Genomic DNA, 144,179 nt, shown 5'->3' with positions numbered 1-144,179 from the left:
AGAGCCATGTGCTGAGAGACCACATGGTGGGGAAAACAGACATGACAGGACGAGGGTGTGACAGTATGTATGGTGCTATACTGTGAAACACAGTGGTTGGTAGTGTGTCAAGACTACAAGTGGATGTTTTCAGATGATTAACTCTGTCGGTTAAAATTTTATTATCAACTGTACTGAACAGACATTTTAACTAAGGAGTTTTTATGAGGTGATGGAGAGGGTACAGGCTCATTGTTGGATATAGATGTACTAATCGCTTGTCTGATATTCTGTATTTTAGTGTTAAAAAAGAATGCAAACTCATTACATCTCTCAGTTGATACTAATTCAGGTGCCATTGGTGTGGGTGAGTTTGTAAGTCTGTTGACCATGGTGAAAAGGATTTTGCTGTTATTAATTTTATTTTATTGTTTATGCTAGAGAAATAGGATTGTCGTGTTTTGCATATTGTCGCGTTGTATTCACGTAGCTTATCTTTGTAGATTTCTTTGTGAATATGAAAACTCTTTTTACGCCATCTGTGTTCTGCCTTGCGACACTCCCTCTTTTGTGTTTGAACAACAGAAGCATTTCTCCATGGTGCTTTCTGTTTGCAAGAAATAGCCTTCATTTTAACTGGCGCAATCTCATACATTACACTGACAATTTTTGTATTAAAACTATTCAGCAGATCATCAACAGAGTTGGGTCGTTCACATGGTGTAGTGCACATTTTACTCATGAAAAGTGTAGCTGTGCAGTCCTTTATAATCCTTTTCTTGACACAAACTCTTCTTTCTCTGATGACTGGTGAGGCCCACATATCAAAGAAAACACAGTAGTGATCTGACAACGCGACGTCCTTCACAGTCACTGATATGTTGAGACTCTTTGAGATAAAAATATCCAGCGTGTGACCATGACAATGTGTACTCCCTGTAACATGCTGTGAAAGGCCAAAAGAGTCCAATATGGTGTGTAGTTCCTTGGCAAAACAGTCCTTGGGATTGTCGATATGTTTGTTAAAGTCACCAGCAATAACAAAATGGTCAAAGTCAGTTGAAATAAAAGACAGCATCTCTGTAAATTCATCAGTAAAATTAGCACTGTACTTTGGAGGCCTGTAAACAGTTACTAGTAATATCTGTGGTGTCCCTTTCAGAACTACACAGATATTCTCAAATGTTGTGAAGTCACCAAATGATAACTGCTTGCACTGAAAAGAACTATGGAACAGAGCAGCTAGACCTCCACTTTTTCTACTGGCACGAGATGCATTTAAAAAATGAAAATCTGGAGGACCCGACTCCAATAAAACAGTTGCAGCACTTCATTCATTTAGCCAAGTCTCAGTTAAAAGTATAAAATCAAGCCCATGTGCTGTAATAAAATCATTAATTAAGTGTGATTTGTTTGTGAGAGATCTGATATTTAGAAGAGCTAACTTAGTAACTCGTGCACTTTGCCACAGAATCTCTGTCTCACATTCTATATGCTGTAGATTGGCTATATTCACAGAATCTGACCTGAACGCCTCTCTCTCTGATAAGTACTGGAATGGGAGAGATTACAGGCACGAAAGGTCCAAGCTTGTTTTGAAAACATGTACTACTGACATCATCACTGCAGCAGCCAGGACCCGAAAAACTTCACTTTTCCTCGCCCTTATCAGCTGACAAAGTTGTGTGGAGCTCCTGCTGGTGATGGGGCCGTGAGCGAAGCTGCCTTTCCGGGGGTCGTCCTCAGTGTAGAGAGGATGTTCTGGCTGTGACATGGTGCCATCAGCTTGTACAGGAGAGTTCCTGGATGTTGATGCTGATGCGCCACCACCAAGAGAAGTAGATAGATTACACACTGAGAAAATGAGATTGTCTGTCAGAAGTTTAAAACCCCTCTTGTTCGTGTGCAGTCCATCTCTCATAAAAAGTTCTCTCTTCCCAAAATCAAGTTAAAGTTGTCAGTGAAGTTTAGTCCATTTGACCTGCAGCTGTTCTGTAGCCAGGTGTTTAATCCCAGTAACCTTGAGAACATATTGGTGCCTCCTGCAGGTAGATCCACTGATGAAAAATTGTATGTTGAACTTACTGAGTGTGTTAAGGAGGTAATTAAAGTCTCTTTTAAAAACTTCAGACTCCTGCTTGACAGTAGTCTGATACAATAATCCTCTTCACATTCGTGTACTCAGCCAGTACTGCTGGAAGCTTTGCAGTAAGTTCAGAGACTGTGATGTTTACCTCGCATCTCACTATGAGTTTTGGGTTTGTTACCCCATTAACAGTGTCATCTCCAAAGATCAGGGTGTCTGCAGTAGGTTTGTTAGGGTTTTGTGACCGGCTAACACTTTCTGTGCTGTATTCACTGCGTTTGGGATTCTCACAAAAGGCATCAAATCTGTTTTTCAGCTGAAGTGAATAAGATGGATATTCTGGTCTGGTTCTGTGCTGTGCCCTCTCAGCAGCAGTGTTAGGTTTAGCAGCTGAATTTCCTGGACCAGCTGTGGTACCAGGAGTAGAAGACAAGACTACAGAGCTATACAAAACACAGTGCTTGGGTCTAGCTTCAATATGCACCCATTGCCCGTCTCTAGCTGTACTCACGGCAGTGTTGCCATCCACTCGATCCTCTGGTCTGGATCTGTGTCCCTCGACTGTCCGCTGCTCTGTTAGGTCCTCAGCCCGCTGTCTGCTGCCCGTACTCCCACTCACTGTTACTCCTCGCACAGCTCCGAAATGCCAGTCCTTAATGCCAGTCCTCTGATAGCAGGTTCCGAAAATCCCTTTCCAAAGCTGACATTCTCTGTAGAAGTCTGTAACAATTCTGACAGCACGTGTTGAACAAAATGATGAGGCATTTCACAAGTTTCTTCTACTGTAGCCTGATGAAAATGTCCTGGTTGTTGGAACAGTCCTGGTTCCTAGAGCAATCGCACTACTTTAAAAAGTATCAAAAGCAGAAAATATCCAGTTTTGGCTTCGTAGTGCTGCTGACTTGTATATATTAAAAAGCTCAGATACTCTATCACAGAAAAACAAGTAGTTTTCGAAAAAATAAAAGGAAAGAAATAGAAGATAGCAGAGCTAAGCAGCAAAGCGTCTGAACATCAAGGAAGCAGGAAGTGCAGCTTCCAGCCAAACTGGTCTTTATTTTATAGTGTTTTATTCTATGCTTAAATATAAATATGTTTAAGAACACTGAGATAATTTATTGTAATATCATATGAATATTCAAAAGCTGTGACCCATAAGCTTTCTGCCAAATTACTATGCAATTTTTTTAATAAAAATTAAAAAAAAAAGAGTTTTAATATTACAAATTATTAAAATTCCATTATGTAAAACACCATTTCTCAATCACAAAAATGTATATATGTGTGCATAAAAATAATTGTTTGATTTATTGGTTGGTTTATAATTCCCTCTCTCTCTAGTCTGCTAAGTGTCTGTCTCAAAGTCCAGGTTTGTCTGTATCTGTCTCTCAATCTAGCTCTCTCTATATCAGTCCTCTGTCCAAGTCTTACTCTGTTTAAGTATCCTGTCATGTTATCCAAGTCTGTCTGTCTCTGTTTTGTTATCTTTTGTATAAATAAAAGTCTGCTGTGTTATAGCATGTGTGTCTGCCTCCGTCAGTCCACCCGGTGTCCAACCATAAAAAGGACGCAGCTAGCACAGACAATTTTTCTGAGGAGGCTGTGAGATGGAGTAGCCGGCTCCAGCAGATACACACCAAAGATGCTCAGCACCTACAGGAGGAGGCAATTTATGGACAGAGTGACTGCTCCAGTGTGAGATGAAAGAGCAAAGGGAGCTGGCGAAAGCAGCCTGCTGAAATCTCCCGCTCACTGGAGGACTACCCGCTCAGGTCTGGGAAAATTTGGGGGGGGAGTTGAGGGTTGGTGCACTTCCTGGGGACCTTTGGTTGAAGATGTCCCTCATGAGTGCGCCCTTCACACCTCCCATATACTATATACTATACTTAGTCACCACCCATATACTAATGTGCCACAAACAAGAAGTTAATATCGCCAACCATTCCCATTTTGTTAAGGTATATCCATATAAATGGCCCACCCTGTACTTAGTGTGAGGGCAACCCTTCTTAGGCGCATCATGGGCTATCCTGGACCATTTCTCAAGAGTTGATGTTTAAAGAGTGTCCCAATGATTGCTCCAAAATCTGGGAAGAGAATTTCCAGGCACCTGTTTTAACAGGTGGGGGGGGGGTTGCAGTTATTTGGAGATCTCAATCCTCCAAAGCTGGGGACAATGGAATTCCGGTGTGAGAGGGAAATTGGAGGACAGAGGGAGAGTTTCAGATTGCCCTCAATCAAATGATTTCGATAATCCATAATCCTGAATGCAGTCAGCATATTTTGTCTTCTTCAACTACAACAGTTTAGTCACTGTCTTGACATCTACAATGTGGTTTTTCTAATAGGGTGGACATTTTTAAACAACTCCAGCAGAACTAATGTGTCTGATCAATGTGTGCAAACACATTACACACTAAAACAACACCACCATGCATGCATCACTGGAGTGTGCTTTGAGTACCACCCACCACTCAAATAACAATTGCTATGTAGTGCTCCTGATCACTGAAGATCACTGCTTATTTTTAAACTTCTGCTAAGACTATAGACCACCAAGTTTGGAGGAGAACACTGATGGCCCTAGATCTGTATTCTTAATAAGATATTAATGTTGGTAACCACAGAGGGAGGAGAGTTCAGAGACACATGCTCTTCACAAAGAGGGTCTTACACACAAAGTTTAATAAATGCTGCAATTAAGGACACATAAAATCCTGCTCACATGACACTATTAAGTGTGGAGTTAGCTGAGATTCCTTTACCTGCTAATTGTCTGACCTGACAGACTCCAACACAACAGGTGTGAGATTCAAAGGCAGCAGCTATCACTATAAAATGCCATTGATGGCAGCAATTCAAATTACATGCACCCATAAAACACTCACTTGATCTGAAATTATAAACCTTTGTTTGTCATAATGGCTTTCCCAAAGCTGTAATAGAATTTGATCTAAAAGTGGCTTATGAATAAAAACATGTAATATCACTTTAATAATTGTCATTGACCTTATGTACTGTAGTGGATTCAAGATGAAATCACATATCAACTCTTTCATCTTAAAAGCAGACTAATTTTGGTTAAGTCACCCGTCTGATTTCTCTAAAGAGCAACAACCCAAACACGCAACCTTGCAGTCGGCACCGTTTGTAATTAAAATTAATTACACAATGGGAACACATGGCTCTCCTCACCGCTTGAGATAATTTAATCAATGAAGGTTTGAAGCAATCAGAAGATCTAAATAAAAAACCCTCTAAAAAAACAACCTCAAAAAAGTAAAAAAAAAAATCTCTTTCACCATGCTCAATATGGAATGGATATTACAATCAAACACTGAGACTTCACAGGACAATTAAGTTGACACCAAATATGATTACTAAAGTCAAGAGGAATAAGTTTCATGATTAAAACCTCTGGCATTATGGGGTAAACTGCGCCCTCACGTGGATCGAGAGTGCCTGAAATACAACACCATGTGATTTCAAAGAGTCCTTTGTCTAGCGTGTCTCCTAAAATCTCTTGTATATTTTTGTTTTGTATAATGATTCATTTTTAATTTATCAAGGTTGTATCATCTTACAAACTCTGTAATGTGACAACCTAGATTTGTAAGATTTAATTTGTTGTCATCTAACTCCCCACAGGGCAAAATATGTGTCAAATTACTAAACTTGTTTAACTTACAATTGTTATCTTTTAATAAGATTAATGACTTAGTCAGTAATTAGACTTCTATTCTAAAGCTTGTAAAAGGATAAAGTCCTAGAAGCTTGGTTTAACATGAAAGAAACCCTTCTTTATTTAATATAATACTCTGTGTCTGTTTATATGCCATATGTAACAAATTGTGTAATGACTCATCAGGAAACTTTATTCCAATATCTTCCTTTTAAACCAATTAATTAATCAGGACACAGGATCTGACTGAATCTTTGTCCTGATCCATGCTGGACTCCTGGGCGGACTCTTAGGACTAAGCTCCACCCTGAACCCCTTGGGGCAAATCACCAACGGTCCTGCTGAACCCTCAGGATCCAGTCAGAGCACAGAGCACCATTGAAAAAGGCTCCCGGAGGAAGTCAGTAAGTAAATGTTTGGAGTTCAGTTCAGTGGAGTTCAGATCTTCAGTTCCAGCACAGAGAATTGACTAGGAACAAATCCACTTACTCATACTTCATAAAAATAACAGCAACCCAGATGCCACCAGCCAGCCTAGACGTGCAGTCGAGGACACCCCCATTCAGCTTCACCCAAGCCAGGTCCGATCTGCGCAGGATAAACACTAGAAAAGCTCCTGGACCAGATGGTGTTGCTGGATGTATTCTCAAGGTCTGCGCAGGCCAGCTGGTAGGAGTATTCACCACAATTTTCAACCTCTCGCTGCAACAATCTGCAGTTCCCACCTGCCTCAAATCAGCCACCATTGTCCCAGTGGCAAAGAAAAACACAGTGTGCTGCCTAAATGACTACCACCCGGTCGCCCTAACCCCCATTCTCTCCAAATGCTTTGAGAAACTCATTATCCCTCATATCAGATCTGCCATCACAGCTGACCTTGATCTGGGTCTAGGCAGTTCACTATGCTTGTGGATATTGGACTTCCTACGCAACAGACCCCAATACATCAGGATGGGAGACCACACATCCTCAACTCTCATCTTGAACACAGGCACCCCACATGGATGTGTCCTCAGCCCCCTCTTCTACTCACTCTTTACATATGACTGCTCCCCCAATCACACCTCCAATAACATCTTCAAGTTTGCTGATGACACAACCATTGTAGGACTGATTACGAACAATGACGAGTCAGCCTAAAGAGAGGAGGTCCGGCACTTGACAGCATGGTGTAAGAACAACAACCTGAAATTGAACCCAAATAAAACCAAGGAGATGGGTGTGGATTTCAGAAGACCACGACCCTCCTCATCAAAGGAGTGGAGGTTGAGAGTGGGGAGCACTTCAAGTTCCTTGGAGTACACATCTCTGCTGCCCTCACATGGGCCTTCAACACCCAACACCAAGTGTGGAAGGCACAACAGAGACTACTTCCTCTGGAAGCTGAAGCACTCCCACCTCCCTCAACACTTGATGGTGAACTTTTACAGAACCACCATTGAGAGCATCCTGACATGCATGGTCTGGTTCACCAGTTGCACAGCACAGGATAGGAGAGACCTGCAGCGAGTGGTGAGAGGTGAGAGTGGAAAAAAATCATAGGAACTTCACCATCCCCTCAGCGACATTTACAACAGCCAACTCCAGAAAAAGGCTACCAGCATTTCAATGGACATTACTCACCCTGGACACACTCTGTTTTCCCCCCTCCCGTCCAAAAAGAGATTCAGACAATTAAAAGCAAAGACAAACAGGTTGAAACACAGCTTCTTTCCCCAGGCTGTGAAAGCCATCAACCCATCAGCTATCAAGCCATCAACCCCCAACTACTTTAACCAATCCATCCTGATTGATAATCAGTAGAATCAACGGACAACCGCCCATTCTAATGGACAAGCAATTGCACACGGCACTTTTAAATTAAGCCTGTATACATCTTCTGTGTTAATGCCTCTGAACAATCTGCTATTTTGCACATGTATAGATTTTATATTTTAACTGCTGCCTGAGAGAGGATGGTAAAACTGCATTTCACTGTTTATTATATTTGTCAGATGAAGTGTTCCTGATACTGGCAAGCCTCACCAGTAATATCCTGCCAGAATTTGCAGCTGCTGCTCAAGAAGCCTCGTCAGCCAGCCGCAAGCACATGATGGCCAAGTGGGTAAATGTCCACTTAACTGATATACGTTTAGTAGAACACTAAGCCAAATAGCCATCCTAGCGGTACTACAGCTTAGAGTCTGTGAAAAAGAGCTAAAGGTGACACCAGGCAAAGGTTGAGGAAGAATTAACCCAGATTAAGCAAGAAATGGAAGAAGCTAGCACCTTAGTACATTTATCTCCTGGTATTCCTCCAGTCATCACAAGGGTAGGATCAGCAGGAAAACTAAGATGAGCAGGTGCTAGACATTGCACTTATAACCTACAGAGCTGCTGCAGCACCCCTCTCTGGTATCAATAGATTTTGCACATGCCCCCGCATCTCCTGTAAACCGTCCTCACCCAAACCTTGCTAAACCCAGAGCATTACAGCCTACTTCCTGACATCCACTGTCCCTAAATCACAAGAGCATGTTAGTGCCAGCTGAGCGTCTAAACAGTGTAGAACCGTCTTATTTAGCTTATTTCCTGTTTCTCCAGCACCAGTTGCTGGAATGTGCTCTCTCAGAAACGGGACATGTGTGTAGGGTCATCCATTATCCACCGCTAATCCGGGTCCGGGTCGCGGGGGAAGCAGTCGGAGCAAAGAAACCCAGACCTCCCTCTGTAGTCTCTCCAGCGTGTTCTTGGTCTGCCCCGGGGCCTCCTCCCCATTGGACATGCCCGGAACACCTCTCCAGGAAGGCGTCCAGGAGGCATCCGAACCAGATGCCCGAACCACCTCAACTGGCTCCTCTTGACGTGGAGGAGCAGCGGCTCCACTCCGAGTCTCTCCCGGATGTCCGAGCTCCTAACCCTGTCTCTAAGGGAGAGTCCAGACATCCTGCGGAGAAAACTCATTTCAGCCGCTTGTACCCACGACCTCGTTCTTTCGGTCACTACCCAAAGCTCGTGACCATAGGTGAGGGTTGGGACATAAATTGAACGGTAAATCGAGAGCTTTGCTTTTCTGCTCAGCTCTCTCTTCACCACAACGGACCGGTACAGAGCCCGCATTACTGCTGACGCTGCACCAATCCGCCTGTCAATCTACCGCTCCATCTTTCCCTCACTCGTGAACAAGACCCCGAGGTATTTAAACTCCTCCACTTGAGGCAGGATCTCACTTCTAACCTGGAGAGAGCACTTCACCCATTTCTGACTGAGTACCATGGACTCGGACTTGGAGGTGCTGATCCTCATCCCTACCACACTCGGCTGCAAACTGGTCCAGCAAGAGCTGGAGGTCCCGGCTCGATGAAGCCAACAAGACCACATCATCTGCAAAAAGTAGACATGGAATCCTGAGACCACCAAACCGGACACCCTCCGCCACTTGGCTACGCCGAGAAATTCTGTCCATAAAAATTGTAAACAGAACCGGTGGCAATGGGCAGCCCTGACGGAGTCAGGTTTCCAGTCGGACTTACTGCCAGCCATACGAACCAGACTCCGGCTCTGTTTGTACAGGGACTGGATAGCTCGTAACAAAGAGCCCAGTACCCCATACTCCCTGAGCATCCCCCACAGAATACCCCGAGGGACACGGTCGAATGCCTTCTCCAGATCCACAAAACACATGTAGACTGGTTGAGCAAACTCCCATGCACTCTCCAGGATCCTAGCGAGGGTAAAGAGCTGGTCCTGTGTTCCACGACCGGGGCGGAATCCGCATTGTTCCTCCTGGATCCGAGGTTCAACTATCAGTCGGACTCTCTTCTCCAGTACCCCCGCATAGACCTTACCGGGGAGGCTGAGGAGTGTGATCCCCCTATAGTTGGAACACATCCTCCGATCCCCCTTTTTAAAAAGGGGAACCACCACCCCAGTCTGCCAGTCCAGAGGCACTGGCCCCGATGTCCACGCAATGTTGCAAAGACGTATCTACCAAGACAATCCAGAGCCTTGAGGAACACGGGGTGAACCTCATCCACCCCCGGGGCCTTTTCCCTACCACCTTGGTCACTTCAGCCCCAAGGACACCCCCCCCCCCGTAGGGTCCCCAAGCTCTGCTTCCTCTGCGGAAGGCGTGCTGGTGGGATTGAGAAGATCCTCGAAGTATTCCTTCCACCATCTGGTGACGTCCCCAGTCGAGGTCAACAGTTCCCCACCCCCACCATATACAGTGTTGGTGGAAAACTGCTTTCCCCTCCTGAGACGCCTGACGGTTTGCCAGAAACTTCTCGGAGCCGACCGAAAGGCGTTTTCCATGTTCTCACCGAACTCCTCCCACACCCGAGTTTTTGCCTCAGTGACCGCCGAGGCCGCGAGCCGCTTGGCTCCTCGGTACCTGTCGGCTGCCTCCAGAGTCCCCTGAGCCAACCAGGCTAGATAGGACTCTTTCTTCAGCTTGACAGCCTCCCTCACCCGGGGTGTCCACCACCGAGTGCGGGGATTGCCACCCTGACAGGCACCAACAACCTTGCAGCCACAGCTCCGTTCAGCCGCCTCAACAATGGAGGTCCGGGACATGACCCACTCGGACTCAATGTCACCAGCTTCCCCCGGGATGCAGTCGAAGCTCTGCCGGATGTGGGAGTTGAAGATCTTTCTGACAGGTTCCTCTGCCAAATGTTCCCAGCAAACCCTCAGCACACGTTTGGGCCTGCCAGGTCTGTCCGGCATCCTCCCCCGCCATCTGATCCAACTCACCACAAGGTGGTGATCAGTTGACAGCTCAGCGCCTCTCTTCACCCGAGTGTCCAGAACATATGGCCACAGGTCAGATGATACGACTATAAAGTCGATCATTGAAATGCGGCCTAGGGTGTCCTGATGCCAGGTGTACTTGTGGACACCCTTATGCTCGAACGTGGTGTTCGTAATGGACATGGTTCGTAACTGAACACCACTCGGGTTCAGATCAGCGGGGCCGTTCCTCCCAATCACGCCCCTCCAGGTCTCACTGTCATTACCCACGTGAGCGTTGAAGTCCCCCAGCAGAACAATGGAGTCCCAAGAATGAGTGTTCTCCAGCACTCCCTCTAGGGTCCCCAAGAAGGCATGGTACTCTGAACTGCTGTTCGGTGCATAAGCACAAACAACAGTCAGAGCCCTTTCCCCAACCCGAAGGCGCAGGGAAATTACCCTCTCGTCCACTGGGGTAAACCCCAACGTACAGGCACTAAGCCGGGGGGCTATGAGTAAGCCCACACCTGCCTTACGCCTCTCACCCTGGGCAACTCCAGAGTGAAAGAGCATCCAGCCCCTCTCAAGGAGATTGGTTCCAGGGCCCATACTGTGTGTCGAGGTGAGCACAACTATATCTAGCCGGTACCTCTCAACCTCGCGCACCAGCTCAGGCTCTTTTCCCACCAGAGAGGTTACGTTCTATGTTCCAAAAGCCAGTTTCAGTAACCGAGGATCAGAACGCCAGGGCCCCCCACCCCCACCGCCACCCGATCCAAATTGCACCAAACCCGGATTACTACCTCTCCCACAGGTGGTGGGCCCATGGGAGAGTGGACCCATGTATCTCCTTCGGGCTAAGCCCGGCCGGACCACATAGGTGAAAGTCTGGCCACCAGGTGCTCACCAAGGAGCCCCTCCCCCAGGCCTGGCTCCAGGGTGAGGCCCCGGTAACCCTGCTCCGGGCAAGGGAGGCTGTGTCCACGTTATCTTTTTCATCCATGTCTTTATGGATCACTCTTTGTCTGGCCCATCACCTAGGACCAATTTGCCTTGGGAGACTCTACCAGGGTTTTGCCCCCGACAACATAGCTCCTAGGCTCACGCAGGCACGCAAACCCCTCCACCACGTTAAGGTGGTGATCCAAGGAGGATGTGTGTAGGTGTTTAGCTAAATTAACACACATATAAGGCTCAGTGCAGCCTGAAAGAGTACCCCTCACCATGGTTATACTATGTGTGGGAAAAATGATTCAGTAATCATTACATTTTTCAGCTACCTTGATACTTTTATTATTTTTAAGAAACAGTATTAACTTTATGATCTGCACAACAGGTCAAAGGATAAATGGTGGGTGTGTGTGAAGGGGTGTGTGATTAACTGCTTGAACTCAGCAGTAAACAACAGGGTCTTCTAGCAGAGTGGTCACTAGGTCATTGGAAAGCCTTAGCAACACCCTAGCAACGACTGACTCTGGCATCAGGGAGCCAATCAGGTGAAGCATATACGCTAGGGGAAGAATATTATCAGGGGCCACACAACAAATCAGCGAAGAACAGACCAGCTAAGGGAGAAGAAGCATGCTGTACTGTTCTTCCCAGAATTATGTTTAAATAAACTGTTTTGATTGTTCACTCAAACTCTGTGTTAACCTCTTCTGTTCCAATTATTTGCATCAACAAACACGCAGGACAGTTTTGTCCACATATGCTACTATTTGAGATGCTATGTATGAAAAATGTGGATACCACCCACCCTACTCATAGGTATCGGACCAGTCAATGCATCACTGTTCCGCACAAGATCTTGGCTTTATACCAAGACCAAAAAACGTGATTGATACCAGTGCATTTCTCTACGGGCTCAAGGGCATGCTTGTTCATGTCTCTGACTCTCACATTTCACCTCATGGTTCCTCAAAGCCACAGGGGTGTATTGCAGATGCACCCCCTTTAACTGTCCTAAACTAATCCTGAGCATTCTCTCTGCTAGGATGGCCTGGCTGCTCATTCTCCTGATCATCTGCTGCATAGGCACCACTGTACTTCCAGAACTGATTGAACCAGGGCCCAGGTTAGGAATTGTATTAAAGGATTGTTGTCTTTTAAAATGTGTTCTTTTGTTCCTGCTTTCGTCGCTGGAAGTTGTTTTTCAGCTGGCAAGTTGTTTCTTGAAAATAGGAGAGGAGACTCAAAAAGTAGAAATGAAATGAAGTTTATTGGGTGCACATGGGTCTCTTCCTAAACAAGTCTGAATCTCTCTCTGTACAATACCCTTTTAAGAATAACACAGTGATCCTCCCACCCTTAACCATGCCTAATCAATTACCTTAGCAATCAGGTTAACAGAAATGGAGAACCCCTGCTGTGTTGGGGACATCCAGTCTGCAGCTTGGCCCAAATGGTTGGAACAAAAGGCATCTCATGGTAATTTCATTATACAAAGTCACAAAGGTGGTTGCATCCTGAATTATCTTAGAGTTCATGTAAGGAAGAGAGTGTAAGAAAAATGATTTACAACAGGATCAATCAGGATTACTGATCACTAATTGTCACCTACATACCCAAAGGGTGTTTGTATGGCTGAATCCTGCAGAACCCTGTAGAAAAAAAACTTTCCAGTACCATTCTTACAAACCGGGTAAGATGGAGGAAGGTGGACCATGGAAGGTATAAATCACACAGAGTCTGACATAATGCACATGCTTCACCAGCCTCAGAAGTTCACCGTAAAGTAATCAGAATTGAGGCTCTAATAAGCGGTCCAAGCATTTTATAGGGGGACTATTAATGGCAACTGCTGCTTTGGGGTGACTACTGGGTCTTGGAACATCTGCCGTTAATGCCATTAACCTAGCCTCTGTCCAGCATCAAATAGAAGAATTGCATGCTGAAATTCCTAGCATTAAAATGAATTGAATTCACAGCAACAACACTTACAAACAATTGGGCAACCTTTACAAGGCATGATCTTGGTACTCAATGCTCACAGCATGGGTCTTAAACAAACCATAAAGACTGTAAATTCCTTACTCTCAGTTATACATCTCAAAGTTGCCCACATCCAACTTGTGAACCTGCTACTGTCTGATATGCTACAAGAAGTCAGCTCCTCTGTGGACAGCTTAGCCATGGGGAGAATTCCCACGTATCTTGTTCCCTTGTCATTAGTACAGGATATTATTGCTATGGCCACTCAAGAAGTAGTCACAGATCTTCAAGCCCATTTAGTCTGCACGATAGGTAGTGCAATCCCAATTTATGTCGATTCCCAAAACTGGTAATTAACATTCATCATTAACCTTCCCAAAAAATATCTATTGATTGAAATACAATAGTGACTGTCTGTGAGGAGTTGGTGCGTTCTCCCCGTGTCCGTGTGGGTTTCCTCCTCTTCTTGTTGTTTGAATAAAAAATCTAGTGTGCAACAGTATTTTTATTAGATGTGCTGTAATCCACTTGTGTGATTTGCAAACAGAGATGTTCAGCTGCACCCTGTGTGTCCCAGTATGGAAACTGGTCTAGAAATGCACTGATCATACACATATGATCCTTCATTTCAAAGAGGCAACTGCAAAGCGGATTCCAAAAAAGTTGGGACACTAAACAAATTGTGAATAAAAACTGAATGCAATTATGTGGAGATGGCAAATGTCAATATTTTATTCATAATAGAACATAGATGACAGATCAAATGTTTAATCTGAGTAAATGTAACATTTTAAAGGTAAAATATGTTGATTCAAAATTTCACAGTGTCAACAAATCCCAAAAAAGTTGGAACAAGTAGCAATAAGTTGGAAATTGAACATATATCGAACAGCTGGAAGACCAATTAACACTAATTAGGTCAATTGACAACATGATTGGGTATAAAAAGAGCTTCTCAGAGTGTCAGTGTCTCTCTGAAGCCAAGATGGTAAGAGGATCACCAATTCCACCATTGTTGCGCAGAAAGATAGTGCAGCAATACCAGAATGGTGTTACCCAGCGTGAAATAGCAAAGACTTTTAAGTTATAATCATCAACCGTGCATAACATCATCATATGTTTCAGAGAGTCTGGAACAATTGCTGTGCATAAGGGTCAAGGCCGTAAAACTCTACTGGATGCTCATGATCTCCGGGCATCACATCACTGCACCTCAAACAGGAATGCTACTGTCAAGGAAATAACAGAATGGGCTCAGGAATACTTCCAGAAAGCATTGTCAGTGAACACAATCCACCGTGCAATCCGGCGTTGACAGCTGAAACTCTACAGTGCAAAGAGGAAGCCATTTCTAAGCAAGCTCCACAAGCTCAGACATTTGCACTGGGCCAGGGGTCTTTTAAAATGGAGTGTGGCAAAATGGAAGACTGTTCTGTGGTCAGATGAGTCACGATTTGAAGTTCTTTATGGAACACTGGGACGCCAAGTCATCCTTACCAGTGAGGACAAGGATGACCCAAGTTGTTGTCAACGCTCCGTTCAGAAGCCTGCATCACTGATTGTATGGGGTTGCATTAGTGCTTGTGGCATGGGCAGTTTGCATGTCTGGAAAGGCACCATTAATGCAGAGAACTATGTTCAGGTTTTAGAACAACATATGCTCCCATCTAGACGTCATCTCTTTCAGGGAAGACCCTGCATTTTTCAACAATATAATGCCAGACCACATTCTGCAGCAATCACAACATCATGGCTATGTAGGAGAAGGATCTGGGTACTGAAATGGCCAGCCTGCAGTCTAGATCTTTCACCTATAGAGAACATTTGGCACATCATAAAGAGGAAGTTGCGACAAAGAAGGCCCAAGACAATTGAACAGTTAGAGGCCTGTATTAGACATGAATGGGAGCATTCCTATTTCTAAACTTGAGAAACTGGTCTCCTCTGTCCCCAGACGTCTGAGTGTTGTAAGAAACAGGGGGGATGCCACACAGTGGTAAAAAAAGGCCTTGTCCCAACTTTTTGGGGATTTGTTGACGCCATGAAATTTTGAAACAACATATTTTTCCCTTAAAATGATACATTCTTTCAGTTTAAACTTTTGATCTGTGAGTTGAGTTGTATTCTGAATAAAATATTAGATGTTGGCACCTCCACATCATTGCATTCAGTTTTTATTCACAATTTGTTTAGTTTCCCAACTTTTTTGGAATCCGGTTTGTATTTAAATTGCTGATATCCTGATATAAACCATTGTTTAAAGAACTACGTCAAGGACCATTAACAATATGAAGTCCCTCATAGTGAAGGACAATATAATTAGGCTGCCAACTCTTCCTTCATCCATATGTTTCTATATAAAACCTTTACTCAACCTTAACCTTAAATCAACAAGATGCACAATGGAGGATTCCACTACCAAATATTCAAGATAAGAAAATCTAAGAAATCCACCCACATTACTCCTATAATGTACCAGCTGCACTGGCTACCTGTCTCACTCCGTATACTGTTCAAACTTCTATTACTCATCTACTAATCTCTGCATGGTCTTGCACCCTCATATTTAACTGAACTCTTTCATCCAAACTCTCCTACCTGCTCACTTAGGTCTTATAATGTTGTCCTCAGTAGGTGGAAAGTGTGGCACAAAGACAGAGGGACTGTGGCAAGTTATTCCCTAAAATTAGGGAACATAAGAAAAACAAATGCAGGACAGCAGATTTATCAAGGTAACAAAGAATTAATATATTGAGGGATAAGTTCAGATTTAAAAAAGAAAAGTGTGGCACAAATTTGTGGAATAACTTGCCACATATACTTGTTTTATATATATATATATTGGTCATGGAAGCGCTTTCGCTCTCTGGGGATGAGGAAGAGCCATCCAGGCTGGTCAGAAAATCTGTCTCTGTCTCTATCTTTTTCTGTCACTGTTGTACCCTCAAGGGTACCTTTACTTAAGGAGCATAACTGTTCTAATATAATCATAGTCATAATCATAATCATTGAATTCACATGCTCTATTCCATCACTAGGTTTATTGTCAGAATGTTTGTCATCACTGCTCATGGTTTCCTTGTTCTACTTAGTCTCTCCTATGTTCATATTTTTTTGTGTAAGGTCTGTTATGGTTGTTTATCCCTTAGGTTTCTCAGTCTGTCCCTTTGAAATATTAGAATCATTTTTTATAGTGAGTTTGGATTGTCATCTACTCGAAATGTGTTAATTTCTGCTGTAATATTTAGTTGCCCTTTCCTTATGATGTTTAGTTCCATTTGCTTGTGCATTTATTTAGTCTGTGATTCCTTGCTTCAATAAAAGTCCTGCATCTACGTACATACTTACACCTGTGAGTCATTCCTTGCTTCCATGGTAACAACATTTTTCCTCAGTTCTATTATTATCTCTGTACATATTTTTATCATATTTTATGTGTCTATAGGATTTTTAATTATGACTCTTATATATCTTTATTTTAAATCTCCTTATATCATAATTTCTATGTTTGTATTCATTTCTTTCATGTGAGTGAGCAGTCAGTCATCAAAGCATTTTGCTGCTAGTTGTATCATGTATGACTATATTACAAATCAACTTTGATTTGATGTTGATATATGATTTAATAAGAGTCCCTGTGCAAGATTCTTGAAGCTGCAAAAGCCTATGTCTGTAACAGGAGTAAAGCTGTAAGTCACTTTGGTTAAAATAGTCTGTCAAATTATTGACAGAGATATGTGGACCACCTAGGAATCAAACAATATGTAGTAGAAAATGCATTGGTAAACACAGCTTTTAACTTGCCTGGTAGTTGAAATCTGCTCACAGCTAAATGCTGAGCTCCACACAGGTGTTGTGGTGCTGTGATATAGATTCCTTTATTCTGCTGTTGAAACCCTTGCTGTGAAATGCTTTTGCAGAGATGTTTGAGATTTTGTATTAATGCAATACTGAAGTTGAACGTATTGTGCATTTTCCTTCACCAGTCACCACTGTACAGATTTGGTCATGTTCAAAGGGCACTGGAGCCCATCTATACAATCCTTAAAACATACAGGCAGCTGATGATGAGAAGGTGACATTTGATGTTGAATTATTGAAAGCTAGCATTAGTTTAACCCAGTTAAAAAAATAAATATTGATGGTTCTTTCACTTTTCTTGAAACAGAACATTTTCCTGTTTTTACCAAAAACAAAAACTGCTATGGAGGTCAGCATGGTGACGCAGCAGGTAGTGTATCAGTTACACAGCTCCAGGCTTGTTGGTTGTTGGCTGTGTCCATGTGGGTTTACTCCTGGTGCTCCGGTTTCCTCCCACAGTCTAAAAACACACATTGGCAACTCAAAAATATCTGTAGGTGTGAGTGAGCATATGTGTTACCCTGTGAAGGACTGGTGCCCCCTGCAGGGTGTGTTCCCGCCTTGCGCCCAGTGATTTTGGGTAGGCTCCGTACACACCTCGAACCTGAATTGGATAAGTGGTTTCAGATAATGAATGAATAAAAAACTGCTATGTTCCCTTTCACAAAATTAAGGTCCTTATTACCTTTGTATATATATTACACTGGTGTGAAAAAGTATTTGCCCCTTCATGATTTTTTTTGCATGTTTGGCACTCTTAAATGTTTCAGATCATCAAACAAGTTTAAATATTAGTCAAAGGCAGCACAAATAAACTAATGCAGTTTTTTTTTTTTTTTATATGAAGGTTTTTATTATTAAGGGAGAAAAAAATCCTACATGACCCTGTGTGAAAAAGTGTTTGCCCGCCGAGTTAAAACATAATATCACGACTGGACAGAAGGCAGACACTTGCGGTTAACAGTATAAAGAGTTTATTGGCAACAATCCACAAGGGGTTAACAAAAACAAGCAGGGGTCAAATACCAGAAACAAACAGTACCTCAGAGATAATCCAACAGAGTAATCGAAAAGCCAGGCAGAAGGGTCAAATACCAGAAACAAAAAGTACATCAGAGATAATCCAAAAGAGTAGTCGAAAAGCCAGGCAGAGTTCATGAACCGGGGAGCAAACAAATCCAAAGGGGCAGGACAAGGACGAAAACCGAAAGAAGAGCGTAAGGTAGGTAACTGGAATTCAAGACAGACAGGTAAGTAGAGAACGTTTTGTATTCGGAAATAAATCACGCAATACTCGGCAATGACTGGTGAGTGAGTGAAGCTTAAATAGAGAGAGAAACAGGTGTTCCTGATCAGAATTCTGGTGAGTGAGAACGGTGTGGTGTCATGTGATTGATGAATTCTGGGATCTGGAGTTCAGAGAGGCCTGCGTGACAGTACCCCCCCCCCCCACCCACCCTACAGGTTTGAGATGAGAGACATGGATACGATATTGAGCAGGAAGCTCCAACTTATAAGTAACATTGTTGACTTTGGCTGAAATACGGAAAGGTCCAATAAACTTGGATTGGAACTTCCTATTGCTCCCCTCAAACCTGATATCTTTCATTGACAACCATACCGATCTCCAATTTGGTAGGAGGGAGTAGAAGACCGGTGCTTATCTGCCTTCTCTTTATATCGAGACAGAATCTCTGAGATGTGTTGATGGGTTTCCTCCCAAACTTCCTCGCTGCGTTGCATCCATTCATCCACGGCTGGTATTCCTAAGATGGCAGCAGTCCAAGGAGCTAACGGAGGTTGATAACCTAGGACACACTGAAACGGAGTGAGCCCAGTGGTAGAATTAACCAGAGAATTTTGGGCAATTTCGGCCCATACCAGATACTGAGACCAGTCCTGAGGATACTTGTGGCAATACGAGCGTAAGTATTTTCCTAGTTCTTGATTCATCTGCTCGCATTGTGCATTGCTCTGGGGATGATATCCGGAAGTAAGACTAATGTTAGCCCCTAAATGTTCAAAAAACGCTTTCCAGACACGTGACGTGAATTGCGGACCTCTGTCTGATAAAATATCCTCTGGAACACCAAAATTACGGAAAATATGAGTATATATAGCCTTAGCCGTGTCGAAAGCAGTGGGTAGTGATGGGAACGGTATAAATTTCACCCCTCTAGAGAACTGATCAATTACTGTAAGCACAGTGGTATAACCTCAGATATGGGCAGATCAGTGACAAAGTCCAGAGCTAAGGGAGACCAGGGACGTTCAGGAACTGGTAGGGGCATAAGTTTCCCTGCGGGAAGTGTCTTGGGGGGTTTTGACTGGGCACAGACAGAACATGATGCAACAAACTTATGTACATCAGCCCTAACAGATTCCCACCAATACTAGCTTGGATGAGTTGTGTAGTGCGTGTCTCACCCGGGTGACCAGATGACAGGTAAGAATGCGCCCAAGTGATTAACTTGTCTCGGAGTGGGGCCTGTACATACTTTTTACCTTCTGGACATTCCCTAGGCACTTCTTTAGACCCGTGGTAGCGGGTATGCGTATTTCTTTGTAATGTCATTAAGAGCACAGTAGTCTCAACCCACCATCCTTTTTCTTCACAAAAAAGAACCCAGAAGCTACCAGAGACTTAGATGGGCGAATAAACCCTTGATCTAAAGCTTCTTTAACATATTCTTCCATAACTCGCTCTTCCTCTAAATTAAGTGGGTAGATACGCGATTTGGGCAAAGAAGCTCCCTCTATAAGTTCAATGGCACAGTTCAATGGCACAGTCAGAAGTAATTTCGTGGCTTTGACCTTACTAAACACTTCTAAGTTCCTAACATACTCTGAGGGAATTTGTACATGTACAGGTGAATCTCGACTTTCCACCGATGTAGAGTGGACAGAAAGTTGATCTAGGGCTAAGCAATTGGATTGACAATAAGTGGACCAGGACCTGATCTCACGTGGATTCCATGAAATAACTGGGTTGTGAGTCTCTAACCAGGGTAATCCTAAAATAATTTGAAAGTCTGATTTAGGGAGCACCAGAAAAGAGATCCACTCGTGATGTAAACAACTGGTTTGAAGCCGAACTGGAATAGTCTCTTGAGAGATGGGATCTCCTCCAATTGGAAGGCCATCTAGGGCACGGACCAGGACTCGTCTGCACAAAGGTTCCGTCTGGATGTTTAACTTGGTGACGATGAACTGATGAAGGAAGTTTCCTTCGGCTCCGGAGTCAATCAGGGCTGGAACAACAAGAGAATTTCCTTGGCAGTACACAGTGACTGGTATTAAAAAAGATCTTCAAATTACTCTCGTTGTGGGTACACTCACCGTATTGATGTGTGAAGCCATCCCTTGATGAGGTGTATGTTTACTCTGTGGACGTTTGAAACAATCCCGTCTGAAGTGGTCCGAACTTCCGCAATATAAACAAAATCCATTGTGCAGATGTCGTCGACGTTCCTCTTGAGACAATTTCAAAACATCACACTGCATAGGCTCAGTTGAAGAGTTAGGACCGGGAACAAAACTCAAGTGCATCTTTTGTCTCTCTGAACCAGGAAAGGAACGACCCCTTGGGGTAAGGTGTCCCTGACCCGAGGTCTTGGGTCTTTTCTTTAAAAGTTGATCAAGATGAATGGACATAGAAATGAGTTGATCCAGAGATGTCCCTTCATCTCTACAGGCCAATTCAGTCAGTATATCCGAGTTAAGTTTCGAAAAACATTCATGAGCGCTGGTTCATTCCACCCACTTCCTGCAGCAATAGTTCAAAATTCTAGAGCATAAGCAGCTGCTGTGTGAGAGCCCTGTTTAAGAGTCAGAAGAATTTCCCCATTGGATTGACCCTCATTAGCGTGATCAAACACCTCTCTAAACATAGTCAAAAACTCGGGATACGTCTTATCCATTATATTATTCCATATTGTAGTGGCCCATTCGAGTGTTTTACCCATGAGACGTGACATCAGAAAAGTTATTTTTGATTTATCCAAACTTGGAGGTGTGTTCTCAAAAAATATCGAACACTGTAACAAAAATCCGCTACATTTGGCTGGATTACCCTCAAAGACTTCAGGCTTACTGACAAGATAATGCGAAGAGACATTAACAGGGACTGAAAGGGGCTCAGGGTTACGACTACTATCAGAAAAGCAAGTTGTAAGTGCTTTAACGCTCTCTAATACCTGCGAAAGTTGTTGTTGCTGGTTTTGTTGTTGTTGAGCAAGAGATTCAATAGCGTGAGTCACACTAGCCAGCATTTGTTGGTGTTGACCTAGCAGTTGGCCTTGACTGCTTAGCGCCGTAATCACGGCTTCAGAACCCGCTGTCTGCATGTTATGGCCGAGTATTCTGTCACGACTGGACAGAAGGCAGACACTTGCGGTTAACAGTATAAAGAGTTTATTGGCAACAATCCACAAGGGGTTAACAAAAACAAGCAGGGGTCGAATACCAGAAACAAACAGTACCTCAGAGATAATCCAACAGAGTAATCGAAAAGCCAGGCAGAAGGGTCGAATACCAGACACAAAAAGTACATCAGAGATAATCCAAAAGAGTAGTCAAAAAGCCAGGCAGAGTTCATGAACCGGGGAGCAAACAAGGGGCAGGACAAGGACGAAAACCGAAAGACGACCATAAGGTAGGTAACTGGAATTCAAGACAGACAGGTAAGTAGAGAACGCTTTGTATTCGGAAATAAATCACGCAATACTCAGCAATGACTGGTGAGTGAGTGAAGCTTAAATAGAGAGAGAAACAGGTGTTCCTGATCAGAATTCTGGTGAGTGAGAACGGTGTGGTGTCATGTGATTGTCTGATGAATTCTGGGATCTGGAGTTCAGAGAGGCCTGCGTGACACATAATTGGTTTATCACACCTGAGTACAATTTCTATAGCCAAACCCAGGCCTTACTGTCACACCTGTTCTCAATCTAGAAATCACTTAAATAGGATCTGCCTGACAAAACGAAGTAGACCAAAAGATCCTCAAAAGCCAGACATTATGCCAAGATCCAAAGAAATTCAAGATCAAATGAGAAAGAAAGTAATTGAGATCTATGTCTCAAAAAGGATATAAAGCCTATTCTAAAGTTTTGGGACTCCAGCGAACCAGAGTGAGAGCCATTATCCACAATGGCTAAAATATGAAACAGTGGTGAACCTTCCCAGCAGTGGTCAGCCGACCAAAATTACATCAAGAGCGCAGTGACAACTCATCAAAGAGGTCACAAAAGACCCTACAACAACATCCAAAGAACTACACCCCTCACTTGACTCAGATAAGGTCAGCGTTCATGACTCCACCATAAGAAAGAGACTGGGCAAAAATGGCCTGCATGGCAAGTGCCAAGAGTGCCAAGACGAAAACAACTGCTGAGCAAAAACAACAGTAAGGTTCGTCTCAATTTTGCCAAAAAACATCTTGATGATCCCCAAGACTTTTGGGAAAATACTTTGTGGACTGATGAGACAAAAGTTGACCCCCCCCCCATTATATCTGGTGTAAAAGTAACACCGCATTTCAGAAAAAGAACATCATACCTACAGTAAAATATGGTGGTGTTAGTGTGATGGTCTGGGGCTGTTTTGCGGCTTCAGGACCTGGAAGACTTGCTGTGATAAATGGAACTACGAATTCTGCTGTCTAGCAAAAAAATCCTGAAGGAGAATGTCCGGCCATCTTTTCATGACCTCAAGCTGAAACGAACTTGGGTTCTACAGCAGGACGAGATCCAAAACAAACAGAAAATCCACCTCTAAATGGCTGAAGAAAAACAAAGCAAAGGCTTTGGAGTGGCCTAGTCAAAGTCCTGACCTGAATCCTATTGAGCTGCTGTGGCATGACCTTAAAAAGTCGGTTCATGCGGGAAAACCCTCCAATGTGGCTGAATTACCACAATTCTGCAAAGATGAGTGGGCCAGAATTCTTCCACAGTGCTGTGAAAGACTCATTGAAAGTTACAGCATATGCTTGATTGCAGTTGTTGTTTTTAAGGGTGGCCCAACCAGTTATTAGGTTTAGGGGCAAGCACTTTTTCACACAGGGCCATGTAGGTTTTTTTTTCCTCCCTTAATAATAAAAACCATTTAAAAACTACATTTTGTGTTTACTTGTGTTGTCTTTGACTAATATTTAAGTTAGTTTGATGATTAAGATCATCATACCACTGTATGTTTTCAAATATCCCATATAATGAGTGATTTTAGAAGTGGTGTTGTCACAAAACAGCTTAAAATGATTTCAGATCCTAGACCCATGTGAACAAGGAAGAGCAGCAAGGCAATTCTCCCTTCAAACAAGAGGGAGAATCCTTGAGGGTAACCAAGATTAAAAAAAGATGATCAATCTTCCTCTTGTTGACACCAGAACAAAACAAAGAAAGAACTATTTATAAATATAGAGCATTATATACAGAATGATCTTTGGATTAGGAACACCTACCTTTTATCTACATTCTTTGTCCGATTTATAAGCTACACTGACCATACAGGAGCACTATTGTAGAATATAGTCCACCTCTTTCTCTGCATATTTCTCTGCTGTTGTTAACTTTGCTGTATTGTGAAGACAGGTGATGGAAAAGAATCTCCGCAGACAGTTACAGGTGTAAATACATATTTACAGAAACAGTGTCTTACGGGTTCTTAAGAACCCCTTGAGAGAGGTGTCCGGTTCAGTGCTCAAATTTTCTCTCTCTTCTCTTGGGTAGAACCCCAATGTATATGGTTGTTTCTCCTTTCCAAATATGGTGAACCTAGAGGTTGGTCTACATTTGCATGTTTAAGGGACTAAGGGAGGGATAAAATTTATAGTCTTCTACCCTCACTGACAGCTTATCCTAAACATTTCTCTCTTTGGAGCACAGACACAGAGCATGCGTCTAAACATACAGAACAGTGAACATTTCTTAATACTGCACTTAAGGCCTTATGTTTAAATATACTTCACTGCCTACTCTTTTTACCTTGCAGAGACACAGATGTTAGTGTGTGTTGCTTGTACAAGTGAATCAGACACAGTAGTGATGCAAGATTTTAAACAGTGTCCACTTTCTTTCTCCCCTATTAGACACACCTCTCCTGCTGATCCACCTTGAACATATAAAGTGTGAGACAGTAGCCCATCTGCTGATGCACAGTTTGTGTTGGTTGTCATCTAGTCCTTCATTCTTCAAAAAGGCCCAACAACACATCCATTTCCTCAGAATACTGAGGAGAGTCTACCTGCCTCAACAGCTCCTCTGCAACTTCTACCAGTCCACTCTTCCGGAATGGTTCCAGTTTGTGAACTAAATTTGGAACCGTTCGGCATGTTTCCACTGACACAACTGGGTTCCGAACCAGAAAACTTTGTTCCCATTTGGAACCAAAGAAGAGTAGGCTTTTCAGTGCAAATCGTGACGTCGTCCGTGTGAGTGTCGAGGTTCAATAACTCAAAAGAGCTCAGAGCTTCAAATGCAGTATTATTATGCAGTGGAGCTGGACGGGGTAAATTACAATGTTTCATATAAATAAATAATAGGAAATAAAACAGGAACAAGCTCAGTTTTTGTGTGTTTCTGGTGCTGTTAAGCGTGATAGCATTTTAAAATGTAATTGTAAAACTATGAAGTGCTGTATGGTCAGTGTAGCTGATAAAATAGACAATGAGTGTAGAAACAAGGTAGATATTCCGAACCCAGTGGTCAATGTTAGAGATCTGTGTATACATGAAAAAAGCAGAATGAGTATAATTATGAGGTTACACTACTAAGAGTACAGTGTTCTGTGTGTGTAAAAGCTGTGTTAATGAAATATAGTGTGAGGCAGGTAAAAACAAGCAGTTAAAGCAAAAGAACAGTCTCCTCAGTATTTCAGTGTCTGGGACAAGCAGATGGCTGCATGGGTGAAGGGAGAAAAACCTCAGTTCTTTGGCTTATGCTGGTACAATCTTCATTAAAAAAGCATGAAAGCAAGTGGACCTCGCTGGAGCAGCCTGTTGTTAACTTTGCTGTGTTGTGAAGACAGGTGATGGAAATGAATCTCCGCAGACACGGTTAAAAGTGTAAATACATCTTTATTTACCAAAACAGTGTCTTACGGGTTATTAAGGATCCCGTGAGAGGAGTGTTCAATTCAGAGCTCAGATTCTCTCTCCCATGTCTAAAATCTCTCTCCCCTCCTGGCTAGGACCTCGCTCTATATGTTTCTCTCCTTTCCAAATAAGGTAAACATAAAGGATAATTTACAATGCATGTTCTTAAGGGAGGGGTTAAATTTATGGCCTCCTGCCCTCACTGCCAGCTTATCCTAAACATTCCTCTCTGTGGAGCACAGACACAGAGCATATGGCTGAACATGAAAAACACAGTGAACATTTCTTAATACTGCCTTATGATTAAATATACCTCAAGCCAAAGCTCTTCATGCCCATGGCCAAGCATCCAATCAAGAAGTATAAAGTCGTCCAGCTCTAGGCTGTGGAGCAGTGGAACTGTATTCTCTGAAAAGGTGAACAAAATTCATTACATCTGTGAAGATCTGGAGTGGAATTTGTGCTCCAGAATTAACCCTAACCCTCCAACATCATTATGTTACCTCACTAAGGTGTAGAACAGGGTGGGGAATTTAAGAAGACATTTTGGGTTAGCACATTTCCGAAAACCTTTGGCAAATTAGTGTGTGCATAAAATATATTTGCTAGTGTAATGGGCCCTTTACAATTATCTTTCTACCATCAGCTCTGAGGTACTGTTGAGATTAATTCTACATAACATGTCTGTTTTATTTCATTTGAAGGGTCACAATGGGTAACAAATGGGGTCCAATGGGGCCTTATAATTATACTGTCATTATTTTCAGAGAACACACCATGTAGTATTACACCTGCACTGGCTTTAGTCCTTGGATCGGACAACACAATCAGCATCACAGAATCCAAAACATTTTTTGCTTACTTTTTTATTTATTTATAAATACAGCAAATGTGCTGAGCATAACAAAACTCACATTAAATCAGAAATTGTACTTGTCCAGGCTCATATGGTTCTGTGCCCAGCTATCTGTGATTCAGCAGATGGTCTCTCCTGAACAGAAACCATCTGTAGGTCAGATATTCATGTGCTCATTAACCTGAATTGATTCATTACAGGTGACAGGACATCTCCCACATTGGAGTATGTATGACAAGCTGGACCTCAGCAAGAACAAAGCAGTACCATGTTTTGCCAACACCTAGGCCTTCTCTGCAGAGATTAGTCGTTAAATCAGGCCTGGAAACACACCTGAAAATCAGCTAATATGCAAACATCCCAAAATCCAAAAAGCTGTCCTTTATCTTTCAGAAGGTTAAACATAGGAACATAATTATGACTCACATGGACATTACACAGACACCACTGACTCTAATGAAGAGTTTGTTCCTTTCAGCCTTAATCAATCTGAAGAACATGGGGGGAAATATGTTTATATTTTACATTGAGATTCAACACATTTGCTTGTTTTGGAAATCATTGCCATTAATTTCACACATTCTTTTATCATCACCCGAAATAAACATGACTCCTAAGAGTTAAGATTTCAGGTTTTTCATGATTGACTTGGATTTGACAATTGACTCCAAGGTCATATTGCTCCACTCTGCAAAGAAGGTCATTATTTTTGGTCTTGCATTATTTAACTGCATGCATCCAGAGTGTAGAAGCTTCAACCTAGGTCACCACCCAGATCCAAAGTCACTATGAAAACATAAAACATGTGTTTAGTGTCAGGTATATCGCTGTCTAGTGTTTTCCTGCTGTCTGTGTCTCATTTTTTCTTGTGTTTGTCAAGTATGCATTAGCACATGGCTCTTTGTTTTGTTTTGTTCCTGTTTCTTCTTTATCTCCGCCTTTGCTCCACCCTCTTGTTGTGTCTCCTTTGTAAGGTAATTTGTATAAATTGTGCTGTAGTTTGAATGTTAGATCCTCTTTTGTAAGTCGCTTTGGATAAAAGTATCTGCCAATTGCATAAATGTAAATGTCCTTTGTGGTCCTCCCCCTCTCGTTATGAGTTCCCAGGTGTTTCTTGTTTGAATGGTTGCCTTATGTCTATGTTTCCTGTTTGTGGGTCATTGTAGACATTTCTGTGTATTGAGATTGTGGTATGTTTGTGGTCTGTACTTCTGTTCTTGTTTCTGATTCCTGCTTTGTTTAGTGGCAATCCAGGCCACTCTTGTTCCTGAGTTGGCGGCAATCCAGGCCACTCTTGTTCTCGAGTTGGCAGCGACCAAGTTCGCTCCTGTTCCCATGAAGGCGGTGAAACCCGCCACTCCCGTGACCGTGGTTTCTGCCGCTTCTGTTCCCGTGACTGTGGCCCCGACTGCTTCTGTTCATGGCCCTAAATCAGCCTCAAGGACTTCGTGGCTGACTCCTAGAACTATGCCCAGGCTGGCTTCTCAGACTTTACCACAGACTTATGACAGTCCAGGGCATGCACCTATGTTTGCTTTTGTCCCTGCGTCTGTTCCAGTATTGGTCCCTGTTTCCATTCATGTCCCTGTGCCTGTGTCTGCCCTTGTCCCTGTGCCGGTGTCTGTCCCTGTCACCATGTTCGTGTCTGTCCCTGTAAATGTTCTGATTCCTGTTCCCCTGCCTAGTCCAGTCACCCTTTCAGTCCCTTGTCTGAGCTTCTTTTCTGTTTCATCTGTCTTGTTTTTCAGGCTCCTCTCCTTTGCCAGCTCCTGGGGGGTCTAGGTCCCTGAGGGGGCTTCTGTCATGTATAGCCCTGTCTAGTGTTTTCCTGCTGTCTGTGTCTCATTGTTTCTTGTGTTTGTCAAGGATGTATTAGCACATGGCTCTTTGTTTTGTCTTGTTTCTGTTTTTTCTTTGTCTCCACCTTTGCTCCATCCTCTCATTGTGTCTTCTTTGTGGTCCTCCCCCCCTCATTATGAGTTCCCAGGTGTTTCTTGTTTGAGTGGTTGTCTTATAGTCCATGTCTGTGGGTCATTGTAGAAGTTTGTGTATTGAGATTGTAGTATGTTTGTTGTCTGTACTTCTGTCCTTGTTTTTGATTCCTGCTTTGAGTGTTTAGCCTCTGTTTGGTGTTTTGCTTCTGTTTAGTGTGTAGCCTTGTTTAGCCTTCAGCCCTCTTGTTTTAGCCCCTTTGTTCTGTTTAGTTCTTGTTTAGAGTCCTAGCCCTAGTGTTTAGCACCTTTGTCTAGTTCCCTTGTTTTCATTAAAGTTTCCTGCAATTATCTCTGTTCCTGTTTCTTGCACGTTGACCACCGTTACACCCACCCATGTGACATTTAGACCTCCACAGCTACATGTAGTAAACACCTAAGAGTAAACAGACCCCTGCATTTTATCTCTGTCCACCATCTGTCATGCAGAGTTATACTTACTACCCTATGGAGCTGAACAATGTGGGGAAAATGTCTCATTGTGATTTTTATAATTATTCCAACTAAGATTTAAATGAAAATGCTGTCTACAATTGAAACTATGCATTTCCTCACAGAGACAGCATATTGTTTCAAACTTCTCAGCATGATTCACCAGTTCTGTGTTATTGCCCGACCGACTACTGGGCAGGCATAAAAAAGGCATTTTCGCTTACTGAATGACTGATTTCTAATGTTGCAACATGCATGCGCATTTGGGGAAGTTATTTCACCTTCTGCTATTAGTTCAGCCATATTTCACAAGGTGTCGCCACTACGTTGTCTGTTATTAGTTCAGCCACATAGTTTACATAGAGCTTTTCCATTAATGGGAACTAATGGGAGCCCTTCAGCGCGTTTCCACCGACATAAATTGGTTCCTGAACCAGAAAAATGTGTTCCCAGCTAGAACCCAAGTAGAGTAGGTTCTTCAGTGCAAACCATGTAGCAGGACGGCGTCATTTACAAAGTTTCATATAAAAAAATTATAGGAAATAAAACAGGAACACGCTCTGATTCTGTGTGTTTCTGGGGCTGTGTTTGGCTCTGTGTTACTCCGCTGTTCATTCACAAGCTCAGCACAACAGGTATTATATTTTGCAGAGAGAGGACTGCATTGCCTGAAATATTGTTAAGGGAATTGGTAGGGTGTCACGGATCACGGGGCGGACTGACAGAAGCGGACGCACTTGCTAAAACACAGGATTTTTAATATAGAAATATAACAAAACAAAGAGACTTAAACAGAACGAAAACAAACAGGGAGCCAAGCAGGCTAAATTAAACACGGGGAGCTAAACAAGGCAGACGGGACTGACAGACTAAAGAGTTAACAAAATAACGACAAAGGAAAAGAAACTACGACATGAAACAAGGACTAGGAAAACAATCATGGAGAAACTGTGGAGACAGACGGACAGACTATATAACACGACCAACTAGACATAGGACAAAGGAGAAATGTTCGACAAGAGGATGTGAGACAAGAGGGCTTAAATACTAGACATAAACGAGACACACCTGGACAGATAACGAGGGGAAAGGTTAACAAATGACAGACGAGGAGGCGGGACAAAGGCGGGACTAGAATAATAACAAACATAGCCATGTGCTAAAAGAGCACATGACCGGGGAAAACAGACATGACGAGACGAAGGCGTGACATGGGGAGACATTTTGTGGCATTAGTGTGTTTATTACTCTAACCGGTTACATTGAATAAATACGTAATTGTAATTCTTAAAATCAACAAAAAGTTCTTGGCCTTCTTTGTTCTTTGGTGGTAGATAATCTAGTTTTTATTTTTATTTAAAATGAACAAGAAATACACTGATGCCAGTTTATGAAAAAAAAATTGTGCTCCTTTTTTTTAATTTCTGCATCCTGTCTGCCATACTTTCTGTACAACACAATAACATAATAAAAACCACACATAAACAAAGACATTGATATGATTGAGCTTCTCCAGACCTTCCAATGACAAGGGTATGTGTTTTGGGCTTTCCTGTTTTTGAAATGCCAGAAACACTTCTGTGACAATGGCTAATGGTGGTCTGCCTTCTTTTTTCTCGTTAGCTTAAATTTCCCTATTTCATACCTATAGTTAAATATACCATAAAGTTAAATAATGTTAGTTATACTTGAAATGTTTTGATAAAATTAATCTCTCAACAAACTACCATAGCATTAAGTTGTATTATTAAGAGGTATTTTGTATTATTAAGTTGTATTATTAAGAGGTATTTTGTAAAATGCCAAAAAAAACAAGAATCAACAATTCATACTTTTGAACTGTTAACTAACTGACAAAGTTACAAAGAAAAAATGTCCAAAGCTTTCTTTGACACACATTGACATACTTGATCTCTGGTGGTGAAGAAAACACAGGAAATTTGTGCTGTTGTCAGATGAGAACATGTTTCAGTTTGTTGTTGGGGGGAAACGGATATAAAATAACCACCTAGACTGTTATCAGGAGAAAGACAATATGTCGCAGGATATGAGGTACTTTAGTTTCTACTGCATATGTGTGACTTGCATATGAGTGACAGTATCATTGAATTAGAGGCATATAATTGGATTTTAAAAATAAATTTTATGCCATCAAGTAAGCAGTCGTGGAGAATGTATGGTCAGCAGACAATGACAGGTCTCTTTCTAAACATGCTACAACCGTGTGAATTCATAGGGACACCCCCTGTCCCTATTCTTGCCCTAAACAGTAAGGTCTTCCTGGAAGTGTACACTTTGATAATGTTGTTGAACTGTGAACAAAAAGGGTGCAAAAGTTCAAGTGTTCATGGGGTCAGAGCATGAAGAGCAGAATGGGACACTTGCGCCCTTCAGGTGTTAACATCACTATGGCTTAAACTCAAAATATGAGGGTTTAAAGTGAAAGTGGGTGTTTTATTGACACTTAAATATATTGAAAGTTGTTGAGATCATTTATTTTAATATCTTATGACTATTTGGATACTGTCACCCACATGCTTTTACCATCCTGATCTTTTACAAAACAAAATAATCTCATCTCTCCCTATAATCCTTACTAATAAAATGACCACACCTGTTAATGCCTTTCTATTGAGTTCACCACAGCTTTTCTGTAAAACAGAACACCTCAACACCTCCATTACATAGAGCACCATATTGGTCGGACTTTCAAACAGGAATGTAAATGGTTTTTCATAATTGTCTGGTTATGAAGTATATATTCCTTCTGGTTAATAAAACAGAGCATGTGTAACATTAAAATAACACAACAATGTAATCAGTTCCTGTAACAATCAGTTTTCTCATGTAAAAAAGCTGTCCATGATCATACTCAATCCTGAACTGCCTGATGTTATTATATATTTTTTATATTTTTACAACACTAAAGTTTAACAGGACTTTTCCCTTAACTTCAGCATGTTTTAAACATGACTCAAACCACACAGGTCTTAATAAAGATAAAAGATACTACACTTAAAGGTTTACATTTTCTCAGTTCTGTGATGTGTTACTTATTGGTTTCTGTAAGGAATATCACAGGCTCACAGTAGAATATGGGGAACTTTTTTCCAACTGTTTTTAGTGTGTATAATAGGCAGAAAAAAACATAATGTGGAACTTTGTCTCAGGAACTTATTTTAAACTTTAATAGCGCCCTTCAGGGCTTAAGTAGAAATATGATGAAACACTATGGTAAATATGCCTGATTAAAAAATAAATGACTTTATACTTTTTTATACATACCAAATCTATACATTTTTACACTGATTCAAATGTGTGCCTCATATCCAATTTAATATAATAGGTGTCACGCCCTCGTCCTTTCAGGTCTGTTGTCCCCACCATGTGCTTTATCTGCACATGGCTTTGTCTGTTCCTTGTCTCTGCCCTTGTCCCGCCTCCTCGTCTGTGTCATTTGTTAACCTGCCCCCTCGTTATCTGTCCAGGTGCATCTTGTCTGTGTCTAGTATTTAAGCCCCCTTGTCTCATGTCCTGTTTGTCGAACATTTCTCCGTTGTCCTATGTCAAGTCGGTCATGTTATCTGTCTGTCTCCGAAGCTTCCCTCGTCGACGTTTCATTTCCTTTGTCGTTGTTTCACCTTTGTTTTGTCCCAAGTCACGTCGTGTTGTTTATCTTCTGTTTTCTAGTCAGGTCATGTTTGTTTTGTAGTTTTGTTGTTCTGTGTATCTCCTGTCCCTAGTAGTTTCATATCCTAGTCTTGTTGTTTCCTTTGTAGCTTGTCTTGGTTTTGTTATATCTTTTGTTATATTAAACTCATCATGTTTTAGCAAGTGCGTCCGCCTCCATCAGTCCGCCCCGTGATCCGTGACAATAGGCTGAATCAAGAAGCTTTTGTGTTTAAGTTTACTTAGTTTTGTTGATGTAGTATATTTTATTCTTGTGGAACTAATATATACATTGGAATTGTACATTTTTAGATTATCATTATTATTATTATTATTATTATTATTATTATTATTAATTAGTAAGACCAAGATGGCATCGCGATCACATCGCGAGGCTCAGCGTCTTACCAGTTTTAGTAATATTGCTCAAATATCTCTTGTGAACTACAGCTACGACAGACAGACACTTTTGGAAATTAACATTCACTGCACAAACACCGGATTCGCGCATCAGTTCGACTTCAACCAGCTTCCACCAGAGATGATACGAACACCAGGACCAAGCGAGTCAGGACCCGACGCCGGCAACGCCAGAGACGCCAGAGTAAACAAAGACGAGGTAAGCGCGGTGGCTTACGTGCTAAGCTAAGGCTAAACCCACACCGGCCGGCATTACCTAGCGTTTTTCTCGCGAATGTTCGCTTGCTGCCGGGGAAGCTGGATGAATTAAAAATCTGGACCCTCACACAGTGCTGGCTCACGGATGGTAATTTAATGTTTTTCACGGAAACGTGGCTAAGGGACGATGTGGCGGACAGCGTGGTGGAAATGGAGGGACGAACGCTGTTCAGAGCTGACCGGTCAAGCGTGAGTACGGGCAAGACCCGCGGCGGAGGAAACTGTATCTACGTAAACAAAGCGTGGTGCATGGACTCCCACTACTCCCACAGTGCGGAAACCCACTGCTCTGCAGACCTGGAGTTCCTGATCATTAAATGCAGACCCTTCTACCTGCCCAGTGAGTTCAGCTGTATTGTTTCAGCCGTAGTCTACGTGCCTCCTGACGCTAACTCGGCTATGGTGTATCTGTGTGCTTATATCACCAAATTGCAAAATACACACCCGGACGGAGCTTTTATTGTATCAGGAGATTTCAACTACTCTGATTTAAAATCTGGACTACCAAATTTTTTTCAGAATGTCTCCTGCACCACAAGGGGACAAAAAACTTTGGACAAAGTTTATACAAACGTGGCAGATGCATACAGAACAACACCCCTCCCCCATCTTGGACTTTCCGATCATCTTTCTTTGTTCCTGCTTCCCAAATACACTCCAGTCATGCAGAGGATTAAGCCTTCAACCAGAACTGTAAAGATCGGGATAGACGGGGCTGACTCCTTCCTTCAGCAACAGTTCCAGCACACTGACTGGAGTGAGTATGCTGCCCGAGCCACCACAGGCTCACACATCCACTTGGACACCTACACTAACTCTGTCCTGAAACACATCAACAATTGTGTGGACAGAGTGACATCACAAAAGACAATAATAACATTCCCTAATCAGAAGCCCTGGATGAACAGAGAGGTTCGCACTCTGCTCAAAGCCAGAGATGCTGCGGGTACTTGCGGGTGTCTTCACTCACATTTTTAATGTTTCGCTTGCCCAGGCAGCTGTACCATCCATCTTTAAGTCTGCCACCATTGTGCCTGTGCCTAAGCATTCTACTGCTTCAGAGTTAAATGACTTTCGACCTGTTGCACTCACCCCAATAATTTCCAAGTGCTTTGAAAGACTAGTTCTTTCCCACTTGAAATCCTGCCTGCCTGCTACGCTGGACCCACACCAGTTTGCCTATCGTAGCAACAGATCCACTGAGGACGCGATCTCAACAGCACTATACACTGCACTAACCCACCTGGACTGTCAGAACTCATATGTGAGAATGCTGTTCATCGATTTTAGTTCTACATTCAACACAGTGATTCTGTCTATGCTGATATCCAAACTCAACCAACCGGGTATCAGCGCATCACTCTGCCGCTGGATTTTAGACTTCCTGTCTAACAGACCCTAATCTGTTAGATTAGGCAACCTTCATTCATCAAACATCACCTTGAACACTGGCGTTCCACAAGGTTGTGTTCTGAGCCCGATTCTGTACTCTCTCTTCACCCATGACTGTGTACCTGCCTATGGTTCAAACACCATAGTCAAATTTGCAAATGAAACCACGGTGATAGGCTTGATTACAGATAATAATGACACAGCCTACCAGGATGAAGTACAGCATCTGTCCTTGTGGTGCCATAACAATAACCTGGTACTAAACACACTCAAAACAAAGGAGATCATCGTGGACTTCAGACGGACTAGGAACCAAGCTCACGCCCCCATTTACATCAACGGAACTGCAGTGGATCAGGTGCCCAGTTTCAAGTTCCTTGGTCTCCACATTTCCAGTGATCTCTCCTGGTCCTTGAACTCTTCCGTCCTCATCAAAAAGGTGCAGCAGCGCCTCTATTTTCTTCGGAGTCTGAAGAAAGCTCACTTGTCTCCCAGGATACTAGTGAACTTTTACCGCTGTACCATCGAGAGCATACTTACCAACTGCATCTCTGTATGGTACGACAGTTGCTGTGCTGCAGACCTACTACCTACTATCGAGGACATCTACCATAAACGCTGCCTGGGCAGGGCAAGAAACATCGTCAAGGACGCCACCCACCAAAATCATGGACTTTTCAGCCTTTTACCATCTGGCAGACGTTACAGGAGCCTCCGTTCCCGCACTAACAGGCTTCGTAACTTTCCTGAGGCTGTTATCCGGATGAACCCTATTCAGGCACTTTAAACAAACATTGCACAATCATTTCATGACACCTTCTGTAAAGTTGTATTTAATTTATCCTTCAGTACCTAATGCATCACCTACAAATTGTTACTTTGTATACATGTTTTATACTTCAATATGTATATATGGTTACTTTAACTTCCATAATCACAATGTCATATCACAACTGCACTTTAATCACAATCCACAATCACAATGTCATTTCACAACTGCACTTTATGTAAATAATCACAACTGCACGTTATGTAAATTATGTAAATAATGTTATTAATATTGCACTTCTGGTTAGATACATTTCATTGGCCCTGTACTTGTACTCTGCACAATGACAATAAAGTTTAATCTAATTATTATTATTATGGCAAGCCAAACAAGAAATATTTAATGAAGTTTGAGATATGGGAGGGGGGAAACTTTTCAAGATGGGTGGTGACCATGGTGGCCATTTTGAAGTCAGCCATTTTCAGTAACCTGTTAACAGTGCATCTGTTGAATAGCATTAAGACAGTATATGAAGAGAGTTAATTGATCATTAATAAATACATCAGCAGATTGGCAGTTTCATATATTTAAGCGCTCATTTTTTCTCTTTATTATAGGCTACAGAGACATATTTGTAGGCATTCCATTGACACTCAGTAAAATGTAAAAAACAAAGTTTAGTCATCTAGTTATCATCAATTGACTATCATCACACGATGAGTGTTATTTCTGTATATGTGCTACAAACCATCAACAAACTGTATTTCAGTTGAATACTTGTATGTTAATAATTTCCGAGCTGTCAGTGTTATCTCTGTAGATGTGCTACAAACTACCGTTAGACTGTCAGTACTGTACACATTGGTATTTCAATAGAATTACCTGTAGATTCTTCAGAATGCATATAGACATTTCAGTAGAATTAACAGAGAAATAATGATGCTTACTAATGGTCACTAGAGGTTCTCTCAAATAAGCATATGTAGATGTGAATTTGGACCTTATAAATAAAGTGAAACACTGTCATAAAGTGCATTTACAATATTTGTGCCATCTTTAATGTTCTAAAGACAAACAAATATACATTGCAGATTCATAGATACACAGTTGATTTTATATATTTATTTCACGTAGCTTGCAGCCTTGGACCATAAATAATTAAATCTGTCAACATCACCTATCATCCGTCAATGAGCAGGCCTAAGGCCAATCCAGTCAGAATAATTGGCTAGACAGATTGATCACATACATTAGATTCATATTTCCATCTACTAATGACAGTTTTAAGAGGCCAAAATATTTGAGTGATAGCTTGGTTTTGGCTAATGCTAGGATCTATTCCTACCTAGCTAGCACAAAATACAGGCTGTCTGTCCGGTGCTGGTGTGGAACCTGATGGAGTGGAAGATAACGGAGCAGCAGGGGTGTTTCTTAATGCTTCTTCAATTAAATTTCCAGCCTCCTTTGAGAGTACAGGGCACCTTTGCTTGACATTTTCAAGCCTCTTAAAACTATCATTAGTACACGGAAATATGAATCTAATGAATGTGATCAATCTGTCATGCCTTACTGTGCAATCTAGCCAATCAATCTGACTGCATCTGACTTAGGCCATTAAATATGTTTAATTGTGTTTATTTTCAGGCTGCCTAAACATTTAAGCTTCTATAAGGTTTCTGAAGTACAAGTCTTGTACTTTCTGTTACTAGGCATTCAGTTAACACACTCATGCAACTTTTGCAGCGAGGGTGAGCAGAAAAAAATAAGCCAAAGAGTGAATATGTCAGGCTATGTAAACAGGAGAGGATGTATTCCATATTATAAATTAATCTTTTCAGATTTTATACATAAATACAATGATTTGAACATTGATTGGAGAAATTATTCAAATAAAAGCATATATAAAATAGTGACTGATAAAATTTATGGACAGAATTTAGAGTTTAGATAATTAAATAAAGAGGAAAATAAAATATGTCTAAAAAATATGCTTAGCAAAAATATATCTGAGACTTGTCATGACTGGACATAAGGCAGACACTTGCGGTTAACAGTATAAAGAGTTTATTGACAACAATCCACAAGGGGTTAACAAAAACAAGCAGGGGTCAAATACCAGAAACAAACAGTACCTCAGAGATAATCCAACAGAGTAATTGAAAAGCCAGGCAGAAGGGTCGAATAGCGGAAACAAAAAGGACATCAGAGATAATCCAAAAGAGTAGTCGAAAAGCCAGGCAGAGTTCATGAACCGGAGAGCAAACAAATCCAAAGGGGCAAGACAAGGACAAAAACCGAAAGACGATCATAAGGTAGGTAACTGGAATTCAAGACAGACAGGTAAGTAGAGAACGCTTTGTATTCGGAAATAAATCACGCAATACTTGACAATGACTGGCGACTGAGTGAAGCTGGACCCTATTTATATAGCTATTTTGCTATTCCGTTTTTTTGTCAGTGCCTCTTTCAGTTGCATTTAAACAGTAATTATGTGACATAGCCATATTCAATATGTTGTTTTATTTTCTAAAGAACCTTTGCTACTGAAATATGTAATCACTTGAGGTTTTCATGCTGACCGATAAATCAATTTTTCGATAAATTAGTCATGTTTTGACCAAAATTTTACCTAGAGCCTGCTTTTTTTTTTCATATTTCTCAATGTATGACCTTGAAATCATATTCCCACATCGGATATCTTCACACAGATTGTTAGTGTCTGTTAGTTGAAAACATAAGCATTTTTGATGCTAATTTATTACGTGTCATATTACTGTGACAAAATAAAATTGTAGCATCAGACGGACATATTTTTCTTGATATTCTAAGGTCTGGGATGTATGACTGATATAGTTCTGACAGTCACAGCAGGCCTTATCAGCAGTCTCAGCTGCTGATAATATTTACAATTATTATTATTATTATTATAATATTTTTTAAAAATGATGAAATAATACTTGTTTATTTAGAATACACACAATAAAGAATTATTTAAGCTTTTTAGTTTATATTTATTGATCTAATGCAGTATTATTTGATGTGAAACCTACAAAAAACTTGAAAAACTATAAATCAATAATAGGAATAAGTTTTTGCTGATGACTCATATTTTTCTGCCCAGATACAGCGTGGGTTGACGTTATGTGAGTCAAAACGAAACTGAAAGTAAACACCGTCTTTCTTGTCCCTTTGCAGCGTCTTTATTTCTGATTATAGCGAATATCATTAAAGTCTTTCATGACAAGGACATAAGACAAAAAATTTAAAGGAGCGCCTTGATTTTTAGGTGGTTTTTCAAACTGGATTACTCCCAGAGGCTTCACAGCACCGCGATGAGAGCGCTATTTTTAGAAACGGTAGGATCTGCGCTTTCTAACAGTATACGGAGCTCACAGACGCATTCAGACATTCAAGACTTACAAAGCTGATTATATAAGGTGTGTTTTTCACCCCGCAAATTGCGGGATATGGGTCCCTAAGAACCCTATCTACATAGCTATTTTGCTATTCCGTTTTTTGTCAGTGCCTCTTTCAGTTGCATTTAAACAGTAATTATGTGACATAGCCATATTCAATATGTTGTTTTATTTTCTAAAGAACCTTTGCTACTCAAATATGTAATCACTTGAGGTGTTCATGCTGACCAATAAATCAATTTTTCTATAAATTTGTGAAACCTACAAAAACCTTGAAAAACGATAAATCAATAATAGGAATATGTTTTTGCTGATGACTCATATTTTTCTGCCCAGAGACAGCGTGGGTTGACGTTATGTGAGTCAAAACGAAACTGAAAGTAAACACCGTCTTTCTTCTCCCTTTGCAGTGTCCTCATTTATTATTATAATGAATTCATTAGAATCTTTCATGACAAGAACATAAGACAAAAATTTTGAAGGAGCGCTTTGATTTTTAGATTCAAGACTTACAAAGCTGATTATATGAGTTTTGTTTTTTACCCCGCAAAAAGTCCTGCAGTGACAATGGCCAGACTCGCTGAGGCGCAGATGCCTCAAATCAAATACATGCAGCAAATTACAGATTATTCATTCATTTTCATTATCTGTAACCGCTTATCCTTCAGGGTCGTGGTAGGTCCAGAGCCTACCTGCAATCATTGGGCGCAAGGTGGGAATAGACCCTGTCTCCCCAAGTGGATATAGAGAGAATACACCAAACTCTTCACAGTCACCCGGAGCCTGTCCCTAGAACTGTGTGACTGCAACACTACCTGTTGCACCACTTTGTCACCCTTATAGATTATGCAAATTAAAAATAAATAAATAGGAAATTACAATTAAAGGAATAAAATTACTGTATAAATGGACATTCACTAATAACTTGGACATTGTAGATGGACATGTTGTAAACAACTTTTTAATTAGCAAATGTTTCTATCTGAAATCTAGGACCTACCCTGGTTAACCAAGTTTGGATGCCCCTGCAGCAGATGAGAACTGTGAGATGGCTGGCAATTAAACTAGTAGGTAGACACAGGGAGAACACACCAAAATCCTCACAGTGACCTGGCAGAGACTGAACCTAGGATGTTGTGACAGTGACATTACCTGTTGTGCCATTGTGCATCCTACCCTGTGTCACGTAGGAATGGGAGGATGTCAAGGAACCAAGAACTAGGAAGGAGGTAGGTGCAGAAGATTTTATTAGACAATAAAACAGGGCTGATGGACTAAAGCCACAGAGCAAGGGGCTAAACACAGAAACATGGACTGAAAACAGACAATGACTCATGAAAAGGACATTTTTTCTCACATCTCTCTTTTATGTGCATTTTCCCTCTCTTTCTCTCAAATTCTTCCGGTAAGTTTGCTCCTCCCACACCACATTACATTATTTTGCTTGAAGTAAAGATCAGTGGATTCCCAACTTTTTCCATTTCTGTTCCATCCCATTTTGTGCACTTTTTTTATTCACTTGTTAATTATATCTCCATTTTTACTGTGTCATTAAATAAAGTGGTCAGCAATTCCACTAAAGCATTTAGGCTGAAAGCAGGCTGTGATTTTTTTTTTTTTTTTTTATTATTATTATTATTATTTTTTTATTTCAAATGTGGCTCTTACATTATTGCAACCCTGATTGCTAGAGTTGTCAATCACTGATTGCTAGGGGTGCAACAGGCTCATTGTATATAGCACAGTTTCTCACCAGCCTATCGAGAACATCCAGTGCTAGTGTAATTTAGTTAAAATCTGTGCTTAATAAATCAGCCCTGAGGCTGGCTGTAAAGTATGTAGGCTATGTTCCTCAATGATCTCCCTCAGCAATCCTAGACACAGTTTCTTATTTAGATGCCCTATGGGTGTAATGATTAATCCTTCAGCTCTTAATTAGATTCAAACATTAACATTAATAATGATCTGAATCCAGATTCCTTTATACCTTCTTAATACATCCCCTGAGGCTATGTATTATGCGTACAATTAATAATACACAGGCCTCAGTTTGGGTTTAAACAGACATCTGACATACACTATGAACTGCTTTCACTTACACGATTTAGGCATTCAGAGGAGGTGGACTGATGGAAAGTTCTCTTGTGACTCCAAAAAGACTCTGTTCTAAAGATTAAAATAGACATTATTAAAGCACAGCACATCTTTGACCAGCACTTCACATTCTAAATCTCCATTCCTACGCTCAATGTAAATTTTCTCCGTTAAAAATGATTTTCAACAAATATTTTGAACAATAACTGGCAATAATTCAGATGATCTTGTAATATGAAAATTTGTGAAGGATTCAAGTTCAGTCCAACAGACAGACATATTTAAGGACAATTAGGCAAAATAATTATCTGAAAGGTATCAAAAACTACAAGCTACTTTTACTTAATCACTAAGTGGAGAGAAGATGACTGTTTGAAATTTATGTGGTGTGTTTCCACAGGTCCCTTCTTGAAGAATTTAAATGAACAATATTAGGGCCTCGTTTAGTTTATTTAGACTTCAACAACCCGCACCCCATACATCACTAGATGAAAGTGAATATATTACAACACATTAGTCTTTTATTATCTGTCCGTAGGACATGACAGTGTTCTAGTTCTCCTTTGGAGGTTAAAAAAGGAAACGACAACACACAAGAGGAATGGTCTCATTATTTGAAATGTAAAACATTATTCTAATCAGCATAATTTGCTTTATGCCGTACAAAGACGGGATAAGAGCGTGATCAGTCACCCATATGCATGAACACACCTTGTAAGCACATTATTGAACTTACTTGCTTCAATTCCTATAGATAATGTGATGATGCATAATTCATCAGCAAATCTCTGCCCTGTCTATTAATGGAAGGAGACTTCGACAGGACCACTGCTGACCAGATATTATTTGGGTAATGAACCATTTACAGCACTGCAGGTATAGCAACCTGGTAATGACATGCAGAATAAATGCAGAAGCACATGTCAAGCACAGAGAAAGTGTATAATAATGTAAAAGTGTCAATTCCTTACCTAATACATTACCTATTCAAGCATACAAATATAATATTTCATTGAACAAAATAGCTCAGTTACTTCTCATATGCCATATACATACACCGATCAACCATAACATTATGGCTACTGCCTTGTTTAAACACTCACTGTTCATTCTCTCAGCTCCACTTCAGGACAGCCAACACAAATTGTGCAGCAAAAGATCAGCAAATGTCTCTGACTTTACATCAAATTTATTTATATAGCGCTTTTTACAACTGATGTTGTCACAAAGCTGCTTCACAGAATTCCAGTAAGACAAGGTTTTGACATGAAATGTAAAAATGTAAAGATGTAAAAATCCTCAGGTGAGCAAGTCAAGGGTGACAGTGCCAAGAAAAAACTCCCTCAACTGAGGAAGAAACCTTGGGAGGAACCTACACTCACAAGGTGTGACCTATCCTCCTCTGGTCAATCTACTGGTAAAAATATTTAGGAGTCCATGAAAACTTCAGCGTAACTTCAACTCCAAGGCACTTGGTGGTAGCTAGAGCATTGGCAGATGGTCTGAAGCATGGAGCAGGAGCTTGACAGTCATCCATTAATGTCCAGCCAGAGAGCTGGGCGGTTGTTTACTCTGAAAAAGGTAAAGGATTGAATTAGTTTTAATCTGTTTAGTGTTTGTAAAGCAGAAAATGTGAACATTCCCAGAGTGGCTAATGACTCCGGCAGATCTGACTATAACAGCTTTAACTAAAAAGAGAAAACCAGAAGGACAGACAGACACAGGAGCATCCTGAAACACTGGAATCCCTCCGCTTCATCGTCAACGAGTGATTGCGTGAAGCAGCGGGATGACAGCACCAGCATTTAATATATAATAAATAATATGGACCCCCTGGATCTGCTGCCGTTATCTATGAGGGAGCCTTAATTTCCAAAAGCTACATGGCAAAAAATTAAATAAGCAAGTAAAATTTACTATCTAAATATCTGTCTAAATATCTAGTACTACTCATTTGGAAATTTTTGTAAGAATATAATAAGATTATTCAAATTATTTATAACTTATTTTTACCTGTTTTAAATAAATTAATCTGCAGAAAGTGTCTTATTCCATTGGCAGATATTTTTGCTTTTCTTAAGTATCAATTTATGTTATTTCTTGAATTAAGAAAAAATATCTGTCAATGGAATAAGACACTTTCTGTAGATAAAACTATTTAAAACAGGTAAAATAATTTAGAAATATGTTATAGTATAGTATATATATATATAATATAATAATCTTATTATCTTCTTACAACATTTTCCACAGGGACAGGAACAGAAACAGACAAAGGAACAAGAATTACTGGGGATCGGCCTCAAAGTCCTTGGGGCCGACTTAGGGACACGAACAGACGTGGATGTTGGTCTTTCAAGGAGGGGAAGGTCAATTTTCGGCCTACATCATAAAATTTGTACGTAAATTCTACCCTCCGTTCCTTTTCAAGAAAATGATCTGTGACCCTGTCGTACCCACAAGGCTTCTTTTCCAGGGACTTGACTAGTGTCCTCTTAATGGCCAGCAGAGCTAGGCTGCTTAAACGGCCTTAGCCCATGTGAAGTGTGTCCGCCTGTGAGTGCTTTGTGACGGTGGAGGGGCTCAGCACCACCCGCTGGACAGAAACTGTGATATAAGTCAGAAAGAGTGATAGAAGTCAGTCTCTAAACACAAGCAGCTACAAAAGACCCACCAGAAATAGAAGCTCGATTTGTCGCTAGTCGTTTTTAACAAAGAAAATGCCGCTAAAAGGATTAAGAAAGTCTGGTTCAACTCAGAACAGAATGAAAATGTAATACTCCCACGGATCTTTACACCAAACGATCGCTGATTCGCTCATTTCGCTGTCAGTCAAAAAGGGATTCAGCCTCAGACAGATCATCCAATCATCATGCAGAAGCTGAGCGTCCCCAAGTATGTCTCGCTGCAGCCTGTAGGAAGGCGGAGTTGGACATCCAACTTCTCCCACATCCAACTCCGCCCATATCCAGCCACGCCTTCTAATACTGACGTGTTCAAGAAGCACTGTGTGGCACTTGAACGCAGACATGTTTAGCGACACTGAGTAGCACATTAAATACGCATATAACGTTTTTTATTCATTATTATACTGTTCAGGTGTTTTTTTTGTTTTTCCGCTGAGGGCATCTGTTAAAAAGATTACCAGATTTATATCTGATTTGATTTAACTTTTGTCGTTGTTGTCAATGCTTGGCAGACTATTATTGTGAATGGTAGGGTGAACGGAGGATATCGTTCAGGATTCAATACAATATTGTTCTCCATTCAGTTAATATCTTGTCCCAAAAATCGTTAATTTTGTTATTCATAATGGTTATTCTCAGCCACAACGAGTGGTAATGTTATGCCAACTATGACATGATGGATTGTTATGTAGTGTATGTAGTGCACAGCTGACTGCAAAACAATAATAAAATCCAGTGCTATTAAGTGTACAGTGCCTTGAAAAAATAAGCATCCCTGCCTGGTCATGAACATCTTCTCATTTTAAGAACACACAGATTTCCATAGGTAATGCTATTTGTCTGCATACAATTTATTAGAAGCTTATACCATTTTCATATGTATTTAAACATCTGTGTTTTGAGGTTCAGACAAATAAGTATTCACAAATATTAGCGGTACCACTTATTTCATAATGACTAATAATTACTACCTGTGAGTGGTTAGAGATATCTAAGGGTAGTTAGCCAGGTTGTGAAATAAAAGACTAAAGAGATAATGATGCTAATGACAATATTCCAAATGTCCAAGTGAAGAAAATGCTGCAATAAAATATATAATACATGTTCAGATGTCCAGTTGTGAAGGATTGGTTTCAATAAAAACAAAGAGAAACACATTACACAACTTAGCACTCCATTCACAACTCCCTATAGTCGCGGTCGCTTGAAATATAGTCAAATAGAATATCCTTATTGGCACTGGCATGTAGAACTCTAAAATGTGGTTAAGTCACGGGTGTGCAGTCTGTATTAAAGACAAGGAAAAATTTTTTTTTTTTTATTTTCAAGCTTTTGCAACATTATATATATATATACACACACACACACTCACACCCCACATAAACATTGGCTCATTCACACACCCAAATCTTCATAAACTTGTTGGCAGAATGGGCTGCAGAACCCAGGATGCATGTCCTCGCTGTACTACCCCACAAGTTCCCCACGTCTCCCATGACCAAAGCAGCCTGTGGACAACAAATAATAAACAGAAGCATATTTTTAATATGTTATTTTACTTCCTTATCTTGTGTGTCTTTTGATGTTCTCTGTACTCTGTATCGTAATGCATGCACAATGCTTCGAGTCCTTGAAAAATGCTGTATAATTAAAAATTTTTTATTTTATTATTATTATTATTATTATTATTATTATTATTATCAAAGCCAGCAACACTGCTTTTGACTGCAAAAAAATTCCAACAAAATCTTCTGATCATAAAACATTTATTTGTCAACTTTTTTTGCAACCACTGGCAAAAGAAACAATTCTCAAACTTCATACGCAGTACACAAACCCAGTAAACAGTCTTTATATGTCTCTCTATAGCACAGGCAGCACTCCAGTCCATACATTGTGCGAAACTGTTGTTTGTATTCTGTGCTGTAGAGTTTCCAAGTCACAACAACTGTATGTGTCGAATTTAAGAATTAATAATCAGATTACCACCTCTTCTTATAAGGAATACAAACATCTTAAAATAAAGTTTACTGAAATACAATAATGCACTTTATACTTACTGTCAAGCCACTGAAAATGTGCTTGTCTTCCAACAGTGTCCCGGAAGAGGCGACACACCAGTGAGAGCTTCAAAAAAGCTTGGTCACCCTCTTCCAGGACGACCTCTAATAGAATCTGCTCCAGGACCTTAAGGGGCATCTGTTGAAGACATTATAGAAGAGTGCAGATATTGTTTTACAGTTTATTTAAATTTAGTGAAACAAAAAAGCTAAATATAAATTTACCACAGAACCTACATTCCAATTAATTTTTTTAAAACAAACCCCAGTTTTCTCATTTGTGAAGGTTATTGCACATTAAGCAAAATGAAAGTTGAAATGCCCAGTTCAGCTTGAAGAACAGACACATAATAAACACCTGGTCAATGGAGATGGTAAACATTCTATCTCCTTTACTGTTAACAGAAAAAAACAAGTTGAACTCCAGACTGAAATTAATATAAATACTATTTAACAATGGACCATGTCTAATTTGAGCTTATCAGATGCTATAAATAACTGCTTTTAAGTCACACTAGTTACACACTGACATGTGCCCTTATAAATTCAAATAAACCATCATACCTTGAAAGCTCCTCAGTCTTTCCCTTCTTGTGCTTACTGGCCTTTCCTTGCACATTAGAACTCACCATTCTAAAATACAGCTGGAATTTAAATGATGTAAGCTAATAGAAAATTATGTTTATCAGCTACATTTACAAACATTAAGTTGTTTGCAATATACCAATCAAACAAAAACAATGTAAATAACTCAATACAACGACTTTAACAAGTGGTCTCTCCAAAATGCAAAACATCACAGTACAATGCACAATGTGTCTGAAGAGAAAGCTGCATGTATGTGTAAATATTTTTGTTTGAGTAACAGATGTATATACCTTGCAGGTGACATGGTCCCTAAAAGTAACCGGCACCACCACCTGTGGGATGTCACTCTAACACACAAATGACAAAGTTTAGAATGCTGTTTAAAGCCTTACTGGAAATGTATCCTCAGAAAACTCATAATTTGAAGTAATCACCTGACTGAAGTCAAAAGGCCAACCAAGGGCCATGTAGAGTGCATACTGAAACATACCATACAGACAGCTGAGAACATTGAATATTGAAGGGTCAAAAGTGGCCTGAACGTGGGCTGGATGCTGAAAAAAATAAAACAATAAAACAATAAAAGGAGATTACAGTTTATCTGTGATATGCATGTTCATTGTAACTACATTTGTAAGCTTGTAAGTCAAAAGTCTTGTTACTTACATATATTATAAGCAAGTTTTTTCTGTGTGTCTTTAAGTAACTCTGTTAATTATTTGGCTAAATCAACCACATACAACACGCGTGCCGCAGTTGAATATTCGTGTATTTATCTACGACCCTACTAGTACATACTGAAATAACGTATTTATAACGTGTTTGTGTATCTAGCATAAACACTGACAACTACGAGCTTTGTAATTATATTTACAAACTAAATGTTTTTTACTCATCGACATAATGTGCGCTGTTACTTTTTCCGTTAAAAAAAATCTGTTTGAGAGTTTTTTGGGCGCGAGCGTGAGCTGTGTTCGAATTCACGAGGGTAAGAAACGATTTCGGACACTAGCTTAAAATAGTGTACTATATAGTGACTAGAGCACTATTTGGGACATATAAAAGTCACTGGGCACGGGCGTGGCTTCTGACGTGGTGAGAGGGCGGGGTTGGATGTCCAACTCCGCCTTCCTACAGGCTGCAGCGAGAGGCTTCTCAGCGTCCGGGCCAGCCGAGGCCAGCCCACTGCCCCATAGACCCCCAGAGACGCTGAGCGTCCGGTGGGCGGGACAAAGCCCAGCATTTATCCAATGACTCGCTGCACTTCGCTGCTTCGCTATTGAACTCTGTGGACACTCGGCGTCTGCACTGTTTAAATAACTGTGAATCTGCGCGAATGATTGAGAGGAAAGCCGCGTCTTTACCAGTGATAAGAAGCTGATTCTGAACAAAAGTTAGTCGCGTTGTAGTGCATATTTATTCACTGACATGTACACACAACAGTATATATTTGATCACTTATTTTTTGACATTTTGGGGGAAGCTGAGCTTCCCTTGCAGTCTTAGAGTAATCGCCACTGTCACAGGTGCAGAAGTGGCCTGGGCCACAGTCACAGGTGCAGAAACAGAAGCAGCAGAGGTCGCCGACGGCACAGGAACAGAAGGGGCGGGGGATGCTGCCGGCACAAGAACAGAATTGGCGCTGCCATCTCGGGAAAAAAAGGAGCGGCCTGGATCGCCGCCCTTGCTGAATCCGAAGCAGCCTGGATCACTGTCCTCGCTGAATCCAGAGCGGAGAGTCCTGCGGAGACCTCCTCGGAAGCAGGGGGCCCTGCAGACTCTGGAGAAGCCGGGGGCTCTGTATCCTCTGGAGCAGCCGGGGGCTCTGGACCCTCTGGAGCAGCCGGGGGCTCTGGATCCTCTTGAGCAGCTGCTGTGAGTTTCGGACCCTCAGATCCTTTGCACTCCAAGGTCCGGTCAATTAGCCACCCCCATACAAATTCATGAAAGATGTCAACCTAAAAACCCAACGTCCCGATCCCCACACGACTCCAACACCGGCAAAGAAAGCCGGACAGAAGCTGCAAGTTCTGTCACTTTCGCTTGCAGAATCTGAGCATACCCGCGAACCAGTGCAATGTCCATGGGTCCAGAACTCAAAGCCTGAGATGTGTCGTTCCCACGACGTGTTAATCTTGTTTCTAGTCTAACTATAATACTTGAAAGAATATGTTCAAATAAAAGTTTCTAATTCTTTTTAAAAAATACTTAAAAGATGAAGACGACTTTCTTGGAAGATCAGCAGGCTCTTTAATTTCTTAAAACATTGGGGAGCAGTCTTAGAAGGCCTCCCAAGAACTCACTCACAAAGACACATGGAAAACCACAGTTTACATACACTTAGGTTGCATTCCATAGGACACAAAATTGTACCCTTATCTCCCCAAGGGCGCAGTATATCATAGGAGCCCAATTAAAAAGTATCCTTGTCTTCTAAGGAAGTCATATTTCACACGGTACCAGATAATCTCATGCTACACCATTTTTTTTCTACAGAGTTCAAGCCTGAGTTATAACTCAAGTATCCCTTTGACCATTTTAATATTTTTTGCCATAAAACTATTTGTTTAAAATTATTCTCATGTCTCTATATTATTTGTTTATTACAGTCACATGTCTCTATATTCCTGCCTCTGGGAAAATATCCCATACCTGATCTATGAATAAGTGGATTCATTTATTTTTCATATGCTCACTTTTTTCCTAATTCTCCATTAGATGACTCGGGAACCTGGGAACTCAAAGCAGGAGGGGAACTAGAAGCTGGAGCGAGACTGGAGACAGGGGCAGGACTGGAGACAGGGGCAGGACTTTTGGACATCATCTACTTGGTCTTTTTTGGAACTCTACAACAGTCCACTAAGGAGGACCTGCACTGATCACCAGCTGCCATTACTTCAATAAGTCGTACAGACAATCCCAAATCTCCCGCTACCTCTTTGAATTGGTGGGTCATTCTGTAATAAAGCGGGGTGTGTAGGAGTGGTCAAGAAGCGAAGGAGGGAGGTAAGTGCAGGAGATTTTAATATAAATAACTTAAAGGAAACTAGACAGAGGGACACTAAACACAAGGGCTAAACTACAAACAGGGCTAAACACTAAACAAGGACTATACAGAACTAAGTGGCTAAATGCTAAACACTAAACACATCTAAACACTAAACAAGGAATCTAAACATAAAACAAGAGTTAAACAAGAAGGCTAAACACAAAGATCATTAAACATAGAACAAGGCTAAACATAGCACAGGGCTACGGACCATAAACAACCACCAAACATACGTACAATGACCCACAAACAAGAGACACTGACAAGGACTATATAAAGACACCACGAACAAGAAACACCTGGGTACTAATTAAGACACATGACACTAGAAATATAAAGGAAGGGTATCACATGACCAGGGAACAAGCAGGAAGCAGACACAAGACAGGGGGAAACAGTCACATGACAAGGGGAGCACAAACAAGGAACAAAAATAGAACACAAAACAGCATGTTACACTTGCAGAATTCCAAATCTTAATTTAGAATAATTTTAAGTTAAATAATTTACATTTACGAATTGATAACATTCCATTAAGTAAGTTAATGCTCAGCATTATGTCATCCATGTCATCCATGTAAGCCCTGATTGGGGGAAGCTGAGTATCATCATGCCACCTCTCCCTGCCTACAATCCACTTTTTTCCATCATCATTGTAAATGCAAGTAGTGAAATCGTACATCCAGCCATTATACCTATTTCAAAACAGAAAATATTACTTTAAAAACATCTCCCCTTAGCCTGCATTGCATTGTTTGTCAAAAGGGAGAACAGGGAGAATACAGAATCCAGTACCTCACTGCCAAATCTTGGCTCATTCAGCTAGACAGCTCAGAAAAAATAGCACATCAATAATAAATGGCATCAATAGAAATACCCCATGTCCCAAAAACTGCACTCCAGGCCATTTAGCTTTTGTTCTCCACACAACCAGTAGATGCAGCTGACTGCAGGGGGCTGGAGAGTGCTCCTCTAATAGTCTGCAAGGGTTCACCACATTCACCATACAAGCACAATCCACACAACACACAATGATAGTACCAGCAGTTTTTACAGGGTGTTCAAATTTCCTCATGATTAGGTCAGTAGACATTATCCAAAACCAACTGTAAATATATGTTTATATTAATTTATATTAGAAGCTGAGAATGTTTTATTCCCACCTTTAAAGGAACTGTACATACTATTTCTACATTACAATTACAGCTTCTAAATTACTGTTCCACAGATGGACTAATCACTGGACTGGACTAAGCAACTTCTGAATCAATAATTGCTAGAGAAACATCAAATTTACAGTTTATATATATGTATCATATATATAAACTGTAAATTTGATGGTATTATGAGTGATATATGGATATGGATTTTATTCGATTACACACATTCCACAGGCACATTATATCAGCTGAAGTCTGTGTGTGTGTGAGAGAGAGAGAGAGAGTGAACGAGAGATAGGCAGAGTGTTAGTAGAAGCTCAGTGAGCCAGTAAGGTTTATGTGTGTGTGTGAGAGAGAGAGAGAGAGAGAGAGAGAGAGATACATTGGTTTTGAGACTTAATTTCATGACGGTACTATAAACGTGAATTACAATTAGCAGAAGGTAAGGGGAGCTCAAGAGACAAAAAATCCATTTCTTATATTTAAATATTATAGATATAAGAGCTTTTGTCCTAGCAGTGATTATATTATATGAACAGCTAGTATTCATTAGCTTATAAAGTGTTGAGCAGTCATTATGCCAGAATTCATTTGCTACACAATTTAAGGGGGACCGAGTGTTAAAGGTAGTGCTGTAGTCAAGAGTAATAGAGCCGAGTCAGAGTCAAGGCTGAGACAGGACAAACTAAGTTTGAGAGAAAACTGAGGCACATCAAGTCAGAATCAAAATCGAGAATGAGTCACATCGGGTCAGAGTCAGTACTGAGTCTGAGTCAGAATTAAGGCACAGACAAATCAAGTCAGAATCAAAATTGAGAATGGGCAACTCATGAGTACAAGTCAAATCAGAGACCAAGACACATCCAGGGTGAATCTATATACCCCTTGAAATTAAGATTTTTTAGGGGCACACTTCAAACAAATGGTTGTGAATGCTTTGTGAATCACAGGCAAATGGCAGTGCAAGCAATCAAAACAAAAGCCACAAATGTCAGCATTTTCTCCATTAGTAAACTACATAACAAGCATAAAACATTGCAAATTTGCAGATGTCTCAGTATATCCAGTTCCACTTTAAATGGCAAAGCATTTGCAATTTAGCACCTGGTAGAACTGAAGATTTAGAACAAAAAGCTGACAAATAAGCAGTGGATTTCAGCTTTGTGATTAAGAAGATGATTTCAGCAGTGAGTTAAGATGGGTGATGATATATGCTTTTGAAATGCTTTTGAGGGCATGGTGTCCTAAATTTAACTGCATTAAAGTCCAGAAGCTCTGATATCACTGCAGAACATCGCTGACGCACTGCTATGTTTGTGCTGTGATGAAGTATCTGGCTCTGATGTATTTTATTATTTTCTAACTTATAAACATATAGTAACAAGTGTCACTATTCGTTATAATGATTTCTAAATGGATAATGACCTGTTCATAATAATAAAGCACTTATAATATATTTTAATGATTATAAATGCTGAAAATACCATAACTGAGTGATTCAAGCTAAGTTATTCCTCATTTGTTATAATAAAAATTCATGTAAACCATCAGTCTTGAATGACAGCATTTTAAACACTTATAATCAATTTTTAATGGCCAGTGCATGTGATTCCTCCAGGTGATTCGGTTTCCTCCCACAGTCCAAAAACATGTTTGTTCAAAGCTTTTTCACCACCTCAGTGACTTCAGCCAAGGAAATGGAATCCAACACCACAGACACTTCTGGCCCTACCTCCTCCAGTCACTTCCACAATGGAAGTCCGGAACAGGGTCCATTCAGACTCCATTGTAGTGGAGATTAATATGTTTACTTAATTTCTAATAAGAAATTTGGGATTGGACTTTAATACTTAGACTTTCAAATTGTCTTCAGAGACATCTCCAATTCACACAAACCCAGATCGAAATGTGAGATAACAGAGAGAGCAGAGAAGGATCGTACTCCACACTCCAGGACGGTTTATGACCCAAGGTCTCATAAGGTCAATAGAGGAATATTTGAACTTCTCAAGGAATATTTTACTTCCAAGAACCTCTCAAACTATAGAATTAAACCTTAATTCCCAATGGTTTAAAATGGGTTGAAGTTACATATGTGTGAAATTAATTCCATTAAACAATGAAAATGGGTGGAATTAATTTACATGTGTTTAAAATCACCCTTTAATATGACCTTATGTAGAAACCAAGGCAGCCACATACTGTGTGTTATTTGGTTAAGAATTATATAAAACATAGTTTTGTCTGATATTACTTTATGTTAACATATAATCTTTTATACTGCAAAAGTATGATTCAGAATCCTTGGCCTTTGTCTACAATGCTCCAGAAAGCCCCACACCGGAAAGCACAGTGCATCAGTGACATGCTCCCAGCTATCGCCAGTCCATCTCCAGGGATACATAAGGTCACATGGTTTCATTTCTCTCATAGCTCAGGAGATTGGTGCTGAACGCTTTGCTGGGATAAACTATAGCCTTTTTAGACGTTAGGGTAATTATCATACAGAAACTCCTCATGTATCACTGTAATCCATTTCATTATATGAATGTGTAATCAATATTCATAATTTGATATTACAGTTAATAAACCAGTTGTGTGAAAAAAACAATTTTTGCTTATTTGTTTGTGTGCACCTTTCTTGTATGGAATTATTACTTTTAGTTCAGATTCAATTTCGGAGCCAAGAACCTAAAATGGGTCAATGAACATAATTCAGTAATAATAATTAAATCTAGCTAATTCTGCTATATAATATGTAAAGTCATCCAACATGATGACCTACATGTCCAAGCTAAATTTGGACCGGTAAAAACACTACATATTACTTAATGGCTCCCAAACATGGAGCTTTACAAAATTAATTAAATAATTAATTATTAATCAAATAATAATTAATTATCATTGACCTCCTCCGGAACATGTGAGAATTTCTCTCAGAGGTGAGAGTTGAAATCCATCCGGACAGAGTCCTCTGCCAGCTTTTCCCAGCACACTCTCACTATACGTTTGGGCTTACCAGTTCTGTCCGGCTGTTTTCCCTGCCATCTGATCCAACTCACCACCAGATGGTGATCGATTGACAGCTCAGCCCCTCTCTTTCCCTGAGTGTCCAAAACATATGGCCTCAGGTCAGAAGACACAACCATAAAATTGATCATTGACCTTTGTCCCAGGGTGCTCTAGTACCAAGTACACTTATGAGTAACCTTATGTTCATGGTGTTTGTTATGGACAAACCATGACTAGCACATAAGTCCAACAACAACAGATCCCCACACCTGCCTGCTGCCTCTCTCCCTGTGCAACTACTGAGTAGGAGAGAGACCAACCCCTATCAAGGAGTTTGGTTCCAGAGCCCACACTGTGTATAGAGGTGAGCCCAACTATATCTAGCTGGTACTTCTCAACCTCATGCACCAGCTCTGGCCCTTCCCCCCCAGTGAAGTTACATTCTATATACCAAGAACCAGTTTCTGGTGGCAAGTTCCATGACACCAGGGCCCCCTTTGCCCCAGCTCTGTGCCCGATGGGCATTGCACCGCACCCCTACTCTGGATCCTGTGGGTGGTGAGCCCACATGATCCTCCCACGCTGCCATTTTGGGCTGAGCCCAGCCACCAGGTGCTCGCCATCGGACACTACCCCCAGGCCTGGCTCCAGAGATAGGTCCCATTAACCCTCTCCCAGGCAGGGTACACTTTAATCCTTTTAAGATGTTCATAGAGGTGCTTGGATCGTGTTTGTCTGGATCTTCACTCTAAACCTGTTCGCCATGGGAGACCCTACTGGGAGCTAATGGCTCCCGACTACATAGCCCTGTAGGTCATGACACCACAGAAGCCTTTCCGCCATGACAAGGCCCTGATCCACGAAGGGTGTCCAACTGATATTTTATACTATATCACAGTGGTTCCCAAACCTTTTTCTGCCATGCCCCCTCTTGTAGATGAGAATTTTTTTGTGTACCCTCCACTCTTCACCCTCCACCATCAATGTATGATCAACAGATGGATAGCTTGTAGTTCTGAAAGATTATGTCAAACATTATTGTATTTGAAATGAGAGCTAGTACATTGCCGATATATTATTTGATGATATATGTATCTATTTTGTTGCATTGACCCCAAGGCCAGTGGATGTATCGAAGCCTGTGTCCATTGTGGCAAAATATTTAAGCAGTAGGATGAAATACGAGGTAGTAAGACTGGCTTGGGCCAAGAAGGGATTTACATGGCAAGGACACAAGATCAACATTGACCAAGAATACGCACCTCACATCCTACATGAATGGAGGAAATATGCGGAGGCCAAGAAAATACTGAGAGGAAAACAAAATCAAGTTCAAATCAATCTTTCCAGCAAGGCTAAAAGTGCTTTATAGTGATGGTGCTAAAGAATACAGCCCTCCAGAAGAAGCAACGAGATATATGGCAGCAAGGGGGTTGGCAGTGACAGTTCTTCAGCCACTGAAATGTCTTATGGAACGAATCCAAAAGATGCAGTGGCAGACCATGCGAAGAAAGACGAAACAGGGAGATAAGCGCAAAGAAACTAGTTATAAAGGAAGACTCCAGCCTTTAAGAAGATCCCCCATGAAAAATGATTGAATAGCAAGTACACATGGTCTAACTTTAGCAACAAGCTTCGAGCCAAGTAAATAATATTTTCATTTAACACATCTAAATGATTCGACAAGAAAGGTTCTCACAAGCTGGTGGTTGTTTTAAGTTAATTTGAGTACAAATTGTTGTAGAAAACAATTTTATTACTTTGTGTTAGTGGACAAATATCCTTAAATGATTAGTTAAAATTAAGCATTTATAATTGTGTGAAATCTTGTATCTTATGTGTATTCATATGAATGATTAACCAGTATTTAACCATGCATTTAAACAGTTTAGAATCTGCACACTAACTGGCATGTTGACTCAGTATTAGCACCTTTCTAAATTCTTAGACCTCTAACATTGAACAGATCTGCACTTAGGCCATACCAAGCTCACATAAATTACAAGTGTTAGCCAAAAGGGGGAGTTGAACTGTAGGGCATCTCAGTGACCTTAAGTCCATAAGTGACTCTAAATTTTGGTGACAGAAAAGGAGTGTGGGAATAAAAGGTATATTGTCAAGCCTACCTAAGAATTAAGTAAGTAAAACTTGCATGCGAGAAACCTGAGTACTAACATGTCTAATTATGCATATTAATATATGTTAATCAGCTAGAAACGCCTCACCACCAGGCTATACGTCATCTGGGGTATAACTGGAGTCAGATGGGAGGAGACCTCAGAACTCTACTGGGAAGGCTATTAGACTTTTTCATGTATTAGTTCTCTTGGATCCAATAAACACTTTGATTTGCTTTGAACTTCACTCGACTGGTTTTTGCAAAGCTCCCGGAACGGGCACGTGTGTGGGGGGTGTATTTTGGACCTTTTGGATATGTTTAAATTTTAATTACTTTGAGAACGGTCCAAAATAACATTTTTAATCTTCAATTGGTGACCCCGGACGTGCGGGAAGCTGGAGACTTTGGACGGCTAAGGATTTCGTTTCCACTCGCGGCCGCAATGAAATAAGGTGGGTGCGCAGACCCTGTTTATTCCATCCATATCCATTATCTGTAACCGCTTATCCAATTTAGGGTCGCCCTGTTTATTCAAATTCTGCATATTGGACTTTTTAAATTGGAAGTGGTGAGGAGGTCCGACGGCAGTCCAGAGTGGGGTATTGAGCAAATCAATTTATTTTAAATGTGTTTTTATAATTTGTTATCAGTTTATACATTTGGGGTTGTTGGTTTAAAAAATTAATTATGGAATTTAAAATATAATTGATGGAAGCTGGTTCCCATCTTTCAAGACTGAGTGTTGGCGTCCCCCGAATTAATTGCCCGGTCGAAGGTCGTCCGTGGGCGTGGTCTACCCTGAAATTTAACCGCAAAATAAATAAATAATAAAAAGAAGGAGCGGAAGCTGTTCCCGCCAGAGTTTGTTGTGTATTTTAATGAAATTTGATTGTGTATTCATGTTTTATGTCTGTTCTGAGAGCCTGTGTTATTCTTAGAGGCTGTTACATGACTGTCGTGTATGTTTTTGCTCGCTAGAGGGCGATAGAGGATTGCATAAACTGGTTGATTTTTTAACAAGAGCGCCTGCTCAAATTTAAAAATTCAGTTTCTTTCTTTTTGGGGTTTATTTGCATATATTGGTCACTTAGACTTCTTGTGGAAATATAAATTGTATTTCATTTACTGCTTATTGTACTAAGAATCTTATTTTCCGGTTCAGTTTGCATTTTGACTGTGGTAGTTTGTGTTCCATTTTATTTTCTGCCTCGGTTTGAATTTTTCGTTCATCATAACATATTTTGTAACCTGCTTGCTATTTCAGTAGTTTATAAACTTTTGTTTTCGCTTGCTATAATAGATATTTTGATTTCACTGTGGCTTGTGGACTGTTGAGTGTGTCTGGAAACTTGTTTTCGTTCCTAAAATATAGTCGTTGGTTTAATTCTGTGTTGTGAGATATTAGTCCTGCTTTTCTTGCTTTTTTCATTTACTACAAATTGTATTTCGTATATTGGCGTGGTATTTGCTTCTGCCTAATAAGCTTTTTCGGTCCGTGGGCCGGTTTAACAATTAATGTAAACTAGGCTTGGCTTGCTTTTGATTGAATATTGTTTGAAGACACGCTTATGTTTTTTATCCACCTGTGAAATTATTCACAGGGCTGAGGTGGTCCTGCTTTTATTGGCTGTGTTTCAGAACCTGACTTTAAAACTTAGATTTTTTTCCCACTTTTCTATATACCGTCCGAGGTTGCGTGGGCGCTGTGTGGGGGAGACCCTGGGAAAACTGTTTTGGTTCACTCTGAATTGTGATGAAACCTAGCGGTGATAATTGATTTGCAATTAAAGGGTGAACTAGAACGAAGACCCATTCAGGTAAGGTCCAATTTTTTAATCAGCTCCTTACAGACACTATGGCTACTCCTAGAGACTTGCATAATGAATTAAACGCCATTTACAGCGTGGGGAATTGGGAATGGAAACCGTTTGTACAACAAATTGAAATAATAACTGAGGGATTAAAACAGGGAGAAACACATTTGAAAAAGCGGGATATTGTGCACAAAAGTGTGCTCCAGAGATTTGAAACGTGGGCTAAAATACACACAGGGGAGAAAACGTCTTTAATCACCTGTATTAATCAGTTAAAAAGAGAGTTGGAGGAAATATTATGTCAGGCTGAAGCAGAGGTTAGTAAGGCTAGCCTTTTCCAAAGCCCTAAGGCAAATACAAGTTTAAAAATAGCTAAAACGGATATTGCGGAGCTTCAAAATTTTAAAATGGCGTTCCTCAGCTTGACACCACAGCTCGTGGTTTTGAAAACACCGGGTACGTTACCTTCGAGCACTGTTTCTCTTACTGCCGAGAACACGGAAGTGGAAATTGAGTATACGAACCACAAGGGGGAGGAGCCTACAGCTCCGCCTCCCCCATATAAACTAGGTCACGTCACACCAGTTGATAATGTCCTCCCTGTCTTCAGTGTAGACTCTGGCACGGTGAGTTTACGGATGGACAACGAAGACAGGGGCTCTCATTCTGAGCAGCCAGCTCAAAGAGTCACACACACAAACGTACAAACACAAGATCCATTCCAATTGCGAAAGGCACATGACTCAATTTCAATTGCACAGACAAATATTCACACTGACTGTTCTGACATTATAGATACCACAGGAAATTATGTAGAACAGGATAAACCACGCCTTGTCGATAAACAAACACTGGCAACACCATTTAAGAACCCGAGGCCGCGTAAAAATAAACAAAACATCAGGATTAAAGCAGATTTAGAGGGACATGTCACAACGGATGACTCTGACCAAGATGAGGGACTTATAGCAGATGATGAGGACAGTGCGAATGAACGTCGTGGTGGTAGACGGATTACTGATTTGAACAAAACATTGCGTGCCATGGAAAAACTCATATTAGAAGAACAGAGACAATTGGACTTAAAACAACAGATTTTAGAATGTGACATGCACACTTCAGACAAAACGGACATTTTGAGACGACGCACCAGACCCCGACACCCGCCTGACAGATATAGGACTGACACTAACGTCGGCACTATGTTTCCATTAGTGGCCACTAGTACAGGAACATATAAATATGTACCATTATCATTGACTGATGCACAGACATTGGTCGATCAGCTTCCGCCTTTATGTAGTGGAGCGGCTGCCTGGATTAGAAAGCTGGACAGTCTGACAGGTGGCATGACTTTAGCACTGGGGGATTTTAGAAACATTATTAAAAGATCGGCTACTTCCATGGAAGCAGCTGAAATAGAGAGACAGGCTCAGACATCTACTCAACCTAATTATGATCTTTTCCACACTCACTCACAGCGCCTTACTGACGTTATGAGAGAGATGTGGCCAACCAGAGTAGCGTCCACAATCCCATCATATGCGTGGGATGAAAAGCTTAGCCCAGGGGAATATATGGGTAAAGCAGTTGAGGATTGGACTAACACTACAGGGGTTCACCCTGCTAGGGGGCAGCAGGTGGTTTGGTTTAGGACTGCAGTTGTGAAAGGCTTGCCAGCCCTCATAAAGGATAAAATTGAGGACGATCCTAATATGGGCCCTGACACACCACATGACTTGTGGGATAGGCACGTTTTGTTCTATATGAACAAATATAAGGAAAAATTAGATAGCAAAGACAAGGAGACACTTAAGTTACAAAGAGACCTACTAACTGTTCAACTAGCAGAAGCCAGGAAATCTGTAAATGATAATAAAAAGCAAACAAAGTCTGATACCATAATGCCTATGACTGCACCACCACCTAATATGCAATCACCACAAACATTTATGAACACAAACACATACATGCCTACCCAATCAGGGCCACCACAAAACCCACCGTATAATTATGGTCCATATTTCTCATATCAGCCCTACTCATGGGGCAGGGGGCGCGGTAATGGCAGGTGGAGGGGCAGGGCCCGCCGCCGGACAGGGGCGTGCCTAAGATGTGGAGCTTTGGATCACTGGGCAGCACAATGAAGGGCACCACTCTCTACTGACACCAGCTATCCACACCAGGCACCACACCCACAGGCGGCACCAAAACCGGAGCCATCACATCTTCCTGCTGGCCAATACAGCATGGAGCCGTGGGGTGGACATTGACGGGGCCCAGAGGAGCACCAGGACAGCAGGGCCAGGGCAGAACCCATGCTGTCCTTAACTGTGGGGGCCTCCGAAATCCTTTTTCTGGTAGACACGGGAGCCACATGGTCAGCCATCAACACAGTGCACATCTGCACATCTGATGAGCGAACACACTGTGCAAGTAAGGGGCTTCTCGGGGACATCTACATCACTGCCAAAAACAAGACATTTGCCAGTCAGTACTGGTACACAGACTGTGTCACATTCATTTTTAATTGCACCACAAGCACCCTTGAACATTTGTGGTAGAGACTTGTTGATGAAAATGGGAGTTACTATTTTATGCCAACCAGATGGGATCACACTTACGTGGTTGGACGGACACAAAACTGTGGCAGTGGTGGGGTACACTGATGGTGTAGCATATGTTGGTCATACGCCGATAAATATAAATATATTTTTATATTTATATTTATAGTTTGTGTTTATAGCGTTGACCTTATCCAAACTCTTATGATCTTTGATATTGACTTAATGATATTGAGTAAAGTTTATAATTAGCTTAAGCAATTAAAACATTAATAATTAGTTTGAGAATGGATAATAATCAAGCTAAGTGAGTACTTCAAGATTTTCAGGAAAATTAATGAACAAACTGTACACACTGTAATTACAAATAATAAAGGTTTTATTAATAAGAATAAAGATATTTAATTAACATAGCATAACCTTGTAATCTCACGGCCTCACCGCAGGGGAAACCGATTTGACCTTAAAGGTGAGCTAGGCACTTCTGGCTTGTGACTAAAGTGTTGCTAACTTGATAAAATTTATCAAGAGATTTGATTCAATTTTCAGCTCTGGAGGTGCGTAAGTTTAGCTTACTTTTTTGTCGATTCTCACCACTCGTTGAATACCGAGGCTCTCTGAGGTCCTGGGATTGAAGGCGTCTCACTTAGTTTCGCGGTTCTCTCGCGGAAGTTTCCAGGCTGAGTCAGCGTGGAGGTTTTTCTTCGTAGGTTGAGTCGCCTCGGCGTACTCGGAGCGTGATGACGCAGGCGGCAGGATCCTCTCTGTGGCTTACGGTCTTGAGCAGGAGTGTCCAACCATATGGACGTTTTGGACGAGAAGTTTCGCTAGTTACTGCAGATCCAGAACTGAAAATCGATTCAATAAACTTACTTATTCTACGACTTTCTTTATCTCGGCGGTGTTTCTCACTCTGGCCACGAATAAGTTCACCTGCTTTGATCAGTCGTGAGATTAAACTTAGATTGGGCGATAAAACATAAACACGATTAAAAGAAAAGAAGATATTCAAATCACTCGACGTATTTTTAAGGCTTCATACTCTTAACTAATTCAAGACGTCTCTTGTGAGCTTTGATGAAGTCTTTAAGGTTCTTCTTTGTTCGTTCGTCGGCGTGGAAAAGAGATAGGCGTGTCGCTTGGAGAGGTTAAGCTTGAAGAAGAACAAAGAGAACACGTGCAGGCGTTCAGAGCGGAAGCGAAATTGAGAGTCAGAGCGAGACAAAGTGTTGAGATGAGTCGAATTTCCGATCTTCTGAGCTGAACCGCTGAATTGTGTTGTTCTCTCTCTTTCTGTTCTGCTCGACTCTCCTTTTTTTTCAACTCACTTCACTTCTTTTTCAACTCGCTTCTCTTCGTTTTTCACTCTCCGTCACTCTGCTCACTCTGCTCACTGTCTGTGTGCCGAGCTGAACAGTTTTTCAAAGCCAGCGCGGTCACGCCCTCATGGGAGGCGTCCTTTTCCGATTGGATGCGAGCTCGAGGCTCACGTGACTCTCACGAGAGAGAGAGAGAGAGAGAGAGAGAGAGGAGGGGGAGTTTGAATCAGCGATTCACAGAAACGGAATATAAATTTCGCGTATTGAAATTCCTTATATATGTTAGTTCATCTGAAGACAAGGAAAGTGACATTAATACATTTGTTTATACACATTAATCAGAATTTGATTTCATTTCCGCTATTGTTTAGGCGACCCCGAGTGAGGCGTAGTTTCACCAGTGTCCATTTGGGGTCGCTGTTGGTCCATGCCGTTGGTTGTCGTGTAGATGAGTCAATGGGGGTTCAACCGAGGTCACTTTTGGTTAACCATTTGTTGATCCTGTAAGCGATAACAAGCGAGACCCTTAGGCGCCCCTGTCGTAAAAGGGGGCAGTAAAAGCTCCTTTCTTGTTCTGTGTTCCTGTTTCTCACAAACATCATAAACTGGTTATCTCTTTAGTTCCTGAAGAGAGAAAGGGGGTCGGGGCCATGTGTCCCAGTCCGTCTTTTGATGTTTAGATCTTATGCGTGTGCGTAAGGTTCTGTGAGTGTGTGGGGGCTGCAGGATCTTTGCATCCCTGTGGTTTGTGGAATGTTGGTTTCGGGACCAGACGAAGGTTCTAGTCAGAGTGAGAAAGATTTAATTCAAAACTTTTCATTTCTTTATTTCTTCATTTTGATTTTTCATTATCCGGTCCATACTCCACTACAATGGTGTGTACCTGATGAGACCTCAGCAGGATGAGTCGGTAGACATTTATTGGGGTTTAGTGACTGGACAGACGGACCCGTCACCACGACTCATTGCTTTGTTCCACCAGTGGTCGCCTTGGATTACAGCCATGGCACCCTACGTTCCTCCGCCCGACCCATTCCATGTCACCCTGTTTTATGATGTAGGGGGAGATTTAACTTACTATGAATCTTTTCAAACAGAATTAGAGGACACACAGTGGTCGGTTGACACCACATGGATTTATGTGGGTCCTGAAGGGGTGGCATCTCCTGTTTCAATAACACCACAACAACACAATTGGTACAAACTGTCTGACACGGCGGCACCACACATTTCATTAGCTCTCCATCCGAAACACGAGGCCAAGCAGTTGGGCCCTATGGTAAAAAGAGCAAATGAGGCCACGGATTGGGTCCGGACCCAGCTGCCTGGCGTCATGTTTTCACAGTCCACACAGACATATCACATCACTGATAACTCACCCATCCTAGTCACATTGCACCATCAATTGCCTAGACACCATGGTTGTGAGGACACTGATCATCCACAGACGGAGGCATTATTAGCATCATTACCTGACACATTGTGGTCCACAGGACCAGATGATGTAGGATACACTAATCAGACACCTGTCTCTTTTTGTATGAATATTACACAACCAATTTGGATTCCCCAATATAAACACAAGCCAGACGCTGTTGAATCTTTGGATAAAACAGTCCAGGCTTTGGTGGAGGCCGGAGTCCTGGAACCGTGTCAATCAGCTTGGAACACACCGATTCTGCCGGTTCCAAAAAAGGAGCCTGGACAATATCGGATGGCCCATGATTTAAGAGCCATGAATGCAGCTTTGGCTACTGCCACTGTTCCGGTTCCTAACCCGTACACCGCTCTGTCGGAACTAGGTCCAGACATGAAATGGTTCACTTGCATTGATTTGGCTAACGCATTTTTCTGTATACCACTGGCAGAACACTGCAGAGATATATGTGCATTCACACATAAAAGTATACAATATAGATACACTAGATTACCTCAAGGTTTTGCTCTGTCTCCAGGATTGTTTAATCAGGCCCTGAGGCGGAGTCTGGACTCATGCCAACTGCCAGAAGGCTCCTTATTGATACAATATGTTGATGATATTGCTTTGGCGGCTAAAACACCGGAAATCTGCCTTGAAGTGAACAAGGTGGTTCTTCAATGCTTAGCAGACGCAGGGTACAAGGTATCTAAACAGAAATTACAGTGCTGTAGATCTAGGGTTACTTTCTTAGGGAGAGTAGTAACACAGGGTTCCACGGGCTTGTCCACAACACACCGGTCCGCTATACTGTCACACACAAAACCTGAAACTGTGAAAGACATGTTAGCATTTTTAGGACTGACTGGCTACAGCAGACAATACATTCCTGACTTTGTCGGACGTACACAACCTCTTAGAGACATGGTGAAATCTCTGGGGATGAGAAATTTGTCTGGTAAGCTCACCTGGACGGTGGAGTCGGAACAGGCGTTTATAGACGTTAAACAAGCCTTATCCGTTGCAGTTGACTTAGCCAGACCTGACTATTCATTACCTTTTTACATGGATGTTTCTGAAACAGACACTGTGATTAATGGTGTACTGTTTCAGAAAAAGGGGGAAGGTAGAGCATTACTAATGTATTTAAGTGTCCCATTGGACCTTATAGAGAGGAGACAACCACAGTGCACAAGACATGTAGCAGGACTGACTGTCATACCTAACGAGTCTCCCTACCTCTCTAGTAACCCTCAAGACAGGTTGGACTTCAATTCCCAGGATCCCACTCTGTCTCAAGTTCCTGTCACATGCCCTCAATCAGCCAATCAGGGAGGGCTTTCTCGTTCATCATCCCCGGAGTTCTAATCTGTGTCACCTGGATAACTCGGCTTGAGGGTATATTAGGACAAACTGTTTTAGACTCTTTGCGAAGTATTGCCTTCGGTTACGGTGCTATACTGAGCTGCTATTTTCGGACTTCGTTTCCCTTGTTCCTTTCGTGTTTGTGTTTTCCGGTGTCTTCTGGCTTCCGTTACTGTGACTGTGTGTTCGTGTTCTCAGTTATCGTGTATGTTAGCTTCGGCTTCGTGTATGTCTTTCCCTGTGTGAATAAATCCTGTCTTCATCTGCAAGCGTCTGCCCCATTTCGGTGTCGTTACAGTAATACTTCGCCTAATTATGCAGACGGCGGAGACCGACGGGATTCATACCGCCGTTAGTACCCAGGGACAATTACTGGGTCAACACCACCAACTTCTGGATTCGCTAAGTAAGTCCCTAGACACTCTTACTGAACATCAGCGTGTGCAGCAGGAGCAACTAACAGCTTTGACAAATAATATGGGACAACTTGTTTCTCAGTTTCGACAACAGAATCCTACGAGCTTTCCTGCTCATCCACCTTCTTCCCCTGTTACAAGTGAGCCAAGTCCCTTCTTGGTCAGTAAACCAGAGATGTTTAACGGTTCCCCTAATCAATGCAAGGGTTTTTTGTTACAGTGTTCTCTCTTTTTATCTAATTCTCCTCCTAGCTCGGATCAACAGCGCACTTCGTTTTTGATTTCTCGGTTAACAGGCAAGGCGTTAGATTGGGCTACGGCTGTTTGGTCCACCGTTCAGTCTTACACTTACGAGAAATTTATCCAGGAATTCAAAACTGTGTTTGATCACCCGCATGAGGGACGCTCTTTAGGGGAACTACTGTTGCAACTTAAACAGGGTACTCAATCCGTGTCGGAGTATGCGCTAAGATTTCGGACTCTTGCAGCCGGTAGTGGTTGGAACAACCCTGCCTTGATCATAGCCTTCCGTAATGGATTAAATTCTGACATTTTGACTGAGATGGCTTGTAAGGATGATGGCTTGTCATTAGACGAGATAATTTCTCTGGCTATTCGGCTTGATCAATTGAGACATGGTCGTGGTTCTCGGAGACTCCCTACGTTTAATTCAGCCGTCAGCTCTCCACGTCGGATCGTCCCTGTGCATCGGGAGCGCTCTGAGGATTCTCACCCAGATCCAGAGCCACCCCAACCTATGCAATGGGATGGGTTTCGCCTGTCTCCAGAGGAGAGGCTCCGTCGTCTGCAGAGAGGTCTGTGCCTGTACTGTGGGATTCCCGGTCATGTGATACGGGAGTGTAGGAGTTGCCCTCGTAGAACCATGGCACCGACCCCAGGAAAGCGCGTGGAATAGATTGTGGTGAGTATACCCACGTTGGGGTTGGTATCCAAGTCCTTTTTCCTCCCTGTGATGTTTGACTGCTCTACGTCTCTTGCTGTGTTTTCAGCCTTAATCGATTCTGGAGCGGAGGGAAATTTTATTCATTCCAGGCTGGTGGAGCAGCTCCAGATCCCTGTGGAACGTCTTGACACGCCAATGAGACTGTCGGCCGTGGATGGGGATCCAGTGGGAGAGGGAGTTGTCTCTCTAATCACCAGACCCGTTTCTGTTTCTGTTAGTGCCCTCCACCGAGAGAAAACGTGTTTTTTTGTCATTAACTCAACGGATTATGAAGTAATCTTGGGGTTACCCTGGCTTCAGAGACATAATCCTGTTATTTCCTGGGCAGAGAGGGAGATCATATCCTGGTCAACCTATTGTCATTCCCACTGTCTTAAATTCCCCTCAGTTAAGGTTCAGTCCACCACCATAGAGAGTCCAAACACCCATACCCCTGTTGATCTTCCCTCAGAATACAAGGATCTTATAGAAGTGTTCAGTAAGACTAAGGCCACCCAACTTCCTCCTCACCGAGAATATGACTGTGCTATAGACCTGATAGAGGGTGCTATTCTACCCAAGTCCCGGGTATATCCCTTAACTCAGGGTGAGGAAAGAGCTATGGAGGATTATATCAAGGAGGCTTTAGAACAGGGTTTTATACGGCCTTCCACCTCTCCTGTTGCAGCCGTTACCTTGTATAGACTACCGTGGGCTTAATCAGATATCTAGAGCCTATCCTTATCCTTTGCCTCTAGTCCCGGTCGCCTTAGAACAGCTTCGCGGTCCCACCATCTTTTCTAAATTAGATCTCCGTAGTGCCTATAACTTAATCCGAATACGTGAGGGTGATGAGTGGAAGACGGCCTTTATTACCACTAGGGGGCACTACGAATACACAGTAATGCCTTTTGGGTTAAAAAATTCACCTGCAGTGTTTCAGGCCTTTTTGAATGATGTTTTAAGGGAGATGCTTGGTGTATATGTTGTTGCGTATATCGATGATATACTCATTTACTCCCCGAATAAGGAGAGTCACATTCAACATGTGAGAAGTGTGCTTTCACGCCTCCTGGAACATCAGTTGTATGTGAAGGGAGAGAAGTGTGAATTTCATCGTTCGTCTGTATCGTTCTTAGGTTACATTATCAGCTCCGAGGGGATTGTAATGGACAATCATAAAATTGATGCTATTTTAAACTGGCCGACTCCAACTTCCATCAAGGATCTACAGAGGTTCTTAGGGTTTGCAAATTTCTATCGCCGTTTTATACGAAATTTTAGCAGCAAGGCCTCGCCCTTAACTAATTTGCTAAAGGGTAATCCTAAAAGGTTGATCTGGAATACGGAGGCTCAGGGGGCATTTGAGAATTTAAAGAAGATGTTTACTACCGCCCCCATTTTAAAACATCCGGACCCCTCTCAACCCTTTGTAGTTGAGGTAGATGCCTCGGAGGTGGGAGTTGGAGCCATTTTATCACAAAGGGTTGGTGAACCTAAGAGATTGCATCCTATAGCCTTTTATTCACACAAAATGTCTTCTGCTGAATGTAATTATGGTATTGGTGACAGAGAGCTCCTAGCCATTAAATTAGCTTTAGAGGAGTGGCGCCATTGGCTGGAGGGGGCGTTACACCCTTTTGTGGTGCTCACAGACCACAAAAATCTAGAATATTTGAAATCTGCTAAAAGACTGAATCCTCGTCAGGCTCGTTGGTCTCTATTTTTCTCTCGTTTTAATTTCTCCATATCCTATCTCCCGGGCACCCGTAATATTAAGGCGGATGCCCTATCTCGAATATACATGCCCTCTGAGGCGGCCACTACTCCCCAACGGTTGTTACCACCGTCGGTTTCGGTTTCCCCTGTTCGTTGGGAGATAGATGAGGAGATAGATCAGGCACTTTCCCAGAGTAGTATTCCACCTCAATGTCCTAGGGGGAAGAAATTTGTACCTATGCAGTGTAGGGACAAGCTCATTACTTGGGCCCACTCAGCCCTTACTTCTGGCCATCCAGGTGAGACTCGCACCATGCAGTTAATCAAGGGTAGATATTGGTGGGAGAACATGTCTTCTGATGTGCATCGCTTTGTTTCTTCTTGCTCCACGTGCTCTCAGTGTAAAATACCTAGAACACTCCCTGCAGGCAAGCTTATGCCCTTACCAGTCCCATCTCGCCCCTGGTCACACATTGCTGTAGATTTTGTCACTGATTTTCCATTGTCACAAGGACACACAGTCATACTTACAATAATAGACAGGTTCTCACGAGCAGTCCGGTTCATCCCTTTTCCTAACCTCCCTACAGCTTTCCAAACCGCTGAGACATTGTTTAACCAGGTCTTCCGTCTCTATGGTATCCCTGAGGATGTAGTGTCAGATAGAGGACCCCAGTTTACCTCTCGAGTGTGGTCAGCCTTTTTTGAGATGCTTGGAGTAAGTGTTAGCCTCACGTTGGGGTATCACCCCCAGTCTAATGGTCAGTGTGAGCGTATGAACCAAGAATTAGGGAAATTTCTAAGAATTTATTGTTTTGAAAATCAGGCTGACTGGTCCCAGTTCTTGCCATGGGCAGAGATTGCTCAGAACTCTCTAACGAGCTCGGTTACTGGTTTAACTCCTTTTGAGTGTATTTTAGGCTTCCAACCCCCGCTTATGCCTTGGACAGCTTCTCCCTCTGAGGTACCTGCAGTAGATGATTGGATGCAGCGTAGTGAACGGGTGTGGGAGCAAACTCATCAGCGAATCGAGGAGGTTATACGTCGTCATAAAAGACAGGCAGACAACCGTCGAGGCGAGACACCCGTGTATCTCCCAGGGGACCGAGTGTGGCTCTCTACTAAGGATTTCAGATCTTCAGAGATGGGAGAGGGGAGTAAGAAGTTGTTGCCCAAGTTCATTGGTCCTTTTAAGATAATTCGGAGAGTCAATGAAGTGACCTATAAACTTCACTTACCTGTTCAGTATCATGTGTCTAATACATTTCATGTCTCCCTCTTAAAACCGGTGAACCCCGGTCCCTTAGACGAGTCTACGCCTGACAGCGTGCCTCCGCCTCCAGCTGGTCTCGGGGGGTCTCCTGTGTATGCCGTCCGACGGTTGCTGGATTCCAGGAGGAGGAGAGGTAATCTCCAGTATCTAGTGGATTGGGAGGGCTATGGACCGGAGGAGTGTAGTTGGGTACCCGCCAGAGATGTGTTGGATCCTGGCCTTAAGGAGGACTTCCATGAACGACATCCAGAGAAGCCTGGCCCCAGACCGAGAGGCCGGCCTCAGAGGCGTGTGAGGAGTCCCTCCGCGGGTTCCTCCAACCTTTTTCCCAGAAGGCGCAGTTCTAGGGACTCCTCTGTTCCACACCAAGACGGACCCACGGGGGCCCAGCTGGGGGCCGCAGGAGGAGGAGGGCACGCTCGTCGTCGGCGTCCTCGTCTTTCGGCATCCTCGGACTCCTTGGGGGGGAGTACTGTCATACCTAACGAGTCTCCCTACCTCTCTAGTAACCCTCAAGACAGGTTGGACTTCAATTCCCAGGATCCCACTCTGTCTCAAGTTCCTGTCACATGCCCTCAATCAGCCAATCAGGGAGGGCTTTCTCGTTCATCATCCCCGGAGTTCTAATCTGTGTCACCTGGATAACTCGGCTTGAGGGTATATTAGGACAAACTGTTTTAGGCTCTTTGCGAAGTATTGCCTTCGGTTGCGGTGCTATACTGAGCTGCTTTTTTCGGACTTCGTTTCCCTTGTTCCTTTCGTGTTTGTGTTTTCTGGTGTCTTCTGGCTTCCGTTACTGTGACTGTGTGTTCGTGTTCTCCGTTATCGTGTATGTTAGCTTCGGCTTCGTGTATGTCTTTCCCTGTGTGAATAAATCCTGTCTTCTTCTGCAAGCGTCTGCCCCATTTCGGTGTCGTTACACTGACCAAATTAGTACAGGAAACAGCACATTTAGTAGCAGGATACCCATTGCGCATTCTAACCACACACGGAGTAGTAGCGTACATAAACTCACAGATGTTCACACTCACTCCATTGAGACAGAGACGCATTCACAAAGCATTGACTGCACCCAACATCACCTATACACACGAAGGAGTTAATATGGCAGATGGGATGTTGGGCGGTCCACCACATGAGTATAAGGAACAGGTGGAAAGGCAAGGAAAAGTAAGACCAGACTTACAAGCCACACCCATTCCAGGGTCATGGAATTTATGGACGGATGGGTGTGGGTACAGGGCAGATACAGGTGAAGTCAGAGCAGGATACGCAGTAGTTCAGGAAGCGAAGGGGGAAACGCATTAGTTTCAGACAGTTATTGCAGACGAGGTGAATCAAAACCCATCGGCGCAGAAGGCAGAACTGCTAGCAGTAATTTCAGCATTAGAAGTGGCAGAAGGAAGGGACGTCACTATTTTTAGTGACTCATCGTATATAGTGACAGCTGCGCACGTAGACATTCCACATTGGAAGCAGGTTGGATATGGGAAACCAGTCAAACACAAGACAGAATTGATGCGATTAGAAGCAGCTATACACAAGCCAAATAAGGTAGCGATTGTGAAGTGTAAAGGACATCAAAAGGGAGACACAATAATAAACAGAGGGAATGAGGCTGCAGATGAGGCAGCAAAAAGAGCAGCAGGATACACGGAACCCAACAACATGTTTGTGTTGGACTCCAGTGTACCCTGGGAACCGATTCCCACAGGGCAATAGCTTAGACACATACAGGATCAGGCAAGTCCAGAAGAAAAGTCAGTATGGCTAGCAAAGGGAGCTAGCCCAAACAGTCAGGTGTGGACGTCACAAGAAGGACAAGTAGTTTTACCAATGTCACTAGCAGAAGCAGTTTTAGAAGAAGCACACACAGTAGCACACGTAGGAAGACGACAGACACTGGAAAATCTAAAACAATGGTGGCACCCATACATGTCAGCATTGGTGGTTGATTACATCACTAAATGTCAGATTTGTAACACACAAAACGTAGCAAAAGCATTTAAACTAGCTCCAAGAAGGTTTCCATTGCCAGATTCTCATGGACATGAGATTCAAATGGATTACACAGATATGATTGACCCTATTAGGAGATATAGATATCTCCTGGTCGTTGTAGATAGATTCTCGGGGTGGGTAGAGGCACTCCCCACTCTGAGGGAAGATGCAAAATCAGTCTGTAAGTTTCTGATTAATTGTTGGATTCCGAACCATGGGTTTCCTAGGAAAATTTTTTCAGATAACGGGAGTCATTTCACGAGCAAAACACTGCAGTGGGTGGAGCAGTCGTTGGGGCTGCGCCATAGCTATGGTTGTGTGTATCATCCTGCTTCACAAGGTCAGGTGGAGAGGATGAATCAAAATTTGAAATCAAAATTAGCCAAGATTACACTGACCACGGGCATGAATTGGCTCGATGCCCTACCAATTGCCCTGATCAGTATTCAGAGTTCAATAAATAGAAGCACAGGCTTCTCCCCATTTGAACTGGTCAGAGGCGTAGCATTTCCAGGCCCGAAAACAAGACTGAGTCCTGATGTGGGCTCGCCTGGGATAAACACAGATGAGTATCGTCAACTGTTTTTGAAACTAAAATCAGTGTGTAAGGAAATATCTGTACAGGTACGGAGAAACAGAGGAGGAGACGAGGAGAATGAGATACCTCCTGAGGTGGCCGTCGCTCCATGGGTGTATCTGAGAGCCATCAAGCGAAAGTGGTCAGAACCTCGCTGGACAGGCCCATTCCGGGTGACAGAGAGAACCAGCCATGCGGTACGACTCAAGGGTAAAGGCAGCTCATGGTACCACCTGTCTCAGTGCAAGCCAGCACTGCCACCAGAGGAGCACCAGACGGAGAAGCAAGCATCTAATTAGTAACAAGTGCCAGCTGGACACTCTGCGAACAACAGGTGTCAACGGAGTGCTGTCTGAAGCTGTTGAAGATCTAGAACACATTATTATTTTCTTTACAGGTTATTCTTTTTACAGGTTGCTTGGACTGTTAATTTTTTTCCTTTTTTGCAGGTTGAAATTTTTAAACACATTGTAAAAAAAAAAAAACGCACCCTGTAACTTTAACATTTACACATTTTAGATTAGGTTTAGATAATATTTTTTAATTAGAAGGGAACATAGTGGGGAGACACATTGATTGTTTAATGATGGCTTGGTATGGTAAAAGGGGGTGTGACAGGACAAAATACAGACAACATTACCAACCATTACCATAACCATTACTCTATTGAGTATAATGATAATAACACTGGCCATGGTTTTCACACAGGAACAATTAACAACGGTAGAGGGAACAGTTGTCAATATTACAGCCATCGTACGCCCGGCAAAGTACGACAATTAAAGACCTGACATCACAGATAAATAGAACTAAACGATCAACCATCTCTAAGCCTAAATCTAAATGCATCAGACGCTGGGGCTGTATAGAATTAGATTATTATTGGGGTGAGACAACCGCATGGACAGTGAACTTATGTGAAGTGGTTAAATGTGGTACAAATCAGCTGGGGCATAAGGGGGAGCCGGTGTATTTGTGTTGGTCTCGTGATGACAATATTAAATGTAATCAAAACACCGACCAAGCAGCTTATAAGGCTAGACCTTGTAACAAATGGGAAGATGTGATGAGGTCAACACATGTTAATTGGAATCCGACTACACGTTGGGCGACTCGTGAACGGGAGAAATGGGAAAAACTTAACATACAGAGGGATAATGGTCCAATCACCAATTTGATAACTATTGCATTGGAATGGCAAGCCGACCCTAATGGAGAAAAGTCTTCAGCATTTTTCATAGGGGTCGGGGTAGATGTAAGTGGTAATGACCCTGTGGGATGGATTAAGGTCAGAGTTAGAAATAAATCAACAGCCGACACCGTTGAGGACACAAAAAACATGACAGACAACACTGGGGGGAATCAGTCTATATTGGGGACAGATTATTCTACATGGACAACCAAACAAATCATAAAATTAAGCACAGGGTTTGAAGGGAGGAACTTATGGATTAAATGGATAAATGCGCAAGCCAGAGAAGCTAACATGGACGGGTGCATAGCATGTGCGGCAGCCAGACCAACATTGTTTTTAGGTCCAGCCCCATTATTTCCGAGGGAAGACCCAATAGGGTTTAAGTGTATGATTAACTTAACACATATGGCTAATCCAGCTAATTGTACTGCCTTGGTAAACATTTTTCCAGTCATAGCAAACAACACCGGGTCAGGGCCGTTCAAGATTCCTGAATCAGGTAACTTCACTTGTTTTAATCATACAGTAGGTGACGTGACACGGAGTGCAAAACACTTAGGTAACATAAATCCTAAATGGTGCCACACTATATTTAATCATGACTCCGGTAACTATATAGGACCATGGGCTAGAGCAGGACTGTATTATTATTGCGGAGGGTTAAATCTATTGCTAAGACTACCTACGGATAGTCACGGTCTTTGTGCTATGGTTAGATTAATTTCCCCAATCACTATGTATGGCGCGCACAAACCCACTCGTAATCACAATAGGCTTAGACAATCAGATGACTATGAATTTGACTTAACTAAAAACACGCCCACTTATATAGACGCAATAGGAAGTCCTCGCGGAGTGCCAGACGAACATAAATTGGTAGATCAGATAGCGGCAGGATGGGAAAGTATTTTCATTTGGATCACACCAAACAAGAACGTTGATAGAATTAATTACGTAAATTACCAAGTAATGAGACTGGCTAATATTACTGGAGCAGCAATAACTGGTTTATCAGAACAACTGCAACTTCACTAATGACCATACAAAATCGTATAGCGTTAGATATGGTACTCGCTAATCAGGGTGGCGTTTGTCATATGTTCGGAGATGTATGCTGTACTGTAATTCCAAATAATACGGCCCCAGATGGAAAGGTGACTAAAGCCTTAATAGCCCTAAAATCTCTGTCTAGAGAGATGGCAGAAAACACGGGAGTAGACAATCCAATCACTAAGTGGTTAGAGAGAACTTTTGGACAATGGAAAGGTGTGTTCATATCTATGGCTTCAGCCGTAGCGATATGTGCCGCTATTTTAGTTACGTGTGGATGCTGCTGTGTACCTGGTATTAGGTCTCTGATAGAGAGAACAATAACACGTATGATGGAGGGCAAAGATCCTCCACCACCATATATGTTAACAATGTTGGAGTGTGCTGAAGAGCGGGAGGAATTACTGTTGTAGAATAAGTAGTTTGGGAGACAACATACAGGGAAATAATGTTATTTCCTCCTGTTGACATGATTAAATTTTGGCCACCTGGGGGCAGAAGGGGCCAGTGGGAGAATTTTTCCTGTCAAAAATTGGTTGGTTGGCTGCCCGACAAGTTTTTCGCTCTCACAGGTTAAACACATGTCAAAAACATGTTTGGAGGATTTAGAGTGTGATGACGTGTCTTGGGACACGTCAATAAGGGGGAAAACAATTTTATTACTTTGTGTTAGTGGACAAATATCCTTAAATGATTAGTTAAAATTAAGCATTTATAATTGTGTGAAATCTTGTATCTTATATGTATTCATATGAATGATTAACCAGTATTTAACCATGCATTTAAACAGTTTAGAATCTGCATACTAACTGGCATGTTGACTCAGTATTAGCACCTTTCTAAATTCTTAGACCTCTAACATTGAACAGATCTGCACTTAGGCCATACCAAGCTCACATAAATTACAAGTGTTAGCCAAAAGGGGGAGTTGAACTGTAGGGCATCTCAGTGACCTTAAGTCCATTAGTGACTCCTCTAAATTTTGGTGACAGAAAAGGAGTGTGGGAATAAAAGGTATATTGTCAAGCCTACCTAAGAATTAAGGTTTTGGGGTCACGGTGCATGTGAAACTTGCACGCAAGAAACCTGAGTACTAACATGTCTAATTATGCATATTAATATGTGTTAATCAGCTAGAAATGCCTCACCACCAGGCTATACGTCATCTGGGGTATAACTGGAGTCAAATGGGAGGAGACCTCAGAACTCTACTGGGAAGGCTATTAGACTTTTTCATGTATTAGTTCTCTTGGATCCAATAAATACTTCGATTTGCTTTTAACTTCACTCGACTGGTTTTTGCAAAGCTCCCGGAACGAGCACGTGTGTGGGGGCTGTATTTTGGACCTTTTGGATATGTTTAAATTTTAATTACTTTGAGAACGGTCCAAAATAACATTTTTAATCTTCACTCCCCCCCCTCATATTTTTAAATAAGGAATATTGTCAGGGCTTATAAGCATTTTATTTTCTTTGGACACAGATATTGATGAGGGCCCACTCATTTGAATAGAGGGAGGAGTTCCCTTTAGGAGCTTAATTTCAAGCTGAGCTCAAGGGTCTACTATAAAGGGCAGACCATAATGGAAGTCTAAGTGTTTATAAGCAGTTGATATAATTCTTTAAACTTTAATACAGTGTTTTGCTTTTTATTGTTTTTCAACAATTTACAGTTTAAGAAAGAAAATAGGGAGCTTATAGAATATGGATCAGAAATACAAGTTAAAATAAATAAACCTACATGTAATGCTAGTAAGTAAAACAAATCAAATTAAAATAATATCTTTTAATGTGAATGGTATACTCAGCCCAGTTAAACGTTCTAAATTTTTAACTAAATTAAGGACCGAACAAGCCCATATAGCATTTCTCCAGGAAACTTATCTTTCAGGCGCGGCGCCTGCTGCTCCTGTCTCCGTAAATGTGGCGCCCGCCGCTCCTGTCTCCGTGAAGGCGGCTTCCTCAGCCGCTTCTGATCCTGCGAAGGCGGTGTCCCCCGCCACCTCTGCACCCCTGACTGTGGCTACGGCCACTTTTGCACCCATGACTGTAGCTCCGGGCGCTTCTATCCCTGTGACTGTGGCCCCGGCCGCTTCTGGTAGTGTCCATAGAAGTCCTTGGGGCCGACCCCCAGAACTGTGCCCAGGCTGGTTCCTCAGACTTCCCCACAGACATTTGCCAGTCCTGGGCACCCACCAGTTATTTTGGTTCCCCTGTCTGTTCCTGTCTCTGTCCCTGTGTCTGTCTTTGTCTCAGTTCCCGTCCCCCTGTGTTGGTGTCTGTTCCCTGTTCCCCTGCCTAGTTCTGTCCAGTCCTGGTTTCAACCCTCTATCCTGTCTCAAGTCCGTCTCCTGTCCAGGCCCCATTTCAACCCTCTGTCCTGTCTCATGTCCAGTCCCCTGTTAATCCAGTCCAGTCCACATTTCAGTCTGGTGTCATGTCACCTGTCTCTTCTCCTGTCTTGTCTCCAGTCCAGTCCCCTTTTCAACCCTGTGTCTGGTCTCCCGTCCAGTCCCATTACCCAGTCCTGTCACCTGTCCTGCCTCATGTCCAGTCCTCGTATCCGTCCAGTGTTCAGTCATCTGTCTTGTCTCCATTTCAGTCCCCTGTCCTGTCACCTGCCCATGTCCAGTCTTCTGTCCCCAAACCTGTTCAGTCCCCAGTCTTGTCACAGTTCCTGTCCAATGTGCAACCCCAGTCTCCTGTCAAGTCTCATGTGTCCACTCCCGTCATGTCCAGTCCGTTCCAGTCTCTTGTTCAGTCTCCTATCCATTCTCAGTTCCCAGTCCCATCACCTGTCCTGTTTCAATTTCAGTCTAATGTTCCGTCAAATGTCCAGCACCCTGTCCAGTCACGTGTGTCTGCTCCTGCCTTGTCTCCTGTCTTCTCACGGTTCCAGTCTCCTTTTTCTAGTCCTGTCCAGTGTACGTTTAAGTCGAGTATCTTGTCCCCAGCTCCATTTCCTGTCTTGTCCTGAGTCTTGTGGTTTCGATTTGTTTTGTTTCTCCTGGCCCCTCCTGCACCAGCTCCTGGGGAGTCTAGCTTTTCGAGTCCCGGGAGTCTTGGAGGGGCTGTCTGTCACATCCTGGCCCAATCTTGTTTGTTTTCCCCCGCCATGTGCTCGCTTAGCACATGGCTCTGTCTGTCTGTTATTGTCCATGTCTCCGCCTTTGTTCCACCTCCTTGTCCTTTACCCTCGTTATGTGTCAGTTGTGTCTTGTTTGTTCATCTATTTAAGTTCCGTTGTGTCACTTCCTGTCATCGGTCATTTGTATTGTATTGTTTTGCTATGTTCCAAGTCTTGTTCTCGTTTAGTGTTGTTCCTATTACAAGTCGTGTTGTTTCCATTCCTAGTCGTTTTGTTTCCAGTTCCTCACTTCGTGTATGACTTAAAGTTCATTTGTGTTTGTTTTGTTCTTTCGTAAATAAAGTATCTGTGTTGTAGCGTGTGCGTCCACCTGCATCAGTTCCCACCCCACAAGCCTGACACACACACACACACACACACACAAGTATAAGTGGCATACAGGTGCTGGTCATAAAATTAGAATATCATGAAAAAGTTGATTTATTTCAGTAATTCAATTCAAAAAGTGAAACTTTTTATACTTATTCATTACACACAAACTGATATATTTCAAGTGTTTATTTCTTTTAATTTAATTATTATAACTGACAACCAATGAAAACCCCAAATTCAGTTTCTCAGAAAATTTAAATATTGTGAAAAGGTTCAATATTAAAGACACCTGGTGCCACACTCTAATCAGCAAATTAACTCAAAACACCTGCAAATGCCTTTAAATAGTCTCTCAGTCTAGTTCTGTAGGCTCCACAATCATGGGGGAGACTGCTGACTTGACAGTTGGCCAAAATACGACCATTGACACCTTACACAATCAGAGCAAGACACAAATGGTCATTGCTAAAGAGACTGGCTGCTCAGAGCTCTGTGTCCAAGCTCATTAATAGAGAGGCAAAAGAAAGGAAACGATGTGGTAGAAAAAAGTGTACAAGTGATAACCTGGAGAGGATTGTGAAACAAAACCCATTCAAAAATGTGAGGGAGATTCACAATGACTGGACTGCAGCTGGAGTCACTGCTTCAAGGATCACCACCACACAGACATGGGTTTCAGCTGTCACATTCCTTGTGTCAAGACACTCCTGCACAAGAGATAGAGTCAGAAGTGTCTTGTTTCCAAAAAGGACTGGACTGCTGCTGAATGGTCCAAAGTTATGTTCTCTGATGAAAGTAAATTTTGCATTTCCTTTGGAAATTAAGGTCTCAGAGTGTGAGGAAGAGAGGAGTGGCACAGAATCTATGTTTACTTGAGGTCCAGTGTAAAGTTTCCAAGGTCAACACAGCAGTCTACCAGGAAGTTTTAGAACACTTCATGGTTCCTGCTGCTGACCAACTTTATGGAGACTCAAATTTCATTTCCCAACAGGACTTGGCACCTGCACACAGTGACAAAGCTACCAGTACCTGGTTTAAGGACCATGGTCTCCCTGTTCTTAATTGGCCAGCAAACTCATCTTACCATAACCCCATAGAAAAGAGGAAGATGCAAAACGCCAGACCCAAGGCTACTTGGTTAGTAGTAGGCTACTGAAGAGAAGGCTACTGCAGAAGGCTACTGCAGAAGGCTACTGAGAGAAACTATTCATCATCTTTCATCATACACCTCCTCTCACACCTCTTATTCTAGCTTATTTCCTTAACCATCACCCTTATCACACCTACCCCTCCTCTCACCCCTATTCTTCCTCCTATCCCTCCCGATTTCCATTTTCTCTTACCTTTTTCCCCCTTCCTCTGTCTTACACGTTCTTTATCACCCTCATTCTACATACCCCTCCTCTCACTCTTCTTCCTCCAATTCCCTTCCCCCACTACTCCAATGTATATAAGCCCCTCCTAAAATATTTGGTGTTAGACTGGATCAGGAACAGAATAAACTTGCTATAGACTGAACTGGTGACAAACTGATGACCAAGCTGTGCCCGTGCATTTCTGCTTGCACATGAAGGAAACCTCTGAACCTCCAGTTTCTAAACTTCAGATCATCCTGAGATAGACTTGAGATCATCCAGCTGTACTCATACATTGTCCTGTATATGTATAAATAAACTCCAGTCAACGCAGAACTCCTGTCTCCTGACTCTTCAATGCCGAATATCTAACACTACTATTAGGGGGACAAACTGCTTTCTGTTTGTTAGGTATGATATAAACCAATTCAGCAGACCTGCCAGCCATTTACTGCCTTTTTTTTCAGAAACAGTACCTTTTTACAGAGGAACACTAATTATAAACAGTATCTAAATTACATTAAATTCTTTATGTATACTGAACAATACCAGCATGTAATATTTTTGTAATTAAGATTATAGTGTTACTATTAAATAAAAAAACAATCCAAAGTCTGCCAAGCATGAATACTGTAAAAATACTATAATCATTACATACACAAAAGAAGTCCAAATCTACATTTAGAATTAAAATCAGTAATACACTTTATTTTAAAACCGAATATATGCAAAATGTGGACAAATGTCAAGTACTACATAACATGTTCAAATCATTTATATTTTTGCCCCTTATATTAGAGTAGCTTTTCTTTTCTAACCAAAAATACAATATCCAATTACATTATTGCCTTGATGAATTACAAGAAAGGTGCCCAAATCTTTATACTAAAACATTGTTTATATCACGACTTTTGATCTTTCCAGATCACACCAATAGTGACCGTAAAACATCATGAAAAATGTAATAAAAATTATGTAATCTGGATTACTAAAACTTTGTATTTCAAATATCATCAGTGAACCCAACATGTTACTGATCAGCCAAGACTCACTTAGAGTCAGTTTTGCTTTGAACATGACCCTTTAAATAAAATTATATTCAAAATCCATCAGTTTGTTTAAAGAGAGGACACACGGATGCATGGTTCAGGACTTCTACCAGACAATCTACCAGACACATATTTCCTTACTTTTTGTGCTATGTTTATTTTTCTGCAAGTAATCAGAGCAAATGAGTGAGATAAAGGTTGAATTACATTAATAATTACAGTTTGATAATGCAGCATGTCCTATTTGGTGCTAAAAAACAACACTAATACTTTGACATTATATTTTGTTATGGCTTTCATAATGTCATATTGTATCATATCTCAATTTCTTTTATACATATCAAGATATGAATTTTTGGTAATATCACCCAGCCCTAGTTGTGGCTTGCGCATACTTTTTGCAGTGAAGACTGAGGATAGATATTAATATGAACACAACAAAAACATTTTTTTCCAAAAGTACTGTGATTTCAATTTGATACCTGATCTAAAACCATGTAGACAGATATGCTATGCAATATTTCAAAGTATTTGACCTTTAATTTCACATATCAAAAGCACAATTTTCAACTGCATCAATTGATTCCCACAATGACCTTGATTAGAATTAAATGGTTGCAGCAGATGAATGAATGAATGAACAGTAACTGCTCTTCATAATCATTTCATAAAGAATTATCCAACAGAAACGGGTCAAAATTTTAATAAGCAGTTACCTTCAGATAATTTTAGAAAATTTTAATCCATTTTCATACATGGGGTTTCTGCATTAGTAAAATTATCATATTTCAAGATTTTTACATTTATTAATACTTTTAATTACAGGTAAGATAACATGAAATAGAGACTAGGTTAATTCAGAGAAGGAAGTAAACAAGTAGAGAGAGAAAGAAAGAAAAAAATACAAAGAATAATTTATTTTACTTCTGGATTAACTCAATTATACTTGAAATTTCCTGTCGATATTGGTGATTGAAGTTTTAGTGCAAGGAGAATAGGGCTGCCTTTCCAGAAATTAATGGAGGCTTGAGCAAACATAGGTCATTGGTCAAAAATTCCACTGTAATTATAATTCAAATGTTTCTTAAACATTTGTCATTCTGGAGTATTTTGAAAAATCTTGCAATTATATACATATCCAGAATAAACATCTGAGGACTCATAGGCAGGTTAAGGGTTTCAAAATCAGCAGGTGTGGCACTTGCCTAAATGATGAGAACATAAATTATTTTAAGTCTTCAACATTTACCATTGCAGTTTTCAATCTCATGTCAAATTAAAACCTATATGATACAGCCTAGGTCTAGTTTCAGTTTTGCTGTTTTAATGATACCTGTAAATGTGAGCCTTAAATGCAGCCAACTTCCTGAAAGTCATGGCACGACAAGACTCTCCACATTTAAAACACATAGTACAGAGAAATAAGATTTCATTTCATATGCACTACATAAACCAACACACTACATTTGTGATCACAAAACACAATGTACATTGTGGTAGCCAACATTTATTATTTAGACACTTTGAATGCAATACTCTTAACTTGATAAAAAATTAAAATGTACACACAAACACTTAGCCAAGCTAATTAATTTACTAGTTTTGTATACCTGGCTAGCAAATAGGTTCTTCCCTTCAAAATCTGACTATAAACTAAATAACAAAAATGGGAGTCTCAAATCAGATTTGGAATAGTACGGAGCCCTTAACGGGACTGGGGAAAAATAAAAAGACTACTGAATTTGCATTCCCTCTGAAATATTTGCGTTCCCTCACAAACATAATTGCATTCCCTCGCAAATACATTGCGCTCCTTTGAAAATGTTTTATGATACACAATTGTCTTTATTACGGAGCCCCTAAAGGGACTGGGGGAAAAAAATACTTTTGCATTCCTTCGCAAATAGTTTTGCGTTCCTTTGCAAGCACAATTGCGTTCCCTCGCAAATACATTGTGGGCTCCGTATTACTGTGCTTGCTGTGCGTGTCAGGTGAACTATGGAAAAAACAGAATGCCCAGATTTAAAAAAACAGAATGCCCAGATAAAACGAAATGCATGGTGTAGCGACCGGCTCGCTAGCTCCACAGCCGTGTATAGAGTCAGCGCGCTGAGCCACGTCTCTGTAAAAATCAGTCCGCAACGTGCCCTGAGATCTCTGTGTGTTACGCCACTGCCTTACACCCTCCATCTTGTTATTGAATGACTGGATTTTTGCGAGAGACTTTGCTTGGTAAAGGTTTTTCGTTATGATTCTTAGCTTGACCCCTGCCCCAGTCAATAACAATTAAAAAAAACCCAGCTGTCCACACTTTTACTTTCTTTCATGAAGCCGCCTACATCTCATACACCTGTTAGTATGGAAGCACGTGGAACTATGGCGTTCTGACTAGTACTTTCAGGATTCTACCGAATGTATATAAACCTGTTGTTCACAACTTCTTCTGATGTTAGGCAGTTCCTTACAGATGTATGAACAATTCGCACTGGCAACAAAACAGTGTGTTACTAGAGATAAATAAATACATATATAATATCTGTTTCAATTGGCTGGATTTCCCTGGAAACTGCAGTGTCCTAATGTGTTGACTGAGCCACAAAGACAACTGTGTATCATAAAACATTTGCAAAGGAGCGCAATGTATTTGCAAGGGAACGCAAAATCAAAAGTGTTTTTTTATTTTTTCCCCCAGTCCCTTTAGGGGCTCTGTAGAATGGAGCTAAAAATTCTGCAGCAAAATACAGTAGCCTATAATTCTCAATACGGCACAAAGTAAAATCTATTTCACAGCAAAATCTTCCCCCATCTTGCACCTCATTCACACCTGACACTCCAAATATGCATTAGCTAATAATCTGGAATGGAGTTTGTCTGTAGCTAACATTACATGTTTACAATTCTGTTATAATCTAATGTAGCTAATTTTACCAAACTGACCAATATCAATGAACAGAATCCCTTTCCATCTCTATGTTTATATTTCCCTCCGTTCTCTTCTTTAAAAAACATTACTCTGCTAGCTAACTAAAACTCGAATATTACCCGCAGAAGCCAAAAACTGTACTTTGAGTTTACAATTGTTTGTACAGTTAAATTATCGTTCTCTACCTGGTGGTCTCCACTGCGCTAAATATAAATAAATAATGCTACGACTGACCTGTCCTTTCACCGGCAGCCTGTTTCAATGGAGCAGAACCCTCTCTTTGTTTTCTTCCCGCCTCTTCTCTCCTACCTTTCCCTCAGCCTCCTGCTTGTAACCCGTCACAAAACTGGTGATATCTCAGGCTCCAATCCCCTCCAACGGACTAATTCGAAGGGGGAAACACCAGTTGACGATATCTGCGACGATAAAACATTAACATTTTTTGGGAGCAAACAAGTGTGCAAATTCCACAGGAGTTATCTGGTTAAATGCTAGCGGCTATCATAATTAGCACCATCTATCTTGCTAAAAAGCAGTACCAAGACAATGTGGTTGGAAACGTTTAGAGCTGTATGATTAAAACATACATTTACTCATTACTGTTGTTACAAAACCCCTAAAGTACAACGACGCTTGCAGCCTCTGGATACGTTTTGTCTCTTCCTTTTCGTCTCTCTCACTCCGTCTCTGTTCTCGCCACCCCGCCCCCAGAAAACCGTTAGCCCTGTTTTCGCTAACCGCCCCACCCTCAACAAAAAATATAAATAAATAAAACAATATTAACACAAAACATCATCATCATCATCTTTTAGGCTTGTCCATTTCAGGGTCGCGGTGTAACGAAAAAAGAAAAAAAAAACCCACAATTCTTTTTCTTTTTTAATTATTTGGACGAAAAGTATTCTCTTGTCCTGTTCTGGTTTTGTTTTGTAGTGAGGCCTATAACTGACGTTAATAAAATTTTATTGTACCATTGCCTAAAGGAGGGGGAAAAAATCCAAAAAACAAATGTAATTTTGGAACAATCTAAGCTATATTTTCGTTGTCAGAATAATAAAATAAGTGATAAATAAATGGTGTAAATAAGTTACTCACCTTTAGATGCCATGTGCAGTCCTCAGCCTCCCCAGCTCACAATACAGTGAAATACTGTAAAGCTAGTTGCTTCATTGCTGCTTCCAGTCTGTTACACAGGATGCATTACAATACACAGTAAAATACTGTATTTAAAAATACAGTACAATACAGTAGCAAACTCGCTACAGCAATTTTTTTACAGTGTGTTTTGTATTCTTAAGACGGCAAGCATATACCAATGGCTTGAAAATGTTGGTAACCCACCGATGGTAGGCCACTGCTGGTCCACCATTGGACCGCTCAGATTATTTAAAATACACCCATTATATTATAATAACACTTCCTCTAAGTTGGATGTGACATTTGGAAGATTTGGATTTTGGTCATGGTATCTCACTACTGAATTTTGTTATATTATGTCAATATGGCATCAGAATGATATTTTGAAGATGATGTTTTGAAGCTTGGGGCAGCACGATGGTGCTGCAGGTACTGTCGCTGTCACACAGCTCTAGGGTCCTGGAGTGCCAGGTGACTGTGAGTAGTTTGGTGTGTTTTTCCTGTGTCCACGGGGGTTTCCTCCAGGTGTTCCGGTTTCCTTCCAAGGTCCAAAAACATACGTTGTTAGGTGGATTGGCGACTCAGAAGTGTCCATAGGTGTATATGTATGAGTGTGTGTCACCCTGCGAACGACTGGCGAGGAGTGTTCCTGCCTTGCGCCCAGTGATATCGGGTAGGCTCAGGACCCACTGCGACGCTAAACTGGATAAGCGGTTACAGACAATGAATGAATGAATTAATTAATTAATTTCAGTATGGCATCAGAATGATGTTTGGAAGACACTGGATTTTTTTGGTTTTATAAAATTCAACTTGGGACTGTAACAGGTAGTGTTGCTGTCACACAAATCTAGGGTGCTGCAGCTGTGGGTTCGAGCCCTGTTCCGCATGACTGTCTGTGATTAGTTGGGCGTGTTTTCCCTGTGTTCATGTGGGTTTTCTCCGGGTGATCCAATTTGCTCCCATGGTCCAAACACACATGTTGGTAGCTCAATTGGCTACTCAAAACTGTCCATAGGTATAAGTGTGTGAATGAGTGTGTGAGTGTGTGTCGTCTGTGAAGGACAAGTGCCCCATTAATTCCAGGTAGGCTCCAGACCCACTGCAACCCTAAAGTGGATAAGCAGTTACATTCAAAAAATGACTGAATGAATGACTGAATGAATGAATGAATATTGCATCTTAAAGCAACTAAGTATATCCATATAGAATGTCACATTGAGTTGACATTTAGTTTATGATGTTTATCATACACTGGATTTTGGTTGCCAATACCTCACAAATAAATGTAGGTATTTTACATCAAGATGACGTTAAATTTGAAGTACTAAACCCCACAACTTAAAACCAACAAAATATCATGTCTATTGATGTTAGCCTAATGTTTCCCAGCGTTGGGTTTTGGTCACCCTATGTTATAACTTAAGGTTGGGATTTTTTTATATCAACTTGACATCAGGATGTGACATTTGGAAAATGTTAGATTTTGGTTACACAACGTCATGACTTAAAATCAACAAATTGTCAATGTCTATTGATGTTAGAATGGCAGGTTGATCTGACATTAGAAGTCTGATGTTTACAAGGTGTTGGGTCTTGGTCACCATACATTAAAACAATTTGTTGGTATTTTACGTCCAACGGTTACATAACAGCACAACTTAAAACCAACAAATTATCAACGTCTATTGATGTTAGGATGGCACATTGAGCTGATGTTAAATTTCAGATGTTTATCAGATGTTGGGATTTTGTCATCATACCTTACAACTTAATGTTGGTATTTTACCTCAATAGACGTATAGGATTTTGTTTACATATCATTACAGCTTACAACCAACAAATTATCAACATCTATTTATGTTAGAATGGCAGGTTGAACTGACGTTAAAATTCAGAAGTTTATCAGACGTTGGGATTTTGTCACCATATATTAAAACAATTTGTTGGTATTTTATGTCAATTTGACATCAGGACGTTTGGCAGATGTTGGATTTTGGTTACATAACATCACTACTTAAAACCAACAAATTATCAATGTCTATTGATGTTAGGATGGCACATTGAGCTGACGTTAAATTTCAGACATTCATCAGACGTTGGGATTTGGTCACCATACCTTACAACTAAATGTTGGTATTTTACGTCTATTTGACATCAGGACGTGACGTTTGGAAAACATAGGATTTTGATTAGATAACATAACAACTTAAAACCTACTTAAAAAGTTACATACAATCATAACAACACATTTTCAACATCTATTGATGGTAGAATGGCATGTTGAACTGACATTAGAAAAGTGACTTTACACTGTGTTGGGTTTCGGTCACCATACATTAAAACTATTTGTTGGTATTTTACATAAGTTTGACATCAGGATGTGACGTTTAGAAGATGTTGGATTTTGGTTACATAACATCACAAATTAAAACCAACAAATATTCAATGCCTATTGATGTTAGAATGGCAGGTTGAACTGACGTTAAAATTCAGAGGTTTATAAGACGTTGGGATTTGGCCACCATACCTGACAAGTAAATGTTGGTATTTTACGTCAATTTGACATCAAGATGTGATGTTTCGAAGACGTAGGATTTTGGTTACATAACATCACAACTTAAAACCAACAAATGATCAATGTCTATTGATGTTAGAATGGCACGTTGAGCTGACATTAAATTTCAGACATTCATCAGACGTTGGAATTTGGTCACCATACCTTACAACTAAATGTTGGTATTTTATGTCAATTTGACATCAGGATGTGACGTTTGGAAGACATAGGATTTTGATTAGATAACATAACAACTTAAAACCTACTTAAAAAGTTTATCAGACGTTGGGATTTTGTCATCATACATTAAAAACAACTTAAAAGTTTATCAGACATTGGGATTTTGTCACCAGACATTAAAACAATTTGTTGGTATTTTATGTCAATTTAACATCAGGATGTGACGTTTGGCAGATGTTGGATTTTGGTTACTGTGGAAAATATTATTAATAAAAGTAATTGTATGGTTTGGCTTTAGTTGACATTAAAGTAACCCTGCAAGGTTTAAGCAACATGACTACGTGCAGGACAGTAGTCAAAACAGGAAGGTCAGGGGTTCATAGCAATCAATATGATCTGCATATGCAGACAGTTAATCTTGAGCAATCTTGCAAAGCTTAGGCAATATGAGTAAGTGTAAAAAAAGCAGCAACACACATTAGCGCACTGCTAATCAGATGGATCAGCTAAAGCAAAACAGAATGTTCAATAACACTTACATATCCAGACAGAAAAACAGCTGTACACACATAGCAACTGCCTAGCAATGCTAATGCGCACAAATTGAGGTCCAATCACAAACAGACACCTTGCTTAAAGTCAGACAGAACATAGTATAAGAAGAGGAGTCAGAAAGCGAGGTCTTCAGAGAACAGGAGGTAGAAGGCTAAATGTATTGAATGTACTGTTCTCCCCGTAATTCCGTATAATAAAAACTGTTTTGATTGTTCACTCAAACTCTGTGTTAACCTCTTCTGTTCCAATTATTTGCATCAACGAACATGCAGGACGGATTTGTTCACAATTTGGTGACCCCGACGTGATGCAAAGGAGCTGAGGAGGTATCAGAGGGACTGAAATACCTCAGCATTCATTCAGGCGCCTCCTTAAAAGGTCAGCAGAAGCCTATTTAAATAAAATCTGCAAATTGAATATAGTTAAAAAGGGATGAATGCTGGGGTATGGTAGGTGATCCCTCTTAGGCAGGAAGTAGGTGTGAACAATATAAAACAGATTAAGAAGAAACCCTGATGGTCAGGGACCAAGGTCTTTGGGTTAGAGTCCCAAAGTTAGAGAAAAAAAGTGAGTTTCGAGTGAATCTGTGTGTATTAATATTATGTTTTTGTCTTTTGGCTGGGTGGTGGTGGACCCCTCTGAGCCGCTGACGAGCACTCAGATTAAAGACTAAGAGACTGGGTCTCTTTGGGAGTGGCCTTCCCTAAACCCCAAGTCTGGGACTGGGACCTGCGTCTGGGACCAGGAAAAAGCCTGAAGATTAGTAAGGCTAGGAAAAGCCTCGAGTCAGGAACCGAGGTCTGCACGTCAGGGACTGCAGTAAAGGAAACCGTGTTCTCCGAAAATAACTCTTCCAGTGTGGACACCTAACGGTGACAACAAAGCACGGTTGAGTGAGTGAGTAGGAGTGAAGATCCCACTGGAAGAATTCGAGGGGTAAGTCCAGTTTTTGATCAGTATGGCAGACCAAGATAAGAGATTTTTGGAGGAAGAACTAAATTCTCGATTTGGAAAGGGGAAGTGGCAATGGAAATCAGTCAAAGAACAATGTGAACTGCTCGCTAAAATAGTGAAAGGATTGGAACCCAATTTTAAAAAGAGGGAAGATCTAGAGAATGAGGTAATGAAGTAATGAGGTAACTTGAATGAGGCAGTGAAAGAGTTTAACGCAGGAAAATGGGAGGAGAAAGTATCACTGGGGAAAATACTAAATGAAATGACTGTGGTGAGAAAGAAGGCAGTGGAGGAAGCTAAAGAGAAGTTGGAAAAGGCAGATTGATGTTAGAATGGCAGGTTGAACTGACGTTAAAATTCAGACGTTAATCAGACGTTGGGATTTTGTCACCATACCTTACAACCTAATGTTGGTAATTTATGGCAATTTGACATCAGGATGTGACGTTTGGAAGATGTTGGATTTTGGTTACATAATATCACAACTTAAAACCAAAAAGTGTTCTACGTCTATTGATGTTAGAATGGCAGGTTGGACTGACGTTAAAATTCAGAAGTTTATCAGATGTTGGGATTTGGTCACCATACCTTACAACTAAATGTTGGTATTTTATGTCAATTTGACATCAGGATGTGACGTTTGGAAGATGTTGGATTTTTGTTACATAACATCACAACTTAAAACCAACAAATTTTCAACGTATATTGATGTTAGAATGGCAGGTTGAACTGACGTTAGAAGACTGACCTTTACAAGGTGTTGGGTTTCGGTCATCATACATTAAAACTATTTGTTGGTATTTTACCTCAGTTTGACATCAGGATGTGACGTTTAGAAGATGTTGGATATTGGTTACATAACATCGCAAATTAAAACCAACAAATTTTCAACGTCTATTGATGTTAGAATGGCATGTTGAACTGACGTTTATCAGATGTTGGGATTTGGTCACCATCCTTATAACTAAATGTTGGTAATTTATGTCAATTTGACATCAGGATGTGACGTTTGGAAGACATAGGATTTTGATTAGATAACATAACAACTTAAAACCTACTTAAAAAGTTTATCAGACGTTGGGATTTTGTCATCATACATTAAAAACAACTTAAAAGTTTATCAGACATTGGGATTTTGTCACCAGACATTAAAACAATTTGTTGGTATTTTATGTCAATTTAACATCAGGATGTGACGTTTGGCAGATGTTGGATTTTGGTTACTGTGGAAAATATTATTAATAAAAGTAATTGTATGGTTTGGCTTTAGTTGACATTAAAGTAACCCTGCAAGGTTTAAGCAACATGACTACGTGCAGGACAGTAGTCAAAACAGGAAGGTCAGGGGTTCATAGCAATCAATATGATCTGCATATGCAGACAGTTAATCTTGAGCAATCTTGCAAAGCTTAGGCAATATGAGTAAGTGTAAAAAAAGCAGCAACACACATTAGCGCACTGCTAATCAGATGGATCAGCTAAAGCAAAACAGAATGTTCAATAACACTTACATATCCAGACAGAAAAACAGCTGTACACACATAGCAACTGCCTAGCAATGCTAATGCGCACAAATTGAGGTCCAATCACAAACAGACACCTTGCTTAAAGTCAGACAGAACATAGTATAAGAAGAGGAGTCAGAAAGCGAGGTCTTCAGAGAACAGGAGGTAGAAGGCTAAATGTATTGAATGTACTGTTCTCCCCGTAATTCCGTATAATAAAAACTGTTTTGATTGTTCACTCAAACTCTGTGTTAACCTCTTCTGTTCCAATTATTTGCATCAACGAACATGCAGGACGGATTTGTTCACAATTTGGTGACCCCGACGTGATGCAAAGGAGCTGAGGAGGTATCAGAGGGACTGAAATACCTCAGCATTCATTCAGGCGCCTCCTTAAAAGGTCAGCAGAAGCCTATTTAAATAAAATCTGCAAATTGAATATAGTTAAAAAGGGATGAATGCTGGGGTATGGTAGGTGATCCCTCTTAGGCAGGAAGTAGGTGTGAACAATATAAAACAGATTAAGAAGAAACCCTGATGGTCAGGGACCAAGGTCTTTGGGTTAGAGTCCCAAAGTTAGAGAAAAAAAGTGAGTTTCGAGTGAATCTGTGTGTATTAATATTATGTTTTTGTCTTTTGGCTGGGTGGTGGTGGACCCCTCTGAGCCGCTGACGAGCACTCAGATTAAAGACTAAGAGACTGGGTCTCTTTGGGAGTGGCCTTCCCTAAACCCCAAGTCTGGGACTGGGACCTGCGTCTGGGACCAGGAAAAAGCCTGAAGATTAGTAAGGCTAGGAAAAGCCTCGAGTCAGGAACCGAGGTCTGCACGTCAGGGACTGCAGTAAAGGAAACCGTGTTCTCCAAAAATAACTCTTCCAGTGTGGACACCTAACGGTGACAACAAAGCACGGTTGAGTGAGTGAGTAGGAGTGAAGATCCCACTGGAAGAATTCGAGGGGTAAGTCCAGTTTTTGATCAGTATGGCAGACCAAGATAAGAGATTTTTGGAGGAAGAACTAAATTCTCGATTTGGAAAGGGGAAGTGGCAATGGAAATCAGTCAAAGAACAATGTGAACTGCTCGCTAAAATAGTGAAAGGATTGGAACCCAATTTTAAAGAGGGAAGATCTAGAGAATGAGGTAATGAAGTAATGAGGTAACTTGAATGAGGCAGTGAAAGAGTTTAACGCAGGAAAATGGGAGGAGAAAGTATCACTGGGGAAAATACTAAATGAAATGACTGTGGTGAGAAAGAAGGCAGTGGAGGAAGCTAAAGAGAAGTTGGAAAAGGCAGATTGATGTTAGAATGGCAGGTTGAACTGACGTTAAAATTCAGACGTTAATCAGACGTTGGGATTTTGTCACCATACCTTACAACCTAATGTTGGTAATTTATGGCAATTTGACATCAGGATGTGACGTTTGGAAGATGTTGGATTTTGGTTACATAATATCACAACTTAAAACCAAAAAGTGTTCTACGTCTATTGATGTTAGAATGGCAGGTTGGACTGACGTTAAAATTCAGAAGTTTATCAGATGTTGGGATTTGGTCACCATACCTTACAACTAAATGTTGGTATTTTATGTCAATTTGACATCAGGATGTGACGTTTGGAAGATGTTGGATTTTTGTTACATAACATCACAACTTAAAACCAACAAATTTTCAACGTATATTGATGTTAGAATGGCAGGTTGAACTGACGTTAGAAGACTGACCTTTACAAGGTGTTGGGTTTCGGTCATCATACATTAAAACTATTTGTTGGTATTTTACCTCAGTTTGACATCAGGATGTGACGTTTAGAAGATGTTGGATATTGGTTACATAACATCGCAAATTAAAACCAACAAATTTTCAACGTCTATTGATGTTAGAATGGCATGTTGAACTGACGTTTATCAGATGTTGGGATTTGGTCACCATCCTTATAACTAAATGTTGGTAATTTATGTCAATTTGACATCAGGATGTGACGTTTAGAAGATGTTGGATATTGGTTACATAACATCGCAAATTAAAATCAACAGATTTTCAACGTCTATTGATGTTAGAATGGCAGGTTGAACTGACGTTAAAATTCAGACGTTAATCAGACGTTGGGATTTTGTCACCATACCTTACAACCTAATGTTGGTAATTTATGGCAATTTGACATCAGGATGTGATGTTTAGAAGATGTTGGATTTTGGTTAAATAACATCACAATTTAAAACCAACAAATTTTCAATGTCTTTTGATGTTAAGATGGCACATTGATCTGATGTTAAAATTCAGAAGTTTATCAGACGTTGGGATTTGGTCACCAGACCTGACAACTAAATGTTGGTATTTTACGTCAATTTGATGTCAGGATGTGATGTTTAGAAGATGTTGTATTTTGGTTAAATAACATCACAATTTAAAACCAACAAATTTTCAATGTCTTTTGATGTTAAGATGGCACATTGATCTGATGTTAAAATTCAGAAGTTTATCAGACGTTGGGATTTGGTCACCATACCTTACAGCTTAATGTTGGTAATTTACGTCAATTTGACATCAGGATGTGACGTTTGGAAGATGTTGGATTTTGGTTATATAACATCACAAATTAAAACCAACAAATTTTCAATGTCTATTGAAGTTAGAATGGTAGGTTGAACTGACGTTAAAATTCAGACATTTATCAGATGTTGGGATTTGGTCACCATACCTTACAACCTAATGTTGGTAATTTATGTCAATTTGACATCAGGATGTGATGTTTAGAAGATGTTGGATTTTGGTTAAATAACATCACAATTTAAAACCAACAAATTTTCAATGTCTTTTGATGTTAAGATGGCACATTGATCTGATGTTAAAATTCAGAAGTTTATCAGACGTTGGGATTTGGTCACCAGACCTGACAACTAAATGTTGGTATTTTACGTCAATTTGATGTCAGGATGTGACGTTTGGAAGACATAGGATTTTGATTACATAACATCACAACTTAAAACCAACAAATTTTCTTTTGAAAATCTATTGATGTTAGAAATGTTAAATTAAAATTTGACATCAGGATGTGATGTTTAGAAGATGTTGGATTTTAGGATTTGGTCACCATACCTTACAACTAAATGTTGGTATTTTATGTCAATTTGACATCAGGATGTGACGTTTAGAAGATGTTGGATTTTGGTTACATAACATCACAAATTAAAACCAACACATTTTCAATGTCTATTGATGTTAGAATTGCAGGTTGAACTGACGTTAAAATTCAGATGTTTATCAGATGTTGGGATTTGGTCACCATACCTTACAACTAAATGTTGGTATTTTACTTCTATTTGACATGAGGATATGATGATTGTTAGACGTTGGATTGTGGTTACATATTATCATGACTTAAATCTAACAAAATTTCAGTGTCATATGTCGTCAGTTTCTTACGTCAATTTAACATCGATATTAGACGTTACCCTGGTGTAACTTTTTGGTCATCCGATGTCACGACCAACATTCAACCAGAAATCAACGTCTTTTGAAGTTGGTGGCCAGCTGGGAAGGTACTAGCTATAAGTAGGGTAAAATACATTCCCAATCTCAGTGCAGGTTTTTGGTGTAATATAATGATTTAAATATATAATTCCACATACACTAATTCTTTGTAAGGGAGTAGCAGTGATTTTGGGCTAGTGGTTAAAGGAGGTTATATTGAAAACAACAGAAGCCTATTTACTGAGAGAAAAAAATAAACAAACGCATGTGAAGTAGTTAAATTTTTCAAAATTAAATATGAACATAAACTAATTAATTTTCTTATGTTATAGAAATAAACTATTAGAACCGATAATAAGCCTGATCTGGGCCGAGTCTGGCACTAATGGTGTGCTTCTGGCTCAAACTCACCCGTGGTCCGGTATGGGGTCAAAAAAGGGTCAAAAAGATTTTGAGTTTGTAAAACAATGCTCACAAATGTAACAGACTTTGTAACTGCATTTGAGCAATTACATACACGTAAAACTAAAATCCACAAATGTATTGCAATGCACAAATTCAAAATGACAACAACAACAACAATAATAATAATAACTTAAAATCACAAATGTGTAAAAAAAAAGATTTGCATTTGTAAATCAAATGTCATCAATGTGTGAATCAGTACCTCTCAAATGGCTTAAAATGTGCAAGAGCAAACCTTTTTAAGGTTCCAAATGTGACCATGGGAGTTTTTGAATGAGGTGGAAAAAAATCCACACAATCGACACTGTTTTGACGGCCAATTGATGGACCAATAGGAAAGATTTAGCTGGACCAATCAGATTGCGAGGTTTGTTTAGCCAATCAGCACACTGATTTGTTGCTGTCAGCCATAGCGCTTTTCCACAAAATGAACTCCGGCTCTTGAACCAGTTCAGTTCCTGATTTTTCTCAGCTATAACTCTAATGTAATAAAATATCCACGCGCTCTCAAAAACCTTCTTGCTCACTCAAAATATCCTCACGCGTGCAAAAACCTTCTTGCTTGCTCAAAATATCCATGCACGTGCAGAAACCTTCTTGCTCGCTTGAAATATCCGGGCGCACGTGCAGAATTATGGCACAAAAATAATGCCATAGAACTGATGTTAGGCAGACACAAAATTGGCCTTCTGTTTGAAAACTGGAGGCAGTTTACAAGCAGCAACACTACAGAACAGAGTCAGAGCTGGCTAAGTTCCTCCTGAACAGGTAGCAGGACCCCTAGTTCCGGCCACTTGTAATTACAATATTGGAAATCTTAGCTAACTGTAAATAAATAGAAGTACTTTACTCACTCAAATCGACATTTTTCAGGAGGTAAATATGTGTAGATTAATGTCCAAGGCTTGCATGACTTTGAAAGAAAATATGTTTTTAGATAAAAACGCTTTTGTTTAAGTAGGTGCCAATACTGCTAAGATTATTGGTGCCCTCTAACTTTGGCCACCTCCCCTGCTTGTGACAGTCAAACAAGACAGTTGCTACCACATTCAGTTGTTTTGAGAGGTTCACAATGAGATTACATTTGACCTGTATTGGTATCCGTACTCTACATGTAAGGATTACAATGGCAGTAGATTTTCCCCTCAGAGAAAAGGAAGCTAACCGGTAAGCTAACTTTTACACTGAGGGAAATATCTGTCGCGAAATGGAAATGTGTTATGTTCTACATGCAGTTTTGCACACAAAGAATTACTGTTAGACACTGTTAGAGACACTTAAATATTGTTTAGATATGTGATTTCTTGCAAGACTGATGTTTAAATGACCTACTAAGGCTTGAACTTACATTTTATTGTTTTACCCAATGTGATTGGCGAAGAGAGAGAGAGGAATTGCACCATATATGGCAGTGGCCGGAATTAGGGGACGGCCGGAGTTAGGGGAAATGACAATAATAATTTTTGAATAAAATATAGAAGTACAGACGCCTATGTATAGATTAAAAGGAGTAAATGAAGCAAAAGGTTGTGTGTTTTATATAAAGTAAGTGAGGCATAGCATTGTTTGAAAGGTATCTGGACTGTGTTTTATGTGTTATATGAAGAAGGTGAATAACAATGATTGAAAAGTTTAAATACCATTGTTCATTTTAAAGAAATCGAGGCAGATTCATATGTGTTTCTCTGTGGTGTGTGTGTGTTTTAAACAAATTTTTTTGTTAAAGCTATTCTTAAAGCTATTTAAGGTGGAATGGAAAAATCTAACTTGGTAGTACACAGCAAATATAAGCATTTTACTAATAGGTAAATGTTTAAGGTGGAACTCCATCCATTATCCACCGCTTATCCGGGTCCGGGTCGCGGGGGAAGCAGTCGGAGCAAAGAAACCCAGACCTCCCTCTCCCCAGCCACCGACGCCAGCTCCTCCGGGGGTATACCGAGGCGTTCCCAGGCCAGTCGAGACATATAGTCTCTCCAGCGTGTTCTTGGTCTGCCCCGGGGCCTCCTCCCCGTTGGACATGCCCGGAACACCTCTCCAGGAAGGCGTCCAGGAGGCATCCGAACCAGATGCCCGAACCATCTCAACTGGCTCCTCTCGACGTGGAGGAGCAGCGGCTCCACTCCGAGTCTCTCCCGGATGTCCGAGCTCCTAACCCTGTCTCTAAGGGAGAGTCCAGACATCCTGCGGAGAAAACTCATTTCAGCCGCTTGTACCCGCGATCTCGTTCTTTCGGTCACTACCCAAAGCTCGTGACCATAGGTGAGGGTTGGGACGTAGATTGACCGGTAAATCGAGAGCTTTGCTTTTCTGCTCAGCTCTTTCTTCACCACAACGGACCGGTACAAAGCCCGCATTACTGCTGACGCTGCACCGATCCGCCTGTCAATCTCACGCTCCATCTTTCCCTCACTCGTGAACAAGACCCCGAGGTATTTAAACTCCTCCACTTGAGGCAGGATCTCACTTCCAACCTGGAGAGAGCACTCCACCCTTTTCCGACTGAGTACCATGGACTCGGACTTGGAGGTACTGATCCTCATCCCTACCGCTTCACACTCGGCTGCAAACTGGTCCAGCAAGAGCTGGAGTTCCCGGCTCGATGAAGCCAACAAGACCACATCATCTGCAAAAAGCAGACATGGGATCCTGAGACCACCAAACCGGACACCCTCCGCCACTTGGCTACGCCGAGAAATTCTGTCCATAAAAATTGTGAACAGAACCGGTGACAACGGGCAGCCCTGACGGAGTCCAACTCCGACTGGAAACCAGTCGGACTTACTGCCAGCCATACGAACCAGACTCCTGCTCTGTTTGTACAGGGACTGGATAGCTTGTAACAAAGAGCCCAGTACCCCATACTCCCTGAGCACCCCCCACAGAATACCCCGAGGGACACGGTCGAATGCCTTCTCCAGATCCACAAAACACATGTAGACTGGTTGAGCAAACTCCCATGCACCCTCCAGGATCCTAGCGAGGGTAAAGAGCTGGTCCTGTGTTCCACGACCGGGGCGGAATCCGCATTGTTCCTCCTGGATCCGAGGTTCAACTATCGGTCGGACTCTCTTCTCCAGTACCCCCGCATAGACCTTACCGGGGAGGCTGAGGAGTGTGATCCCCCTATAGTTGGAACACACCCTCCGATCCCCCTTTTTAAAAAGGGGAACCACCACCCCAGTCTGCCAGTCCAGAGGCACTGCCCCCGATGTCCACGCGATGTTGCAAAGACGTGTCAACCAGGACAGCCCCACAACATCCAGAGCCTTGAGGAACCCGGGGTGAACCTCATCCACCCCCGGGGCCCTACCGCCAAGGAGTTTCCCTACCACCTTGGCCACTTCAGCCCCAGTGATAGACGAGCCCCCCCCGGGGTCCCCAAGCTCTGCTTCCTCTGCGGAAGACGTGCCGGTGGGATTGAGAAGATCCTCGAAGTATTCCTTCCACCGTCTGGTGACGTCCCCAGTCGAGGTCAACAGTTCCCCACCCCCACCATATACAGTGTTGGTGGAAAACTGCTTTCCCCTCCTGAGTCGCCTGACGGTTTGCCAGAAACTTCTCGGAGCCGACCGAAAGTCGTTTTCCATGTTCTCACCGAACTCCTCCCACACCCGAGTTTTTGCCTCAGCGACCGCCGAGGCTGCAAGCCGCTTGGCTCCTCGGTATCTGTCGGCTGCCTCCGGAGTCCCCTGAGCCAACCAGGCTCGATAGGACTCTTTCTTCAGCTTGACAGCCCCCCTCACCCGGGGTGTCCACCACCGAGTGCGGGGATTGCCACCCCGACAGGCACCGACAACCTTGCAGCCACAGCTCCGTTCAGCCGCCTCAACAATGGAGGTCCGGAACATGGCCCACTCAGACTCAATGTTACCAGCCTCCCCCGGGATGCAGTCGAAGCTCTGCCGGATGTGGGAGTTGAAGATCTTTCTGACAGGTTCCTCTGCCAAACGTTCCCAGCAAACCCTCAACACACGTTTGGGCCTGCCAGGTCTGTCCGGCATCCTCCCCCGCCATCTGATCCAACACACCACAAGGTAGTGATCAGTTGACAGCTCAGCGCCTCTCTTCACCCGAGTGTCCAGAACATATGGCCGCAGGTCAGATGATACGACTATAAAATCGATCATCGAAATGCGGCCTAGGGTGTCCTGATGCCAGGTGTACTTGTGGACACCCTTATGTTCGAACATGGTGTTCGTAATGGACAAACTGTGACGAGCACAGAAATCCAATAACTGAACACCACTCGGGTTCAGATCAGCGGGGCCGTTCCTCCCAATCACGCCCCTCCAGGTCTCACTGTCATTACCCACGTGAGCATTGAAGTCCCCCAGCAGAACAATGGAGTCCCCAGAATGAGTGTTCTCCAGCACTCCATCTAGGGTCCCCAAGAAGGCATGGTACTCTGAACTGCTGTTCGGTGCATAAGCACAAACAACAGTCAGAGCCCTTTCCCCAACCCGAAGGCGCAGGGAAATTACCCTCTCGTCCACTGGGGTAAACCCCAACGTACAGGCGCTAAGCCGGGGGGCTATGAGTAAGCCCACACCTGCCTTACGCCTCTCACCCTGGGCAACTCCAGAGTGAAAGAGCATCCAGCCCCTCTCGAGGAGATTGGTTCCAGAGCCCATACTGTGTGTCGAGGTGAGCCCAACTATATCTAGTCGGTACCTCTCAACCTCGCGCACCAGCTCAGGCTCTTTTCCCACCAGAGAGGTTACGTTCCATGTTCCAAAAGCCAGTTTCAGTAACCGAGGATCAGAATGCCAGGGCCCCCGACCCCGACCACCACCCGATCCACAATGCACCAGACCCGGATTACTACCTCTCCCACAGGTGGTGGGCCCATGGGAGAGTGGACCCATGTATCCCCTTCGGGCTAAGCCCGGCCGGACTCCATAGGTGAAAGTCCGGCCACCAGGCGCTCGCCAAGGAGCCCCTCCCCCAGGCCTGGCTCCAGGGTGAGGCCCCGGTAACCCTGCTCCGGGCAAGGGAGGCTGTGTCCTCGTTGTCTTTTTCATCTGTGTCTTTATGGATCACTCTTTGTCTGGCCCATCACCTAGGACCAATTTGCCTTGGGAGACCCTACCAGGGGCTATTGCCCCCGACAACATAGCTCCTAGGCTCACGCAGGCACGCAAACCCCTCCACCACGTTAAGGTGGTGATCCAAGGAGGAGTAAGGTGGAACTAAATGCTTGAATTCAAAAATTGTAAATAATTGGTTGAATAATACAACTGGTTTGTGTGTTTTGAATGGATAAAGTGAATGGGTCAGGCATTGTAAACAACAGACCTGCTGCTTCAATTGAATTTGACTTAAGCCAGAGACACAAAGACTCACTTAATCAGTTTTAATAGTTAATTAATGATCAAATTATTCCCTCTGTAAAACTGCTTAATCAAAATCTGTTCAAACCAAAGAATCCCCATTGGTTTACAAGGGATCTGGTGTCAGGAATGAGGGGTGGACTGACGGAGGCGGACGCACTTGCTAAACACGATGAGTTTAATGAAATAAAAATATATAACAAAACAAAGACAAACTACAAAGGAAACAACAAGACTAGGGTATTAAACTACTAGGGACAGGAGATACACAGAACGACAAAACTACGAAACATACATGACCTGACTAGAAAATGGGAGGAAAACAACACGACATGATTTGGGACAAAACAAAGGTGAAACAACGGCAAAGGAAATGAAACGACGACGGGGGAAGCCTAGGAGACAGGCAGATAACATGACCGTCTTGACAGAGGACAACGGAGAAAGGAGAAATATTCGACAAGAGGGCTTAAATACTAGACATAAACGAGACACACCTGGACAGATAACGAGGGGACAGGTTAACAAATGACAGACGAGGAGGCGGGACAAAGGCGGGACTAGAATATAAACAAACATAGCCATGTGCTAAAAGAGCACATGACCGGGGAAAACAGACATGACGAGACGAGGGCGTGACACCTGGAGGTTGTGGGTTCGAGTCCCGCTCCTGGAGACTTCGCTGGGTTCCCCCGTGTCCACGTGGATTTCCTTCCATAGGCTCTGGACACACAGCGACCCTGAACTGGATAAGTGGTCACAGATAGTGAATGAATGAATGAATTATAAAAATCTAAATAATTTTGTGTGTTCTCCCCGTGTCCAAGTGGATTTCCTCCAGGTGCTCCAGCTTTATGGAATCAGATTTGTGCCAAAAAGAGTCACACAACGTTTTTTATGTCAAACGTAAAACTTATAACTTGCAAACAAAATATCCAGCTCCATGACTATTGTGCGTGAGCTCTGAGTTTTCTGCGTGTGCTCTCTGAGTTTTGTGTGCTAGTTGCACAAGTTCAGTCCGCGTGCTCTCTGAGTTTTGTGCGCCTGATCCCTGAGTTTTGCGACCAGTTTTGGCACAAAGCTCTCGCGTGGGCGGGACTTCCCAGGGGTGCGTTTCCATTGGCTAATGAATTTTTGAGTGACAATTCAGTTCCCAAGGTATTCTTTGTAGCTCAGCAGTGGAGAGAAAAAAACATAAAACCACAGCTGCCCAAATCACGGCGGAATTAAATGTGCACCTCAACTCTCCTGTTTCCACCAGAACTGTCCGTCGGGAGCTCCACAGGTTCATTATACACGGCCGGGCTGCTATAGCCAAACCTTTGGTCACTCATGCCAATGCCAAACATTGGTTTCAATGGTGCAAGGGGCGCAAATCTTGGGCTGTGGACAATGTGAAACGTGTATTGTTTTCTGATGAGTCCACCTTTACTGTTTTCCCCACATCCGGGAGAGTTACGGTGTGGAGAAGCCCCAAAGAAGCGTACCACCCAGACTGTTGCATGCCCAGAGTAAAGCATGGGGGTGGATCAGTGATGGTTTGGGCTGCTGTATCATGGCATTCCCTTGGCCCAATACTTGTGCTAGATGGGCGCGTCATTGCCAAGGACTACCGAACCATTCTGGAGGACCATGTGCATTCACTGGTTGAAACATTGTATCCTGAAGGCGGTGCCGTGTATCAGGATGACAATGCACCAATACACACAGCAAGACTGGTGAAAGATTGGTTTGATGAACATGAAAGTGAAGTTGAACATCCCCCATGGCCTGCACAGTCACCAGATCTAATATTATTGAGCCACTTTGAGGTTATTGTGGAGGTGCGAGTCAGGAAACGTTTTACTCCACCAGCATCACGTAGTGACCTGGCCACTATCCTGCAAGAAGAATGGCCTAAAATGCAAGACTATCTGATGCTGTACTGGCCGCAAAAGGAGGCCCTACACCATACTAATAAATTATTGTGGTCTGAAACCAGGTGTTTCAGTTTCATTGTCCAACCCCTGTAGATATTGAGGTAATGTTCTGTCTAAAACATAACATTAAAGATGTTACTGTGAATACAAACCTGTTTGTCTCTCGTAACCAGATACTGATCCGAGGTAAATGCACACCGATGTCTGTTTGCTCAGGATGAAACAGAATAAATGAGCATTTATTTGTAAATTATAATTCATGAGTGTTCGAGCCTCTGTTCAGAATCCTATCGTGTACTAACGTAGTGGGTCTTCGCTTTTCCATAATCGCTTTAAATTCCCAAATGCCGGTTTAAATCCCCAAATTTTATTTTGAAGATGACAGTTAATCTGTTTTTAACAAATGCCTTATGTACATTTTGTTACAGGAGGTCTCAGAGAAAAGAGAAACATCACAGACAAGAGTGTTCCTGCTCCTTTAATGAATACAAATTTAATAAAGTTGTATCAAATTTCTGCAAAATCCACTGTCATTTCTGGATTTTGAGACGAAATGTGAATGATTAATAAATCATTAATACTTATTAACAATAATGAATTATTAATAATAACGATGATTATTAATACTAATATTGATAAACAAGAAGTCAAAATGTTCTAACAGTATACATCCATCCATCCATAATCTGTAACCGCTTATCCAATTTAGGGTCGCGGGGGGTCCAGAGCCTACCTGGAATCATCGGGCGCAAGGCAGGAATACACCCTGGAGGGGACGCCAGTCCTTCACAGGGCAACACAGACACACACACATTCACTCACACCTACGGACACTTTCGAGTCGCCAATCCACCTGCAACGTGTGTTTTTGGACTGTGGGAGGAACCCGGAGGAAACCCACGCGGACACGGGGAGAACACACCAACTCCTCACAGACAGTCACCCGGAGCTGGAATTTCTAACAGTATACAGTTCAAGCTAAATAACTATCTGTTTAAATATTATGAATGAGGAAATTAATTAAATATCAGAGCTATTCAGCAACATAAATGTTCATATGCGTTAGATTCTGCAAATGAGGAATCCCAAAACCGAATACACACGCTTGCTGCACAGAGTCGTGAACAACGTTCAGGGCACTGAGTTGTCACTCAAAAAATCATTAGCCAATGGGAAGGCACCCCTGAGAAGTCCCGCCCACACAAGAGCTTTGTGCCAAAACTGGTCGCAAAACTCGTGCACCTGGCGCAAAAATCTCAGAGAGCACACGCAGAACTCAGAGCTCACGCACAAATGTCATGGAGCACAAAGGTCAGAGCTGGATATTTTGTTTGCAAATTATAAATTTTACGTTTGAGATCATTTTTTTTATTCTTTTTGGCACAAATCTGATTCCATACAGCTTCTTCCCGCGGTCCAAAAACACACGTTGCTAGGTGGATTGGCGACTCAAAAGTGTCCATAGGTGTGAGTGAATGTGTGAGTGTGTGTCACCCTGTTAAGGACTGTGTTCCCGCCTTTTAATCAGGAATCACCAGCATCTTCACATAGCAGTTGTCTGCTAGATATTGTGTGTGGTTAAGATATTTGGTTAAGAATTGTGTAAAACATTATGCTTGGTCTGAATGATATTATTTTATGTTAACATAATCTTTAATATTGCATCCTCATTAGTCTCTCTCAAATGTAGTGATGTACAGATCGATACTGAAAAATCAATATCTCTGATACCAGATCTTTATGCTCTAAAATTGATTCTGAAATCAAAATATCAATACTTCTGATACTCCAGTCATTTGAGGTAATGTATATCATTAACAGGAAAACACCGGAAAGTAACCAAACTATTGAGATCTTGTCTAAATGATACAAGGTTGGTGGGAACTAATTTTTCTTCCACCTGGGTACGTGTGTAATGAATAAGCACAGCAGCACACTGCTCAGTCAGTTAATCAGTCACGCTGTAGACAGACACAAAGGCAGAGTCATGTGTGGAGCTATTTCAGCTCCACAAACAGTCAAAACGTGGTTTGTGATGTTTGTGGGGAAATGGTATGGAGTTGTGGCAACACAACAAACCTTGTGAAACATCTCAGGTTACACCACAACACAGAATAAGAGACATTTATCAGGAGGCGGACAGAAAAGGAGAGCACAGTGTCAGGTGCTGCTGCTAGGGCAAGACAGACGTCTCTGGAGGAGTCCTTCGGTACTGCAGGCAGGCCGTGTCCAGGTACAAAGGGAGAAAATATGCAGCTTTAAGTGGTGCTAAGCAATGTTGCTGTTGGAGTCGTTCAAATGAATAAATATGGTTATGAAATAAGTAACTTTAAAAAAAATTTACACATTAGGTGTATTTGCACAAAGTATCGTTATCACTGATACCAGTCTTGAGTTTTTAATGGAATCAACTTGTTCTGTGCTATCTTGAAATAACTATGCTCATGAGAGGACTCGCGTAAGATTATTGTATAAAGAATATTGGTTGTTCATAATTGCAAAAGCATGGTTCAGGAGATTTTGGCAATTCACTCCTAAAATCTTTGTCTTGTCAAATGTTGTAAATTATATGTGATGTCACTACTTCAGGGAATTTGCTGCTTCGTTGCAAAAAGGCCTATGTCTACGAGGAGATCCAGAAAGCCCTGCTTGTCTGTGAAGTCCTCTGCACGCCTTCCCAACTCATCTCCAAAGATAAAAGTAAGATCACGTGTTTCATTCATGACTCAAAAGTTGGTGTTGAAGCACCATAGGTCGAATTCTTTCCCATTCTTGCTTGATGTACAACTTCAGTTGGTCAACATTCTGGGGTCTCCATTGTCATATTTTGCGCTTTATAATGCACCACACATTTTCAATGGGAGACACACTGCAAAAAATGAAATCTAAGCAAGTAAAATTCACTTAAATCTAGTCTAGATATCTAATATTACTCATTTGGAAACTGTAAGAATATAAGATTATTCAACTTACATTCTAACTTATTTTTAAATAATTTTATCTACAGAAAGTGTCTTATTCCATTGGCAGATATTTTTTGCTTCTTTTAAGCATCATTTTATGCTATTTCTAGAATTAAGAAAAAAAAAATATATATATATATATATATACATATATATATATATATATATATATACATATATATATATATATATATATATATATATATATATATATATATATATATATATATATAGGTGGACTGGTGACTCAAGTGTCAGCAGGTGTGAGTGAATGAATGTTTGTGTGTGTGTGTGTGTGCGCGCGCTTTGGCTGTGAAGGACCCTGAACAGGATAAGCCTTTACAAACAATGAATGAATGAATGAATTAATATATAATATAGGTAATGTCACCCAACATGTCGGCCTCCTTGTCCAAGCTGAAATTTGACAGTTAAAGAGACTACATTTTACTTTAATGGCACCCAATTTTGGGACACCACAGTTTTAAAAACATGTATGGTATAACAAACAAACAAACATTCATTCATTATCTGTAACCGCTTATCCAGTTCAGGGTCACGGTGGGTCCAGAGCCCACCTGGAATCACTGGGCGCAAGGCAGGAATACACCCTGGACGGGGCACCAGTCCTTCACAGGGCAACACAGACACACACACTTTTGAGTCGCCAATCCACCTACCAATGTGTGTTTTTGGACTGTGGGAGGAAACTGGGGCACCCGGAGAAAACCCACGCAGACAAAGGGAGAACACACCAACTCCTCACAGACAGTCACCCGGGGCGGGAATCAAACGCACAACCTCCAGGTCCCTGGAGCTGTGTAACTGTGACACTACCTGCTGCGCCACCGTGCCACCCCAAACAGACAAACAAATAGAGAATGAAAAGCTTGTACCCAGTGCCCAGTTTAATTGGAAATCTATGTGTGTATGATGCCGGTGACATATGAAAGATGTAACATCTTGGCCTATTTATTATAATGCTGTGTGTTGCAATTTAGGCCTGAAGGAGAGGAGATTACCTTAGCAGGAGACACCCATAAGCTTCACCACAGATAAAGGTTTTAAACACTCAACAGAATCATAAAACACATGAAGCCATTGATTTCTGTGATCCAGTACTAAATGAGTTTGGGCTCTCCTACACCAAGCACTTTCCTTAAAGGTGCCACAAGTAATTTTCTCAATTTATTTTAATTCACATACTGAAACAATCATTAAACTGACACCTTGTGCTCTGCACCTCTCAACCTATTTTAAACATGTCCACTCCCCAAGTGAGAGACCTGTTCTATGCAGCAAAAACTGGTCCAGACTTTACATTTGAAAAAGAAAAGGTGGGAGACTCCGTAGTTGTGTCCGTAGGTGTGAGTGTTTGTGTGTCTGTGTTGCCCTGTGAAGGACTGGCGCCCCCTCCAGGGTGTATTCCTGCCTTGCGCACAGTGATTCCAGGTGGGCTCTGGACACACCGCGACCCTGAACTGGATACGCGGCACATGCCATGCGTGTGACGTCATACACAATACCATAGCAAGGCTTCAAACACAGCACCCGGAGGCATTCATCACAATTTAATTTGTTGAATTACTTTTTTGTTTCCGGGTAAGAGTACGCTTTGTGTTTTTGTTGCTGCCACTTCTTGCTGGAATATTTTTCTTTTTATTTTCTTTCTCTTCACCTCGGATTATTGATTTAATTTTTAACTGTCCTACTACTGCCACTTCTCTGGTAGATCCTCTGGACTCTATTTTGCAAGTTTTGTTTACACTGATGCACCAAACTGCATTGTGCTGTATGCATGTACTCCCTTGCCTCTGCTGCGAGCTCTCGTCCCTCTGCGATTCACCCTTAAGCTGCTTCTCTCCTGGGTGAGTCTCCACTCATTCTGTAAGATTCTGGCTGTCAGTTATAGATGTGTATGGTTGTTGTCAGTGTCCTTACTGTTGCAGTGGCTGGTTGGTGCTGAGGGGTGGCTAACATGGGGAGCTTTTGAGCATTTCCAATGGGAGTTCATGCTTAAGGGATTTTGTTTTTGACGTTCCGATTGGTTGCCTGCCTCCCTTCCAAATGATCTATAAATGGTGTCTGCCTGACCTTTTTTTTTTGCTAGCTGTGGTTGGTCTATCAGCCTATCACTGCTCAAGGATGGCGTTCTGGTATGCGCCAGTAGAATGCCGCACTTTTTGATTTCATTCTCGGCTGTACAGTTCTACATAAGTTATGTCAGTCACTTGGCATAACCTGGCACCCACGCTACATTCACTGCTCCTCCAGACCTGGACTGTGTATTGTTCTTCGGAATCTGCTATTCCTCTCATATGGACTAGTGGGCGGAACCAGCTCTTCGCCACCACTTACAGCTCTCAACGTATTAACTTTGATGTTCTTCTGTCTCTCCCTCAAGCCACCCCACTGCCATCGATGAACTGCTCCAACATGTCTTATGGACTCAAACAATCTCCACCTTAATTTGTTGACTGCTAGTGGTTTTTGATATTTAGCTAAGCCCAGGCCAAAGGGGTAAGGTTGGTTTTGCTGTTATATTTATGATTCGCTTAATGTTTGTCTTTGTGAGTTTCATGAGATAAAGTCAGTGGAATACATGGCTCTGAAACTGGTCAGCTTCACCCCACCCTGTGCTGTTCTGCAGTTCTGTATGTTCAACTCTGATCATACTTGGGGATTTTAACATCCATGTTGATGCTATCTGTTGAATTGAAAACTGAAAACTGAAACTGAAGTCTCTGTTAGGCTGTTTTAGCCTGACACAGCATGTTGATTTTCCCACATACTCACATGGCCACACATTCTATTTAATGTGTTCTTCTGAGTCTGTCTGTTACCTCTGTTTCTGGCTCTATTGTTGGTGTTTCTAAACACAAGCTTGTTGAATCATCTGTTAACATCTTGGTTGCACGCAAGTGCAGTAAATCTCCTTCCTTCCGTAATATCAAAGCTATCGAACCTCAATCGTTTTCTGCACTTTCATCTATTTCTCAACTGTCCAGTCCTAATGACATTCTGACTCTCTTTAATGAGACTGTTTCTGAGATAGTAGACCAATTGGCTTCCTTAAAGCCTAGACAGGTTCCTGCTGGTCGCTTCTCCCCTTGGTTCACTTCTGAACTCCGTGTTCTGAAAACCACTGGTAGGCGTATGGAGCGCCTCTTCAAGAATACTGGCCTTACTGTGCACTTAATAGCATATACTGACCAAATGATTGCTTATATTGCTGCTTTAAAATCTACCCATTCTGCATACATTTCATCTCTTATTAATAAGTCTGTTAGCAAGCCCAAAACACTTTTCGCTACTGTTCGTAAACTCATTCAGCCTCAGAAAATAAAGAACTTTAACACTGCTGATCAATGCTCCTCCCATCTTCTTCCTCACATGAGCATAGTATTCATTTGAACCCAGCTCATAACTAGTTTTTTTCTCATTGATCCGGCCTTTATATCAGAGCTTTTAGTTAAATCCATATGCTTGTACCTGTCTCCTCGATACTGCTCCAACACTACTTCTTAAAAAATAATCTGCAATCTTATCCAGCCTCATTTCCCATCTCATTAATATGTCACTTGCCTCAGGTCATATGCCCATAGGCCTTAAAACATCTGCCATCACACCCATTCTCAAAACAATTTGGTCTGAACACAGACAACCTCGATCATTTCTGACATATTTCTAACCTCCCCTTTTTAGCTAAAGTGTTAGAAAGGGTGGTGGCCATTCAGTTACAGTTATTCCTGATGGACAACAACCTTTTTGAGTCTATTCAGTCTGGCTTCCGCACAAAGCACAATACTGAGACATACCTTCTGCTGGTTTTAAACTATCTCCTACTCGCTACTGACTCTGGTGCGCTCAGTGTCCTTCTTCTCTTAGATTTGAGTGCTTCATTTGACACTGTTAATCAAAGCATACATCTCCCGTCTTTCAGCTATTGGCATTGCTGACACGACACCTTCCTGGTTCATTTCCTGCTTTACCAACAGATCTCATTTTGTTGATCTTGGCACACAAAAATCACCTAGTACTGTTACACAAGGTGTTCCCCAAGGTTCAGTCCTAGGCCCTATACTATTTATCATCTACATGATGCCACTTGGTCAGATCATCCACAGCCATGATCTTAATTATCATTGTTATGCAGGCGACACTCAAATATACGTGAGCACCACAAATACCTCCAGTCTGCCCCCCTCTGCCCTTATTTCCTGTGTTCAGGATCTGAGACACTGGATGCATGCCAACTTTTTTTTAACTCAACACAAAAAAAAAAACTTGCTCATTGGCCCCTAGTCCATTCTATCAAAAATTTCGGATACTACACTTAGCTTTGATGGTGTGGCTGTAAAAATGTCTCCAGATATTCACAACTTAGGTGTACTTCTTGACTCCTCTCTTTCCTTCAAACCTCATAATAAAGCCAAACCAAAACATCATTTTTCCATCTACATAATGTTGCTCACCTTTGTCCCTCTGCTTTCTGTTAAAGATGCTGAAATCCTGGTCCATGCATTCATCTACTCCTGTTTAGACTACTGTAATTCTCTCTTCATTGGCCTTATTTTTAACTCCATACACTCCTTTCAGTGTGTTCAGAACTCTGCTTCTAGAGCTCTCTCTCTCTATTCAGTTTAAATTTCTCCTGCTCACATGCAAAGTTCTGCGCTGTCTGGCACCAGCTTACCTTTCTGAACTTTTACACCCCTACTGGCCTACAAAATCATTGAGGTCCTTTAAGAGTGGCCTTTTGTCACTGCCCAAATTCAAATTAGTTACCGCTGGTGGTAGATCATTCAGTGTTATGTCACCCAAGTTCTGGAATTCTTTACCACAAAATCTTCGACTCTGCTCTTCATTTTCTTCCTTTAAATCCCAGCTAAAAACCCACCTCTTTTCTCAGTGCTTCTGCACTCTGCATATATAAGTATCTTCTCTTTATTTATTTATTTATTTTTCTTTGCCTTTTTGTGTAAAGTGACATTGTGTATTAGAAAAGTGCTATTTAAATATAACTTATTATTATTATTATTATTATTATTTCAACCACACTGAACTCAACCCTCACTTTTTATCAGCATATGGACTGCCCCAATAGGAAGAACAGGAACAATTGATCTCCTTTATGCCAATGTAAAGGATGCATACACCTCCACTCCCTTGCCCCCTCTGGGAAAATCAGACCATAATCTGATCTACCTACAGCCAGTGTACAAGCCCAGTGTATGATGGCACCCAACCACCAAACGCTCCTTCAGGAAATGGTCTCCTAAATCTGTGACTGTTGCTTTGTGTCACTGCTTTTGTGGGCCTTCAAAGAAACAAGGAGGAGCTTAGGAGCCTACAGAAGGAATTCAAAGTCTGTTAGAGTGAGTCTAAGGAGTCCTACAGAAGGAAGGTGGAGCAGAAACTACAAGAGAAGAACATGAGGGAAGTCTAGAATGGTTTAACAATCATTATGGGCAGTATGCAGAGAATGGGATGTGGAGAGGGCTAATAAGTTCAATATATTCTATAATTGGTTTGACTGCCATGTTCCAATTGCTGCAGTCTCTGTCTGCCCAGCAGCCACCACCACACCTTCCCCCTATCCTATGCATGCGTCCCTGCTATGTGGTGGACCTGTCTGGACCACTGAAGAGCAGTGTGCAATGGTTTAAAAATGATGCAAATTGGCAGATGGAATATAGTCTGTAATTGTAGACCACCTATAGGCCAGAGCTGAAAAAAATGGACACAGTCATGCGGATGAACTTTTGTGCAGAAAGCTCATAGAAGTTCCATGAAGAGTTGCAACCAAGTCACACCCTAGTTAGCACTAGTTAAGTAAACTAACCCTAGTGTAGTGAGAGGTAATAGGTAGTGTTGTAACCAGTGTAGGCTTGATATATTAACACTGACTATAGAGGCTTTTCAGTACAAATAGCAGTTTATGTTAAAATAAAATATCCAGATTTCTCAGATGAATTACATCCTTAGATTTACATCCCTAGAAAGTTTTCAGGGTCTGCTTCTTTATTGTTTGGACAATTACAAGAGCATAACTTTGGGTTGAACAATGGTGAGTTTAAACAGAACCTCATGGTCCCATCAGTCAGTGTAGTGATAGCCAACAAAGCTTAATTGAATAATGCAGTTAGTCTTTTTCTACATTTGTGGTACATTTATTGACGGAAGCATGTGTAAGTCTTCACTCTCTAATCTTGGTGCCAGCATGTGACTAAAAGAGACCTACACTATCAGAAAAACTGTTATGGTACCATCAAGGGTATCTGTTCAGTTCTTTTAGCTTGAGAACATAACTGTATTGTATTCTATAATATGTGTAGATTTTAAAGTTGTGTTGATTTCATATGCCCCATTTCATGTCTAAAATTATTTTGCTAAATATCTATAAAGTGAGAGTTAGTGGAATACAAAGTATGTAAGAATAGGAGTCAACTCCTGAACAATTCAATTCTTTGAGCATCTGGATGTAAGGATCATTCATTCATTCATTGTTTGCAACCTCTTTTTAACTTTTCTCTTGTTATCAGCCAAGTAACCACATTGAAAATATTCTAGTAATCATATCAGAAACAGATTTTGGCACCAATAACAAAAGTACATTTGACACATACAGATGTTTTTTATGAGCTGTCAGTTCTTTCAAAGTCTAAATAAAAGTCATCAAACCTGCTGAGCATACAAAGGGAAACAATCTTAAGCGACTGGATTAATATCAGAAGTGAATCAAGCACATCCAAAATTTGCAGTGTCACACTCATCTACGTTTTTTTTTTTTTTTTTTTTTTTGAGTGGATAAATAAAAACACAATGAATGAATTAATTAATTAATCAAAAGCATGTTTCGTCTTTTTATACTATGGCCAAAAATGGTTGGAGAAACAAATCTACATCTTTCAGATGTCATTGTATCCACACCCACCTTGATGACATCACAGTGTTCTTGGTAGAGCATAGGTAAGCAAAAATTCATCCATATTGACCATGGCAATTTAGGGAACCTAGGTCCATTCAGGACCTCATAGCTTAGGCTTACACATTACTAAATTAGCACAACACATTTAAACCTTTAAATTTAATTAAAATAGTGTCTGAAATGTATACTATCTGTTTTCGGGAGCAGTGGTAGCTGTCAGAGCAAGCAAAGGATGATTGTACAGGTAAACAATATCACTTGACCACCCACGCATCCACCCTCTTTTTTTTTATAATGCTGTGTAAAGTTGGAGGAGGGGGGATTATCAAGGTAAATCCTATTCTTCCACCTACTGGCACCATGATGATATCTTTATCATGCTTATTCTGCCTCAGCTCCCCTGCTTCATTTCCTCCCTTCTGCTTCACAAGTGCTCTATCTCCCAGAGTGGATGACAAAGATTTAAAAAGCATCTCACAACATCATTCCAAATCTTTCATATATCTGCTTCGGTGGTCACATGCAGATGCACTCTCTCATTGAAAATGTGGGCCCCTCCAGTGGTATCCATAATTCATGTACTGAATGATGAAAGATGCTTTCGGTGGTAAATAGCAAACGCCTGGGTTTCCATTCCGCATGCTAATGATCAGATACAAATATCTAGTATGGCTATGCTTGCTGAAAATAGTACAGGAGCAGTGAGGATTAAACTGTGCCCTGGGAGCCTGATCAATGACATCCTGCCTGCCACTAGGATGATGGAAGTATTTCTGTTCTAAAACAGAGACAGAGCTTTCCAGGCCTGTTCAAATACTGTGTCTGTGTGTGTGTGTGTGTGTGTGTGTGTGTGCACTGTTTGATCACTTCAGCTGCCATGCATGAGAATGTGACAGGGCATACACACATGGAGCATTCAGAAAAAAAGTACATCAGGTTTCACATCGCATATGTTTATGCTGTTGACACAGCGACCTGACGCTTACTTTCTCTTCACTGTAGCCTCAGTGAAGAGACCACAGCCCTATATCCCCATATCCACAATTATAACCTTCCTAAAAAGCCCCCCAACCAGTGAATCAATGTTATCTGGTGTGACAGAGCATCAACCAATACTTGAGATAAATGTCATGCAGGAAACACTGGTCTGCATGTGCTACCACAGATCCAGCCCCCCAGACCCAGAGGCACTCTGAAACTCAATAGGGACCCCCCAGCAAGTAGAAACTTACCTGGAGGAAAAGGGCAGCTTTATCCTTAAATGGAGGGACACTTTGCACCCTGCTCAAGAGACAACTTTTAACTTGCCAGCAGAATTGAATTTGAACTGAATTTTGCTCAGTTGGAAGAGCACAGGTTGATTCAGGACTGTATTGTTTTATATAAACTGAGGCAGGGTTTGTTTTTCTAACCATTAAAGCTATAGCATTTAGGAGTTATAGGGACTATACTATCGGTAGAACCCCTACTGCCTGTTAAGCAAGAGAGGTGAAGGTATGATTGTAAAATTAGTGTCATGTAAAAAATTTAACATCATAGGATTTAAGTTACAAGGTAACAATATACAATAAGGGTATGTTAATAATGGTACTTAAGACTGTTTCAATAATAATTGTGACATTTCCTAAATATTTAGTAAGTCTTACAGTGTTATCTGTATCATTTTATTATGTACACTTATTATAAAGTGTTACTAGTAATTAACCCATAGATGAGGAGAGAATCCCCCTAGAGCAGGAGGATGTGTTCCGTTTATATGTGCAGAAAAAAGGACAATGCACAATAGACATTCTGGATAAATGGGATGATTTAACAATGTGCTGCAGTATTTTTTATATTGACAAGTTTGTTTTAGTTGAAAGGGTAGAATCTGACAAATATTAAAACACATCAGTTTGCAGGTCACAAGCTCTTCGTTATATTCACACCATTGCCTTGATGCTGACTTTCTAGCCATTGTACCTTCACTCAGCAGTAATTGATCTCAATTTAGTTGGAAAAATGAAATAAACAAACAAATGTGTAAACTGGCCTTGCTCAGTGTGATTATCACTATTTAATCCTTTTCCCTGCACAATGGTTTATTGAATGTTAAAAGTTTTATATTATCCACTGTCATTATTAAATCACCAGCTCCAAGCTTGAGCATGAATAGCACTTAGTTTGCCCTTTAATGTGAAATAAGAATAAAAGGGAGTTATATGGGCTGACTTCATATTTGAGTAAGCTTCTTGATCTTAAGCATAATTTTTATTCATGTATATATTTTTTCCTCATTTCAGTAAGCTGCTTTCCGCATTTTCCTCTCCCCAGCATGTCTGAATATGCACAGGGATTAAAACCAGTACAATTCTACATGAAAACACCTCCATCTATTTTAGGCTGTGAGGGCGGATCAATGTGTATGGATTTCACAGATGTTACCTCTGTATATATTTATTTGTTTGTTTGTGTTCATATAGACCTTGTGAATTTAACAGTGACTTATAGGGCAGAAGGTCTTGACTGAGGAAGAAAATGTGCCGTTTGTATATGAATATTAATTAGTTGAGAAGGGCAAACAATATTCTGGCATTCACCTAGGGCACCCTACATAAAGAGAAGAAAAATAGGAAACACTGCATTCTTAATGAAAGGACCCGCTTCTATAAAATTAGCATCTGATTCATGAACACCTTCAGACATTATCAGGCATTGCGAGGTTAGGTGAGGTAACACATCCAAGCTGCTCAGACAAAGATGGCAAGTATCTGAGTATTAGCATTACTCAGATATTTGCTTCAGGAAGAATACTCCCATTTTCTCAAAATATCTGCATATATTAATGATTCTGTGATTCAGTGATTCTGAATGGTTCAACTTACAAAACCATCCAGAGTCAGATGGTTAATAATGGTTGAAAGGAAACAAACATCTAAAGTCTTTAGTGTATTTAAACGGTAATTCACAGAAAGCTACATTATATGTCTACATTAGTGTAAACACTATTTAAAAGAGATTGCCATTACTGAAATGCGCACTGATTGCTGAAACAGTTATTCAATTACACACAGAGTCTTTATAGTTTCCACAGAAAAGTGGCATGACATGAACTCTGGCACTGTGGAGAAGATGCACCTGAGCCAAAGTTCAAATAACATGCAAAGTGCCAGCTAGAGGGGTACACAGCCCTCCAGCATTGTAAGTTCTCTGGGGGGGATTAAGCAGCATTCTTTATTTTTGGAATGAGCTTGGAGTTGTTTCTGTGATTCATAACTAGTCATAACATAGGGTCCCTTAACCTAAGGGTCTCCACATTTTCCCAGGGAGAAATGACTTGAATTTATATATATGAAGCTACAATGACTAGAAAGTCAGCATCAAGACAATTGTTTGAATATAACTAAGAGCTTGTGACCTGCAACCTGATGTGTTTTTATATTTGTATTTTTCTGATGGTTATAATCAAATATTTTTTTTATTATTTGTGTTTATTAACTTTTATTCATATTGCAGACCCAGCAAGAGGAGTGTAAACTTGTTAGTTGCTGACCAGTGTACTGATATATGCACAACAGTCATTGCTCTGTAGACCTACAGAGGTGGATTTCAACAGGTCCTCCTTCATAGACTACACACATTCTTAAATAATTTGCAGATATTCATTCATTCATTATTTGTAACCCCTTATCTAGTTCAGGGTTGCGGCGGGTACAGATCTGGGATCACTGGACACAAGGCAGGAACACACACTGCTGGGGGCGCCAGTCCTTCGCAGGTGACACGCACTCGCACCTATGGACACTTTTGAGTTGCCAATCCACATAACAATGTGTGTTTTTGCATTTAGATTTTTATAATTCATTCATTCATTCTCTGTAACCACTTATCCAGTTCAGGGTCGCTGTGGGTCCAGAGCCAACCCGGAATCTTAGCAGTATATGTCAGTTTATGGCCCCCAAATTTGCAACAGTATTTTAAAATACTTTGCATAAACTGTATGGGTGGATTTTGTTCCCTCACCAGATAAGATAAATAGTTCTATTTGGAAAGAGTGAATTATTCCAGAATTGGAATTGGCTGATTGCTAGGTAGTACATTCAGCATTGAAAATATAAGTAAATCATTAACAAATGTGGAAATATGTTTTTCACCTCTGAAGACTTTCACATCTTGTAAACTATCCTTTCTTTAATTTAGCTTATGTGCCCAAAATGGGTCTGTGGTAAATGCAGCCTCAGATTACATGGGCAAACTTTATGTGTTAGCATGTTTTCTTTTGTTCCTCAACATCAAATAGCTGTACCATAAAAATGCTATATATGTAAAAGTCCTCTGGGAACATTCCCTTTAAAAACTGCATCTGCTTGTGAGGCTGGGCCTTGGACATCCATTTTCCTTATTTGTTCAAAGTCATTGGCATTCTCTCACTGCACTCAGTATGGATCTTGTGTATCTCAACACTGTATTGTGGAGGAGGCATCTGGTTTGACACACTTCTCACAAACCCTAGTTATTTTCATCTTGTTACTGTGCTCTTTTCTCATGTAGTGGCAATTATAGAAGTCCGGGCAAATAATTCCCATAGGCACCATGTGCAGACAGTCAAAGACACCTTCATTTGAGGCCATATCCTGTCTTCATTAAGGCCAGAGCTTTTATCCTTCATGATGGCCTCTTAATAATGCTGATGGCTGAAATAACTGTGCAAGATAAATATTGTCATGTTGGATATTTCGGTACAATTCTTAGAGTTCTATCCTCTGCCAAACTTCCAGTATGTATGGAGCAGAATTAGTGCCAAACTGAAAAGCAGTCGCTGCAGTAGGATGTAGGCTGCAATGTGAAATGCAATCCACACACGTCATTGCTTTTCCAAACTAACATGAAGAATATGCACAAAACCTCTATTACATTGTTTTCATGTTGCTTGACCTCTTTACTGAAAAACAACACATGAGGATTTGCATTTTAAAAATTACATACTGAATTAGTCAGAATTTAATACAGTCAGCTCAAAATGTAATAAGTACACAACTGTATTACTTTACATAAAAAATGTAAAAAAAAAAAATCTCATTGTAATGCAATACATGTGAGATTACTTTTAAACACAGACTTGCGGAAAACATGCCATAATGAAAAACAAATATTCATTACATTGATTTAATGTTGCTCTGTCTCTTGCAAGAAAGAACAATGCGTGTCGCTTTCCACTTAAAGAAAAAAAAAATACTGAATTCGTGTCAGAATTGAACACCAACCCAACCTATGGAAGCAAATCTGTCTCATCAGACTTTGAAATATTACCACCTTTGAATTTGTAGCAGTGAATTTTTTTGCACTGAATTTATGCATCTGAATTTTGCTGCTTTTGAATTTACATCTTCAGATTTACACCTCTGAATATTTTGCTTTGCAATTATGCATCTGAATATAATTGCTCTTGAATTGAACTCGGGAATTTTCAAGAACATTTTTATTCAAAGTTAATAAATTCAGATAAATAAAATTCAAGCTTAAAAAAATTCAAACAATATATTTCGAAGTTGCTCAAATTCGGTAGATGAAATTCAGATGCCAAAATAGTTTAAAAAATTCAGAGTACATATCCGGGATACAAAGAATAAGGAATCGATTCATTTGGATTTTTGTTTCACCTTAAATGCTGCACTAGTTGCATTCTGTCGCAGCTAGATGGCGAAATAAGAACACAACTTCCATACCATGGAAAAACTACACGTTTAGCTTCCTTCTGTGGATATTATCTCTTTATTTTCAAAGTGTCTCAAAAATCTGAAAGGCTCACTAAAGACACAAATAACAGATTATTGATATCCTGAAGATGAAGACATTTAATATAAAAAGTATGTATAATAATAATAAAAATAATAATATAAAATAATAAAACATTCAGAATAGCTTGATGTGCTCTGCAGCTTACAAAATCTTTCTTACACCAGCAGTGGCTTTTTTTATTCATTATCCAATGCAACCATTGAACCTTCTCTTGTGTTCTGAGATTTTATATTTTAATATGTAAATCTGCAAATAAATAACAGTTTTCTTCAGTATTTTCTGTCTCTAACCCCTAGTCTTTAAATAATTTAAAAGACCCAAACCAGTAGATATCAGTTTTTACACCTAGTGTCTGTCATTTTTTATATGCTATAAGGCATATCAGGACCAATAAGCAGTCAATGGCATGGCTACACTGTAAAAAAATGCTGTAAATTTACAGCGGGTTTACTACAGTATTTTACTGTATTTTTAAAATACAGTAATTTACTGTGTATTGCAATGCATCCTGGTTAAGGGACTGGAAGCAGCAATGAAGCAACTAGCTTTACAGTGTTTCACTGTATTGTGAGCTGTGGAGGCTGAGGTCTAAAGGTGAGTAACTTCAGTTGTAGGACTCACTACAAAACAAAACCAGAATAGGGAAAGGGAATACTTTTCGTCCAAATAAAAAAAGAGCAAGAATTTTTTATTTCTTCGTTATTATACATATTATACATATATACATATTATTTTATGTATTTAGCTGTAGGGTGTTTTTGTTGATGGTGGGGTGGGTAGCGAGAACGGGGCTAACGGTTCTCTGTGGGATACGAATACGGAGTAAGAGAGACGAAAAGGAAGAGATACAACATATACAGAGACTGCAAGTGTCGTCATACTTTCTGGATTTTGGAACAACATTAATGAATAAATGTATGTTTTAATCATCATACAGCGCTAAATGTTTCCAACCACAATGGATTGGTACTGCTTTAGCAAGATAGCTGGTGCTAGTTATGATAGCCGCTAACATTTAACCAGATAACGCCTGTGGAATTTGCACACTTGTTTGCTCATAAAAAATGTAAATGTTTTATCATCGTAGATAGAGTCAACTGGCGTTTCCCCCCTCAAATTAGTCCGATGGAGGGGATTGGAGCCTGAGATATCATCAGTTTTGTGACGGGTTACAAGCAGGAGGCTGAGAGAAAGGTAGGAGAGAAGAGGCAGGAAGAAAACAAATAGGGGGTTCTACTCCATTGAAACAGGCTCCCGATGAAAGGACAGGTCACTTGTAGCTAGCATTAATATTTAGCGCAGTAGAGACTACCAGGTAGAGAATGATAATTTAACTGTGCAAATAATTGTAAACTCAGTCTTTTTGAGCCAGTTTTGGGCTTCTGTGTGTAATTTTCGAGTATTAGTTAGCAGAATAATGCATTTTAAAGAACAGAACGGAGGGAAATATAAGCATAGAGATGGAAAGGGATTCTGGTCATTGACGTTGGTCATCTGTAGACATTGGTAAAATTAGCTACGTTCATTATAATAGAGAATTGTAAATGTAGAACATGTAATGTTAGCTACCGAATTACAATCTGCATTCCAGTTTATGAATACATATTTGGAGTTTCAGGTATGAGTGAGGGGGAAGAAGGCAGGAAAAGATGGGGAGAGGTTTTGCTGTGAAATAAGGGTCTGATTTTTACTTTACTTTGTGCAGTATTGAGAATTATAGGCTAGTGTATTTTGCTGCAGAATTATGAATTCCATTCCAAATCTGATTTGAGACTCCTATTTTTGTTATTTAGTTTATAGTCAGATTTTGAAGGGAACCTATTTTCTAGGTATGCAAAACTAGTAAATTAATTAGCTTGGCTAAAAGTGTTTGTGTGGGTACATGTTAATTATTAATTATTATAAGTGTCTAAAAACAAAATGTTGAGCAACCGGTTCTGTGATCATAAATGTAGTGTATTGGTTTATGAAATGCATGTACTACATGTTTTAAATGTGGAGAGGCTCGTCGAGCCATGACTTTCAGGAGGTTTGGTGCATTTAAGCCTCATAGTTATAGGTATCATTAAAAACAGCAAAACTGAAATTAGACCTAGGTTATATCATGTAGATTTTAATTTGACATGTCATTGAAAACTGCAATGTTAAATGTGAAGACTTAAAAGAATTTATATTCTCATCATTTAGGCAAGTGCCACAGCTCCTGTGTCACGCCCTCATCCTGTCATGTCTGTTTTCCCTGCCATGTGCTCTCTTAGCACATGGCTCTGTTTGTTGTTGTCCATGTCTCTACCCTAGTCCCGCCTTTGTTCTGCGTCCTCGTCTGTGTCTCATTTGTTACCCTGCCCTCTCATTATCTGTTCCAGGTGTATCTTCTCTGGGTCTGGTATTTAAGTTCCCTTGTGTCTCTCCTGTTTGTCGGTCATTTGTACTGTTTTGGACCACGTTGTTACTTCTGTCATGTTATCAAGTCTGTCTGTCTCCGCTGTTTCTCCGTTATTGTTTTCCACATCGTCATTTCGTTTCGTTTCCAAGTCTAGTCTGTCTCTGCTGTTCCTCGTTTCATTTCCTCTGCCGTGATTTGTTTGTTGTCAGTCCGCCCTCCGCGAGTCCCTGACATGATTTTGAAACCTGTCTGTGAGTCCTCAGATGATTATTCTGGGTATGTATATACAATTGCAAGATTTGTCAAAGTATTCCAGAATGACAAACGTTTAAGACACATTTGAATTATAATTACAGTGGAAATTTTGACCAATGAAAGATGGTTGCTGACAGTAGAGGGACAAGTGGCATGTTTGCTCTACCCTCCATTCGTCTCTGAAAAGGCAGCCCTATTCTCCTTGTACTACAATTTCAATCTCCAATATCGACAGGAAACTTTATTTCTTTTTCTACTTGTGTTGACTTCCTTCCCTGCATTAAACTAGTCTCAATTTCATGTTATCTTACGTGTAGTTAAAAGTATTAATAAATATAAAAACCTTGAAATATTACAACTTTACATACATAGAAACCCCATGTATTAAAATGGATACATTTTAAAATTGACTGAAGTTTACTGTTTAGAAATTTAAACCCATTTCTGTTGGATAATTATGCATGAAATTTTTATGAAGAGCAGTTACTGTTCATTCATTGATTCATCTGCTGCAGCCGTTTAATTCTAATCAGGGTCATTTGATGCAGTTGAAAATTGTGCTTTTGATATGTCAAATTAAAGGTCAAATATAGGATTTCCTGATTACCATGATTATATTGACAGAAGTGCTGAGCATATCAATCTACATGGCTTTTAGATAAGGTACCAAATTGAAATTGTAGTACTTGTGGAAAAAAAATATTTTTTGAGTTCATATAAATATCTTTCCTCTTCACTGCAAAAGCGACAACTAGGGCTAGGCAATATGACCAAAGACTCATATCTTGATATGCCTAAAATAAATGGAGATATACGATACAATATGATATTATGAAAGCCATGACAAAATAGTGTCAAAGTATTAGTGTTCATTTTTAGGACATGCTGCATTATTTAACCAATTATCAATATAATTCACCCTTTATCTCACTCATTTCCTCTAATTACTTGCACACAAATAAACATAGCACAAAAAGTAAGGAAATTTTTGTTTGTTGTAATAGTGCTTCTTGCCAATAAACCTTATACCGTTCATTTTTAATTTCCCTTTTAAATGGTGCCATATTTGTAAGGAACATGCATTTGTGGGATGAGCAGTAGAGATGAGTTGTGGGTTGTGCCCATGAAAAATTTGCCAAATCTTCTCTGCCAATGCAAAACAGCTTATTTTGTGTGATGGTGTGAGGCGGCATCTCCCTCACAGGAAAAATGAGGCTTCTCATCATTCGAGGCAATCTCCATGCAGAGAGATATCAAGATAAAATTCTGCGACCAGTGGCAATCCCATATCTCCACAGTCTGGGACCGAACTCTGTCCTCCAAAATGACAATATTTGCCCTTACAGAGCGGTGTTTATCAGAGACTACCTCCAGAATTTGGGAGCGGAGAAGATGGAATGGCCTGCCAGCTCCTGACCTCAACCCCACTGAACACTTGTGGGACCAGCTTGGGCGTGCTGTTCGTGCCACAGTGACCAACACAACCATCTGTGTGACCATCAGTGCGTGACTAGGCTGGTGACCCGCATGAGAAGGAGGTGCCAGGCTGTTGTGGCTGTGTATGATTCTTCCACACGCTACTGAGGTTCCTGTTTGTTAAATTAATAAACTGTTAAATTGCCAATACGTCTTCTTTCTTCAACCTTCAATCAGCCAGTCACAACCCACCAAATGAGTCAATGGCAGAATAAGCTGTTTGGCATTGGCAGAGAGGATTTGGTTAATTTTTCATGGGCACTACCCACATACTCAACTCTACTGCTTATCCCATAAATGCATGTTCCTTACAAATATGGCACCATTTAAAAGGGATATGAACAGGCTTCCAACGGTATAAGATTTATTGCTGAGAAGCATTGTTACAACAAAGAAATATCCCACCAAGCAAAAATGTCCTTATTTTTGTGCTATGTTTATTTTTAAAAATTGTCCTGCCCTTGATGCCATCTAATCTTCTCATTACTGTGTCCTCTAAGCTTTGTGTACACAGTTTTTATTGCAACTTTTATGTTCCTTTATTTCCACATGCTATGTTACTAATTATGGAATTTCTTTACAGATGCCTTTATATTAATCAATACATACAGGGGTGGTCAACGTCAAGAGCAACCATGCATTCGTGTGTATCCTCACTTTTAAAGAAACTGATGGACTTTGAATATAATTTTATTTAAAGGTTCATGTTCAATGCAGAACTGACTCTGTGAGTCTTAGCTGATCAGTAAATATCAATGATGATATTTGAAATATGACGTTTTAGTAATCCAGATTTTGAATTAAAATTTTCATGATGTTTTACGGTCACTATTTGTGTGGTAAGATCTGGTAAGATCAGAAATCATACAATATTTTTTTTTACAGTGTAGGGTTGTAATATTCAGGGTATTTTCAAAGTTGGGAAATTTACAATGGGAATTAATGGGTAATTATGGAAATTAACAGGAATTAATAATAATAAAACGAGAATGTTAACTAAAATAATTAGACATGATACAAAAACTGTTGAATAGCAAAGTTGCTCCTCAGTCCTAGGTACATGGCACATTACACACTGAAAGGCTATTGAGACCACACCCCCTCCATGCAGTGTTCATTCTTCCATTACATGTACAGCATAAATCCAGATTATTTCTAGAAACCCTTACACTCACCTACTGAAAGCAAACTTTTGCAGCAAAGGACTACCAAAACTCAGGTAAGATTTGATGAGGTTCATAACTTTATTTACAGTAATAGCATTGAAACATTTAAGCAAATATTAAATCAAGGTTAAATCTCACAGTTGCTTACTATCTGGTAAATCAGAAAAGCTTAATGAGCAATTTTATTTAAGAGACTAATTTACCAAGGCCAGCAGGCTAGCAAGAGGTCAGCTTACCAAGGCTAGCCTAGGCTGTAACCAAGAATTAATACTTATTTATTTTTAATTGGTTAATATATATATATATATATATATATATATATATATATATATATATATATATATATATATTTTTTTTTTAAGAAGGAAGGCTGCTTTGTTTACATTTTGAATGCATTTTGAGCAGGAGTTCTTTTGCTTGTTTTTTATTGAACTTTTTATTGTTCAGTTAAAGAATTGAGCTTATATAAAGTTCTGCTTGCAGCTAACTATATGTCATTGTTATTTGTTCTGTTATTGTGCTGTTGACAAACAAACAAAAAAAAACATTACAATGATGATAGGTTATTTTATAGCTCCTTTAAATTATCCAATATTTAATATTAATTCACATAAATTCCCGTAAATGCTCAAAGTTCCCCAAATGTCCATGGAAGTATTTCCAAAGTTCCTGAGCTAAAGTTACTGTGGAAAGTTGCCAGTAATTTACTGTAAATTTATCTGACATTTTCCACCCCGTTGCAACCCTAGTTATGGCTGAATATGTATGCTTTTTAACAGTGATTCCATAGACAAATTAAATCAGATGATATCTCACACCAGGGTGGTATGGTGGCACTGTCACACTGGCACTGTGGGTTCAAGTCCTGCTAGTGTGTCTGTGAGGAGTTTGGTGTACTCTCCCAGTGTCTGCATTTGTTTTGTCTGGGTGCTCTGATTTCCTCCCACGGTCCAAAAACACACATTGGTATGTGGATTGGCTACTCAAAAGTGTGAAAAATGAACTAGGATGCAAAGTTTCCCATCAAGCCCCTCTGAATAGCTGCTCATGTTTTAGTGACAGAAATGAATGCATATAGTTTGAATATTATTAGTATTGCCTGTTGAATAAATTAAGCAACAAAAACTTTCTATAGATGAATGACTGTAATAGCCTGTGCATGACACTTTGGCGATTTGCTTTTTTTTTTTTTTTTTTCAAAATTATGGGTATCCATCTGAAGTTTGTCCCAGTGGAGTATACATTTGATGATGAAACATTGCAATGAAGATGTGAGAGCATGTTGGATGTTTTTGGACTGATATGCACTGGTAAGAGGAAACCATTCTTTTTACTTTGTTATAACATTTCTTCTTTCGGCTGCTTTGGGGTTGCAACAGCAGATCAACCATGATCCGCACGATTGATCTGGCACAGTTTTACCACCGGATGCTCTTCCTGACACAACCCTCCATATTTATCAAGGCTTTGGGATATACACACACAAACACACACACACATATATATATATATATATATATATATATATATATATATATATATATATATATATATATATATATATATATATATATATATATATATATATATATAATGTGAGTGTGGGGGCCACGGTGATGCAGCAGGTAGTGCCGTATTCATGCTGGATAAGCAGTTACAGACAATGAATGAATGAGTGTGTATGTGTGTTTATTTTTAATGAAAATTTTATAAGCTGTGTCAGTATTGGGTGTGCGGAAATTAGACTTTAGACTTTGTTTGACCATTTATACTTTGTAAATGTGTTGATACCTGGGGCATAAACTGTGGCTTTCCTTATGTATTAATTCAGTACCTTCCCAGCAGGCACAGGACGTCAATTTGACGTCAGAAAGGCGTTGGTCTCTAACGTTGGACAGACGTTGAGTTTTAGTTGGAAATGAAAATCGGGTTGACGTCTAAACCCAACGTTGCCTTGACAACAAGCTTCAACGTTGGACAGACGTTGAATTTTTGTTGGAAATGAAATCGGGTTGACGTCATAGCCCGATGTTGCCTTGACAACAATTTTCAACATTGGACAGACGTTGATTTTTAGTTGGAAATGAAAATCGGGTTGACGTCTAAACCCAACATTGATGTGATGTCAAGACTCAACGTTGGTTAGACGTTGAAATATGGTTAGTAATCAAAGTCAGATATTACTCAAAAATTAACGTCAGGATGACGTCAAACTCCAACGTTGTGTAGATGTTGATTTTTAGTTGGAAATGAAAATCGGGTTGACGTCTAAACTCAACATTAATGTGACGTCAAGACTCAACGTTGGTTAGACGTTGAAATATGGTTAGTAATCAAAGTCAGATATTACTCAAAAATTAACGTCAGGATGACGTCAAACTCCAACGTTGTGTAGATGTTGATTTTTAGTTGGAAATGAAAATCGGGTTGACGTCTAAACCCAACATTGATGTGACGTCAAGACTCACCGTTGGTTAGACGTTGAAATATGGTTAGTAATCAAAGTCAGATATTACTCAAAAATTTACGTCAGGATGACGTCAAAATCCAACGTTGTGTAGATGTTGATTTTTAGTTGGAAATGAAAATCGGGTTGACGTCTAAACCCAACATTGATGTGACGTCAAGACTCACCGTTGGTTAGACGTTGAAATATGGTTAGTAATCAAAGTCAGATATTACTCAAAAATTTACGTCAGGATGACGTCAAAATCCAACGTTGTGTAGATGTTGATTTTTAGTTGGAAATGAAAATCGGGTTGACGTCTAAACCCAACATTGATGTGACGTCAAGACTCACCGTTGGTTAGACGTTGAAATATGGTTAGTAATCAAAGTCAGATATTACTCAAAAATTTACGTCAGGATGACGTCAAAATCCAACGTTGTGTAGATGTTGATTTTTAGTTGGAAATGAAAATCAGGTTGACATCTAAACCCAACATTGATGTGACATCAAGAACCAACATTGGTTAGACGTTGAAGTATGTTTAGTAATCAAAGTCAGATATTACTCAAAATTTAACGTCAGGATGATGTCATGCTCCAATGTTGTATAGATGTTGAATTTTAGTTGGAAATGAAAATTCGGGTTGACGTCAAATCCCAACATTGGTGTGACATCAAGACTCAATGTAGTTTAGACATTGAATTATGGTTAGTAATCAAAGTCAGATATTACTCAAAAATTAACATTTGGGTGACGTCAAGCTCCAATGTTGTTTTAGTTTTAATGAAAATCGGGTCGACGTCTAAACCCAACACTGGTGTGACATAGAGCCTCAACACTACCGTATTTCACATTTACAGCATACTACTGTAATTAAATAATACAATACTTTACTGTAAAAACTGATTTACAGTAAATAACTGTCAGCTGAGCTCCCAGACAATTACTGTATTTTTACAGGAACATTAATGTATTTCAACTTTACAAAATACTACTGTAAATGAATAAAACTTAACTGTAAATATTGGGATTTACAGTAAATACCTGGCAACAGAGTTTCCAGCTAATTACTGCATTGGTACAGGAACAAGATTGTATTTAAAATTTACAGAATACTACTGTAATTGCATAATACAATGTTTTACTCTAAATATTTAAATGTACAGTAATATTTTCAGCAGAATTGCCAGCCATTTACTGCCTTTTTTCAGAAACAATACCTTTTTACAGAGGAACACTAATTACAAACAGTTTCTAAATTACATTCAATTCTTTATATATACTGAACAATACCAGCATGTAATATTTTTGTATTAAGATTATAGTGTTACTATTAAATAAAAAAAAATCAAGTCTGCCAAGCATGAATACTTTAAAAATACTATAACCATAACATACACAAAAGAAGTCCAAATCTACATTCAGAATTAAAATCAGTAACACGCTTTATTAAAACTGAATATATGCAAAATGTGGACAAATTTCAAGTACTACATAACATGTTCAAATCATTTATTTTTTTACTTGAACTTAATATTTTTGCCCCTTATGATATTTGCTTTTTTTTTTCTAACCAAAAATACTTCACAATATCCAATTACATTATTGCCTTGATGAATTACAAGAAAGGTGCCCAAATCTTTATAGTAAAACATTACGTTATATCACATGACTTTTGATCTTACCAGACAACACAAATAGTGACCGTAAAACATCATGAAAAATGTAATAAAAAATATGTAATCTGGATTGCTAAAACTTTGTATTTCAAATATCATCAGTGAACCCAACATGTTACTGACTTAGAGTCAGTTTTGTGTTGAACATGACCCTTTAAATACAAACCGGATTCCAAAAAAGTTGGGACACTAAACAAATTGTGAATAAAAACTGAATGCAATGATTTGGAGGTGCCAACATCTAATATTTTATTCAGAATATAACACAAATCACAGATCAAAAGTTTAAACTGAGATAATGTATCATTTTAAGGGAAAAAATATGTTGTTTCAAAATTTCATGGCATCAACAAATCCCAAAAAAGTTGGGACAAGGCCATTTTTTACCACTGTGTGGCATCCCCCCTTCTTCTTACAACACTCAAAAGATGTCTGGGGACAGAGGAGACCAGTTTCTCAAGTTTAGAAATAGGAATGCTCTCCCATTCATGTCTAATACAGGCCTCTTGGGCCTTCTTTGTCACACCTTCCTCTTTATGATGCGCCAAATGCTCTCTATAGGAGAAAGATCTGGACTGCAGGCTGGCCATTTCAGTACCCGGATCCTTCTTCTACGTAGCCATGATGATGTGATTGCTGCAGAATGTGGTCTGGCGTTATCTTGTTGAAAAATGTAGGGTCTTCCCTGAAAGAGATGACGTCTAGATGGGAGCATATGTTTTGAGCATATGTTTTGAACATATGTTTTGAACCTGAACATAGTTCTCTGCATTAATGGTGCCTTTTCAGACACGCAAGCTGCCCATGCCACAAGCACTCATGCAACCCCATACCATCAGTGATGCAGGCTTCTGAACGGAGCGTTGATAACAACTTGGGTTATCCTGTCCTCTCTGGTCCGGATGACATGGCGTCCCAGTGTTCCATAAAGAACTTCAAATCGTGACTCATCTGACCACAGAACAGTCTTCCATTTTGCCACACTCCATTTTAAAAGACCCCTGGCCCAGTGCAAATGTCTGAGCTTGTGGAGCTTGCTTAGAAATGGCTACCTCTTTGCACTGTAGAGTTTCAGCTGGCAACGGCGGATGGCACGGTGGATTGTGTTCACTGACAATGCTCTCTGGAAGTATTTCTGAGCCCATTCTTTTATTTCCTTGACAGTGGCATTCCTGTTCAAGGTGCAGTGATGTTTAAGGGCCCGGAGATCACAAGCATCCAGTAGAGTTTTATGACCTTGACCCTTATGCACAGCAATTGTTCCAGATTCTCTGAATCTTTTGATGATGTTATGCACGGTTGATGATAACTTAAAAATCTTTGCTTTTTTACGCTGGGTAACACCATTCTGGTATCGCTGCACAACAAACATCTTTCTGCGCAACAATGGTGGAATTGGTGATCCTCTTACCATCTTGGCTTCAGAGAGACACTGACACCCTGAGAAGCTCTTTTTATACCCAATCAGGTTGTCAATTGACCTAATTATTGTTAATTGGTCTTCCAGCTGTTCGTTATATGCTCAATTTCCTCCTTTTTGCCACTTATTGCTACTTGTCCCAACTTTGTTGGGATTTGTTGACACTGTGAAATTTTGAATGAACATATATATTTTTTAAATGTTACATTTACTCAGATTAAACTTTTGATCTGTCATCTATGTTCTATTAAAAATAAAATATTGACATTTGCCATCTCCACATCATTGCATTCAGTTTTTATTCACAATTTGTTTAGTGTCCCAACTTTTTTGGAATCCGGTTTGTAAATAAAATTTAATTCAAAGTCCATCAGTTTCTTTAAAGCAAGGATACACACGGATGCATGGTCCAGGACTTCTTGGTTGCTCTCTACGTTGACCACCCCTGGGGATTTGTACCAATGAGGCGTCTATAAAAATAAAAATTCCACAGTTAGTAACATAGCATGTGGAAATAAAGGTACAAAAAAGTTGCAATAAAAATTTTGTACACAAGAGGATACAGTAAGGGGAAGATCAGATGACATCATGGGCAAGACAATTTTTAAAACTAAACATAGCACAAAAATAAGGATATTTTTGTTTGGTAGATTATATCTTTGTTGTAACAATGTTTCTTGGCAATAAATCTTATACTGTTGGAATCATGTTAATTTCCCTTTGAAATGGTGCCACATTTATAAGGAACATGCATTTGTGGGATGAGCAGTAGAAATGAGTATGTGGGTTGTGCCAATGAAACATTAGCCCAATCCTCTCTGCCGATGCCAAAGATTACTTGCAATGACGATAAACCTCATTTTTCAAGTGAAGGAGATGCCACATCACACCATCACACAAAATAAGCTGTTTGGCACTGGCAGTGAGTATTTGACAAATTTTTCACTGGTGCAATCCACATACTCAGCTCTACTACTCATCTCACAAAAGCATGTTTCTTACAAATGTAGCACCATTTAAAAGAGAAATTAACAGTAATGGTATAAGGTTTATTGGCAAGAAGCACTGTTACAACAAAGAAATAATCAACCAGACAAAAATTTTCTTACTTTTTGTGCTATGTTTATTTTTATTTTTCTGCAAGTAATCAGAGCAAATGAGTGAGGTAAAGGGTGAATTACATTAATAATTACAGTTAGATAATGCAGCATGTCCTATTTGGTGCTAAAAATAAACACTAATACTTTGACATTGTATTTTGTTATGGCTTTCATAATGTCATTTCGTATCATATATCTCCATTTCTTTTAGGCATATCGAGATATGAATTTTTGGTCATATCGCCCAACCCTAGTTGTCGCTTGCTCACACTTTTTGTAGTGAAGACTGAGGATAGATATTAATATGAACTCAACTAAACCATTTTTTTCAAAAGTACTGCAATTTCAATTTGATACCTGATCTAAAAGTCATGTATACTGATATGCTATGCAATATTTCAATGTATCATAGTAATCAGAAAATCCTGTATTTGACCTTTAATTTCACATATCAAAAGCACAAATTTCAACTGCATCAAATAATTCCCACAATGACCCTGATTAGAATTAAATGGTTGCAACAGATGAATGAATGACAGTAAACAGTAACTGCCCTTCATAATAATTTCATAAAGAATTATCCAACAGAAACGGGTCAAAATATTAAAAAGCAATTACCTTCAGATAATTTTAGAATTTTTTAATCCATTTTCATACATGGGGTTTCTGCATCAGTAAAGTTATCATATTTCAAGGTTTTTATATATAATAATACTTTTAATTACAGGTAAGATAACATGAAATAGAGGCTAGTTTAATTCAGAGAAGGAAGTAAACAAGTAGAGAGAGAGAAAGAAAGAAATTTCCTGTCGATATTGGAAATTGGAATTTTAGTACAAGGTGAATAGGGCTGCCTTTCCAGAAATTAATGGAGGCTTGAGCAAACATAGGTCACTTGTCCTTCCACTGTCAGCAAATATCTTGCATTGGTCAAAAATTCCACTGTAATTAATTCAAATGTTAAACTTTTGTCATTCTGGAGTATCTTGCAATTATATATACATACCCAGAATAAACATCTGAGGACTCACAAGCAGGTTAAGGGTTTCAAAATCAGCAACTGTGGCACTTGCCTAAATGATGAGAATATAAATTCTTTTAAGTCTTCAACATTTACCATTGCACTTTTCAATGACATGTCAAATTAAAACCTATATGATATAGCCTAGGTCTAGTTTCAGTTTTGCTGTTTTAATGATACCTGTAAATGTGAGCCTTAAATGCAGCCAACTTCCTGAAAGTCATGGCACGACGAGACTCTCCACATTTAAAACATTTAGTACAGAGAAATAAGATGTCATTTCATATGCATTACAAAAACCAACACACTACATTTGTGATCACAGAACTGGTAGCCAACATTTAGTATTTAGAAACTTTAAATGCAATACTCTTAAACTCTGATAAACAATTAAAATGTACACTCTATATAAACTAAATAACAAAAATGGGAGTCTCAAATCAGATTTGGAATGGTATGGAGCCCCTAAAGGGACTGGGGGGAAAATTTAAAAAAGACTATTGATTTTGTGTTCCCTTGCAAACATTATTGCATTCCCTCGCAAATACATTGCGCTCCTTTGCAAATGTTTTATGATACACAATTGTCTTTGTTACGGAGCCCCTAAAGGGACTGGGGAAAAAAAGACTTTGGCGTTCCTTCGCAAACACAATTGCGTTACCTCGCAAATACTTTGTGGGCTCCGTAGTACTGTGCTTGCTGTTGATTATGTGCTTGCTGTGCGTGTCAGGTGAACTATGGAGCAGCTCGTTGAAATTTACTTTGATCTTGGACTGAAATATAAAGACATAGCATTTCTTCTCAACAGAGAACATGGATATGTTATTGGGGAGTGCCAACTGAAACGTTTGATGCTGTGTTGTTAATTGCTTAGCAAAGAGGATGAGAGAATTTAAAGTGCAAGCGCATGGACAAAGGTTACGTGAACAGTATAGAGATACAGACAATGAACACAGTTTTGTGGGCGGCACGGTGGCTTGGTTGGTTAGCGCTGGGATCTTGGGTTCAAGTCCCATCTGGGTGGAGTTTCCATGTTCTCCCCGTGTCTGCGTAGGTTTCCTCCGGGGGCTCCGGTTTCCTCCCACAGTCCAAAAACATGGAGGGTAGGTGAATTGGCTTCTCTAATAACTGTCCTGGTGTGTGAATGAATGTCTGTATGTGTGAGCCCAGATATGGATTGGCGCTCTGTCCTGGGTTAAACCCTAGTGCCCGATGCAGTCCTCCAGGTGGACGGTCGTTTCTGGTTGAGAGTACGCTGTGCGCTGTGGCTGCCGCTTCTCGCCAGTGTGTGTGTGTGTGAATTGAGCGTTCTGAGCAGTGTAGATTGTAAAGCGTCCTTGGGTGTCTAGAAAGGCGCTATGTAAGTGTAACGATAATAATAATAATAATAATAATAATAATAACAGTTTCCAATCAGTGGGAGAGAAAGGAGAGTGAACACCTAAATAAATCTGTAGCTATTGGTAGTGTACTGGAGTAATGTGTGTGTGTGTGTAAACGTCAGTCAGAAAAGGGTATCCTGTTTTTACTGCATCTTTATTTAAAAAAAAAATAAAGATGTCTGGAGTCAGCGCGCTGAGCCACGTCTCTGTAAAAATTAGCCCGCAGTGTGCCCTGAGATCTTTGTGTGTTGCGCCTTACACCCTCCATCTTGTTATTGAATGACTGGATTTTTAAGAGTCTTTGCTTGTTAAGGTTTTTAATTAACATTCTTAGCTTGACCCCTACCCCAGTCAATAACAATAAAAAAAAACACAGCCTTCCACACTTTTTCTTTCTTTCATGAAGCAGCCTACGTCTCATACAACTGTTACTATGGAAATACGGCGTTCTGATTAGAACTTTCAGGATGCTACATAACATATATAAACCTGTTGCTGACAACTTCTGATGTTAGGCAGTTCCTTACAGATGTATACATATGTATTCCTTACAGACGTCGCACTGGCAACGAAACTGTGTGTTAGTAGAGATAAATAAATACATATATATCTGTTTCAAGTGGCTGGATTTCACTGGAAACTGCAGTGTCCTGATGTGTTGACTGAGCCACAAAGACAATTGTGTATCATAAAACATTTGCAAAGGAGCGCAATGTATTTGCGAGGGAACGCAAAATCAATAGTCTTTTTTTTTTCCCCCCAGTCCCTTTAGGGGCTCCGTAGAATGGAGCTCAAAATTCTGCAGCAAAATACAGTAGCCTATAATTCTCAATACAGCACAAAGTAAAATCTATTTCACTCCCCCCATCTTGCACCTCATTCACACCTGACACTCCAAATATATATTAGCTAATAATCTGGAATGGAGTTTGTCTGTAGCTAACATTACATGTTTACAATGTCTACAACATCTACGTTTACAATTCTCTGTTATAATGAACGTAGCTAATTTTTGTTTAGCTAATTTTTGTTTAGCTAATACAAAAATAAATTGTACCATTGCCCAAGGGGGGGGGTATTTTGGAACTAATGTAATTACGAATGTAATTTTGGAACTAAGCTATATTTACGTTGTCAAAACAATAAAATAAGTGATAAATAAATGGTGTAAATAAGTTACTCACCTTTAGATGCCATTTGCAGTCCTCAGCCTCCCCAGCTCACAATACAGTGAAATACTGTAAAGCTAGCTTCATTGCTGCTTCCAGTCTGTTACCCAAGATACATTACAATACACAGTAAAATACTGTATTCAAAAATACATTACAATACAGTAGCAAACTCGCTACAGCATTTATTTATAGTGTGTTTTGTATTCTTAAGACGGCAAGCATATACCTGTCAAATGGCTTGAAAATGTTGGTAACCCACTGATGGTAGGCCACTGCTGGTCCACCATTGGACCGCTCAGATTATTGCCCACTTAAGAACATCTCAGTAGTTTTTGATCTCTTAAAACTAATTTTAAATTATTTTGATGATTTCTTATTCTATAATTTTACATTTTGGTCATGGTATCTCACAACTGAATTTTGTTATGTTATGTCAATATGGCATCAGAATAATGTTTTGAACACTGCATTTTGGTTTCTTAACATTGCAGCTTGGGGCAGCACGATGGTGCTGCAGGTACTGTCGCTGTCACACAGCTCTAGGGTCCTGGAGCGGCAGGTGACTGTGAGTAGTTTGGTGTGTTTTTCCTGTGTCCACGGGGGTTTCCTCCAGGTGTTCAGGTTTCCTTCCAAGGTCCAAAAACACATGTTGTTAGGTGGATTGGTGACTCAAAAGTGTCCATAGGTGTGAATGCATGAGTGTGTGTCACCCTGCGAAGGACTGGCGACCCCTCCAGGGTGTGTTCCTGCCTTGCTCCCAGTGATTCTGAGTAGGCTCAGGACCCACTGCGACCCTGAACTGGATTAGCGGTTACAGACAATGAATTAATTAATTAATTAATTTCAGTATGGTAGAGTATCAGAATGATGTTTGGAATTTTTTATAAAATTCAACTTGGGACTGCAACAGGTAGTGTTGCTGTCACACAAATCTAGGGTGCTGCAGCTGTAGGTTCGAACCCTGCTCCGCATGACTGTCTGTGATTAGTTGGGTGTGTTTTCCCTGTGTTCATGTGGGTTTTCTCCGGGTGTTCCAATTTACTCCCATGGTCCAAAAACACATGTTGGTAGCTCAGTTGGCTACTCAAAACTGTCCATAGGTATAAGTGTGTGAATGAGTGTGTGAGTGTGTGTCGCACTGTGAAGGAAAGTGCCCCACTGATTCCAGGTAGGCTCCGGACCCACTGCAACCCTAAAGTGGATAAGCAGTTACATTTAATAAATGAATGAACGAATGTTGCATCTTAAACCAACTAAGTATATCCAATATTGTTAGAATGTCACATTGAGTTGACATTTAGATTATGATGTTTATCATACACTGGGTTTTTATTACCAATACCTAACAAATAAATGTAGGTATTTTACATCAAGATGACATTAAATTTGAAGTACTAAACCCCACGACCTAAAGCCAACAAAATATCAATGTCTATTGATGTTAGCCTAATGTTTACCAGGCGTTGGGTTTTGGTCACCCTATATTATAACTTAAAGTTGCCATTTTTTTATATCAACTTGACATCAGGATGTGACGTTTGGAAAATGTTGGATTTTGGTTACATAACATCACAACTTAAAACCAACAAATTTTCAATGTCTATTGATGTTAGAATGGCAGGTTGAACTGACGTTAAAATTCAGACGTTTATCAGACGTTGGGATTTGGTCACCATACCTTACAGCTTAATGTTGGTAATTTACGTCAATTTGACATCAGGATGTGATGTTTGGAAGATGTTGGATTTTGGTTACATAACATCACTACTTAAAACCAACAAATTATCAACGTCTATTGATGTTAGAATGGCAGGTTGAACTGACGTTAAAATCCAGACGTTTATCAGACATTGGGATTTGGTCACCATACCTTACAGCTTAATGTTGGTAATTTACATCAATTTGACATCAGGATGTGAAGTTTGGAAGATGTTGGATTTTGGTTACATAACATCACTACTTAAAACCAACAAATTATCAACGTCTATTGATGTTAGAATGGCAAGTTGAACTGACGTTAAAATTCATACGTTGGGATTTGGTCACCATACCTTACAGCTTAATGTTGGTAATTTACGTCAATTTGACATCAGGATGTGATGTTTGGAAGATATTGGATTTTGGTTACATAACATCACTACTTAAAACCAACAAATTATCAACGTCTATTGATGTTAGAATGGCAGGTTGAACTGACGTTAAAATCCAGACGTTTATCAGACGTTGGGATTTGGTGGCCATACCTTACAGCTTAATGTTGGTAATTTACGTCAATTTTACATCAGGATGTGATGTTTGGAAGATGTTGGATTTTGGTTACATAACATCACTACTTAAAGCCAACAAATTATCAACGTCTATTGATGTTAGAATGGCAGGTTGAACTGACGTTAAAATTCAGACGTTTATCAGACGTTGGGATTTGGTCACCATACCTTACAGCTTAATGTTGGTAATTTCCGTCAATTTGACATCAGGATGTGATGTTTGGAAGATGTTGGATTTTGGTTGCATAACATCACTACTTAAAACCAACAAATTATCAACGTCTATTGATGTTAGAATGGCAAGTTGAACTGACGTTAAAATTCAGATGTTGGGATTTGGTCACCATACCTTACAGCTTAATGTTGGTAATTTACGTCAATTTGACATCAGGATGTGATGTTTGGAAGATGTTGGATTTTGGTTACATAACATCACTACTTAAAACCAACAAATTATCAACGTCTATTGATGTTAGAATGGCAAGTTGAACTGACGTTAAAATTCAGACGTTAATCAGACGTTGGGATTTGGTCACCATACCTTACAACTTAATGTTGGTAATTTACGTCAATTTGACATCAGGATGTGATGTTTGGAAGATGTTGGATTTTGGTTACATAACATCACTACTTAAAACCAACAAATTATCAACGTCTATTGATGTTAAAATGGCAAGTTGAACTGACGTTAAAATTCAGACGTTGGGATTTGGTCACCATACCTTACAGCTTAATATTGGTAATTTATGTAAATTTGACATCAGGATGTGACGTTTGGAAGATGTTGGATTTTGGTTACATAACATCACTACTTAAAACCAACAAATTATCAACGTCTATTGATGTTAGAATGGCAGGTTGAACTGACGTTAAAATTCAGATGTTTATCAGACGTTGGGACTTGGTCACCATACCTTACAGCTTAATGTTGGTAATTTACGTCAATTTGACATCAGGATGTGACGTTTGGAAGATGTTAGATTTTGGTTACACATCATCACTACTTAAAACCAACAAATTATCAACGTCTATTGATGTTAGAATGGCAGGTTGAACTGACGTTAAAATCCAGACGTTTATCAGACGTTGGGATTTGGTCACCATACCTTACAGCTTAATGTTGGTAATTTACGTCAATTTGACATCAGGATGTGATGTTTGGAAGATGTTGGATTTTGGTTACATAACATCACTACTTAAAACCAACAAATTATCAACGTCTATTGATGTTAGAATGGCAGGTTGAACTGACGTTAAAATTCAGACGTTTATCAGACGTTGGGATTTGGTCACCATACCTTACAGCTTAATGTTGGTAATTTACGTCAATTTGACATCAGGATGTGACGTTTGGAAGGTGTTAGATTTTGGTTACATATCATCACTACTTAAAACCAACTAATTATCAACGTCTATTGATGTTAGAATGGCAGGTTGAACTGACGTTAAAATCCAGACGTTTATCAGACGTTGGGATTTGGTCACCATACCTTACAGCTTAATGTTGGTAATTTACGTCAATTTTACATCAGGATGTGATGTTTGGAAGATGTTCTATTTTGGTTACATAACATCACTACTTAAAGCCAACAAATTATCAACCTCTATTGATGTTAGAATGGCAGGTTGAACTGACGTTAAAATTCAGACGTTTATCAGACGTTGGGATTTGGTCACCATACCTTACAGCTTAATGTTGGTAATTTACGTCAATTTGACATCAGGATGTGATGTTTGGAAGATGTTGGATTTTGGTTGCATAACATCACTACTTAAAACCAACAAATTATCAACGTCTATTGATGTTAGAATGGCAAGTTGAACTGACGTTAAAATTCAGATGTTGGGATTTGGTCACCATACCTTACAGCTTAATGTTGGTAATTTACGTCAATTTGACATCAGGATGTGGCGTTTGGAAGATGTTGGATTTTGGTTACATAACATCACTACTTAAAACCAACAAATTATCAACGTCTATTGATGTTAGAATGGCTGGTTGAACTGACGTTAAAATTCAGACGTTTATCAAACGTTGGGATTTGGTCTCCATAACTTACAGCTTAATGTTGGTAATTTATGTCAATTTGACATCAGGATGTGAAGTTTGGACGATGTTGGATTTTGGTTACATAACATCACAAATTAAAACCAACAAATTATCAACGTCTATTGATGTTAGAATGGCAAGTTGAACTGACGTTAAAATTCAGATGTTAATCAGACGTTGGGATTTGGTCACCGTACCTTACAGCTTAATGTTGGTAATTTACGTCAATTGGACATCAGGATGTGACGTTTGGAAGATGTTGGATTTTGGTTACATAACATCACTACTTAAAACCAACAAATTATCAACGTCTATTGATGTTAGAATGGCAGGTTGAACTGACGTTAAAATTCAGACGTTTATCAAACGTTGGGATTTGGTCTCCATAACTTACAGCTTAATGTTGGTAATTTACATCAATTTGACATCAGGATGTGAAGTTTGGAAGATGTTGGATTTTGGTTACATAACATCACTACTTAAAACCAACAAATTATCAACGTCTATTGATGTTAGAATGGCAAGTTGAACTGACGTTAAAATTCAGATGTTGGGATTTGGTCACCATACCTTACAGCTTAATGTTGGTAATTTACGTCAATTTGACATCAGGATGTGATGTTTGGAAGATGTTGGATTTTGGTTGCATAACATCACTACTTAAAACCAACAAATTATCAACGTCTATTGATGTTAAAATGGCAAGTTGAACTGACGTTAAAATTCAGACGTTGGGATTTGGTCACCATACCTTACAGCTTAATGTTGGTAATTTATGTAAATTTGACATCAGGATGTGATGTTTGGAAGATGTTGGATTTTGGTTACATAACATCACTACTTAAAACCAACAAATTATCAACGTCTATTGATGTTAGAATGGCAGGTTGAACTGACGTTAAAATCCAGACGTTTATCAGACGTTGGGATTTGGTCACCATACCTTACAGCTTAATGTTGGTAATTTACGTCAATTTGACAACAGGATGTGATGTTTGGAAGATATTGGATTTTGGTTACATAACATCACTACTTAAAACCAACAAATTATCAACGTCTATTGATGTTAGAATGGCAGGTTGAACTGACGTTAAAATCCAGACGTTTATCAGACGTTGGGATTTGGTGGCCATACCTTACAGCTTAATGTTGGTAATTTACGTCAATTTTACATCAGGATGTGATGTTTGGAAGATGTTGGATTTTGGTTACATAACATCACTACTTAAAGCCAACAAATTATCAACGTCTATTGATGTTAGAATGGCAGGTTGAACTGACGTTAAAATTCAGACGTTTATCAGACGTTGGGATTTGGTCACCATACCTTACAGCTTAATGTTGGTAATTTACGTCAATTTGACATCAGGATGTGATGTTTGGAAGATGTTGGATTTTGGTTGCATAACATCACTACTTAAAACCAACAAATTATCAACGTCTATTGATGTTAGAATGGCAAGTTGAACTGACGTTAAAATTCAGATGTTGGGATTTGGTCACCATACTTTACAGCTTAATGTTGGTAATTTACGTCAATTTGACATCAGGATGTGATGTTTGGAAGATGTTGGATTTTGGTTACATAACATCACTACTTAAAACCAACAAATTATCAACGTCTATTGATGTTAGAATGGCAAGTTGAACTGACATTAAAATTCAGACGTTAATCAGACGTTGGGATTTGGTCACCATACCTTACAACTTAATGTTGGTAATTTACGTCAATTTGACATCAGGATGTGATGTTTGGAAGATGTTGGATTTTGGTTACATAACATCACTACTTAAAACCAACAAATTATCAACGTCTATTGATGTTAAAATGGCAAGTTGAACTGACGTTAAAATTCAGACGTTGGGATTTGGTCACCATACCTTACAGCTTAATATTGGTAATTTATGTAAATTTGACATCAGGATATGACGTTTGGAAGATGTTGGATTTTGGTTACATAACATCACTACTTAAAACCAACAAATTATCAACGTCTATTGATGTTAGAATGGCAGGTTGAACTGACGTTAAAATTCAGATGTTTATCAGACGTTGGGACTTGGTCACCATACCTTACAGCTTAATGTTGGTAATTTACGTCAATTTGACATCAGGATGTGACGTTTGGAAGATGTTAGATTTTGGTTACACATCATCACTACTTAAAACCAACAAATTATCAACGTCTATTGATGTTAGAATGGCAGGTTGAACTGACGTTTAAATCCAGACGTTTATCAGACGTTGGGATTTGGTCACCATACCTTACAGCTTAATGTTGGTAATTTACGTCAATTTGACATCAGGATGTGATGTTTGGAAGATGTTGGATTTTGGTTACATAACATCACTACTTAAAACCAACAAATTATCAACGTCTATTGATGTTAGAATGGCAGGTTGAACTGACGTTAAAATTCAGACGTTTATCAGACGTTGGGATTTGGTCACCATACCTTACAGCTTAATGTTGGTAATTTACGTCAATTTGACATCAGGATGTGACGTTTGGAAGGTGTTAGATTTTGGTTACATATCATCACTACTTAAAACCAACTAATTATCAACGTCTATTGATGTTAGAATGGCAGGTTGAACTGACGTTAAAATCCAGACGTTTATCAGACGTTGGGATTTGGTCACCATACCTTACAGCTTAATGTTGGTAATTTACGTCAATTTTACATCAGGATGTGATGTTTGGAAGATGTTCTATTTTGGTTACATAACATCACTACTTAAAGCCAACAAATTATCAACGTCTATTGATGTTAGAATGGCAGGTTGAACTGACGTTAAAATTCAGACGTTTATCAGACGTTGGGATTTGGTCACCATACCTTACAGCTTAATGTTGGTAATTTACGTCAATTTGACATCAGGATGTGATGTTTGGAAGATGTTGGATTTTGGTTGCATAACATCACTACTTAAAACCAACAAATTATCAACGTCTATTGATGTTAGAATGGCAAGTTGAACTGACGTTAAAATTCAGATGTTGGGATTTGGTCACCATACCTTACAGCTTAATGTTGGTAATTTACGTCAATTTGACATCAGGATGTGGCGTTTGGAAGATGTTGGATTTTGGTTACATAACATCACTACTTATAACCAACAAATTATCAACGTCTATTGATGTTAGAATGGCAGGTTGAACTGACGTTAAAATTCAGACGTTTATCAGACGTTGGGATTTGGTCACCATACCTTACAGCTTAATGTTGGTAATTTACGTCAATTTGACATCAGGATGTGACGTTTGGAAGGTGTTAGATTTTGGTTACATATCATCACTACTTAAAACCAACTAATTATCAACGTCTATTGATGTTAGAATGGCAGGTTGAACTGACGTTAAAATCCAGACGTTTATCAGACGTTGGGATTTGGTCACCATACCTTACAGCTTAATGTTGGTAATTTACGTCAATTTTACATCAGGATGTGATGTTTGGAAGATGTTCTATTTTGGTTACATAACATCACTACTTAAAGCCAACAAATTATCAACGTCTATTGATGTTAGAATGGCAGGTTGAACTGACGTTAAAATTCAGACGTTTATCAGACGTTGGGATTTGGTCACCATACCTTACAGCTTAATGTTGGTAATTTACGTCAATTTGACATCAGGATGTGATGTTTGGAAGATGTTGGATTTTGGTTGCATAACATCACTACTTAAAACCAACAAATTATCAACGTCTATTGATGTTAGAATGGCAAGTTGAACTGACGTTAAAATTCAGATGTTGGGATTTGGTCACCATACCTTACAGCTTAATGTTGGTAATTTACGTCAATTTGACATCAGGATGTGGCGTTTGGAAGATGTTGGATTTTGGTTACATAACATCACTACTTAAAACCAACAAATTATCAACGTCTATTGATGTTAGAATGGCTGGTTGAACTGACGTTAAAATTCAGACGTTTATCAAACGTTGGGATTTGGTCTCCATAACTTACAGCTTAATGTTGGTAATTTATGTCAATTTGACATCAGGATGTGAAGTTTGGACGATGTTGGATTTTGGTTACATAACATCACAAATTAAAACCAACAAATTATCAACGTCTATTGATGTTAGAATGGCAAGTTGAACTGACGTTAAAATTCAGATGTTAATCAGACGTTGGGATTTGGTCACCATACCTTACAGCTTAATGTTGGTAATTTACGTCAATTTTACATCAGGATGTGATGTTTGGAAGATGTTCTATTTTGGTTACATAACATCACTACTTAAAGCCAACAAATTATCAACGTCTATTGATGTTAGAATGGCAGGTTGAACTGACATTAAAATTCAGACGTTTATCAAACGTTGGGATTTGGTCTCCATAACTTACAGCTTAATGTTGGTAATTTACATCAATTTGACATCAGGATGTGAAGTTTGGAAGATGTTGGATTTTGGTTACATAACATCACTACTTAAAACCAACAAATTATCAACGTCTATTGATGTTAGAATGGCAAGTTGAACTGACGTTAAAATTCAGATGTTGGGATTTGGTCACCATACCTTACAGCTTAATGTTGGTAATTTACGTCAATTTGACATCAGGATGTGATGTTTGGAAGATGTTGGATTTTGGTTGCATAACATCACTACTTAAAACCAACAAATTATCAACGTCTATTGATGTTAAAATGGCAAGTTGAACTGACGTTAAAATTCAGACGTTGGGATTTGGTCACCATACCTTACAGCTTAATGTTGGTAATTAATGTAAATTTGACATCAGGATGTGATGTTTGGAAGATGTTGGATTTTGGTTACATAACATCACTACTTAAAACCAACAAATTATCAACGTCTATTGATGTTAGAATGGCAGGTTGAACTGACGTTAAAATCCAGACGTTTATCAGACGTTGGGATTTGGTGACCATACCTTACAGCTTAATGTTGGTAATTTACGTCAATTTGACATCAGGATGTGATGTTTGGAAGATATTGGATTTTGGTTACATAACATCACTACTTAAAACCAACAAATTATCAACGTCTATTGATGTTAGAATGGCAGGTTGAACTGACGTTAAAATCCAGACGTTTATCAGACGTTGGGATTTGGTGGCCATACCTTACAGCTTAATGTTGGTAATTTACGTCGATTTGACATCAGGATGTGATGTTTGGAAGATGTTGGATTTTGGTTACATAACATCACTACTTAAAGCCAACAAATTATCAACGTCTATTGATGTTAGAATGGCAGGTTGAACTGACGTTAAAATTCAGACGTTTATCAGACGTTGGGATTTGGTCACCATACCTTACAGCTTAATGTTGGTAATTTACGTCAATTTGACATCAGGATGTGATGTTTGGTATATGTTGGATTTTGGTTGCATAACATCACTACTTAAAACCAACAAATTATCAACGTCTATTGATGTTAGAATGGCAAGTTGAACTGACGTTAAAATTCAGATGTTGGGATTTGGTCACCATACCTTACAGCTTAATGTTGGTAATTTACGTCAATTTGACATCAGGATGTGGCGTTTGGAAGATGTTGGATTTTGGTTACATAACATCACTACTTAAAACCAACAAATTATCAACGTCTATTGATGTTAGAATGGCTGGTTGAACTGACGTTAAAATTCAGACGTTTATCAAACGTTGGGATTTGGTCTCCATAACTTACAGCTTAATGTTGGTAATTTATGTCAATTTGACATCAGGATGTGAAGTTTGGACGATGTTGGATTTTGGTTACATAACATCACAAATTAAAACCAACAAATTATCAACGTCTATTGATGTTAGAATGGCAAGTTGAACTGACGTTAAAATTCAGATGTTAATCAGACGTTGGGATTTGGTCACCGTACCTTACAGCTTAATGTTGGTAATTTACGTCAATTGGACATCAGGATGTGACGTTTGGAAGATGTTGGATTTTGGTTACATAACATCACTACTTAAAACCAACAAATTATCAACGTCTATTGATGTTAGAATGGCAGGTTGAACTGACGTTAAAATTCAGACGTTTATCAAACGTTGGGATTTGGTCTCCATAACTTACAGCTTAATGTTGGTAATTTACATCAATTTGACATCAGGATGTGAAGTTTGGAAGATGTTGGATTTTGGTTACATAACATCACTACTTAAAACCAACAAATTATCAACGTCTATTGATGTTAGAATGGCAAGTTGAACTGACGTTAAAATTCAGATGTTGGGATTTGGTCACCATACCTTACAGCTTAATGTTGGTAATTTACGTCAATTTGACATCAGGATGTGATGTTTGGAAGATGTTGGATTTTGGTTGCATAACATCACTACTTAAAACCAACAAATTATCAACGTCTATTGATGTTAAAATGGCAAGTTGAATTGACGTTAAAATTCAGACGTTGGGATTTGGTCACCATACCTTACAGCTTAATGTTGGTAATTAATGTAAATTTGACATCAGGATGTGATGTTTGGAAGATGTTGGATTTTGGTTACATAACATCACTACTTAAAACCAACAAATTATCAACGTCTATTGATGTTAGAATGGCAGGTTGAACTGACGTTAAAATCCAGACGTTTATCAGACGTTGGGATTTGGTCACCATACCTTACAGCTTAATGTTGGTAATTTACGTCAATTTGACATCAGGATGTGATGTTTGGAAGATATTGGATTTTGGTTACATAACATCACTACTTAAAACCAACAAATTATCAACGTCTATTGATGTTAGAATGGCAGGTTGAACTGACGTTAAAATCCAGATGTTTATCAGACGTTGGGATTTGGTGGCCATACCTTACAGCTTAATGTTGGTAATTTACGTCGATTTTACATCAGGATGTGATGTTTGGAAGATGTTGGATTTTGGTTACATAACATCACTACTTAAAACCAACAAATTATCAACGTCTATTGATGTTAGAATGGCAAGTTGAACTGACATTAAAATTCAGACGTTAATCAGACGTTGGGATTTGGTCACCATACCTTACAACTTAATGTTGGTAATTTACGTCAATTTGACATCAGGATGTGATGTTTGGAAGATGTTGGATTTTGGTTACATAACATCACTACTTAAAACCAACAAATTATCAACGTCTATTGATGTTAAAATGGCAAGTTGAACTGACGTTAAAATTCAGACGTTGGGATTTGGTCACCATACCTTACAGCTTAATATTGGTAATTTATGTAAATTTGACATCAGGATATGACGTTTGGAAGATGTTGGATTTTGGTTACATAACATCACTACTTAAAACCAACAAATTATCAACGTCTATTGATGTTAGAATGGCAGGTTGAACTGACGTTAAAATTCAGATGTTTATCAGACGTTGGGACTTGGTCACCATACCTTACAGCTTAATGTTGGTAATTTACGTCAATTTGACATCAGGATGTGACGTTTGGAAGATGTTAGATTTTGGTTACACATCATCACTACTTAAAACCAACAAATTATCAACGTCTATTGATGTTAGAATGGCAGGTTGAACTGACGTTTAAATCCAGACGTTTATCAGACGTTGGGATTTGGTCACCATACCTTACAGCTTAATGTTGGTAATTTACGTCAATTTGACATCAGGATGTGATGTTTGGAAGATGTTGGATTTTGGTTACATAACATCACTACTTAAAACCAACAAATTATCAACGTCTATTGATGTTAGAATGGCAGGTTGAACTGACGTTAAAATTCAGACGTTTATCAGACGTTGGGATTTGGTCACCATACCTTACAGCTTAATGTTGGTAATTTACGTCAATTTGACATCAGGATGTGACGTTTGGAAGGTGTTAGATTTTGGTTACATATCATCACTACTTAAAACCAACTAATTATCAACGTCTATTGATGTTAGAATGGCAGGTTGAACTGACGTTAAAATCCAGACGTTTATCAGACGTTGGGATTTGGTCACCATACCTTACAGCTTAATGTTGGTAATTTACGTCAATTTTACATCAGGATGTGATGTTTGGAAGATGTTCTATTTTGGTTACATAACATCACTACTTAAAGCCAACAAATTATCAACGTCTATTGATGTTAGAATGGCAGGTTGAACTGACGTTAAAATTCAGACGTTTATCAGACGTTGGGATTTGGTCACCATACCTTACAGCTTAATGTTGGTAATTTACGTCAATTTGACATCAGGATGTGATGTTTGGAAGATGTTGGATTTTGGTTGCATAACATCACTACTTAAAACCAACAAATTATCAACGTCTATTGATGTTAGAATGGCAAGTTGAACTGACGTTAAAATTCAGATGTTGGGATTTGGTCACCATACCTTACAGCTTAATGTTGGTAATTTACGTCAATTTGACATCAGGATGTGGCGTTTGGAAGATGTTGGATTTTGGTTACATAACATCACTACTTATAACCAACAAATTATCAACGTCTATTGATGTTAGAATGGCAGGTTGAACTGACGTTAAAATTCAGACGTTTATCAGACGTTGGGATTTGGTCACCATACCTTACAGCTTAATGTTGGTAATTTACGTCAATTTGACATCAGGATGTGACGTTTGGAAGGTGTTAGATTTTGGTTACATATCATCACTACTTAAAACCAACTAATTATCAACGTCTATTGATGTTAGAATGGCAGGTTGAACTGACGTTAAAATCCAGACGTTTATCAGACGTTGGGATTTGGTCACCATACCTTACAGCTTAATGTTGGTAATTTACGTCAATTTTACATCAGGATGTGATGTTTGGAAGATGTTCTATTTTGGTTACATAACATCACTACTTAAAGCCAACAAATTATCAACGTCTATTGATGTTAGAATGGCAGGTTGAACTGACGTTAAAATTCAGACGTT

The 144,179-nt window shown here is 40.2% G+C and overlaps 2 long non-coding RNA genes across 8 annotated transcripts; both read right to left on the bottom strand.

The window, feature by feature from the left end:
• Window positions 1-39,566: 39,566 nt before the first annotated feature.
• Window positions 39,567-82,453, bottom strand: LOC136710959 (uncharacterized). 7 transcript variants are annotated; one of them, XR_010804688.1, is made up of 9 exons: window positions 82,338-82,453; window positions 81,985-82,166; window positions 46,261-46,524; window positions 45,947-46,026; window positions 45,383-45,521; window positions 44,726-44,830; window positions 41,372-42,207; window positions 40,641-40,707; window positions 39,567-39,759 (listed from the first exon to the last, which is right to left on the bottom strand). It is a non-coding gene; the product is annotated as an uncharacterized lncRNA (long non-coding RNA). The 7 variants fall into 7 exon arrangements; XR_010804689.1 differs by having other exon boundaries at window positions 45,947-46,015; XR_010804690.1 differs by having other exon boundaries at window positions 45,383-46,026; window positions 46,261-46,317; window positions 46,405-46,524.
• A 43,122-nt stretch (window positions 82,454-125,575) lies between these two features.
• LOC136686981 (uncharacterized) lies at window positions 125,576-128,762 on the bottom strand. The gene is made up of 3 exons (XR_010800397.1): window positions 128,632-128,762; window positions 128,437-128,503; window positions 125,576-126,800 (listed from the first exon to the last, which is right to left on the bottom strand). It is a non-coding gene; the product is annotated as an uncharacterized lncRNA (long non-coding RNA).
• Window positions 128,763-144,179: the final 15,417 nt, after the last annotated feature.

This window comes from Hoplias malabaricus, chromosome 1, assembly GCF_029633855.1.
Source record: "Hoplias malabaricus isolate fHopMal1 chromosome 1, fHopMal1.hap1, whole genome shotgun sequence".
Lineage (NCBI taxonomy): Eukaryota > Metazoa > Chordata > Actinopteri > Characiformes > Erythrinidae > Hoplias > Hoplias malabaricus.
This window is presented reverse-complemented; position numbering and strand designations above follow the sequence as displayed.